General features: G+C 43.7%; 7 protein-coding genes across 10 annotated transcripts in view; 3 read left to right on the top strand and 4 right to left on the bottom strand.

Annotated features, from left to right (window-relative positions):
- LOC104298531 (uncharacterized) overlaps positions 1 to 4,630 on the bottom strand; it is a 10,904-nt gene extending 6,274 nt beyond the window's left edge. The window contains exons 1-5 of the mRNA XM_054171171.1: positions 4,621 to 4,630; positions 2,303 to 2,371; positions 1,731 to 1,884; positions 1,386 to 1,546; positions 1 to 51 (exon numbers count right to left, since the gene is read on the bottom strand). The exon at positions 1 to 51 is cut by the window's left edge and continues 153 nt beyond it. Of these exons, the coding sequence (XP_054027146.1) occupies positions 1 to 51; positions 1,386 to 1,546; positions 1,731 to 1,884; positions 2,303 to 2,371; positions 4,621 to 4,630 (445 nt within the window). The remainder of the gene's footprint in view (positions 52 to 1,385; positions 1,547 to 1,730; positions 1,885 to 2,302; positions 2,372 to 4,620) is intronic.
- Positions 4,631 to 17,438: 12,808 nt separating this feature from the next.
- LOC104298530 (patched domain-containing protein 3) lies at positions 17,439 to 22,912 on the top strand. The gene is made up of 4 exons (XM_009898614.2): positions 17,439 to 18,213; positions 18,442 to 18,563; positions 19,844 to 19,989; positions 20,983 to 22,912. Exons 1-4 carry the CDS (start codon positions 17,473 to 17,475, stop codon positions 22,644 to 22,646), a joined length of 2,673 nt encoding a protein of 890 aa, XP_009896916.2. The 5' UTR covers positions 17,439 to 17,472; the 3' UTR covers positions 22,647 to 22,912.
- A 12,106-nt stretch (positions 22,913 to 35,018) lies between these two features.
- Positions 35,019 to 44,234, bottom strand: LOC104298528 (mycocerosic acid synthase-like polyketide synthase). Its single transcript, XM_009898613.2, is given in 7 exon segments — positions 35,019 to 40,598; positions 40,881 to 41,062; positions 41,161 to 41,364; positions 41,704 to 41,864; positions 43,056 to 43,209; positions 44,119 to 44,200; positions 44,202 to 44,234. Coding segments are annotated over 7 exon segments (6,375 nt in total). The 3' UTR covers positions 35,019 to 35,039.
- Positions 44,235 to 58,987: 14,753 nt separating this feature from the next.
- On the top strand, positions 58,988 to 64,958 carry LOC104298527 (patched domain-containing protein 3). The gene is given in 4 exon segments (XM_054171170.1): positions 58,988 to 59,728; positions 59,952 to 60,073; positions 61,782 to 61,927; positions 63,355 to 64,958. Coding segments are annotated over 4 exon segments (2,613 nt in total).
- Positions 64,959 to 66,066: 1,108 nt separating this feature from the next.
- On the bottom strand, positions 66,067 to 85,656 carry YME1L1 (YME1 like 1 ATPase). The gene is made up of 19 exons (XM_054171225.1): positions 85,454 to 85,656; positions 82,961 to 83,092; positions 82,346 to 82,508; positions 80,373 to 80,471; positions 79,056 to 79,165; positions 78,535 to 78,685; positions 78,337 to 78,444; positions 77,394 to 77,476; positions 76,541 to 76,631; positions 74,674 to 74,826; positions 73,097 to 73,229; positions 72,540 to 72,602; positions 71,950 to 72,062; positions 71,450 to 71,605; positions 70,656 to 70,807; positions 69,563 to 69,689; positions 69,388 to 69,461; positions 68,754 to 68,840; positions 66,067 to 67,739 (listed from the first exon to the last, which is right to left on the bottom strand). The coding sequence occupies exons 1-19, from the start codon at positions 85,481 to 85,483 to the stop codon at positions 67,596 to 67,598; spliced, it is 2,169 nt and encodes a 722-aa protein (XP_054027200.1). The 5' UTR covers positions 85,484 to 85,656; the 3' UTR covers positions 66,067 to 67,595.
- A 3,413-nt stretch (positions 85,657 to 89,069) lies between these two features.
- MASTL (microtubule associated serine/threonine kinase like) lies at positions 89,070 to 102,245 on the top strand. Its single transcript, XM_009898611.2, has 12 exons — positions 89,070 to 89,198; positions 90,414 to 90,551; positions 91,780 to 91,919; positions 92,656 to 92,744; positions 93,997 to 94,103; positions 94,838 to 94,970; positions 95,361 to 95,533; positions 96,452 to 97,678; positions 98,185 to 98,317; positions 100,291 to 100,404; positions 100,494 to 100,595; positions 101,573 to 102,245. The coding sequence occupies exons 2-12, from the start codon at positions 90,417 to 90,419 to the stop codon at positions 101,728 to 101,730; spliced, it is 2,511 nt and encodes an 836-aa protein (XP_009896913.2). The 5' UTR covers positions 89,070 to 89,198; positions 90,414 to 90,416; the 3' UTR covers positions 101,731 to 102,245.
- A 1,237-nt stretch (positions 102,246 to 103,482) lies between these two features.
- On the bottom strand, positions 103,483 to 133,057 carry ACBD5 (acyl-CoA binding domain containing 5). Of its 4 annotated transcripts, XM_054171502.1 has the most exons (14): positions 133,001 to 133,057; positions 132,630 to 132,813; positions 131,238 to 131,358; positions 129,702 to 129,774; positions 125,881 to 125,992; positions 125,718 to 125,750; positions 115,137 to 115,274; positions 114,188 to 114,391; positions 112,690 to 112,796; positions 110,366 to 110,642; positions 109,071 to 109,270; positions 108,266 to 108,316; positions 107,876 to 107,985; positions 103,484 to 105,506 (listed from the first exon to the last, which is right to left on the bottom strand). In XM_054171502.1, exons 2-14 carry the CDS (start codon positions 132,703 to 132,705, stop codon positions 105,494 to 105,496), a joined length of 1,515 nt encoding a protein of 504 aa, XP_054027477.1. In that variant the 5' UTR covers positions 132,706 to 132,813; positions 133,001 to 133,057; the 3' UTR covers positions 103,484 to 105,493. The 4 variants fall into 4 exon arrangements, with proteins under 4 accessions (XP_054027478.1, XP_054027480.1, XP_054027477.1 ...); XM_054171503.1 differs by lacking the exon at positions 133,001 to 133,057 and having other exon boundaries at positions 103,483 to 105,506; positions 107,870 to 107,985; positions 132,630 to 132,892; XM_054171505.1 differs by lacking the exons at positions 125,718 to 125,750; positions 133,001 to 133,057 and having other exon boundaries at positions 103,483 to 105,506; positions 107,870 to 107,985; positions 132,630 to 132,741.
- Positions 133,058 to 142,037: the final 8,980 nt, after the last annotated feature.

Below are 142,037 nucleotides of genomic sequence, written 5' to 3'. Positions count from 1 at the left end.
TTTCACTCACTGCTCTGCTTGTTACAATTTCATAGTCTCGATTCATAAGACCTGCAAAAATAACCAACATGTGTCAGTTTAACCCCAGTGAACAAAAGGGGTGGAGAACAGTTGGAGCAGTTCAGCTGGAAGTGACCTTCAACAATCATTTAGTCCAACCACCAGACCAATTCAAGTCTGACCATCTAATTAAGGGCATTGCCCAAATGCCTCTTACATGTTGGCATGAATGGAGGATCAATCTCCTCTCTAGGGAGCCTCTTCCAGTGTTTTACCACACCCTCAGTAAATTAAATGCTTCCTGATGTCACGTCTGAAGCTCCCCTGATGCAGCTTTCATCAATTTCTACACCTCCAGTCACAGGACACCAGGGACAAGAGGTCAGCACCTCCCTCTCCGCTCCCTCTCTTCAGGAAGCTGCAGAGAGCAACAAGGTCACCCCTGGGCCTTAGGTTCTGGACAGACCTGGCTGTCCTTAGCTGTACTCAGCTACTCTTAGCAGTGCTTAGATGGTCCTCACAGGACATGCCTTGCAGACCTTCCACCAGCCTTATTGCTCTCCTCTGGACACCTCCTTTTTACACTTCAGGGCCCAGAACTGCACACAATACTCACTCAAGGTGAGGCTGTCCCAGTGCTAAGATAATCACTGACTATGATCTCTTCATGACCCAGCACTTAATGCACCAGAGCTCTTTCTGCAGGGCTGTTCTCCAGACACTCCTCTCCCAATTTATCCTTGTGGTCAGTGTCACTCTGTTCCAGGTGCAGAACCTGCCATTTGTTCTTGTTAAAATCTCTGCCACTGAGCTGTGCTCAATGCTCCAGTCTGTCTAGGCCTCTTGTCCCTTGAGAGAGCCAACAGCACCTCCCCATTTAGTATCATCAGCAAACATATTAATGGTGACTTCAGGAATCAACCAACTCTTGCATCCAGGTCATTGGTGAAAATATTTAGCACAACAGGGCCTAGAACTGAGCCCTGAGGAGCCACTGCTGGTGGCTGGGTACCAGCCACACGGAAGCCAATTTACTACCACCCTGCTGATTTAAAACTATCTTAACCCCCACAAGATCTTAACCAATATTATACTGGGGGAAAGAAAGTGTGGGCTTCACTTGGGTAGGCTGTTTGAATTGCTTCTTGCTTCGACTTCAGTGTCTGCAGACTCTAAGAAAAGCACCAAAAATATGTATGTGAATTGTATCATGAACTTCTAGAGCAGCTCTGTAATCCTTACTGAGACCCAAAAATTACAAGTAGTGGCACAGTACAGCAGCCCTACACCTCCAGTGCTAGTTAGGCAGGTGAAGTTTACACAGGAGTGCTCCAATCTTTAGAACATTCACACAGGCTTTCTTCACCATAACATTTTCATCTTACCCACAAAAACACCTGTTTTGGTGCCACTGACAGCTTCTACAGGGACTCCTGCATCCTCCAGCGCTTTGTACGTGCATTCTATCAGTAACTTCTGTTGCGGATCCATGCGTTCGGCTTCTGTGTTATTAATGCCAAACAGGTGGTTGTCAAATGTATTGAACCTAAAAGGCACAGACCAGAACATGCTACAATGTATGGACAATATGCATCCACTTCAGGACTCAAAGTGCACATATTCTGCAATATTATGAAAACCAGAGCAGCAACTGGCATTCAGGCCACAGCTGAACACATCAGACTAAGCACAAAACAAAACCCAGTGGCACAGCAGTGGAACAGACTCACTCATCCAGCAGAGCTGCTCGCGTTGTGCATATCTTCCCTGGCTTGTTTTCATCTGGATCATACCAGTCCTTGGTATCAAATCTCTCAGTGGGGATTTCAACTGTGCAGTTTCTGCCTTCCTCCAGGACTTTCCAGAAATTGTCAATGCCATCTCCTGTTGTGCAAAGGTTTAAAAGTAGATTAAATTATCTGCTCCTTCCCTGCACCAGGAAGACTCAGAAACTCATACACACTAATAAATCTATGTTGCTCAAGTAGAAGCACAAGATAAAAGGACATTCTTTGGTGAGAGGAAAATGAAAGTATATCCCCTCACTGCTTGTGTTAAATCACACAAAATCCATAAATCTCTGCTCTCACCATTTCCCTATCATCTCATTGCATCTACCACACACAGCCATCTTTGTCCTTTATGACCACATCGGTGTGATAAGGTCTTTCTGGATCTGTACAGCACCACTGCTCAGGGACAGCAAAAGGTCATCTCCAGATACTAGTTTTCAGACCATAATGAGTGGCTGTGATTTTCAGTGTTCACGCAGCAGCCTGCTTTGTTTTTACCCAATACTCACCTCCCGGAAAGTTGCATGCTATTCCAACAATAGCAATTTCATCTCCAGCCTCAATCTCCATCTTTTGAGCTACAAAACAGAGATACAAGTGTTAGCTAGGTCAAACAATTATGCATTTGTCATTAAATAAATATTAGTTTAAAACCTGACCTTCCCACAAACACAAAGCCTTGTTCCAAGCTTGATTAATCTTAATGATCAATTTTTGGCCATGATAAGCAAAGGCATTCCCCACAGGTGACCAGAGCTGTGCAGTATTTTTCTAGTTCCCCTACTTTTACAAGGAAATCCCCGGCTAACTCCCCAAACTCTTCATTCACAAATATTTCCTTTTTACTGCCACTCTGCCACTCCTGCCAGCAGCTCTTGAGCCTCTCCCTAGATCAGTCCTGCTTCACCTCTGCTGGCAGCAGTGACCTGTGCACTGACCAAGGCTCGTTTTCAACTCTACCATCTGTATCTGTTCACAAGGCAGATCTCCCAGACTCACTCTGCAAATTACCAGCTAAAATCAGACCACACAAACAGGCAACAGGCAATCAAGTAGCTGAAGGAACAAGAGGTGCTTCTTCCAGACCCTGGAAATGTGCCTGGAAAGGAAAACTGTATTCAGAGTTCAGCTTTGCTGGACTCCAAGGCTGCCTAGCTTTAGTCTAAATCAGCTTGCTCTGTCCTCCCAGATTAAGCCCCACCAGCCGTGCTCAAAGCCACCAAAAGCTACAAGACTTCTGTCCTCCTGACAATGCAGAGTCTGCATGGAGTGCCACTACAGCCATGCCAGTAACTGCCCTTTCTGCCCATTTGCAGTTTCACAGGGAGAGTAATTTGCTGTGAAGTGACTCCACAAACTTTTTCAATGAAACAGAAGAATTTAAAGCTGATTTTAGCTGATTTACCCCGCTTAATGCTGGGAAGGCAACTTGTGAGAGAAAAATCTGTTCAATTGGATTAATTGAAACTCATCAGGATGCCCATCTCAGCACCCTTCAGTCCTCCCAGACTTGATTCAACCCACAAAGAGGAAAAGATTCATGTGGAAAGGGATTGGGGGGGACTCTTGGCAGTGGTGACAGATTCTCCTCTCAGTGGTACCACAGTACCAAAAGGCCAAAGAGCCCTTATCAGTTGTTGACTGATGGCAGCAAAGCAGAGATGAGTCTGTTTCACAGCCCTACACATCATTCATAGCTACCATTACTGGGAGCTTTGCTTTGAAATGTGAAATTAAAAGCAACTGCTCACATTCACACGTTGAAAAACTGACTTCTCAGTTCCTTTAGCTAAGACAGAAAAAGCTAAAAGGCCACCTAGCAAAACCAAGGAGAACAGAAGCTTTCTAAGAGTAAATTCTATTTTACCAACAATTCAAACTCTAAAATGCTATTAAAATTGTTTTCTTTTAGTCCTTCAAAATGTCTAGTCTCTGTGTTTCATAGGTTAATATCATTGCAAACCTAAAGCTGCAATGCCCAACACAGATAGTCTTATTACAAAGGCACTTTAAAGCATTACTCCTATGCTAGCACTGTAACAGCATACCCTAGAAAAATAAGCACTTCCTGATTACAACATAAAATGTATCTTTGGCATCTCTAGAGTTATCCAGTGAGCTGTGTAAGTCTTACCTTATCCCGGTAGGGTGTACTGACAGGCTGGGTCTTTGGGAGTCACTTATATAGGATTCTGAGAGGTTTCATATTCGAATACGCACACTGCAGTGTGGTGAAGATGTTAACGCCTTCCATAGGAAAAGAGCCAGTGAGTCACAGTATTTGTGACCCTGGCTAAAGTTCAAAACTACTTCCCTGAAGCAGTAAATTCTTGATAAAATCAGTTTTTAAACCAGGACAAGAGTAAAAATCTCTGTCTTATCTAACTTTTTATGGTTATCAAAACAATAAATTGGATATATCGTCACCATGAAATAGAATTGTATAGTGGTTTGGCTTGGACGACACTAGTTCCAGCCCCACTGCCTTGGCATGACTACCTTCCACTAGACCAGGTTGCTCAAATCCCTGTTCCACCTGGCTTTGAACACTTCCAAGGAGGGGGCCATTGTTGCATGCTTATAGGTGCAGCAGGGGCTGTACTGAGGACAAGGACTCTCTCTGACGCATTCAAAAAGGTCTGAGAAATCACATTTGTACTGTCTGGATGCCCTGGGTCTGCCCCATGTTAAAAAGTTTCTCTTTGAAGTTAAAATAAAGTTATAACATATTTTGGTTTACATATTCTATGGGCATTCCCTTCTAAAATATTTGTTACAGTCAGTGTTGACACAGCTGGCTTTAAACTGCAAAACATCATAAACTTACCATCGCCCATGACCATAATTACAGGCTTTATGGTGCACTCAACATAAAATAAAACAGCTTCCTGAAAAGTTAGTTGATTATTTTCCCTTATTATAACAGAAATATAAACATTGTGCAAAGTTCAAACAATTCATGATATCTTTGTAAACTTGTATAAAAGTTTCAAAGTGTCAAGTGAAATGGCATTTCTAGACAACATACCTCATAGAAAAATAACCTAGTACAAGTCATAATTTATTGGTAGGTTTTAATGTTATACAGGACAATACAGAGGTGACAAAGATTAGATTAGATTAGATTAGAGAATCTGTGATTTGGTTCCATAATTTAATCTCTGTCACATGCATAATTTGCTGCATGACCTAAAGGAACATAAATTAAATACACTATAAGAGTCAAAGACACTGAGCCTTCAAAAGGCCTTTGAGCCTTCAAAATCACAAAGATCCCATTCACAGACAGTTATCATGTTGCTGAGGCTCTGTTCCACATCAATATTCAGTCCTCCTTATTAAGGAAGAGTGGGTTGGTTTATTGGTCTTCTGTTTATTGAATTTTTTTACCTCATCCTATTCATATTGACACATAAATTGTCAAAGGGATTTGAAACAGCTCCTGGCAGTTTGGCTCTTCCTAAAACCTTGGGTTTATGATCCTCTAATCTTAAAAGAAGCCAGAAGAATCTGGACAGTTTAACTTTTGCTTTACTCTCTGAACAGTCCTTTATAGACATTATTTTCCTAAGCAGACTTTATGGAAATGGCAGGCAAGCACATTGTAAGGGAGGAGTCTGCTGTAGATTTAAATACTAAATGTAGCACAGATAAATTGAGGCATTGCCCTAGAACTGCCCACGCAGTGATAGTAAAAACATCTACTTACACTGGAGGTGTCTAAACACCTTTCACAGTTTTGAAGGTCAACAAAAGCAGTGAAGAGTAGCAGAAGGTTGGTTACTTGACCAATTCAAGTGGTCACTGCACTCCCACTCCAGATGGAAGCAATTTATACTTGAGGAATGGCCTGGGAAGGAAAGAGGGCAATTCCTATCCAAGAATTGGAAAGAAGGAGATCAGGATTACATTTGTGGCTTACAATAAGTAGTCTGAGAAGATTACTAACTGGAGTGGTTTCCCTAAAAAACAGTCCAGTAGGTGACTAGTGAAGAAAAGTAAAGGGTGAAGAAAGATGAAGGTAGCAGGAGAAGACACAAGTGGTATCAGGATGAACTTGGTTTCATTCTTGGGAAGTGATATCTAATATGACTATCACTAGTTAGAAATCAAAGAGATCTCAAGGACATGCAGCCTCTGTGTGACATGTCAGGATTCTAGGGAATACACTCCCAAGATGACAGAAATTCTTTACAAGTTTCTGGTATATTGTATGTAAAGCAGGTTACCCAGGCACTGACATTTCTGCAAACATTTTGGCTTTTCAAAGAAGTTTATCTACACATAAACATATGCATGGATCCAAGCAACCAGACTTCAAGCATTCACACGTGACTCATCAGTAAAATACAACAGAAAGGGTCACCCACAATTAATAAAGACAAATGCCAGGAGAGCCTGGAGTGACATGAAAAGGTGCCTGCATCTCTTGATGCACTGTTAGCACAGGAATAAATGCTCAGAATGGCAAGAAACATGTTGCCTATATAGTTTGTAGAAATACTCCATCTCCATAAAGTATGAAATTCTGAGAACAGCAGACAATGTTCAGATAGTGAAAGGAGGAAGAAAAGAACAAGAAACCAACCAACAACCAAACAAGAGTCCCATTCAGGTGGGTGAGTTGCCTCCCTGTTCCACAGAACTCACGTCAGACCATTTCCTAGGAGGGCAGGAGACTGGAGTTCAACTCTGTAAATCAGTACTGAAAACAGCAGATAATTGTTCAGATAGTGAAAGGAGGAAGAAGTGCAACAAATTCAAAGATATGATTTCATTCTGAAAATAGTACTGACAGTAACTTTGTCCAGGGCCATTTCTGCATTCCAAAGTGAGGATCCACCCTCAAAACGTGGTACTTGGCAGACACTTGTTCCTTATAGCATCTCCTGAAAGAGCCATCACTGGCCTGGTTTCATCCACGGCACACTGCCCCTGAGCAGTAGAACTGCTCTGCTGTGGAACAGTACATGAACCTGTTTATGGTGAAGGCTGGATTTGATAGGACAATACTTAGAGAAACATAAAGTAACTCCTTACAGACATGATTAATAATTTCAGTGAAAAAAGGTATGGGGAAAACTTCTTGTTGCTTTTGTAAATCTAAAATGTCAAGTGAAATGGCATTTCACAGCATTTTATCTAGTGGAAGATTATTCCAAAAGGAACGGGATCTTACAGAAAGCCGTCAGAAAAGTCTCATGTCTCTGAGAAAAGAGAAAGCAGGACTGTCATCCATGTGTATTGTCAATCAATCCTTGCAAAGTTAGGATAATGAAGACAGGTAGTATCCTGTTTATGATCACATTATGCAAACACTAGACAGCAGCTGACTCCATAAAATGGTTAATGTCCTCTGATGCTCCCTAAGGGGAAAAAAAAAATAAAAATCAAACAAACCTAATGCTGATCTCAAACTCATTCTTAAAAGTAATCCAAACAAGTTTGTCTCACCTCTGCTTTCGCACTATTGAATGTTACCCATTCATCAAAAGAAAGCTTTCTCCTACCTTGGCCTGAAATACAGGAAGCCACAAATGTAAGGATGTAATCCTTCTCTCATCAAAGGCTATAGAGTGCAACCACCTGAAAGGTGGTTGTAGCCAGGAAGGGGTTGGTCTCTTCCCCCAGGCAACCAGCACCAGAACAAGGGAACACAGTCTCAAGCTGCGCCAGGGGAGGTTTAGACTCGAGGTGAGGAGAAAGTTCTTCACTGAGCAAGTCGTTCGTCGTTGGAATGTGCTGCCCAGGGAGGTGGTGGAGTCACCATCCCTGGAGGTGTTCAAGAGATTGGACGTGGCACTTGGTGCCATGGTCTAGTCATGAGGTCTCTGGTGACAGGTTGGACTTGATGATCCTCGAGGTCTCTTCCAACCTTGGTGATACTGTGATACTGTGAAGAAACTAGTCTGTTGTGGTGAATTGACCTTGGCTGGATGCCAGGTGCCCATCGAGCCACTGTATTATTCCCCTTCTACAAAGGACATGGGAGACAGAAAATAAGATGGAAAAAACTTTGTAAGGCAAGATAAAGGCAATTTAATGAAGCAAAGGCTGTGTGCAGAAATGAAGGAAAACTAAAGATTTAGTCTCTAATTCTTATCAGGAGGCAATGCCCAGCTACTTCCCAGGATGCAGAGCTTCAGTACACATAACAGTTGCTCCAGAAGACATGTAATAACTAACTACACACACACCATCACCTTTCTCTTAGCATTTAGTGCTAATCATGATGCCATATGGTATGGAACATGCCTTCAGTCATTTTGGGTCAGCCGTCCCACTTATGTCCCCTTTCAACCTCTTGCCTACTCCTATCCTACTGGCCTCTGGAGGAAGGGCTGAAGAGGCAGCTGTGTGAGCATTGCTCAGCAACAGCCAAAACATTGGTGAGTTATCAACACCATTCTAGCCACAAATGCAAAGCACAGCATGATGTGGGCTACTACAAGGAAAGTTACCTTCATCTCAGCCAGAGGCAGTGCAGCCAGCCACAGTACTGTGACCATATTATTAGCCTATGGCTTTTCATTTTCTTTCAGTCCTCAGTACATCACAAACTCTGCTAATGCTTCTCCAGAGGCAAGAGCTGCTTCTTTCTCACAGGAGGGGCAAACCACAGTGACATGGCCAAGTCCAGAAAACTTCAGTATGAGAACGAGAATAAATGTTCAAGAATTGAGCTGACAGGAAATGGAACTTCCTTTGCATGGGTGTTGAGTGTCGGCTGGCCACCACAGGAGGATTAAAGGCCTTTGTCAAGTTTATTCTCTCCAGCAAAGTGACAAGGCAACAGCCTTTCCTTCAGGCAGCTGGCACTGTCCCACTGCCCCAGCTAGGGAAGAGGGCAGCCCCAGCCCTGGACAGCAAGCATGGCCCTGAGGATGGGCCAAGATCAGGCCACAGGTGGGGTCTGGACCCAGATAAGGAGCCATGGCCAGGCACAAACTGTTTCCACAGTCTGGGGGAGTGCCTGCCCACAGCCATCATACAGCCCCTCTGAAGCCTCATCTAGAAGAATGGGGTTCCCCTCAGCTGTGCCATCACACTGTGTGCCTGAGGCCCTGGCAGCCAAACCACTAGCTGGGGAAGACTCTCAGGGTCCATAGATTCCTTCCTCATGGTTATCTGTTTCAGGCCAAATCTGCACAAGGGCTAAGGTTTTAAACTGGAGGGGCTCTGCTGAAGTTCCTGGCCTTGGTATCTCTGGGACTTATCCTTCAGACAGGTTATAAATCACCAGACACCTGGTATTTACTTGTCCACATAACTTTCTATAGTAGGTGATGACAGGAGATTTACAACTGCTTCTTAATGTTAGTTAGTTCTGTTTCTCACTATCACTGCATGTTAGGTAAAGAGTGGAACAGGAAGTTCACCTTACAAAATGAACATCAGCTTATTTTAAAATATTAACTGTTTTCATAGAATTATCAGAGTTGGAAGGGACCTCAAGGATCATCTAGTTCTAACCCTGCTGCCATGGGCAGAGCACCTCACAGCAGATCAGTTTGCTCAAAGCCCCATCCAGCCTGGCCTTAAAAAATTCCAGGGATGGGGCTTCTAACACCTCACTGCATGTTAGGTAAAGAGTGGAACAGGAACTTCACCTTACAAAAGGAACTTCAGCTTATTTTAAAACATTAACTGTTTTACATTTGAGTGCTCCTGTGAGACATCTACTTTACAAACACAAATGATACAAAACCTCTCCATTCTCAGTGTACCACAGAGCACCCACACATAAACCAAACTTGTTACTGAAGTATAGCTTAAAAATGTACTTCCTCTCTTTAAGAGAAAACACATAGAACATCATGTAGAAAGCCCTGGTTTGAAGCAGGTAAGTATCTGTTGCTGCTTAATTAGCAGAAGAATTTCAGGAGGTGGGAGGCAGAAAATACAGAAGGAAAGGCAGATAAAAAGATCAAACACATTTCTGAAGTGGCTTTGTACTTGTTGAGGACGTTCTATCTACTGACGTAGTAAGCCGAGCTGCAAACACTAAGCTTGTGCCAAACACATCAACTACAGTGTGTAGATACTGAAACATTGTAGCCATCAGCCAGTTGCTATAGGAAGTTGTGACAGGAGATAGAGATGTACCACAGTATTTCCAAGAGAAAACATATACATATTAATTGAGGCTAAAAAGGAGCAGTGGGCACAAAAGATGCAGGAAGACCTTGAGTTTGACATCAAATAGTGTCTAGGGATCTTCCTTAATCTAGGCAATGCTCCAGAGGTTAAGTGTGTCCTGGTTTCCCTGTGATTGAATCATAGGCCAGCCATGGTCTGTAGGCCATTAGCAGTTTTGAGTCAGCCAGAAGCTTCAGAGGGGTGAAAGCCAGGGCAGCTAATCTGAGGTACCAGGTGCATCCCATCCCATAAATATCATGCTTATTATAGAGGGGGAAGTTTGCTGGCTTCTGCTGCCTATTCCTTCTATTTCTGGAAGTGCTCACTCTTCATTCTGCTACCACAGGCTGCTTTCCTGTTTATTGTGGCTGTTGTACAGTCACTGGGCTGAGTATAACTTTGAATATCTTATATTTGCACTAGCAGAAATATTAGTTTTGTTCTTTTTTGAGTATCTTATATTTGCACTGGCAGAAATATTAGTTTTGTTCTTTCATTAAATCTGTTTTCATTTTGACCCATGGGTTTCCTCTCCTTTTCCTGATCCCCTTTCTAGGCTGAGGAGGGGTTGTTTGGTGACAGAAGAACTGCTACAGTCTAGCCCCAGATACAAGCTAAATGTATACACATTTCAAATGGAGCTTCCAGTCAGAAGGACTTTCAAGTCCAAGTTCCCGTGATTTGGAAATCACTTGAAGGTCTTTCTGAGCCGAAGCTCCATTTGAAATCTGTCCACATTTTTGGTACATTGTATGTAAAGAAAGTTTCTATGTTTCTGGTACCTTGTATGCAAAGAAAGTTACCCAGGTACTGACATTGCTCTAAATGTTCTGGCTCCTCAAAAAAAGTTTTCATCTACAAGCTGATAAAAATATATAGACATAGGCACAGAGAGAGACACACAAACTTCCATGTGTGCATCAGTAACAGAAAATAATAGTCTGATATGCACACCCATAATAAACAGAAAGAGAGCATAGATTGACCCGAGGAGGAGATAACTTCTCTAACATCCTGTTGGCACACAAACACTGGTGCAAAAGGCCAATGATTAACATCGGTTGTGTGGCTGTTAGAAACATTCCATCTAGAGATGTAAAATTACCTTCCTGTAAATGAAAGGGGGAGAGTTATAAAAGGCCATGCCTTACATGGATAACAAAATAAGCATTTTACATTCCCCCCCTGTGATATCATTGCTACGTATCTGAGCTCTGCTGAAGCAAAGTTTAGCTTGTGCTCAGATCAGCATACTGTGAAACACAAATATTCAAAATAATAAGCTAATGTTTAAAAGTGGGGTTTTTTTTAATACAAAGAAAGCCCAAACAGACATTGGCTGATCAAAGCAAGAGCAAGACAGGGACACTGTAGTTTTAGTCTGCAGCTGTTCTCCATAAATAACATGCACCTAGAGCTCATGAAGATCTTTGAGAGCTCACTGACCATTTTACAAGGAAGTTTAGCAACGTTTGTCTAATAAAAAGAAGGCCGTAAAGATAACATACTCTTTATTGATAAAACACAGATTAAAGGGTCAAACTTTTTATAGCTCACATGAAAAGAGAGCTGTGACATTATTTCTCTATATTAAGGAATGTGAAATTCTATGGATCTTTTAAAAGAAACTCCAAGTTCCGAAGTCAGTTAGGTTCTTCAGTAGCTTCACGTTACATTGTATTCATAGCACGCCAGGGGTTTAAAGGTGTAATGTAGAGTGGTCCTCATAGAAAATCTTGTGATTCTGAAATCAGAGTGGAAATAGGAATTTTTCTTTATGTCAGTTTGCAAAGAAGTATTCCCAGAGCTAAAGTATAAAATCTAGCAGCTCATCTTGCCTTTCAGGCATCCTATACAGGTAAGCTGAAATTCGGTTCATCACTGTAATGTACAGTAGAAACAGCTTATCAACCAGACAGGTAAAATACTTATGCAACTTCATTCTTCCTAAAAATAATAACAATTTTTAAAAACCCAAACCAACATAGAAATTCCTGAAAAGCCTCACACTGAAATGGGGTCAGATCATGCCTCACATGTATTGACATCTTGGAGACAACATCTAAGGCAGCAACAGCTTTTTGCACAACACAGCTGCCTCTGTCTTGTTGGTGTCACCTCCTACATAACATTTAAGGTTACCATATTCACAGCTAATACCAGTCTCGTTATCAAGCAGAGGAACAGCAGCCTCTCATTCTGCCAGTACTCAGTGGATGGCAATTTCACAGTCACTGTGTCCTCCCAAAGCAAGGACAAGCAGACTTTCAGCATGAATAAACATCTGTTAGTTCCGGGTCCTGGTGCCAGAACTCTGAACAATTACCTGGGATTCTTTGGAATCATATATTCTAAACAGACAAGCTGCCCTGGGTGAAACCAGGAACTTACCTCCCATCTGGCTGCCCTTATCACCAGACCACCTGCATTGCTCCTTTGCAGGTATTATGGTGAAAGGAATTGGATAAAAGCCTTCTTGGTGTCACTTTTTTAATTCCAGGGTCCAGTGCATCTAACACAACTGGCAAAGCACCTTCTGTGTGCAGCCTGAATACAACAATGCCCTTCTGTCCTGGGCTTCCAAAGAGAGGAGGAGAAATAAGACACCTCAGCTCTGACTGAGAAGAGAATTTCAGTAAAAATTCCAGTAAGATATGGACAGAAACTGCCGGTTCATTCAGATAATTTCCATGAATGTAATTGATTCAACAATTAATAAATTAATTACAGATTCTGGTATCAAAGAAGCCTGAAAACAACCAGCCAACCCTTAGGAAACACACACTTCCCTTCAGATGCCCCTTCCTCCCCTGCCCTGTTTGCTCTTCAGGCCCCTCACCATACGCTATGCTCAGCTCCTTTGGTGAGCTGCTGGGGGGCCCAGGAGATTGGGGCCAGCATATGCATGGTGGTTCCTTCACTGGCAGCAGCTCCTTTTGGGTTGCACCTCTTAGCTCCTGTTCAAGCAGCCCCTTGGCTCTGCCAAGGTGTGGTCTTCTCTCTTTCCTCCTTACCCCTCACTGTGGTCTTTTTTTCTACATTGCTCCTCCTGCTCTGGCCTTGCTTCTCCTTTTGCTTGGTGTTTACCACCCTCCACTTGAAGGCATTTTCACAGAGGTGCCACAGATTCCCTTGAGGATGAGCTCAGTCGTGCCCTGTGGTGGGCCCAGACAGCTGGAACTGGAGGTGAGCAGCTCAGGGCAGCTCTGGCACTCTCCTCACAGAGGCCATCCCTGCAGCCCCACTACCAAAATGTTGACATTGATGAAGGGGAAAAATCATGATGGAGGTAGTCAAACACCGAAAGAGGTTGCCCAGAGGCTCTGGAGTTCCCACCCCTGGACGTTCTCCAAACACAGCTGGACAAAGCCCTGAGCAACCTTGGCTAGCACCCATGCCAAGCCCTTCTCTGAGCAGGGGGTGGATGAGATGAGATCCAGAGGCCCTTTCCCGCCTAAATGACTCTCTGTTTCTACAGAACTGGTTGGATCACTTCCAACCTCAGTAAATGCTTGGAAGACACAGGAGTACAGATACAGACCAGCACATGGTTGTCTCTGCATTACTGAGGACAGCCTACCCTTCCAAATCATTATTCTCAGAGTTTGTGAACAAAGGCACAGATAGAGGAGGAGACAGGAAATGGAGTCTGAGGAGATTAACTGAAAATGAACTTTCAAACACAGAAGGCTGTGAAGCAGGGAGTCTCACCAGTGAGGCGTATGTTGTTTCTTCATTTCAAGTCCCATAGGCTGGAAACTGCATTTTCTCTCCCTACCCTGCTGCCTTTTCAGCTAGGAGCTGGTTCAGCCCTGGAACCGTTGTGACATTCAGGCCATGACCAAAGCCTTGTCTGCATCTGTGAGTCTTCCTGGGCTGTGCCTGAAGGAGATCTGGGCTGAATTCTCCTTCTTTCTCCTTGATTCTTGCAAGATACTAGTGTCTCAGTGCTGGTCAGTGGGCCCTGCTATGAAAGAGAGAAGTTCTGGTACTTCATTTTGAGGGTGGAACGTTGGAATGCAGAGAGGGACCTGGGCAATGACACTGTCAGTACATTCTATATAAAAAAAAGAAATCTCATCTTTTAATTTATTACACTTCTTCCTCCTTTCACTACCTAAAAAATTACCTGCTGTTTTCAGAATTGATTTGCAGGGTCAAACTCAGGTCTTCTGCCTTCTTTGGAAACAGTCTGAGTGCTGTGAAACAGGGAGGTAAGTCACCCACCTGTTTGGCTGCTTGTCAATTGGTTGCTTACAGCTATTCTTGACTGGTTGATGGGGGCTAAATAGATAATGCTAGGTAAAGGTTTGGACTCAATGATTGTCAAAGGTCTTTACCAACGTAAGCAACTCTGTGATTCTGATTCTGACACCATCTACAAATGAGTCCATCGGGGACATTAGAAATTACTTGATTGTATTTCTGGGTCCAGCTTGTTGACAGGCAGGAATGGCACTAGCTATTCTTCTTAGCTCTCTTCTTGACATTTTAAGTATGTATCTCTTTGCTTGCTATCAATTCAGTATCACTGAGAAACACACAGAAATGCAGCATTGGGAATATTTATGTATGTGGCAATGTATGTATGTGAAATGCCCCAGGGCATTTCACAGCAAAGCACTAGCAGCACCTTGCATATACATGATGAAATCATGTCTGTGTTTAGAAGCAGTCCATGTGAGGTGCTTTCAGCTTGTATTTGTCACACAGAAACCAATTTGATTGTGTTTTCCCTATTGAGACAAACATTACACCAAACATGCATCATAATTCAGTGTAAATATCAAAGTTCAAAGTCAGTGGTCTAACCAGGAAGTTTGATTTCTCTTACTTCCTAGCTTTTAATATATCTGGATTGAAGTCCCATGGTTCTCCACACATGCAAAGCCATCATAACTTAGCATCCAGCCTCCAAACCCCTTCTACGTCAGTGGGGAAAGCAAACTATGTGAAGTCTACTTGAATAAGCAGTGTTCCTATTAATCACAGCACACACCTAACAACCACCAACCATATTATAAATGGAAGAGAAAAACAATTGCTTTCTTTGCAAAGGCTGCCAGCAAAAGGTGGGAGTATCACCAGGTGTTTTATTTTCTACCCTAACACCTACCCACTGGAAGGGAGATGTGTGCTCAGATTCATCTTCATCTGAAGTAGTCTTAGATCCAGCAAACACTAAGGAGAGAGTTTGTGGCTTCATCCACAAAGACAGGAAGAGCATGACTTGGTGGAAATCCTCTAGTCTGGATCCTGGCCCTGACCCAAGGAGTATTTCAGATTTTATCCCATTAGAATTTACTATAAAATCCATTAATGAATAGGCCAGGGAATAAGGACAAGAATCCAGACTCTTGGAGAGAAGACTAACATGTACCTCCTGCTTGAAAACCACCTTGAATTTAGAGTCAGTAAAGCCACCTTCTCACACCGTAAGTCAGACTCCCAAGCCTCACAAAGACTTAACCTAAAGCTCTGACTCCATAACTTGATGTAAATTCATCCAAGGAAATTGAGAACATAACATGTGAGAAACTATCAGTTTTGAGCCAGCCTCATTAAAAAAAAAAAAAATAAAAATAAAGAAGTTAGGAGCTTCAAGGAAATAGCTTCTAAGTGCCCTGTAATTCAGAGCAATTCAGAACTTAGCTGTACTTGCCTCAGAACAACTGCATACCAGAAAGGGAATCACCAGAATCCAGCCTGTGGTAAAAGCTAGCCAAAGTGGGAGATCTGTAACACAGCTCAGAGCCTGACTGGCTGTTCTATTCCCACACCACAGAACAAGTGCAAGCCTGCATCCTTAGTTTGAGGGAGAAGAAATACCTACAACTTTTCTTTGAAAGTACTGGCAGAAGTAAAGAGAGTTGCTTGTTCCCAAGAACGGCAAGAAGTGAAGTTTCTGTCTGTGACTCTCTAGCTGCCTTTCCAGAAGTGTCACATCTAAGCATAGTGTTCTCCATAGCCAGAAGGCACTCAAATCTTGGTCACTTACCAGTGTCAGGCACACCAGGCTGCAGGGCATTTTTTGAACTTGGAAAGATGCTTTCTGTCATTGATACTGCACAATGCTCTGGCATACCACAGCACTGAGGCTTTTGTGGCTTGCCCATTGCAATCACTGAATCTGCCTTCAAAGTCTTTTATTTCTTCAGCTCTCACTCCCCTTCTTTTGTAAACCAGAAGGCAAACAACAGCAAGTTGTTCACAACCACTTCTCCTGGGGAGAAGAATAATCCTTACTGATTCTGTAATGACTGCAGCAGATTGGCAGAGAACAGTAAGTCTAGGTTACCTAATCGCTGGTCCCAACAGGGAGCTGCATGCTGGCTGAAGTTATACTGCGGGCATGAGGGTATGGTGCAGCTCATCACAGCCTGAGGGTCATGCTGGGCAGGCAGCACAGGCTCTTTGCTATGTGATCTAACTCCTCGATATGCAGTAGTGTTCTGATCACGATCACCTCATCTCTCACTTTTTAATTTTGCAGCCTCTTTCTTACAACATGGAAGTTAGGTTTAATATTGTACCACCAGTCTAACCAATTCCATTGTGCTGTGGGAAGTCTTTCCCTAGCTTTGCTCTCTGTTCACACACCCAAGAATCACATTAATCCTGTTTACCACAGGGAGCTCAAAACACAAGATCCTAAACGCAGATTCCAAAATTCTTTGTCGTCCAAGCTGTCCACTATGCCTGCGCTTTCATAAGACAACCGTGCATGACACAGTCTTAGAACCATCAGTGCTTTCCCCCTGACATATCCCACTCTTTACTTTGCAACCGGCCTGACACTACCTGACCCCCCAATGAGATTGTTCCTCTCATTACACACGCAGAAAGTCACTTCCTTTCTGCAGGATCAGTGTTATGGTAAACGAGGGGCCAGGCAAATGCCTGAGTAAGAGGAAAGGACACAATGAAGACACCTGGTTGGCAAGACTACCCATCAATGCAAGCAAGGGGATCAAACAGCCACCAGGCAAAGTGTCACCCAAAGCTGCAGAGCGAGGCGTAGCTTCAGACAGCCATGGCAGCTGACTGAGGCGGGACCCGCGGTGCACGGTACTGGATGGGACAGAGAGTGCTTCGGAACACCACCAGTTCCACAGTTAGGAAGGGGCACTGCCGACGAGACCTGCTGCCCCTCGACGAAACGGTGCAGGACTATGCCTGGCGGAGCGGGGTCTGCAGCTGTCCCCGCGGGAGCCGGGCTGCAGGGCCGCACAAAGGGGCTCCTGGTAGCACTGAGGTAACGGCACCACGACGGAACAAGACCCCACGGTGCCCAAACTAGCAAGAGAGGTCGGGGCGCGGCGGGGCGGTGGAAGCCGTGTCCCCGCCTGCCTGTCCCGGGAATGCGGCAGACGTCTCCGTGAATGACAGCGCGGAGGGCGCGCCCGCCGGCCCCGCCGGAATGGCCCTGGGCGCGCCGGTGGGGAGCTCTCATTTTGCTCGCAGCACCAGTAACAGAGAGCAGCTCTACTCCGGCGCAGCGGTGAAGCTGCCGTTGGCAATCCGTACCCCCGCCTCGCCGATGGCGGAGCCACAGAATCACAACGAGCGCTGCTCCTGCTGCAACACTAACTGTGTGGAACGACCGCTGAGGCGGCTCTTCGAAGGGCTGGGGAGCAGCGTGGCCGCCTGCCCCTGGCCCTTCGTACTGCTGCCGCTGCTGCTGTCGGGCGGGCTGGGCGCCGGCTTCATCTTCCTGCCGCAACGGCAAGCGAACGATATCGAGCAACAGTTCACACCGACGGACGGTCCCGCCAAGGCCGAACGCGACTTCGTGCAGCAGTACTTCCCCACCAACGACTCGCAGGGCTTCTCTGCCGCACGGCTGCCCACCGAGGGAGCCTACGCCGCCCTCATCGCCGTGGCGCTGGACGGGCACTCTGTCCTGGACCAGGAGGCCTGGGACGAGGTGCTGAAGCTGAACGCGGCGGTGACAGACAGCGACTACGAGCGCCTCTGCGCCCGCAATGCCACCGACGGCGACTGCAGCAGCCCCAACCCGCTGCTACCGCGCCCCGCCAACGCGACGGCGCCCGCCCCGCAGAACCTCCCCTACCCCGGCATCGGGGCCTCCTTCCTGGGCACCGCGCTGGGCGGTGTGAGCACGGACGCCGGCGGGCGGGTGGTGTCGGCGCGGGCCCTGAAGCTGATGTATTACCTGCAAGAGGACGGCCCCGAGGCGGCGGAGAGCCGGCGATGGCTGGAAAGGTTCCTGCAGGACTTCCCATCAAAGCTGGCGGGGATGAAGTTCACCGCCATTCAGGTAAGCAGCTGCGGGGACCGAGACCCGGGCTGCTCGGGCTGCCGCGTCGCCGGCCGGGAAAGGAGCTGGAGGAGAGACCAGGCTGGGGCGTTCTGCAGGGTGTGAGGGCCACGGGGATGTGCCAGTGCCGATGTGATGTGATGCTCAGCGTTGCCTCTGCATCTGGATAGAGACCAGGGAAAAGCTACAAGTGCTTCATCTTTTCTTTCCTTGCTGTTTTAACCACAGGTGACTTACTTTACCTCGCTGTCCAGGCAGCAGGAGTTTGAGGGAAATACCAAGAGCGTGATCCCACTCTTCTCCGTGACGTATTTCTTGACAATAACCTTTTCCATCGTCTCTTGCCTAAGGTAAAGTGCCTTCTTCTAAGGGATGGATCAAGGAGGAGTGACCTCCACCCTTCTTTACCTTGTCTGAACTGATTTCTGCTCTTGTCAAGTGAGGTCTTTCTTGAAGCTGCAGACTTCTCGTGACATTTGGCAGCAGGCACGGTCAATCCTTTGCCGCTTCTCTCCTGCTTGTGCCTGTTTCCCAGCGGCTTACATGGGGTTTGTGGTCCCTGCCCCACAAACACCTGAGTGAGTGCTCAGTTCAGACTGCACACTTGAAGGCCAGTATCCATTGTCTGTCCTCCAAAGCCATCAGCCATTTCTGTAGTCCCTGCTTCACTAAAATCCTGAACTATTTAAACCACTGAAACAACTCTCCACTTTATATCTTTTCAAGAGGCCCAGGGTGCTGTAACTTTGGCACCAACATACACTGTGCCAAAGGAAAGACCTGGAAGGTTGAAAGGGTTCTGTGTTCCCATATGCAGGAAGGGGCCAGCCTGGCAGCAGCAGAATCCTGCACAAGCACTTTCCTTGATTAAAACTTACAGCTCAGCTTGGCAGACCCAGTGGGGACATCACCAGAAAGATGCAACAAAATCAGAGAAGTCCTCATTTATGGGGGGGAGGGAAGGAATAAGTGATGCTGTTGCTTCTTTCATAGCTTCTGTCCTCATCCTGCCCACAACCTACTGATTAAAGACAAGTTACAAAGAGGAAGGAAGCAGGAAAGGAGGTGGAACAAGATGTTGAGCTCTGTTTGCACCTTTTTCTGCCACCTGCTCAGTTAAGGTACAGGTGAATGAGCTCTAGCTTCATAATTTACTGCAAATCCAGGTACAGCTTTAGGTATTCCGCTTGCTAGTAGAGTCTGAGCCTTCCCTGCTGTCTGCAGAGAACTTAACCTGTCCTTTCTCTCTGCTGGTGGAAGGTCACCATTGTACATTTGTCACCCTTATGGCTGTGTTTGTGGGCTTACTGGTTTAGTGCCTGCCTCAAGCACTGTATCCATTAAGGCTGTCCAATTTCTGGATACACCTGTTTGCCTTGGAGTTTAGAGGTTCTCCTAAAGTTCAGAAATGGGCTATAGCCAGGAAATTGTGACTAACTTGCAAGAGGTAACACTTTACCCTCTCAGTTTTGCCCAGTGCTGACACCTGGGAGCTGTCATACCAAACAGCAGCTTTCATCAAGAGTTCTCTTCCCAGACAGGTTGTGGTTAGTGCCTGTGGACTTCTTGTGCCAAACACCTTAGTGATGTTTTTGGCATGTGGCTAAAATCTTCCTTACAATGTTTTCAGGTTGAGCTGTGTAAGAAATAATGTCTGGCTTGCATGCTGTGGAGTGCTTTCTGCTGGTTTTGCTGTATTGAGCACCTTTGGATTGTTGCTCTTCTGTGGAGTGCCCTTTGTGATCACTGTAGCAAATGCACCGTTTCTCATTCTGGGTAAGTAGTGGAGTTGGAGTGTGAGCACCAGGTCAAGGGCAGGTCTGTCCTGCAGTGAGGGGAAGAGTCACTTGTGGTCCTTGTAGAATGTAGTGCTTTCTCCTTAGAGCACTCATCATTCTGTGCTTCCTGCATAATTCAAATGCATTTTCTGTTTGTTTTGTTTGCTCACCAATTGCAGAGTGTCTGCATTTCAGAAGGACCCTTTTGTATCCTCAGGAAAGGGCTCGAGCCAGTCTCTGCAGATACTTTGTAGAGAACATGCACACTTCACTCTTCCTTAGATTAGAACAACGCATTGAAGCCAATCATGATTAGATGGGATGAACTGCTGTGAATCCTGCCTGCTTTCCAGAAGCAGCTTGGCTTGCTGCTGTCCTGCAGCACCTTCTGACCTGCTGCTTAATTCATCTGTGCATGTCCCTCTGGGCAGTCAGTAGTGATTTCTGCTGTTCTTTTAGGCTCAGCTCTATCAGCCGTGCTTGCTCCTCTGTTCACACAGTCTTGCTTTCCCTTTTGATGCAACTTAACTTCCAGGGAATAGAAGAGCCCTTGAGAGAGTCACACTGGCCAAATACTGAAAGGTCTGTGGTTAAAATCCCTAGAGCAGGGCTGAGACAAGCACATTGGCTCTTCATTCACTCTTGAGCATCAGAGTAAGCAGTGTATTTCGATCTCTGTAACCTGCACCACTGGACACCTGGAGAGCAGCTACAGCACACTTGTCAGAGAGGGCTAGGTGTGCTCAGTCCTTCAGCAGAGGAAGGTGAGAGGTCAACAACCCATCAGGGCACCAGGGGTCTCTCAAGTGTAATAAATTCAGCCACATGCAAAGGATCTCTTTTCCTGTGCCTGCTTCCCTTGCATCAGCACTAGAGCAACGTTCCCAGACTCATTTTATTCAGAAATAAACATGATTGATTTTGTGCTTCTGTTGAGTGTTAGTGGAAGCTGGCAGTTGCAGTGCAGCCTTAACTTTGTCTCCTCTTGCAGGAGTTGGCGTTGATGACATGTTCATCATGATTGCTGCCTGGGAACAAAGCTCAAGGAGAAAAGAGAAATCCAACGTTAAGTCTCTGCTGGCTGAGACTTACTCAGAAGCAGCACTTTCTGTCACCATCACCACTCTCACTGATGTTTTGGCCTTCTTCATTGGCACCTGGACTGCTTTTCCCTCCGTGAGGTCATTTTGCCTTTACACAGGCACTGCTTTTGTCTTCTGCTATATCTATACCATGACCTTCTTTGGGGCAATCCTTGTGTTAAACCACAAAAGGGAGCAAGGAAACCGGCACTGGCTGACTTGCATGCCCGTGGGAGGAGGTGAAGGTCAGGCTGAGTCCTGCCTGTACAACGCTTGCTGCCTAGGCAACTGTTCTGGGCACTCATCTCAGCCAGAAAGCGAGCATCCAATGAGCATATTCTTTAAGAAGTACTATGGCCCTTTCTTCACCAACAAATGGATCAAGGCACTTGTGGTGCTGCTCTACGTAGCGTATCTGGCTGGCAGCATTTATGGGTGCACGCAGATCAGGGAAGGCATCGATCTTCGGAATCTGGCCAGCGACAACTCGTACGTTGGTCCATTCTATGATGACAATGAAGAATACTTCTCAGAATATGGCCCCAGGGTCATGGTTGTCATTACTCAAAGTGTAGATTACTGGAATGAGACCGTTCGCCTTGGCATTGAGAACTGCACCCAGGAATTAGAGGGCATTTCATATGTAGATAAGAACCTCTCAGAGTCATGGCTGAGAGTGTACACAGTCGTAGGAGGAGCTATTTTAGTAGATCTAAACAATAAGACTCTTTTCCTTGATAACTTAGATAAGCTGTTCCACGGCTTTCCCAGTTTTAAGTGGGACATTAACAGGACTCAGGATGAAATCAAAGCTTCTCGTTTCTTCATCCAGACAGTGAATGTGACCTCAGCTGTTGATGAGAAGAACCTTCTCCATGAGTTAAGAGAGACAGCCAGGCAGTGCAGTGTGCCATTACTGGTGTACCACCCAGCGTTCATCTACTACGATCAGTACCTGGTCATAGTGCAGAACACCATTCAGAACATCGTGGTTGCTGCTGGGGCAATGCTCCTTGTCTCCCTTTTGCTCATTCCCAGCCCCTTGTGTTGCCTGTGGGTGACTTTTGCTATAGCTTCTGTCATAGTCGGTGTGGCTGGCTTCATGACCTTTTGGAGTGTCAATCTAGACTCCATATCCATGATCAACCTGGTCATTTGTATTGGGTTTTCAGTAGATTTCTCTGCTCACATTTCCTATGCCTTTGTGAGCAGCGGAGAGTCCTCGGCCAACAGAAGGGCAATCGAAGCTCTGTCCCTGCTGGGTTACCCAGTATTACAAGGTGCAGTTTCTACGATCCTGGGAGTCGTTGTCCTGGCTGCAGCCAAAACCTACATCTTTAGGACATTTTTCAAGATCATGTTCCTTGTTATTTTGTTTGGGGCTCTTCATGGTCTTGTTTTTATTCCAGTGTTTTTAACCTTCTTTGGAAGCTTTGGCAGATCACCCTGCAGTATAGAACCCAGTGACAGTTCACTCCACAATAGCAAATTTGAAAACAAAGAACTGGATAAAGTTAATGCTGGGGGAACCTTCTACCCACCACATTACAGGAACAATAAAGACTGTCCATGAGTAAGTTAAATATTAGATATATTTTTTTTATATGTAGATTAAAAAGCAGTGGCTTTCAGGGATATAAAACATGGCAAAAAGGGAAGGACAGAAAAATAAATACAGCAGAGAAGAAAAGGCTTCAGGAATGCCAGGCAAGAAAATAACAGAAGAAAGGATAACACAGAAAATGGATTTGCATTTCTTACTTGTTTGTGTTTGACTCTGCTGCTGGTTAATCCTTTTTTTGTGACTTGTTTGCTGAATGCATTAAAGTTATTTTGAACACTGACATGGCATCAGCTTAATGGGCCACGTTACAGGTTTTCAGACAGTCTACACTGGAGGGAAGTATTCCTACAGGTTGGCATTTTCTGCCAGTTTACCTTGATGCCATAACTCAGCTCTGAGCCCAAAGACAATTTTCCCCCAGGAGGCTCAAACCTGTAGGTTTTACAGCAGCAGGCCATGGGCTGCAGTGACTCATAAGCCTTCAGGAGACAAAGTCTGTGTAGGCTATAGTGCAGCACAAAGAACCCTTAGGGAAGACAAACCAACTGACATTTTCTATTCACATTGTGTCCTTGGTGTCCTGTTTTCTTCCCGAGATTAAACATCATTTTGGTTTAACAAGGTTGTATGTAGCTTCTGTTGGCTCCAGTTTGCAAAGGCGTATGCCGTAGGTTATTACCTTTTGTGGACCTCCTGGGTCACCACCATGGAAGACACTGTGCCATGGTGTGACAGGGGAAGGATTCACTACAATCACACCCTGGTTGAGGACAAAGTGAAAAAGCAATTCAGCTTTAACCTGGTCCATCCTAAATGTGTAACCCCATATGGAATCAGAGTCCTGGAATATTAGGGGTTGGAAGAGAGCTCTAGAGATCATCTAGTCCAACGTCCCTGCGAGAGCAGGATCACCTAGGGCAGGCCACATAGGAACAGGTGGGATTTGAAAGTGTCCAGAGAAGGAGACACCACAACCTCTCTGAACAGCCTGTTCCAGTGCTCTGTCACTCTCACCATAAAGTGTCTCCTTGTGTTGAGGTGGAAGCTCCTGTGTTCTAGCTTGTACCTGTTGTTCCTTGTCCTGTTGCTGGGCGCCACCAAAGAGAGACCGTCACCTTCATCCTGACATCCACCCTTCAGACATTTAGACATTGACAAGATCCCCACTCAGCCTTCTCAAGTCTAAACAGCCCTGAGTCTCTCCATCAACATTCTGTTGTGTTCATACGTGGCAACCCATCCTGTGATGTGCTGATGGGACAGAGGAGCTTGTTTTGAATAAAAGCTAAGAATATATGAGGTATAGGGACAAGACACTGGGCAAAAGGCCAGTTTATAATTTGTAGTCAATTAAATGAATGATGGAAGCTGATATTTGTCATTCTGGGGGAGGAAAAAATATTTAGGAGTTATTAAAACATTTAGTCCAAATCTGCAGCTGTGAAGTGTCTTCTGAGAGATACAGCAAGGGTTTGCCTCTGCTCCATCCGCATTTCTGACCCAGCTGCATGAGACCCAGTAGACTGGGCAGAATCTTTCCATTTCCTTCATGTTCTCTCTGTTTAGGGGTACAATGGACTGGAAGTCAAGTCAAGGCCTCAGTGGCAAACAGCTGGGAGGTCGCAAGCCGGCGCTACTGCACGGCTCAGCTGCCAGAGGGCGCGGCACGGAGAGAGGCCAGAAGGGACTTGAGGCAGCCGCCCTCTGCTGGGCACACAGTGGAACTGTCATTGGCGGGGAAGGCGGTGGGGGGTGAGGGGAAGGGAAGGGAAGGGAAGGGAAGGGAAGGGAAGGGAAGGGAAGGGAAGGGAAGGGAAGGGAAGGGAAGGGAAGGGAAGGGAAGGGAAGGGAAGGGAAGGGAAGGGAAGGGAAGGGAAGGGAAGGGAAGGGAAGGGAAGGGAAGGGAAGGGAAGGGAAGGGAAGGGAAGGGAAGGGAAGGCTTGAAGAGAGCATGGCACTGCAAGTACTGCATGGACCTCATGAGGTCAGCAGAAACAAGATATTGCACTCAGTGGTGCAGTCAGAGCAGGGCAGGGCAAGGGGCTTCCTGCAGTGATCCACTCTGCACAGCAGGGGTTTATCAGCCTCCAGAAAGTGCTCGGTGTGGGGGGCACTGAGAAACGACTAGGGGCTGGGAGCTCCTCCCTAAAAGGAATGGGGAAGCTGGATGCCTTTCGAGTAGAAATAAAACCCACATACTTGTCCCACCCTTTCCACAGAATTGCCTCAAATACAAAGAAAGATACAGCCCAAACGTCATTGCACTGACTAGAAGAGAAGTGATACTTCAACTTCTGTGGCAGGCCAGAGCTGTGTCCCTGCAGTTTCACAGTGCAGACCAGCATACCAAGTTAACCCTTGGCCCAACACATCCTAGTTTGGTTCTTGTCAGCACTTGTTCAGATTGTCACACCCATCAAGGGTAGTTGCACTGTTTAGTGAACACTGCAAAATTTGCAGGAGGAAATAAAATTTTCAGGATACAGATGCAGGTGATGCTACACTTACTGGCAGTGGTCACTGTTCTCAGGCTCTATTCCATAATAGCAACCCTAACTTTTCAATACATTTTATGTTAATGCTTGGATGTCCTGCACCTGTTCTTTCTCTTTATTTGACAAATGGAATTGTCAAAGTGAATTTAAGTTGAGCAAAATGCCAGATTTTTGTTTAGCTTTTGCAGTTTTGCCACTGCAACCTCTGCCTTTGAAGTCCACAACTAGCAAGGAAAGAGCCTTTGAGGAAGCAAGACTTTGTGCTTCTCAGCAGCAGGCACGCAGGCAGACCATGAGGGTTTTTGTAATCAAATGGTACTGTGGCCATAGAAAACTCCCATGAACAATTCAGATAAAGAGCAAATGATGCACAGGAAGGTTTCCAGTCAGGATTACTTCCCAGGTCAAACAGACTTGTGATACTCAGTGAACAAGGAGGAGTACTCCTTTTTGGCCCAGTGTCAATTGCATATTGCTTAACCACTCTTTGAGGACATGTTTTTACAGAATCTTGGGGGTTTCTCCTATTTATCTGTTAATTGCTTGCCTATAAATATCACAGCCTCAAGTTCCTTGAGCATTGCTCTGTGACTTCCTCTGCTGAAGAAGCCATCCCGGGCAGTGTTGAATCCACTTCTGTTGGTTTAAATCCAGTACCTTCTTTTTATTTATTTTTTTCCTCATGGTTTCTAGTACTGGATTTAAGCTGTGGAACACAGCTGGGACATTTAAAAAAATGAAGACAGACATTTCTTCTGCTGAGTACTAAACCAAACTATCTCTGAAAAGCACAAGACACTTGGCATTTCTATGGGCAAGTAACTTAGCAAGTCCAGAGACAGCAGTTGACTTTTTGCATTCAGCTGCTCAGCTGTGTTTTCTGTTGCCAGTTTGAAGTATTAATTTCAAGTGTGGAAAGCAGAAGTAATTCCAGTGCTCCTCTACAGGGAGGAGCAGGCTGTATTTGCATGAGAGCCATTTGAGACTCTCTTTCTTGTGAACCTAGCCCAGCTCATCCTCATTCTGTCCCAAACTCACCAGCTGCTTCTTGTTTGCACAGAGATGCTGAAAACAGGAGGTTTCACTTTATAACTCTGCCATGCAGATATTTAAGGAGTGCAAATATTGAGCAGTCTCTTCCCTGATGTGATGTGCGCATCCTTAGAAACAAATTTAATTAACCCCAGTTGATTTTTAACCAAGTCAACCTTCACAGTAATCACTCATGAAGACTGCTCAACTGATAAATGGTCAACTTGATAAACAGAGCAGGAGGAGTTTGAAGCCATACTAGATTTGCAACCAGAGTAAGGACCATCTGTTCTGATTTGCTACACTAGTATTAATAGCATATAATCTATAAAATACAGCCATGATATTCATTCAGAAATGTCAACAGGAATTATCAAAGCTCTTCCTGCCATGGGGGCTGTAACTGCAGTGTTCAACAGCTCTGGAGTTTCCATAGGTTTTAATTACTTCTGTGTATCTGAGGAGATCATGTCTCAAACTGTACAAACCCTCTGTGTCTCACCCTGAAACTACTGACTTGATCAACCCCAAATCTTTGGATCTGTGTTCAGTGCCCATGTCACAAATTCCAAGTGTCTTGCTGTCCTCCATGTGAAAACTGCATGACTTCTGCAGTATCCTTTTCCCACCAGAGTGCCCAGGGAATAACTGCTGCATACTCATTTCTACTCTGAAGAGCAGCTAATGAGGAGCTTGCTTTATGCAGAAAGCCTTTCTGAAGACCATCACCTTCTGTTTGAAAACCTGGACTATTTTATTAACACTTCTGCTGACCAAAAAAAAAAAAAACCAACCACACCACACCACCTTGTTGCTAAACACAGGCCAGCTCTTGTGGTTTTAAACCCTAAGAGCCCTCCCTGTGAGTTTCTGTTCACAGTTAGCTATGAGTAAAATGTGTTAGCTTCAGCAGATCTGCTCAGTGGAGTAAGTTTTCCCCACAACAAACTGCTGGCTAAGCTGTCAGTTCGTGGCTTGGACCGCAACACTCTGTGCTGGGTTAGGAACTGGCTGGAGGGCTGAAGCCAGAGAGTGGTGGTGAATGGTGCCACATCCAGCTGGCAGCCAGTCACCAGTGGCATCCCCCAGGGATCAGTACTGGGCCCCATCCTCTTTAATATCTTCATTGATGATCTGGATGAGGGGATTGAGTCAGTCATCAGCAAATTTGCAGATGACACCAAGTTGGGAGCAGATGTTGGTCAGTTAGAGGGTTGAAAGGCTCTGCAGAGGGACCTCGACTGACTGGACAGATGGGTGGAGTCCAATGGGATGGCATTCAACAAATCCAAGTGCCAGGCGCTGCACTTTGGCCATGGCAACCCCATGCAGAGCTACAGGCTGGGGTCAGAGTGGCTGGAGAGCTGCCAAACAGAGAGGGACCTGGGGGTGCTGATTGACAGCCACCTAAATATGAGCCAGCAGTGTGCCCAGGTGGCCAAGGGCATCCTGGCCTGCATTAGGAATAGTGTGGCCAGCAGGAGCAGGGAAGTCATTGTGCCCCTGTACTCTGCATTGGTTAGGCCGCACCTTGAGTACTGTGTCCAGTTCTGGGCCCCTCAGTTTAAGAAGGACATCGAGACACTTGAATGTGTCCAGAGAAGGGCAACAAGGCTGGGGAGAGGCCTTGAGCACAAGCCCTATGAGGAGAGGCTGAGGGAGCTGGGATTGTTTAGCCTGGAGAAGAGGAGGCTCGGGGTGACCTCATTGCTCTCTACAACTACCTGAAGGGTGGTTGTAGCCAGGAAGGGATTGGTCTCTTCTCCCAGGCAACTAGCACCAGAACAAAGAGACACACTCTCAAGATGCACCAGGGGAAGTTTAGGCTCAAGGTGAGGAGAAAGTTCTTCACCAAGAGAGTCATTCGTCATTGGAATGTGCTGCCCAGGGAGGTGGTGGAGTCACCATCCCTGGAGGTGTTCAAAAGGGGATTGGACGTGGCACTTGGTGCCATGGTCTAGCCATGAGGTCTGTGGTGACAGATTGGACTCAATGATCTTTGAGGTCTCTTCCAAACTTTGTGATACTGTGAATTCTGTTTGTTGAAGTGCAGGCTCAGGCAGCAAACTGTCAACAGGTATTTTCTCTAAATGACATTTAAGGCAATTCAAATCCTTATTCACTGAAATTATTTGGAACAAGTTTTATCAGCAGAAATTATTTCAAACAGGTAGGGCATACAGCTCAATATGTGTGTATGTATAGGTGTGCACACAAACACCCACCTTTGATCTTTAAAGAACTGCTTCATTTTAAAGTCAGCTCACAGATTATCAGCCATATTTCTATCTTGCAAACTTCTCTTTTCACAAACAGGTTTTGCTGAAAGTGATGCTTACACAACCACAGCACTGCTTAGAGGGTGGGTTCTTGATTTGGAATAAGGGTTGCAGCATCAACAAGTTAAATGTGGATTTGAGCAGTTTCCAAAGAAGCTGTTTTGTGTAATACTGACCACAAAGGGAATTTGCATTGTCCTCCTAGTCATAGCTAGCCACTACAGCCACCACAGGAGGTGAGGGCACAGGTACATTTGTCCTGTGCCCATCTGCCCTTGTAACAGAGGCTTTTATCAAGTGACAGCTGAGTGGTGTGGAACTGTTAAGCCAGAAATGACAGTAAAAGAGATGAGGAAGATTTCTAAAATACAAACTGTCCAGGTAATTACACAAAAGACACAATCCTCTCATCACCATAGCTACCTGTGGTACTTCCAGGGTTTAAAGCCAGGGAGATTTACCAGACAAAGCATGAGTAAAGTTCCTGGAAATCTAAGGAACAGCCATCTACAGTGCTCACTGGGCAGGCTTCCACAGCTCATGAAAGCCAATATTATTGACTTCATGGAGAACAGGATTAGAGACTCCATGCTAAAGGCCTGATTTAATGTTTTAGATCACATTAACAGATTTACTCATCAGGAAGACACCTCTTGTGTACTTTTCCTCCCTTTGTGTTATCACCTGGACCAAAATATTTTGACATTTAATCCTTCCAACAATCCCTGCTTAAGCCACAACACCCAGAACCTGTTTCTCAGGACCACATCCAAAAGGCTTTTGAATACCTCTAACTCCATGACCTCCTGGGCAGCCTGCGCCAGTGCTTGGTCATCTTCACAATAGAAAAGTTGTTTTCCGATGTCCAGAAGGAGCCTCCCACGGTTCAGTCTGTTCAGGAAGGATGCTGACTTGCTGGAACGAGTCCAGAGAAGAGCAACAAAGTTGGTGAGGGGTTTGGAACACAAGCCCTAGGAGGAGAGGCTGAGGGAGCTGGGGTTGCTTAGCCTGGAGAAGAGGAGACTCAGGGGTGACCTTACTACTCTCTACAACTACCTGAAGGACGTTGGTCTCTTCTCCCAGGCAGCCAGTACCAGAACAAGAGGACACAGTCTCAGGCTACACCAGGGGAGGTTCAGGTTGGATGTTAGGAAAAAGTTCTATACAGAGAGAGTGATTGGCCATTGGAATGGGCTGCCTGGGGAGATGGTGGAGTCGCCATCATTGGAGGTTTTCAGGAGAAGACTTGATGGGGTGCTTGGTGCCATGGGTTAGTTGTTTAGGTGGTGTTGGATTGGTTGATGGGTTGGACGCGATGATCTTGAAGGTCTTTTCCAACCTGGTTTATTCTATGTATTCTATGTATTCTTCTGTTGTCACTGGGCACAACTGAAAAGAGTCTGGCTCCATCCTCTTTGCATTCTCCCTTTAGGGATCCTTCCCTTTCCTGGGTTGAACAATCCCAGCTGCCTCAGCCTTTCCTTATATGTGATGAGCTCCAGTCCCCTAATCATCCCAAGAGCCTCAGACGCCTGAAGAGCTTTGCTGCAGCTCTCCAAGGATCCTGCAATGTCTTGTTTTGTTATTAATGCCATTATTTCTCATCATTTTCACACGTGCAAACAGTCAGGCCAGCGTTCCACCAGCATCATAGGAGCAGCCTGTCAAGTAAGATTCATTTTGATCTGTTGACTAAATTAATTAAAAAGTTGGTATGGATCCATTTAGGATACAGCATTTTTATTTAACAGTGGTAATGCAGGTTTGTGCAGTACTAAGTTATGACTGAGGGCAACTACTGTTAGTAACATTGTCACTATCAACTGAATACCTGCTTCTCTGGGACATTACCTGAAGATGAACTTGCAAGTTGGCTTCATAAGATCCTGGGGTTTAGCTGCCTGGGTTCAGAGCCAAGGTAGCTCAGCTGGCACCATGGGTAAAGGTTCTCAGAGGCAGTGCAGGAAGGCCATGGTCACAGCCAGCCCTGGTCTTTGGGAAATGCTTGTAAGCTATGGCTCCATCACCCAGCCCCTGCCAGAGCTATGTCCACTGCTATGTCAGGGTCCTGCCACAGCCTGGCTGTTGCCTGTGATCCGGATGCAGATCACAGCTGCAGGCTGACATGCATGTTATCAGGCATTATTTGACCCAGAAAAAGCAAGAAACAGATATGGGTGTATTTGCAGCAACATGAAGTTCATAGTTCATCCTGCAAACTCCTTTTACGCAACAGGGGGCATGTTTTGATGAATTTCCTGGGGCAGAAAGTGCATCCATGAGCACATTTCCCAAAGGAACATTAGGGCTCTTTGCCATTATTTCTGTATTTATGTCGCTGCTGTTTAGAACATATCTGACTAATTGGATTTGTGGTTGTACCCGAGGAAGGGGAGACAATTGTTTTAGCAGTTTGGCTACATTTTATATCACTTCAGGCTCTGACTGAAAAATTAAGCTTTCCAAGTACTGTGCTGGAGTCGTAATTATCTTATTACTGAATATGGATCTTGCTAATGGGATCTTTCCTCTGATAACAGGACTGAGAGTTTGGAAACTGAGAGCACAGAATCTTTACAAATATACCCCATGCAGTAACTCTGTCTGAGATTAATTGCAAAGACCAAACAACATTGTCACTAAAAGCCTTCTGTTAAACAGAGATACAGGTTCTTTTTTTCCACAAGTGATTTGCCTAATTGCCATTCAGATTTTGATCAAAACATCATTTTTCAGGAGGCAATGACAGCTACAGTTTTCTTCCAACAATTATGTTTGATAGCAGCTAATGAATCAAAAACAGCCCTTTTAAACTAATCCAGAAGCATAAGCAAGAACTTCAAGGTCCTGTTTGTGTTCCAGTTATGATGTTTGGTAATAGAGAACAGCACTTAATCACTGCTCCCATGGCACTGTGGATTGCTTCTGTGTTTTTGCAGTCCATTCTGTTGCTTGTGGGTAACTTTTCCTTCTGCTCCAGCTCATTGCTACTTTCAGGATATCAAATATGTCATCTGTGTGGATTTTCTAGGCTATATTTCTGGTCACATATCCTATGTATTTGTCAGAGACAAATGGAAGATTAGTCAGGGCTCTGCCGTTGCTGTCTTACCCTGCATTACAAACTGCTGCTGTCAGAAAAAAATTCAAATTGCCCCGGCTGCAGCTGAAACTCACTCTGCCAGAGCATTTTTCAAGATCAGGTTTCTTACTATATGTTTGGGGGCTGGCAACTGTCTTGTTTTCATTCAAGTGTTCTAATCTCTGGGACATTCATGACAAATCCCCAGAAGAAGTCAAAACCAAAAGCCACAGAAGATATGAGCTCCTTCAGCAAACCCTCACAATACAAGCACCATCAGTAGATTATGAAAATCCAGCTTTCACAGTGCTGCTTTGAAGAAGAGTGATTGCTTTGGCCAAAGAGCAGCACTGGCTGCAGCCAGATGAAGTTGGTGTTTCAGTTTCAAAGAATCTTTATCAAGACTAAACTAAATAGGTTCAGTTACAACTGCACCATGCATGAGAGATTCTCGTATCTACTTAACATCAAAACTTGGCTGCCTACATTCATCCATGTATGCACTCGTCTCAGGAGCTGGGGATGCAAACGCTGGAGATGTCTTGCTTGACATGACCCTGTCAAGCTCTGTCTCCTTTTCTTCTCTCTTCCTCATTTCTTCTCTAGTTTCACAAAATCATCTCCACTTCTGCTTCTATCAACATAACGCAATAGTGACTTACAAAACACAGGGTGGATGACTTTGTTTTGAAGTGACAACAGATTGCTTTTTCAAATGTAGGGCATCACCAAACAACTGTCAACACCTTGAAGTAATAGTAATATGATCTATATAAAAATTATATGAAGGTTTTCAGTGTGCTTCACATGCTTATGGCTTAATTCTTAGATTACCAAAGAAAGTATCTGGGCAGAGCACAATAACCACAATACTAGAAGCCTACTGGGCAAATCAAAGCATGTCTAGAGAAAGACAACTAATGGCCTTCAAATCACTGAATCATTGGCAAATCATGCCTTATGAATTTGGTGGCCACATTGAAGGGGAGGGCTGCTCTTTGGAGGGACAAGTAGATTGAGAAAATGCCCATTAATTTCAACCATGCCAAATGCAAGGCCTTGCACTTGGGATGGAAAGCCCCCTGCACTACTCCTGCATGTGAGATAGTTAGGCTCCACAACACTATGGGCTGGGGACTTACTGGCTGGGAGCAGCTTGGATGACCAGAACTGGACGGTCCTGAAAAGCAGTGACCAAGCAGGAATTGGCTGCACACACTGGCAGCAGTGAAGGCTAACAACCAACAGGAGCACATTCTGTAGGTTGAGGAAAGTGATTCTTCACCTTTATTCACTGCACTATACTCATTACACCACAGCAGGAACCCTGGTCCAGGTATGGACCTGCCAGTATGAGAAAAATATAGATAAGCTTGAGTCAGTTCAGCAGAAGGCCATAACAATCACAGAATCACAGAATATTAGGGGTTGGAAGGGACCTCTAGGGACCATCTGGTCCAACACTCCTGACAGAGCAGGATCACCCAGGGCAGGCCGCACGGGAATAGGTGGGATTTGAAAGTCTCCAGGGGAGACTCCACAACCATTCTGGGCAGCCTGTTCCAGTGCTGCCACCCTCACTGTAAAGAAATTTCTCCTTGTGTTGAGGTGGAAGCTCCTGTGTTCCAGCTTGTACCTGTTGTTCCTTGTCCTACCACTGAGCACCGCTGAAAAGAGACCATCACCTTCATCCTGACACCCATCCCTCAGATATTTATAGACATTGATAAGGTACCCTCTCAGCCTTCTCTTCTCATGACTAAACAGCCCCTGGTCTCGCAGTCTTTTTTCAAGAATCACAGGATATTAGGGTTTAGAAGGGACCTCCAAAGATCAGAGTCCAACCCCCCTGCCAGAGCAGGACCATAGAGTCTAGCACAGGTCGCACAGGAGCACATCCAGATGGGTCTTGAAAGTCTCCAGAAGAGACTCCACAAGCTTTCTGGGCAGCCTGGTCCAGTGCTCTGTCACCCTCACAGCAAAGAAGGTCCTCCTCATGTTGAGGTGGAACCCCCTGTGCTGTAGTTTATATCCATTACGCCCTGTCCTGTCACAAGGTGCAACTGGGGGGGGAAAAAAGGCGGGAAGAGAAAAGCCGGCGCCGGCTGGTGACCGGCCGCACCCGGCGCCTCCCCTGCCCGTTTTGGCCGGTCATAGGCGCTTGAGGGGAACCTCGCAGCCGCCTGTACCTTGCATATCGGCAAAGGAAAGCATTCAACAGAGGGTGGGCGCCATAGCTTCTGGGCGTCCGCCTCCTCCCGAATACAAAGGGGTTTCGCCACCCCTGCGGCAGAGAGGCGGCAAGGGAGCGGGTCGCACCGCCACCGGAGAGCTCGGCTCCGCGGAACTGCCGCCTGAACCGGGCCCTCCGCACCCCCTGCGCTCACCCGCAGGAGAGATGGTCAGGTCCCCAGATCATCCTTACGGTGCCCCATTGGACACTCTCCAGTAGATCCCTGTCGCTCTTGAACGGGGGAGCCAATAACTGGGCACAGTATTGTAGATGACTAGGGGCTGGTGCCTCAGAGCTGTGAGAAGCTGAGGGAAGTGGGCTTAACTGGCCTGGCGAAGAGTTAGTTTCAGGGGTATCATAGTCCAGGGATGCTCTGTGCACTGGAGAAGAATATGAGAGCTACAAGGGACATCTCAGAGTCAATGATAATTAGATCTAAAAGGGAGAAACAATACAAGAACACCAGTCCCACATTAAGACACTACAAAGTTTCCTTCAGTGTCTTTGGGTAAGAGCTGTATTTGCTTGTTAAACAAGGGCAAGAGTTAGGATTTAAGAAAAGGAGAACTAGAAGAGCAGATGAGGGATGAAAAAAAATAACACAAACATGCACTTTAGGTTTTCCTTTTAAATGTAATTTATTATTCTTGGTTATTTGGATTTTCATAAAAAGTGGTTAATGAATAAACAAGAACAGTTGCTTTACTATATACTTTGCAACTGGAAAACTGTTAATATTTTTGCAGACATAAAGGGGGAAAAAAGAGAACAAACCTTTGAAATTCACATCATCTAGAAGTCTTTCAAAAAGAGACCCACATTTCTGGGCATTTGATAATACATAAAAAGTAAGAAAGCATTCAGGAGAAAATCATGACCAAAGCTGTGATAATTCTATGTTGCTTCACATGTAGATTCATCATTTATAGCTGCAAACAGAACACTCTAATTAAGATTTTTATGGTCTTTAAAATGCAATGTGTATTGAACAAAGTTGCCACATGGATATGTGTATGTGGGGATTAATTGAACTGCTTCAAGTTCAAAATATAGAAAAATGAAGGTACAAAATATTGAAAGTAACAAGACAAACAAATGACTGAAATGGATACATCTAGCACAATGGCAGAAGAACCTCAAGAGGGAGGTTTTCTCTGGGTCAGTGCAGGAAAGTACATTAAGCACTAGAGGATGTTCTACTGTCTGCAGTGGCAGGTTCTGAGATACCACAAAGGGTCCAGGTATCATCAGATTTACACAGGTCCTCTACGAAGAAGACTCCTACAGACGACTCTCATTTTCTGCACTTTCAACTGCATCGTTGTTTTCCTGAACTGCTTCGCTTTCGTTGCTTTTCTCTTCTAAAACTACTACTAAACTTGACAGAGTTGTGTGAGGATCCAGCAGTTTCAGAAGAGGTATGTCCACCTTCCTCTCCTGAAAGACACGGTTCTGAATTGTCATAGCTAACATGGAGTCAATGCCCAAAGACAAAAGTGTTGTGTTCATGGTTAGGTCATCTGCATTTGATCCTGTGATGTCACTCACCACTAAGGTGATGTAGTCTTCAGGTTTGATTAAGGCAGTATCCTGGGCTTGGGTTTCCTCACGTGTTTCAATCTTGTCACTGAATTCTTCTAACAGAATCGACATGAAGCGACTTTTGACTGAAGCAATCCGAGAGAAAACATGATGAAATAAAGCTTGGAAGTTTAATTTGACAACAGCTTGCTGAGGGTTATTCACAAGCAAGGTCTTCCTGAGATACTCGTGGATTTCATGCACTTGCAGAATGTCTATGCCCTTGGATTCCAGGATGTTCTGGATATGGCTTTGATTGAGTAGTATACCAAGGTTCAAAGCACCCCAGTTAATGGATTGGCCTGAAAGCCCACAGTTCCTCCTGTAGAGGCAGAAGACATCCAAGAAAGAGTTTGCAGCTGCATAGTTTGTCTGGGTGGAGTTGCCGAGAAAGGAAGTAACAGAGGAGTAGCACACAAAGTAGTCAAGCTGCTGGCCTCTCGTAGCCAAATGAAGATTTAGAGTCCCTGCTACTTTGGGGTTCAGCACTTCCTGAAAGTCAGCCAAGGTCAAAACCTCAAGATGGCCATCATGTAAAGCTACAGCACTTTGAAACACACCTTTAATTGGGCTCCCTGCAAAGATGTTCACAATGGACTGGAAAGCTTTCTCAACATCACTGGTTGAAGTAACATCACACTGCACAAATACCACTTTGCTCCCTTTATAGTGCTGTCTCAAAACATTCAGCTCTTCTTGCTTCTCATTGCTTGGCATTCTCCTGGAGAGTATTGCAATGCACCCTCCTCCATGCTCAGCTATGAATTTCACTGTCTCAAAGCCAAGCCCAGTAAGGCCTCCAACTACTACATAAATAGCACTCCGCTTGAACAGCTTCTTTGGGGGCTCATAGATTGGTATATCTGAAGACACAGTGATGTCCTTCTGCCTTCTCAGTACGGCAAGTGGGACAGATTTGCAGGTAAAATAGGACATCACAGAGTTCACCCTTTCAAAGCTCTTAGTCTGCTGAAAAACAGAACCTGATAGATGTCTAAACAATTTCATTTCCAGAGAACTGATCCATGCATGCACAGTCTTTTGCAGGTCCTTTAGAGATGCTTTCTGGAAAATGCTGCTAAGTGTAAGGATATGGAAGGTGACATTTTCATGATCAATTTCACTGACATTCTGAATACAATCAGACTGTGGATTCCCACACACTATCACCACATCCTTAAGCAAGTACATGCGAGACAGATCCTCCTGAGACAGCCTCTTTGCTGGTGGCAGAACAACAAGGGCATTGCATAAATTTATGTCATGGAACTTACCAGCAGTGGGCTCTGCAAGTACTGCTCTCCAACCCATCTCTTCTGCTGCCGCAGAAAGAACCTGGCACAAAACTGAGGATGTCTCTGTAGAAATAATACCCAGTGTTTTGCCATGTTTCCCCTTGGGTAACCTCTGATGGAAGATCTCCCATGCAATGATAAAGTATGACATACAAGGGACACTCTGAAAGCATGGGAATTTCTTTACATTGAAACAAACTGTCCCTGGAACCCGAACTCTGGATGAGGCAGCAGCAGGATAGCATAAAACCACTTGATCTCCAACTTTAACCTTCTTCACATCGCTGCCTGTTGCTGTTACTGTGCCACTGAAATCAAGCACTAGCAGCCCATGTTTGTCTACTGCTTGTGAATTCCAGTACAGTGTGTTGCCAAAGTTTCGACTAGAAACACTGATGGGAAAATAATCTTCTGAGTGGAGACATATTTTATCCACTTGGATTTCCACACTCTGTTTGTCAGGAGGAGTGGCAGAGCTGGGGTATAATTCAGCAGACAAGTCTTTGGCTGTGTAGGGATCAGAAGTGTACAAAGTGAACGTTTCTGACTTCTGGGGAGATTTGATGGGTTGGTTGCAGTCTGCATCGACAAAAGGTGTGCGTCTGATTTCTGCCACATAAATTCTTCCGTGGCTGATGCAAACTTCTGGGTAGTCTGCAACTTTGTATTTGACAAGAACGTCTGCTAGCACTGAGATGTCCAGGGAACTGGTAGAGCTGAGGTCAATCATCTGAAAGGCAATTTCTGGAACTTCAACAGCACAAGTTCTGGTCATGCCATACATGGCAAACCCACAGTTCAGGTGGTCTACATATCTTTCTGTTGTTCTGTAGGTGATCACTCGCACTGTACAGCGGGACACTTTCTCTCTTAGTGCCACAATGACCTGGCGATAGGCTTCACAACACTTTGCCATTTCAGCTACCACTTGGCTTGGGAAATTCTCATTTAACTTTTGAATTCCCCACAGGAACAGAATTTCTTCATAATCCTCAACCTCCGATCTCATTTTATTCTGTGCGTTGCCTTCCAGGTGGGCTTCCCAGTCTTCATACAGGACATACCTTGAATTGGGATGCAAGTACTTTTTCAACTGCTCAGCTATCCCAAACTTGTCAGCAAACACCAGCACTCTGGGCAAAGCCCCAAGATGTCCAACTGTCTGTGAAAGAGAGATTTCTTTCCACTTGTTTTCAAACATGAACTCATTGTCTCTGGAAGAGGTTTGCTTCATGAATGTGATGGCCACGCGCTTCAGTTCAGCCAAAATGGAGCCACGCTTGTCCATGAAGCATCCACAGACCTCTAGGCTGTTCCCAAAGGATTTGCTCGTTCTCATGTATATCATCATCTCTTCCTCCAGCGGTCGCAGCACCACCAGGCTGCCTATCCCTGAAGGAAAGCCTGCTTTGGACTGCAATGTCCTTGAGGTCAAGACAGCAGTCATCTGCAGAAAGCAGTCCAGCAGCACTGGATGGATGCAGTAGTTGTACATCTCCTTGAGGGTCTCCCTGTTCACCTTGATGCTCGTTATAGCTTCCTTCAGTTCCTGGCAATAATGCACATCACTCAGCTGCCTGAATATGGAGCCGTACTGAAAGCCAACCTGAGACAGCGATTCGTAAATCTCCTCTCCGCTAATCACTGACCTGCATCTTTGATAGACGTCTTGGAAGGAGATGGCGCTTTCTTCCACCGCAGCTTCAGGACCCTTGGCAACTTGGCCTGAAGCATAAACTGCATTGGAGGAAGAGAGGATCTCAAAGGCTGTCACTGCCTTTTGTGGATTCAGCTTGATAGTCAAGACTTGGGAACTCTGTGTCAGAACACACGGCGCAGAAAAACTGATGCTCATCTGGCAACTACTCAGAGGCACTCTGGGACTTGAGCTGCTCAACACAGAGGCTAGACCAAGCTCCACGTAAAAAGCACCAGGGACTAAAGCCACACCGTTGTTCTTGTGCTCATATAAGTATGACGTTGTGTCCTGGGACACCAGGCAGCCAAACTCCATCTTGTTACTGCCCATGCCATAAATCAAAGGGTGGCTGGAGCTGACACCTCTTTGGTTGGCTTGTAGGTGGATGTCCAGACAGGCCATGAGTTTTTTGCGGTCAAACTGATACCGTGGAATGGCCACAGGAACACTTTGATAGCCATCACAGAAGTGCTGCCAGTTGGGATTGTACCCCAGTTCAAAGAGGTTTCCTACCAGGGTGAAGAGTGTCTGATCCTCTGTACCAGACTGCAAGGATGAGAAAACCTTTGTGTCTTTCCCCAGAGTTTCCTTGATGCTTCGCTGCAGTACTCGGTGAGGACTTATTTCCACAAACACCACATTCTCCCTGTCTTTAGCTGCAGTTTTGATGGCCTGGGTGAAAGCAACAGGCTCACGAGTATGCTGGGCCCAGAACTTGCCTAGAGCAAAGTCAGTTTCAGAAGCAGCCAGCCCTGTCAGCGTTGAAATCACTTCAATCTCCCCCTTCTGTTTTTCTAAAGGCTGGAGGCTCGCTTCCAGCTCCTCTAGTATGGTGTCCATGCTGGGGCTGTGGTACGCAGCTGGGACATTTAAAACATGAAGAAAGATCTTTCTCTGGCTGAAAGCTTGAGCTAAATCTCTCTGGACAGCATCCATGGCGTCTGCATTCCCAGACAAGGTGCAGGAAAGGGGGCTGTTGAAAGCTGCAATGCAGACCTTTCCCGAGTAGCGATGCAGGCGTTCCGCGATCTCTTCGACAGGGATGTTGCCGACCACCAGCATTCTGCCCCCAATCGTCTTTGCCTGCAGCCGGCTCCGATGGTAAATCACTTTGACTGCATCTGCCAGGGAAAGGTACCCAGCAAAGTGTGCAGCAGCCACTTCCCCTACCGAGTGGCCGATGGCAGCCACTGGCTTAACGCCCCAGTACTTCAGAAGGGAAGCTAAGGCCACCTGCAGGGTGAAAAGCAGGGGCTGGGCAAGCGCTGGGTTCAGCAAATCCTGCGGACTGTGACCTCCTGCTGGCAGCAGGCTGATGGCAGCCTGTTTCTGGAAAAGAGCTTCTATTTCCTTGCACTTGTCTCTGAACAGAGGCTCTGAGCTCAGCAGGGTCTCGCTGAACTCTGGCAGCGTCACTCCGTTGCCGCAGAAGACAAACACCAGCTGTGGCTCCCCCTTCAACATGGGGAGCTCAGCGCTTGCTGCCGACACAACCTCTTGCTGCAAGTGCTGCAGAGAATTTGTGAGAAAAGCTCTTCGGTACCTGTGGCTGGCGTGGCTTCTTCTGCAGGCAGACGTATAGGCCAGGCTGGGGAGAGTGATGGAGTTTCTGGTGCTCAGCTGCTCAGCCATGTCGGCCATTGTCATCTGAAGGGACTTGCTTGATGCTGCTGACAGCAGAACTAATTCGAGGGGCCTCCTAAAGGCTGGCAGGGGCTCTAGCTGCTTGACCTGCCTCACCACTATGTGAGCGTTGGTTCCTCCAAATCCAAAGCAGTTGATGCCAGCTACTCTTCCATACTCGCTGGATTCTTCCCAGGGCTCTACAGCAGTGGGAATGGTAAGGTTTAACTTCTCTGTGTCGATGCTGCTCATCTCCTTTGAGTAATGCAAGGATGGAACGATCTTCTCGTGATGCATCATCAGGAGCACTTTGATTAACCCTGCTGCTCCAGCAGCTGATTCCGTGTGGCCAATATTGCCTTTCACAGAACCAATTCTCAGAAGGGAAACCTGTGAAGATCTCTTCTTACAGATGACATTGCCTAGGCTTTCAGCTTCAGTAGGATCTCCAGCAGCGGTTCCTGTACCGTGGGCTTCAATGTACTGCAGCACCGAGGGATCCACGCGGCTTTCGTAAATGCTGCGCAGCAGCTTCTCCTGCTCCACTTGAGAAGGTCTTGTGATTGGAGTCGTGGACCTGCCGTTCTGATTTACAGCACTGATGTTTATCACACCCCAGATTTTGCTGTAGTCTTCCTTTGCCTGTTTCATGAAAAGGTACAATTATCTTTACTCTTCACAGGCTTTCTCCAGATGCCAGAAAACAAAACAACAAACCCAAGAACAGACAGAAACTAATTGTAAATGTGTGATCCTTGCCCCATGGTAGGGGAAGTGCCTCAATGCTTCATGCTTAATATGTGCCTCATTCATCCTAAGCTTGATTTATAAAATCTCTTCTGGAAGAGCAACGTTTAGAGCTGAAGATACGAAACTCAGGTAAGCCATCGGGCTTATTTTAGACTGCTCCTCAAGCTCTCTTACCTTTTTCAGAGGTTTGAGGAAAACAACACCGCAGCCTTCTCCCCTTCCATACCCATCTGCCTTTTTGGAGAACGGTTTGCTTATGCCTTCTGGAGAGATCATTTTTGCTTTACTGAGAGATACAAAGGTGCGGGGATCTATTATGCAGTTCACTCCACCACAGATTGCGGCCTCACAGTCTCCTGGAGTGAAACAGAAGCGTGCTCAGGTTGAGAACTGCAGGGTGAGAGACACAAACAGTTGTCTTTCCCCTTGTCCAGCACCTCTTCGGCCCTATTACCTGACTTAATGGCTCGCAAGGCGTAGTGCAGAGCAAAAAGAAAAGATGAACATGCAGTGTCGATCACCAGCGATGGCCCAGTCAGGTTAAACGTGAAGGAGACTCTGTTAGCAGCAATGCTCATTGCTGTTCCGGTACCATCATAATGATTGATTTCACTCACTGCTCTGCTTGTTACAATTTCATAGTCTCGATTCATAAGACCTGCAAAAATATCCAATATGTGTCAGTTTAACCCCAGTGAACAAAAGGGGTGGAGAACAGTTGGAGCAGTTCAGCTGGAAGTGACCTTCAACAATCATCTAGTCCAACCACCAGACCAATTCAAGTCTAAGAAGAGCACCAAAAATATGTATGTGAATTGTATCTTGAACTTCTAGAGCAGCCCTGTAATCCTTACTGAGACCCAAAAATTACAAGTAGTGGCACAGTGCAGCAGCCCTACACCTCCAGTGCTAGTTAGGTAGGTGAAGTTTACACAGGAGTGCTCCAATCTTTAAAACATTCACCCAGGCTTTCTTCACCATAACATTTTCATCTTACCAATAAAAACACCTGTTTTGGTGCCACTGACAGCTTCTACAGGGACTCCTGCATCCTCCAGTGCTTTGTACGTGCATTCTATCAGTAACTTCTGTTGCGGATCCATGCGTTCGGCTTCTGTGTTATTAATGCCAAACAGGTGGTTGTCAAATGAATTGAACCTAAAAGACACAGACCAGAACATGCTACAATGTATGGACAATACGCATCCACTTCAGGACTCAAAGTGCACATATTCTGCAATATTATGAAAACCAGAGCAGAAGAAAATGTTGATAGGCCAAGGATGCTTCATGTCCCACCACAACATAAAAATTTTTATCAGTGGATCTTCATTTCAGAGTTATGGGCCTACTCCTAGACATCTTTAGTCATGTGCTTATCCCACCACTACCAAGAGGACTCCTCAGATTATGAAAATCTGCAGAAAATCTACAGTGACTGTGCTATAATGTGGCTTAAGCAACAAGTTCTAAATAATGTCTTCTAAGTTATTGCAAGATACTAAGCAGAGGACCAGCTCAGATATTTTCTAGAGATGCTCATACTTCTCTAACAATAAACTCCAAATATTTTATCTGTGTATGTGCAGTTTACTCCTCCAGATTTTCTCTTTCACTGCTCTCTTTATCTGATACTTACACATACATACTCTCTCAGTACTATGGAGGAGTGACTTAGAGTAAATAAGAACTATGAGGAGTTGAGATTTACGAGTAGGTACAACACTCACAATAAGTCTGTGATTCCCTGACTGTCTAGCAAAACCAGACTTCCTTACTTTGTTCCTAAGCTGTCACATTTGCCCCCCAATTACAGCTACTTGTCCCTACAAGCACAGGATAAGGTCTTGAGTTCCAGCAAAGCTCGTTAACCTTCAGGCTGAAACTGGAGAAGACTTGGCAGGCAATTCTTAAAGCTCAGAGTCCATACCCTGCCACTTTCCTCTGTGGTCCACAGTGCTATAAGCAGTAATAATTATGTGACAGGCTGGAGCCCATCTCAGATCCAAACTATACCACTTCATGCCCAATGGATGTGAATTTCTGTGCACTCAAAATTCAGACACTCCTACAAGTGACAGGAGACATGGTGAGTGTTTACATTCATGTTGGTTTATGGAATCATAGGCCCTATGTGTGCCCAGCCACAAATATCTGTGCTGAACATGGCCTGCAACTAAAGTTGCTCATCAGTGTCACAGACCAGGAAATCTCTTCATGGGAGAGAAAAGAAAGCCAGTTCTGGGGCCCACTGACAAGCTCTCTTGTGCCTTGCACCCTCTGCACAGCTGAACACATCAGACTAAGCACAAAACAAAACCCAGTGGCACAGCAGTGGAACAGACTCACTCATCCAGCAGAGCTGCTCGCGTTGTGCATATCTTCCCTGGCTTGTTTTCATCTGGATCATACCAGTCCTTGGTATCAAATCTCTCAGTGGGGATTTCAACTGTGCAGTTTTTGCCTTCCTCCAGGACTTTCCAGAAATTGTCAATGCCATCTCCTGTTGTGAAAAGGTTTAAAAGTAGATTAAATTATCTGCTCCCTCCTGCCCCCCTGGCAGACTCAGAAACTCATACACACCTACAGGGAACTCTCACCACTAGGTTGATCAAGCAGAATCACATGTCTACTTACTACACAGCAAAAGAACAACTTTCTGAAGAGAGTCCCTTTACTGGCTGTGTCTGAATCCACAAATGGCTTGCACCAAATCTGTATTTAATCCTTGGGTACCAGATTGCTGCTATGTATTTATTAGCACTTGACTAGACTCAGGCATGTTCACAGCAAGCTGTGGGCCACAAGAGTTATCACTGTACCACTAGGTTTCTACTGAATCCTGGACAGCGAGAAGCCAGGAACTGAAATGTCATGAGGGCAAGAAAGAAAAGAAGGAAAGGGAGAGACTAGCACCATTAGGGCTGAATGCTGCCTTGCAAGGACAAACTGCATTCCATTGTCTGTAATTTTTCTGGAGTTTTTAAACCTGTGTTGAACTAATGCAAAGAGTGTGGACAGTTTAACTGCAGCAGCCAGAACCCAGCAATCTCTCACAGCTGTATAAACATTTCCACTCATCTAATCTCAGTCACCCATCTACTCTCAGCCACCCATGCAATCTCAGCCAGCCATCTAATCTCAGAATATAAAGTCAACTAGCACTTTTATAGGGCCCAATTGTAAATAAAATTGTGTAAATAGGAGACAGCTCTACTGCAGGCTGCTTGCTGCTATTTCAGTAGGCACTAGCAGTTCTTTATTGAAGCCAGCTTTTTAGCTTGTACAAGAGGCAGAATTTAGGTGTATTTATAAGAGGTAGAATCTTCTTTTCCTCCACCTCAACATTAGTGAGTGGCTGTGATTTTCAGTGTTCACCCAGCAGCCTGCTTTGCTTTTACCCAAAACTCACCTCCCGGAAAGTTGCATGCTATTCCAACAATAGCAATTTCATCTCCAGCCTCAATCTCCATCTTTTGAGCTGCACAACAAAGGTATAAGTGTCAGTCAGGTTAAACAACTATGCATTTATCATTATATAAATCTTAGGTTGTCCTGGTTTCAGCTAGGACATAGTAATTTTCTTCCTAGTACCTGGCACAGTGCTGTATGAGAAAAATGCTGATAACATACTCAAGATTCAGGTGTTGCGAAGTAGTATTTATCCTAAATGAGGGATTTTTCAGTTTGCCACGCTCAGCCAGGAAGCAGGTGCACAAGAAGTTTGAGCCATCCATAGCAGAACATATGAACCAAAATTCGGTAATCCACACCAAAGAGGTGTTGGGTGGGAAGCACAGCTCACTCTCAGGAACTGAGTGGGTATTGGTCGGTGTGTGGGTTAAATCCCCAAATAAGTTAAAAGTTGACCTTCCCACAAACACAAAGACTTGTTCCAAGCTTGATTAATCTTAATGATCAATTTTTGGCCATAATAAGCAAAGGCATTCCCCACAGGTGACCAGAGCTGTGCAGTATTTTTCTAGTTCCCCTACTTTTACAAGGAAATCCCTGGCTAACTCCCCAAACTCTTCATTCATAAACCTCTGTATCTGTTCACAAGGCAGATCTCCCAGACTCACTCTGCAAATTACCAGCTAAAATCAGACCACACAAACCGGCAACAGGCAATCAAGTAGCTGAAGGAACAAGAGGTGCTTCTTCCAGACCCTGGAAATGTGCCTGGAAAGGAAAACTGTATTCGGAGTTCAGCTTTGCTGGACTCCAAGGCTGCCTAGCTTTAGTCTAAATCAGCTTGCTCTGTCCTCCCAGATTAAGCCCCACCAGCCGTGCTCAAAGCCACCAAAAGCTACAAGACTTCTGTCCTCCTGACAATGCAGAGTCTGCATGGAGTGCCACTACAGCCATGCCAGTAACTGCCCTTTCTGCCCATTTGCAGTTTCACAGGGAGAGTAATTTGCTGTGAAGTGACTCCACAAACTTTTTCAATGAAACAGAAGAATTTAAAGCTGATTTTAGCTGATTTACCCCGCTTAATGCTGGGAAGGCAACTTGTGAGAGAAAAATCTGTTCAATTGGATTAATTGAAACTCATCAGGATGCCCATCTCAGCACCCTTCAGTCCTCCTAGACTTGATTCAACCCACAAAGAGGAAAAGATTCATGTGGAAAGGGATTGGGGGGGACTCTTGGCAGTGGTGACAGATTCTCCTCTCGGTGGTACCACAGTAGGTGCCAAAGAGCCCTTATCAGTTGTTGACTGATGGCAGCAAAGCAGAGATGAGTCTGTTTCACAGCCCTACACATCATTCATAGCTACCATTACTGGGAGCTTTGCTTTGAAATGTGAAATTAAAAGCAACTGCTCACATTCACACGTTGAAAAACTGACTTCTCAGTTCCTTTAGCTAAGACAGAAAAAGCTAAAAGGCCACCTAGCAAAACCAAGGAGAACAGAAGCTTTCTAAGAGTAAATTCTATTTTACCAACAATTCAAACTCTAAAATGCTATTAAAATTGTTTTCTTTTAGTCCTTCAAAATGTCTAGTCTCTGTGTTTCATAGGTTAATATCATTGCAAACCCAAAGCTGCAATGCCTAACACACACTCTTATTACAAAGGCACTTTTAAGCATTACTCCTATGCTAGCACTTTAACAGCATACCCTAGAAAAATAAGCACTTCCTGATTACAACATAAAATGTATCTTTGGCATCTCTAGAGTTATCCAGTGAGCTGTGTAAGTCTTACCTTATCCCGGTAGGGTGTACTGACAGGCTGGGTCTTTGGGAGTCACTTATATAGGATTCTGAGAGGTTTCATATTCGAATACGCACACTGCAGTGTGGTGAAGATGTTAACGCCTTCCATAGGAAAAGAGCCAGTGAGTCACAGTATTTGTGACCCTGGCTAAAGTTCAAAACTACTTCCCTGAAGCAGTAAATTCTTGATAAAATCAGGTTTTAAACCAGGACAAGAGTAAAAATCTCTGTCTTATCTGATTACAGTTAGTAAAACAATAAATTGGAGATATCCTTGCTGTGAAATAGCCCGTAAACATTTTTATGCTCTTAAGAATATGATTTAAAAGACCATCTTTAAAATAGCAGCTTCATTTGGTTTGCTCTTAATATCAGCAAATCTGGACTAGTGTTTAAAGCCCAATCTACTTGTTGAAGGCACTACTTGTGAAAACTTAGCACAAACACTCCATACTCTTAAAAACTGAGCTTCATGTTTGATTCCACAGCTGCACTGTTTTTATCAAGCAAGAATGTTTAAACACACAAGCACAAAAAGCCTTGTCAAAAGACAGTCACAAAATATTCCTGAGTCCACCAGGACATGAAAAGCATTACTGAGCTTTCCTTCTGAAAACTTCTACCCTCTTGAAAGCAAAACAAACAGTAGAACCTCTGGAAGGGATCAAGTTCAGAAGCCTCTGCTAGATGCCTTTTTATTTCTCCCTCATCTGTTTTCATCCCAACTATTCAAACTCATCTTTCTCCTTATTTGACTTGGTAATGGAAAGACAGTTTTGGATGGGCCGGGGAATACATACAGGGTTACGTTTTCCATGGTCATAGGATCCAACAAAGACAGCAACAAAGCACTGTGCTGAGCACAAATGCTTTATTCTGCAACTGAAGAGCTTTGTAACCTACTCTGAAAAGCTCAGATTCTGCTCTACATTTCCTACCTGCAAATCTCAGTCACTCACTTTTAGGACTGCTGAGGTTACTGAAAGTTACTTAGTGATTTCTTTAACTAAGGTAACCCATTTATGTCATTACCAGACTGATGCACAAGTTGGTTAGTCTGAAGCTGACTCAAAAATCCCAATATTTTACCCATCTAAAGAGCATTCCTGTCTGTACTGGTACCATTAACATTCCCCAGCAGAGCAGAATGTGTGTTCATCACGTGAGTGAGGAACTCACTATGTGACCTCCATTATATTTTCACAATTACCCTCTGAAACCAATAAATGCTAAGCCATATTTTGAGGTATTGGTTAGGTATTGGGAAGAATATTCAAATGAATCCTGCACAACTGTGGCCATTATTTTCAACTTGAGTTAGACCAATCTGACCACCTCATCATGAAGAGGAGGCTCAGAGGAGATCTCATTGCTGTCCACAACTACCTGAAAGGAGGTTGTAGCCAGGTGGGGGTTGGTCTCTTCTCCCAGGCAACCACCAACAGAAAAAGAGGACACAGTCTCAAGCTGCACCAGGGGAGTGATTGGCCATTGGAATGGGCTGCCCAGGGAGGTGGTGGAATCACCATAACTGGAGGTGTTTAGTAAGAGGCTGGATCGGGCACTTGGTGCTATGGTTTAGTTAATTACATGGTGTTGGATGATAGGTTGGACTCGATGATCTCAAAGGTCTTTTCCAACCTGGTTAATTCTAGTCTAGTCTAGTCTAGTCTATTTAACCTGAGCAACCTAAATATTAGGCATGTAGTCTATACTAGCCAGCCAGCTTTGTTCTTCAGGGATAACAGACTAAAGGCCTGTATTGGGGAAGTCAGATCAATTCCAGTAGTCAAAGTTAGGCAAATCCAGATGAAGGCAGTAGAATTATCCCCCCTATATACTCAATATTCTTTTTGGTATAGCCAGGATGTCATTAACACTTTTTCCCACACATTTGAGATCTGAAATAAACTGCTATCTACCAGTTTCCTCTTCAGAATCACAGCTTCTCGGAAAGTAATACCACACCCTGTCAAAATCCCCAGCTTTCTCTGTTCCCAATTCATGGTATTGCATTTAGCTATTTCAAAATGTTTCCCTGGCAATTCTACTATTGAGTAATAGCATCTAATTTTATGCCTTAAAGTGGGGTGTCTGGACTACGCATCTTTAGAAAAAACAAACCACAATTGTGCATAGCTACACTTAAAAAATAAATACAGAGATGAAATAGTGGAATTAGCCTTGATCCACTGAGCAAAGCCATGTGTAGCCTTTACAGTAAACACCAACAAGCATTTTCCAAAAACATCATAGAATATGAGAGTGCCAGAGCACCAGAATGCCACAGTGCCAGAATACCTGAACACCAGAAGGTCAGAATGCCAGAACACTAGAGTGATAGAATGCCAGCATTCGGGAATTGCAGAATTTCAAAATGCCAGGGTTCCAGAATGCCAGGTTGGAAGGGATCTCCAGGATCATCTGCTCCAATGTATTTTGGGTAAAAGCACAGTCTAGACAAGATGGCCCAGCACACTCTCCAGCTGAATGTTAAACATGTCCAGTGTTGGGGAATCCACCACATCCCTGAGGTGATTATTTCTGATTCTTCTCATTCGCTGCCTTTCAGCCTTCTGGGATGTCCCCCAGTCTCCCCAGCTTCTCAAAGATTATGGAGAGTGGCCTCACAATGACATCAGCCTCAGATTAAGACCTTCAGGTAGATAATGTGAGGGGAAATTGATTTGTAGGGGTCAAACTCTTGTACAAGTTTATATATCAACTCTTCCTTCATTGATGGTGGATCTGTGCTTATATCAACCTCAACTTTTGTTCTCAAAGTCTGAGGCCCCACAGTGCTGGTAAAGACAAAGTATGGAGAACCTCTGTCTTTCCAGCACTGCTGGTGACTAATTCATGTCTCCCATTCAACAGTGGCCCAGTATTTTCCTTCTGTTTCTGCTTGTTCTGTAGTACTTGTGGAATCCTTTCCTCTATCTGGCCAATTTCAATTCAAGCCAAGCTTTTGCTCTTCTAACTGCATATCTGCATGCTCTAGCAATGACCTTGTATTTCTCAATGCATATTTGTCTGGTTTTGCCTCTCTGGTACACTTCTCTTTTGGCTTTGAGCAGACTCAGAAGTTAAGCCTACTCTTGGTCTGCCTGCTTCCCTTACCTTAAAAGGAGATGAACTGGCTTTGTGCTTCCAGGAGAGTGTTGAAATCAACTCCCAGCACATGTTAGGTCCTTTATTCTCCATGGAAGCTTCTCATAGAATCTCTCCCATCTGAACTCTCAGTGAGCTGAAGTTTGTTCTTCTAAAATCTAGAAGAATTCTAGATTCTAAATTCTTAGTACTGACCTCTGGTATGCTCAGTAAGGTCCCAAACTCCACAATATTGTGATCCCTGCAGCCAAGGCTATCTCCAAAAAAAGGTATTACAAAGCAGGTTTTCTTGGCTTGTGAGTAGCAAGTCCAGCAGTCCCTTATTCCTGGTTGGCACATCTAACACATGCACGTGCAAGTAGTCCTCTATATGTTCCAGGAACTTGATGGAGCTTGATGTGAGCTGTTGTACTGTTCTTCCAACAATATCTAAGTAGATAAAGTCAACCATGAGAACCAGGTTCTGTTGACCTGAAGCTTGTTTAAGAGATCCAAACAGTACTTCATTAATCTCATTGTCTTGGTTTGGAGATCAGCAGCAGATGTCTAATGTAAAATCCCTCTTAGAGACAACCCCTCTGGTCTTGGCCTAGAGGCATTTGATATGGCTTCTACAACCTCCCCCCACAGCAGACTTTAAGAATTCAAAGTTCTCCTTAACACAGAGCATGACTCCCCCTATTCTTCCATGCTTGTCATTATGGCCTATAGCCATCCATCATGGCCCTCCAGTTATGTGAGTTGTCACACCAGGTTTCAGTTATTCCTCTGAACTTTCTGACTGGGCACAGAGCTCCAGTTCTTTCCCGCTTGTTCCCCAGGCTGCATGCACTGGTATACATACACTCAAGGTGGCTGGTCTTTGGGTTCTCATCTTGGGAAGCACCTAAGGAACATTTGTTGCTGTTCTGATTGGCCTGGCTTACTTCCCCAGTTAGTGACTGCTGCTATTTTGGACTCTGCCAAGTTGACCAGCTTGCTGCCAGAGATTCCCTTGCCTCTACTAGACAGGTGGATTCCTTCCCTATCTAGTAGGCTATGAATGTCACGCTGTCATAAAAGCCAAAGCACTCACAAAGGCACCAGCCACAAATTGAGTTGCATTATACAACTATTTCTGGTTGCACTCTGCTGTGATTGGCAACATGGAGTAACAGATAACTTGGACACTCTCAGATTCTGGCACCCTCAGGCTTTGAATTCTTGATTTGGCCCACAGTCTGGCTCACAGTGTCATTTGTGCCCACATAAAAGCGTAGCAATGGATAAAAGGTTGTGCTCTTGACAAGCTGGGACACCCACTCAGCAGTGTCCTGGATCTTAGCTCCCAGAAGGCAGTATACTTCTCATGACTCCTATCAGACCAGCAGATGAGCACATGTGGTTTCTTCTTGTGGTGTCCACTGTGTGCTGTTGGTGCAGCTTCTCCATACAGACCTTGCTTGTGGAAGCTGTTAAAGCTTCCTATCTGGTTTTGGTTGTAATGCTTGAGGTTGGGAACTGAAGTAGAGTCCTGGGTTTGTGGGTCACCAGGGTTCAAGGTGCCTCATTCTCTGTGGGGTCTGCCACAGGAGCACTTACCTATCTCCATCTTGGCCCTTCTAATATTTTGCAGCCTTTTAACTTTTTCCTGCAACTCAGCTACCTGACACAACAGATCAATTTGTGCACACCTTTTGTAGATAATTACCTTTTCCCCAGGAGAAGAGTCTGGGCACTCACTGCAACCTACCATCTGTACTGAAGTCTCCTTTCTTACCAATTCTACCTGTGTGAAAGCATCAGGGCTTTGTCTGCAGAAACACTGGTTTTAAGTCTGAGGCAAGTGTCCACCATTATGGCAGAGATGTAGAGTATTTCCTTAGGCTGTGGGCTATAAGCAGGGTACACAGCCCCTCTCATGTGCCCTCCTGTGCAAACTGCTCTACGAAGTGCTGTGCCCTCTCCATCCCTGTTTGCAGTGCTCCTGCTCACAGAGCTCCCTAGGGCCATTTAAATCTCCCACAGTTGCTGGTACAGGGGCTTCTTGCTTTTTTTCAGTTGTTCCTGGCTCCAGGAACCCCCTTGCACCCTTGATCCAGCCCTCATCCACAGAATTGAGCATTGCTACAGCTGCCTGCCTCACTGACTTTCCTTGAATTCAAAAGCAGACAATTAACACTTTTCCCTAGCATTAAATTATTGAACAATTAAGAGTTTTGATGCAGAAATAACTTGTTTAAATTGAAATCTAGCCTGTAACCAAAACAGTAATAACATTAAGTACAACAGAAGCTCTCTACCTGACAGTTAACAAATTATAGCTTGAGGCCTCAGCTAACAGCTGAAGCAACTCCAAACTGTGTCTTTAAGAAAAGCTGATTTTCTTCCTAGACAGGCTAACAGCCCTCAGCTAAAGAGCAGAGCTGTGCAGGTTGGCAGGCTGTTACAGGATTACAGACTGCAAACAAGCTGTCACAGTAACTGCATCTTCTGGCAGCTCATAAGGGTCTTATGCAAGTGGTAAGGCAACCATATAACTCTGTTTAAATACACATATGTATTACGAAAGGGAGCTTCTAACTGGTCAAAAGTACAGAGTGCTGTGCCAGTCTTGCAGGCAACTATATTTCACTCTTTTAAGAAACTCCACATACATTCACACACAAGACATGCACCTCCATCCCAAACACACACCATCATGAAGTGCAAATGGCCAACATCAGCCAACAGATAACTAAAGTCAAAGGAATTAAAGGATCCACTTGCAAGATCTCAGACACACCAAGTACACACATTCATGTTTACAGATAAAAATGCAGGCAGTGGACACATAACTAGGATGTCATGGGTTGAGTTGAATCTGCTGATGATATTCCATACCAGCTTCAAAGTGAAAGTGCTGGCTGGAGCACAGCACCATGGGGCTTGAAGTTCAGACTGTACCATGGGGGGCTTCCAGTTCCAGTTGCTGCTTCCAGTTCCCAGGTTTGGGGCATGTGGCTTTTCTGCTGGGCTGGCTGCAGGCCAGGCCTGGATGGAGGGAACCATTTTTATCGCTGGCTTCTTCTACTGCTTCTGCATTTTGCTGCACTTGTCTGCAAACAGGATGAGATAATTGTGTGTTAGATCATTTCCAGTAAAACTCTATCTCAGCTTTTTAGCTCAGCCATACTCAGGGGTTTGTGTTACTTTCCCTCCTGGGTCTGTGGGGAGAAGGGGGCTTCTGAAAGCAGGCTGTGTTAACCCAGGACATGGGCACAGATAAACACTCCACTGTAGGGATACCTCTGCATCTAAGAAGCAGGCAGGCAAAGGGGCAGAGCTGCTCATTAATTAAAGGACCCCTAAGATATATTATGTGTTATAGGCTCCTAGCAAAATGAACTAAATCCATCTCAGACTTCTGCAGTTCAGGCTATGCTTCCAGCCTTTATTTATAATTCTTAACAGCAGTATCTCCAAGACAAGGAACAAACAGATGAACAATTGCCCAGGGGAAAAACTGTTGATAACTTCTGCTCACCTGTGGGCTTGTGTCCCCAATTTCTTCCTTCCTTGCAAGCACGGCTAAAGTGGCATTTCAACAAAAGGTGTGGGAAATAAAAGATTTCATAGATTCACAGAACAGTTCTGGAGATTGTCTGGTCCAATGCCTCTGCTCAAGCAGAGGAACACCTAAAGTTAAAGCTTTCCTGTGAAAAAAAGAAAGCTAAAGTGAGGCCCCAGAACACATTAGTAACAGGTGTAGGACATACTTGACTGACTTAGGAAAGTCATTCCATGATGTAGATACTTGAAGTCACCTAATATGGAAGGTGGACTGAAAAGATTCCTCTACCTTCATCTTAAAAGACCCCTGAGCTCATGTTGTTGCCATCCTGTTCACATCCAAAAGTGCTGTGGGCTCAAAAATTAAGTAACACATTCTGGACAAGCCTATGAGGTTCTAGACAGACACACTCCCATGAATTCAATGTGCTTTAGCAGGCCCAGAGCACACTTATCTCAACCAGCATGAGTGGGCTGTTTCAAAACAAAGCACCAATGATATTCACTTAGCTTTGTTCTGGTTGGCACTGGAGATGGTGACACATACTGTTAGCTGTGGCTAACTGTCCACTGCACAGTTCACCGCCATCTAACTTATCTGTCCAACAATGCTCCTCTAAGCACCAGGGAATCACTAGGAAGGTTTTGTACCTTCTACCCTGAATTATTTTGCTACTTGAGTGACTGTTTCAGATAAAATTCTTAATCTTGTTTGGGAACCATTCCCACCTCCCAAATGAACACTCTAGCCTCTAGTCTGCAAAGCCAAGCTCCTTTGTGCATGCCCTCTTAATTTTCCTTATACAGCCACCCAGCTAAAAGGACTCACAATCATGCTCAACCCCACACAGAGTTATCATTTCCTCTTGCTAAGTGGTATGTAGGACTTCTTCCCACTCCATAGCCTCTACTTTTGTTGCTGTTCATCCTTCTGAGGCTTTTGTCTCCTCTTCCCACTAGGGGACTGTAGCCACCTAGATCTAGCTTCAGCTTCTGGATTCACTACTAAAGGCTCTATGCCTTTAGCTACATGAGTGTCTATCACTCAAGTCTTGAAGCTTATCCCTCTTTCTGATTATTGTCTTCCTTATAAATCCACAGTTCTCTTCAGGAGGCAAGATCAAAATGTTTGTATGCTTAATATTTCAAACAATGGAATAAATGAGCTAGAATTCCTGACATTTTCAAGAAAGAAGGAAAATTCACAGGAAATGATATCTCAGCACATTCCATTTCAAATAACAGGATTCTACAATATCTCTGCAGTTGTAAATTGAAATTATTTTAGGCTGCAGGGATTTCTTGAAAGGACAGAAATCCCAGAGCAATTTTCTGCCTACAAAATACACAGCAACTAGGGGTTATCACTAATGCACACTTGGAAACAAGTACTCATGCAGCTCAGAAATTTAAAAAGTGGTGAGTTCCTCCACTCTATTCATAAGAATTTACACATAAATTTCATTTTAAGTCTATAAGCACCACCCAGCTAAGCACGAATCACCAGCATATGAACATGCGGCAACAACACAACCTTGTGGTGACTATGGCCAACCACAGAGCGAGCTGAATTACAAAGAACTTCAACAGAAGTGATTATCTTTCCCCATTCAGCACATGAGACCTCATCTGCAGTACTGTGCACAAGGCTGAGCTCCCCAGCACAAGAGAGATACCAGCTTACTGGAGTGAGACCACTGAAGGACCTTGAAAGGTTGGGTCCTGGAGCACACAGTGAATCAGGTAAGAGAGCTAGATTCAGCCTGGAGAAGACCAAGAGTGGGGAGGAATTTCTTGCTGTATTCAGCTGTGTTACAGGAAGGTGCAGAGAAGACAGACTGTTCTTAGTTATATGGTTGAGGACCCTTCCCTAAAGATACCTAAGGCAAAGCTCAACGAGGCCCTGCGCAACCTGATCTAGTTGGGGACATCCCTGCTAACTACGGGGAGGTTGGACTGGATGACCTTTGGAGGTCCCTTCCAGCCTGGACTGTTCTATGATCCTATAATTCTATGTGCTAGCAAAGGACAAAGACCGATTGTCACAAGCTGTATGAAGAGAAATTCCAGTAAGATATGGACAGAAACTGCCGGTTCATTCAGAGAATTTCCATGAATGTAATTGATTCAACAATTAATGAACAATTAATTACAGATTCTGGTATCAAAGAAGCCTGAAAACAACCAGCCAACCCTTAGGAAACACACACTTCCCTTCAGATGCCCCTTCCTCCCCTGCCCTGTTTGCTCTTCAGGCCCCTCACCATACGCTATGCTCAGCTCCTTTGGTGAGCTGCTGGGGGGCCCAGGAGATTGGGGCCAGCATATGCATGGTGGTTCCTTCACTGGCAGCAGCTCCTTTTGGGTTGCACCTCTTAGCTCCTGTTCAAGCAGCCCCTTGGCTCTGCCCAGGTGTGGTCTTCTCTCTTTCCTCCTTACCCCTCACTGTGGTCTTTTTTTCTACATTGCTCCTCCTGCTCTGGCCTTACTTCTCCTTTTGCTTGGTGTTTACCACCCTCCACTTGAAGGCATTTTCACAGAGGTGCCACAGATTCCCTTGAGGATGAGCTCAGTCGTGCCCTGTGGTGGGCCCAGACAGCTGGAACTGGAGGTGAGCAGCTCAGGGCAGCTCTGGCACTCTCCTCACTGCCATCCCTGCAGCCCCACTACCAAAATGTTGACATTGATGAAGGGGAAAAATCATGATGGAGGTAGTCAAACACTGAAAGAGGTTGCCCAGAGGCTCTGGAATTCCCACCCCTGGACGTTCTCCAAACACAGCTGGACAAAGCCCTGAGCAACCTTGGCTAGCACCCATGCCAAGCCCTTCTCTGAGCAGGGGGTGGATGAGATGAGATCCAGAGGCCCTTTCCCGCCTAAATGACTCTCTGTTTCTACAGAACTGGTTGGATCACTTCCAACCTCAGTAAATGCTTGGAAGACACAGGAGTACAGATACAGACCAGCACATGGTTGTCTCTGCATTACTGAGGACAGCCTACCCTTCCAAATCATTATTCTCAGAGTTTGTGAACAAAGGCACAGATAGAGGAGAAGACAGGAAATGGAGTCTGAGGAGATTAACTGAAAATGAACTTTCAAACACAGAAGGCTGTGAAGCAGGGAGTCTCACCAGTGAGGCGTATGTTGTTTCTTCATTTCAAGTCCCACAGGCTGGAAACTGCATTTTCTCTCCCTACCCTGCTGCCTTTTCAGCTAGGAGCTGGTTCAGCCCTGGAACCATTGTGACATTCAAGCCATGACCAAAGTGAGCCTTCCTGGGCTGTGCCTGAAGGAGATCTGGACTAAATTCTCTTTCTTCAGTCTCCTTGCTTCTTCCAAGATACAAACATCCCACTGCTGCTCAGCTGCCCCTGCTGTGGAAGAAAGGTGATTGTGCCACCTTGTTTTGAGGGTGGAGTTGAACCCAGGTCTCCTGCCCTCCTAGGAAATGGTCTGACTGTGAATGCTGTGCAGCCAGGAGATAAATCAGCCACCTGAACAGGACCTGCTTGTTTGGTTGTTGGTTTGTCTTTTACAGTTGTTCTTGACTGGTTTATGCAGGCCTGAAGTGGCCAGTGTTAGGCATACTCTAACACCACCTAGAGAGGAGGCCATTGGGGATATCAGAAATTAATTGATTGTATTTCTAGGTCCCCACAGACACGAAAAGAGGGGACTTTAACATGGGACACCAGCTATCCTCAATTCTCTTCTAGGCATGTCAGGTATGTACCTGTTTTGCTTGTCTCCTTTTTTGTTAGCATTGGGAATCAGAAAGAATTGTGCTACTGTGGGTATTTATGTATATGGCAGTATTTCCAAACACTCATTCCCTGGAATCTCACCTTCAAAATTCCAGCAAATGCAAACATCAGGAGAGAATCTGGACTTTCATCCACAAAGACAGGAAGAGCATGACTTGCTGGAAGTCCTCTAGTCTGGATCCTGGCCCTGACCCAAGGAGTATTTCAGATTTTATCCCATTAGAATTTACTATAAAATGCATTAATGAATAGGCCAGGGAATAAGGACAAGAATCCAGACTCTTGGAGAGAAGACTAACATGTACCTCCTGCTTGAAAACCACCTTGAATTTAGAGTCAGTAAAGCCACCTTCTCACACCGTAAGTCAGACTCCCAAGCCTCACAAAGACTTAACTTAACTGTGCCCTATGTACTGGGGACCCTGCCTGGGTAGCCTCTGCTGCCAGACCATTTCCTCGGTCCTGCTCATTACCAGAGCTTGTCTCCAGCTCCTGAGGAGCCAGAAAAGAACTGGCAATGACAAGCAGCCAGTTTTTATTTTCTGCTTTGTTGAGTTTAAAAAAGTCATGAACCTTTCTGGCCATTTTTTACAGGGAAAGCATTTAGCTGGACATTGTCTTTTCACATTTGCTGCAATGACAGCAGATCATCCATGATCTAGTCCACTGTCAAGAACACAGCATGTGAAGATACCAGTTGAGTCAGATTTGTAAAAAAACTTAATTAGGAGCTATAGGAAACAGCTTCTAAGGGCCTTCTAAATCCCACAGAGGAATTCAGAGCCTGGCTGGCTTCTTTACACACAGAACCATAAAACAAGTGGCAAGCCTATCTCCTTATGTCGAGAGAGAAGAAATACAGTATCACTAAGGTTGGAAGAGACCTTAAAGACCATCGAGTGCAACAACTCTTCTTTGCAAGTACTGGCGGGAGTGGACAGAGCTGCTTCTTTTAAAGGTGTGGAAGTTTGCTCCCTCCACCCCCCACCCCCCCCCAGCCTGACCTTCACTTTCCATAACTCTGTTCAAGTGACAGTCACCAGTGGTTATAGACAGTAATGGCTGCAGCTGGTCATGCAGATTTGAGGGAGAAAAATAACACTGTAATAGCCATGGCCCAATTTGAGCTGTGTACTCACCTAACCACAGTGCAGGTCAATGTCTGACTCAAGCCAAATTCAGAGGAAACTAACATTTGTAGAGGGTATGTAAGTATGACTAGAAGGCAGTTACCTTAGTCCATAAACAGCGGATAGCCCAGGGCCTGCTGAGCTCTCCTGCACACCAGCAGGCTGCATGTCAGGATCTATCCCTTTGTGCAGGGACACCTCTCAAGGTTACTGCTTGAGGTTGAACAGAATCTTTGTGCAGGTTCTCAGTAAGTAATTCAAAGCATGCCGAATTCTGAAATGCTAAGCGATACAAATTATTGATTGTGCACATGTAGTCCTTTCAACGCAAACCAAGTCTGCTAAGTCTGGATCCAGCTGCACCTAAACTCCCCTTTGAGAAGGAGTTCAGAACACGTGGGAAGTCCTTTCTGAACCTCATGACTCAATGGGAGTATCTGTCCAACAGTTTTGTTGGACCCTGTCCTCTACACAGTGAAGTGTACCTTGGCATTGAATCTTGTTAAACAACTGTCACATCTGCAATCAAACTTTGTTAAATCTCTGGTTTACATCAATAACCATATTTCTACTTCTCTGTTAAGAGTGAAGTGCACCACTGTTCACAACAGAAGGGCACCAAGTGCCTGTCTCACTCTAGCCATTTGGCTGCACATCTCTGGTGTTTCAGCTGAGTTTAATGTTCTCAGCCAGAGGGCACTCAAATCACTTCACCAGTGTCAGGCACACCAGACTGCAGGGCATTTTTTGGACTTGGAAAGATGCTTTCTGTCATTGACACTGCACAATGCTCTGACATACCACAGCACTGAGGCTTTTGTGGCTTGCCCATTGCAATCACTAAACCTGGCTTCAAAGTCTTTTACTTCTTCAGCTCTTACTCCCCTTCTTTTGTAAACCTGTTTAGCCGGAGGGCAAACACCGCAAGCCGTACACCACCAGTTTCCATGTTTGGCTCCCGGAGAGAAGAATAATCCTTAGTGATGAAGTCATGACAGCAGCGGATTCCCGGAAAGCACGAGAGACGATAAGGTCAGAAGGAGGATGTGTAGGAGCAGGGCCATTCCCGGCAGAGGGGACCAGCCAACACAGCAGCACAACCGGGCTCCAGGCAGCGCTCAACAGGCAGGGAACTGTAGCGGCACCGCGGCGGGACAAGACACCCCCGGGGCCAAAGCGGGCGCGGGGGGAGCCGAGCGCGGGGTGGGGGGGCCGGGCGCGGCGGGCAGCTGCCTGTCGGGGGCCCGAGCCCGGGGCGGGGGATGAGGGCCAGTGGCGACGGGAACTGCCTCCCCGCCTGCCTGCCGGGCGAGGCGGCGGAAGCCCCAGTGAGTCAGCGCGGGGGAGGGCACAACCGCCTGCACCACGGGGCGGCTCCGGCCCCACAACTTTTAAAGCGCTAGTTCTGGGCGCACAACGGTAAAACGCTGGTTCTGGCCTAAGGGCGGCTCTCCTTCGGCGCAGCAAGAGCTGTGCATTGTGCGGCTGGCAGCAGCAGTCCGTGCCCGCCCCCCTCGCCCATGGAGGAGTCGTACAGCCAGACGGAGCGCTGCTCCGGCCGCAACACCAACTGTGTGGAGCGGCCGCTGAGGCGGCTCTTCGAAGGGCTGGGGAGCAGCGTGGCCGCCTGCCCCTGGCCCTTCGTACTGCTGCCGCTGCTGCTGTCGGGCGGGCTGGGCGCCGGCTTCATCTTCCTGCCGCAACGGCAAGCGAACGATATCGAGCAACAGTTCACACCGACGGAGGGTCCCGCCAAGGCCGACCGCGACTTCGTGCAGCAATACTTCCCCACCAACGACTCGCAGGGCTTCTCTGCCGCACGGCTACCCACCGAGGGAGCCTACGCCGCCCTCATCGCCGTGGCGCTGGACGGGCACTCTGTCCTGGACCAGGAGGCCTGGGACGAGGTGCTGAAGCTGAACGCGGCGGTGACAGACAGCGACTACGAGCGCCTCTGCGCCCGCAATGCCACCGACGGCGACTGCAGCAGCCCCAACCCGCTGCTACCGCGCCCCGCCAACGCGACGGCGCCCGCCCCGCAGAACCTCCCCTACCCCGGCATCGGGGCCTCCTTCCTGGGCACCGCGCTGGGCGGTGTGAGCACGGACGCCGGCGGGCGGGTGGTGTCGGCGCGGGCCCTGAAGCTGATGTATTACCTGCAAGAGGACGGCCCCGAGGCGGCGGAGAGCCGGCGGTGGCTGGAAAGGTTCCTGCAGGACTTCCCATCAAAGCTGGCGGGGATGAAGTTCACCGCCATTCAGGTAAGCAGCTGCGGGGACCGAGACCCGGGCTGCTCGGGCTGCCGCGTCGCCGGCCGGGAAAGGAGCTGGAGGAGAGACCAGGCTGGGGCGTTCTGCAGGGTGTGAGGGCCACGGGGATGTGCCAGTGCCGATGTGATGCTCAGCGTTGCCTCTGCATCTGGATAGAGACCAGGGAAAAGCTACAAGTGCTTCATCTTTTCTTTCCTTGCTGTTTTAATCACAGGTGACTTACTTTACCTCGCTGTCCAGGCAGCAGGAGTTTGAGGGAAATACCAAGAGCGTGATCCCACTCTTCTCCGTGACGTATTTCTTGACAATAACCTTTTCCATCGTCTCTTGCCTAAGGTAAAGTGCCTTCTTCTAAGGGATGGATCAAGGAGGAGTGACCTCCACCCTTCTTTACCTTGTCTGAACTGATTTCTGCTCTTGTCAAGTGAGGTCTTTCTTGAAGCTGCAGACTTCTCGTGACATTTGGCAGCAGGCACGGTCAATCCTTTGCCGCTTCTCTCCTGCTTGTGCCTGTTTCCCAGCGGCTTACATGGGGTTCGTGGTCCCTGCCCCACAAACACCTGAGTGAGTGCTCAGTTCAGACTGCACACTTGAAGGCCAGTATCCATTGTCTGTCCTCCAAAGCCATCAGCCATTTCTGTAGTCCCTGCTTCACTAAAATCCTGAACTATTTAAACCACTGAAACAACTCTCCACTTTATGTCTTTTCAAGAGGCCCAGGGTGCTGTAACTTTGGCACCAACATACACTGTGCCAAAGGAAAGACCTGGAAGGTTGAAAGGGTTCTGTGTTCCCATATGCAGGAAGGGGCCAGCCTGGCAGCAGCAGAATCCTGCACAAGCACTTTCCTTGATTAAAACTTACAGCTCATCTTGGCAGACCCAGTGGGGACATCACCAGAAAGATGCAACAAAATCAGAGAAGTCCTCATTTATGGGGGGGAGGGAAGGAATAAGTGATGCTGTTGCTTCTTTCATAGCTTCTGTCCTCATCCTGCCCACAACCTACTGATTAAAGATAAGTTACAAAGAGGAAGGAAGCAGAGGAGGGAGGAGGAGGTGGAACAAGATGTTGAGCTCTGTTTGCACCTTTTTTCTGCTACCTGCTCAGTTAAGGTACAGGTGAATGAGCTCTAGCTTCATAATTTACTGCAAATCCAGGTACAGCTTTAGGTATTCCGCTTGCTAGTAGAGTCTGAGCCTTCCCTGCTGTCTGCAGAGAACTTAACCTGTCCTTTCTCTCTGCTGGTGGAAGGTCACCATTGTACATTTGTCACCCTTATAGCTGTATTTGGGCTTGTGAAAGAAAGTTCTACTTGAGGGATGGGCTTACTGGTTTAGTGCCTGCCTCAAGCACTGTATCCATTAAGGCTGTCCAATTTCTGGATACAGCTGTTTGGCATACAGTCAAAGGGCAGCTCCACCAACACATGCTTCTTGCCTTGGGGGTTAGAGGTTCTCCTAAAGTTCAGAAATGGGCTACAGCCTGGAAAATGTGGAAAACTGGGGAAGAGGCAACTTTTTACCTTTTCAGTGTGGTTTGAAATCTCCCACTGGGAATATTTCATAGAAAATACTTGAGCCAGATCTTGAGGGCACCTTGGCAAGTGGCTAGTACCCAATCTGCTGAGAAAGCTGCTCTGCATGCTGCTCACTGCCTGAGAGATGCTTCCACACTGATAAGCTCCACCAAGAACCTGTGTGAAAGGAAAGAGCTTCTAAACATTTATCATTTTGGGGGTCACCCTAAATCTAGCCCCTCACTGACAGAGCTCATGCATCTTAATTTCCCCAGCTCTTGTCACTGATTTGAGGGTCAGCACTTATCTTTATGTATAGAAATGGCCTGCAGGAAGATTGTCTTTGGCACCTCCTATAGAGAGGAGCCTTGCCCAGTGCTGACACCTGGGAGCTGTCCTAACAGAAGCCTTCATCAAGAGTTCTCTTCCCAGACAGGCTGTGGTTAGTGCCTGTGGATTTCTTGTGACAAATACCTTAGTGACATATTTGACATGTGGCTAAAATCTTCCTTACAATGTTTTCAGGTCGAGCTGTATAAGAAATAATGTCTGGCTTGCATGCTGTGGAGTGCTTTCTGCTGGTTTTGCTGTATTGAGCAGCTTTGGATTGTTGCTCTTCTGTGGAGTACCCTTTGTGGTCACTGTAGCAACTGCACCGTTTCTCATTCTGGGTAAGTAGAGGACTTGGAGTCTGATACAAAACCAAAGTGGAGTTACAAGCTGATGGTGTTGATCTTATGTTATGTGAGCGTAAGTTTATGGGCAGGTCCATCCTGCAGTGAGGGGAAGTCACCTGTAGTCCTTGTAGAATGTAGTGCTTGCTCTGATAACATTGGGCCTGAATACTTAGGTAATGTGCAGGACTGTCTGTAACTGCAAGTAAGAAATGCACCTCATTTGCAAAGGGGTGAACTTGCCTCTGCACTACAATGACTATGTACTGTGCACCTGAAGTGATGGACCAGATGTGCACACAGCTCGCCCAAACCTCAGAGAAGTTGATGTCATTGCATCACATTTGCACAGGCTGCTGACAGCCAGTGCTAGACTTTCAGATCCCATTAGATGATGTTGCTGCAAGTAAATTGCTGCTTTTAAAGTCCTTCTCTCATCTCATATGGGATAAATTCATGTGATGTTTTCTTAGTCTCATGCCAAGGAAGCATGTGGAACTTGCAGGTGGGTAGAGGCTCTGTGTCATACTAGATGCCTAATGCAAATGCTCCTTAGGGCACACATAATTCAAATGCATTTTCTGTTTGTTTTGTTTGCTCATCAATTGCAGAGTGTCTGCATTTCAGAAGGACCCTTTTGTATCCTCAGGAAAGGGCTCGAGCCAGTCTCTGCAGATACTTGGTAGAGAACATGCACACTTCACTCTTCCTTAGATTAGAGCAATGCATTGAAGCCAATCATCATTAGATGGGATGAACTGCTGTGAATCCTGCCTGCTTTCCAGAAGCAGCTTGGCTTGCTGCTGTCCTGCAGCACCTTCTGACCTGCTGCTTAATTCATCTGTGCATGTCCCTCTGGGCAGTCAGTAGTGATTTCTGCTGTTCTTTTAGGCTCAGCTCTATCAGCCGTGCTTGCTCCTCTGTTCACACAGTCTTGCTTTCCCTTTTGATGCAACTTAACTTCCAGGGAATAGAAGAGCCCTTGAGAGAGTCACACTGGCCAAATACTGAAAGGTCTGTGGTTAAAATCCCTAGAGCAGGGCTGAGACAAGCACATTGGCTCTTCATTCACTCTTGAGCATCAGAGTAAGCAGTGTATTTCGATCTCTGTAACCTGCACCACTGGACACCTGGAGAGCAGCTACAGCACACTTGTCAGAGATGGGCTAGGTGTGCTCAGTCCTTCAGCAGAGGAAGGTGAGGGGTCAACAACCCATCAGGGCACCAGGGGTCTCTCAAGTGTAATAAATTCAGCCACATGCAAAGGATCTCTTTTTCTGTGCCTGCTTCCCTTGCATCAGCACTAGAGCAATGTTCCCAGACTCATTTTATTCAGAAATAAACATGATTGATTTTGTGCTTCTGTTGAGTGTTAGTGGAAGCTGGCAGTTGCAGTGCAGCCTTAACTTTGTCTCCTCTTGCAGGAGTTGGCGTTGATGACATGTTCATCATGATTGCTGCCTGGGAACAAAGCTCAAGGAGAAAAGAGAAATCCAACGTTAAGTCTCTGCTGGCTGAGACTTACTCAGAAGCAGCACTTTCTGTCACCATCACCACTCTCACTGATGTTTTGGCCTTCTTCATTGGCACCTGGACTGCTTTTCCCTCCGTGAGGTCATTTTGCCTTTACACAGGCACTGCTTTTGTCTTCTGCTATATCTATACCATGACCTTCTTTGGGGCAATCCTTGTGTTAAACCACAAAAGGGAGCAAGGAAACCGGCACTGGCTGACTTGCATGCCCGTGGGAGGAGGTGAAGGTCAGGCTGAGTCCTGCCTGTACAACGCTTGCTGCCTAGGCAACTGTTCTGGGCACTCATCTCAGCCAGAAAGCGAGCATCCAATGAGCATATTCTTTAAGAAGTACTATGGCCCTTTCTTCACCAACAAATGGATCAAGGCACTTGTGGTGCTGCTCTACGTAGCGTATCTGGCTGGCAGCATTTATGGGTGCACGCAGATCAGGGAAGGCATCGATCTTCGGAATCTGGCCAGTGACAACTCGTACGTTGGTCCATTCTATGATGACAATGAAGAATACTTCTCAGAATATGGCCCCAGGGTCATGGTTGTCATTACTCAAAGTGTAGATTACTGGAATGAGACCGTTCGCCTTGGCATTGAGAACTGCACCCAGGAATTAGAGGGCATTTCATATGTAGATAAGAACCTCTCAGAGTCATGGCTGAGAGTGTACACAGTCATAGGAGGAGCTATTTCAGTAGATCTAAACAATAAGACTCTTTTCCTTGATAACTTAGATAAGCTGTTCCACTACTTTCCCAGTTTTAAGTGGGACATTAACAGGACTCAGGATGAAATCAAAGCTTCTCGTTTCTTCATCCAGACAGTGAATGTGACCTCAGCTGTTGATGAGAAGAACCTTCTCCATGAGTTAAGAGAGACAGCCAGGCAGTGCAGTGTGCCATTACTGGTGTACCACCCAGCGTTCATCTACTACGATCAGTACCTGGTCATAGTGCAGAACACCATTCAGAACATCGTGGTTGCTGCTGGGGCAATGCTCCTTGTCTCCCTTTTGCTCATTCCCAGCCCCTTGTGTTGCCTGTGGGTGACTTTTGCTATAGCTTCTGTCATAGTCGGTGTGGCTGGCTTCATGACCTTTTGGAGTGTCAATCTAGACTCCATATCCATGATCAACTTGGTCATTTGTATTGGGTTTTCAGTAGATTTCTCTGCTCACATTTCCTATGCCTTTGTGAGCAGCGGAGAGTCCTCGGCCAACAGAAGGGCAATCGAAGCTCTGTCCCTGCTGGGTTACCCAGTATTACAAGGTGCAGTTTCTACGATCCTGGGAGTCGTTGTCCTGGCTGCAGCCAAAACCTACATCTTTAGGACATTTTTCAAGATCATGTTCCTTGTTATTTTGTTTGGGGCTCTTCATGGTCTTGTTTTTATTCCAGTGTTTTTAACCTTCTTTGGAAGCTTTGGCAGATCACCCCTTATAACCCACTCTAAAAAGTTTGAGCTTAGTTAAAGAAATGATAAAGAGTGTCTCTGTGCCTAAGTTATATGTAATATATGTATTTATTGTATGTAGATTAAAAAGCAGCGGCTTCCAGGGAATGTAAAACAAAGAAAGTGAGGGACAAAAAATTATAAAGGCAACAGAGAAGAAAGGCTTCAGAAAATCCAGGTAAGAAAAATAACAGGAGGAATGAGAACACACAGGAATGGATTTGTATTTCTTATGCCTATGTGCTTGACTCTGCTGCTGGTTAATCCTTTTTTTGTGACTTGTTTGCTGAATGCATTAAAGTTGTTTTGAACACTGACCATGGCATCAGCTTAATGGACCACATTACAGGTTTGTTAGGCAATCTACACTGGAGGGAAGAACTCCCACAAGTTGGCATTTCCTGCCCATTTACCTTAATGCAGTAACTCAGCTCTAAGCCCAAAGACAATTTTCCCACAGTAGGCTCAAACCTAGAGGTTTTACAGCACGATTAGAAGAAATGAGAACTGCCTCAGACTGAAGTGAATTGTAAACCTTCAGGAGACAAACTCTTTGTAGGCTTCTAATGTAGCACAAGGTACCCTTCTTCCTAGGCTTAACTTTACTCCCACTTTTCTCTACCTCCTCCCTGCCAGTGGCAGAGTGAGGGCAGAGAGTGGGGGCTGTGGTCAGTTCCTCACACCTCTCTCTGACATTCCTTTCTCCTCCAGAGGACTTCACAAACTGCTCCAGCATAGGTCCCTCTATAAGGTGTATCTTTCAGGAATGAACTACCCCAGCAGGGTCTCAAGTCCTGCTAGCAAGCCTGCTCCAGTGTGAGCTCCATGGGTCCTACAAGGAGCCTGCTCCAGGACAGGCTACTGCAGCAGCAATTGACAAAAGGTCTGTATTCTAAGGAGAACATTCCCTAGCACTTTAATTACAGAAAGTGCCACTTTGCCATCATTCTTAAATTTATTTACAAGTCTGTTTGTACACCTCAATTTACACTGTAGGGAACATGGTATTACAGTGTGTAGCAATTAACAGTGAAGGAAAAAAAAAGAAACCCCAATATGCATAATTAAAATGAACCTTTATTACTCCAAGACCAGATGCCAAACATGCAGCATATTTCTGCTTCTGCTGGCATATTCCTAAAATACATGGGACTAGTCAGCCTAGGCATTTGGTATACTGGTTTAGAACATTTGTAAGTGCTCCCACGATGCACTGGGATGGCACTCTAGGAAGCTGACAAAAACAGGCAAAGAGAAAGTTTATCTTGGATTTGAAAGGAAAAAAAAATAATTCATGTGCTCTTCCTTAAAAAGGAGGTTATAATCAAGCATTACACTCAGAAAGCTCTAAACCACTATGCTACTCTAGCTGTAACTGTTGCTACCAACTGCCAATCACACTGACTGGCACCAGCCCAACTGTTTGAACCCCAAGGGTGATCACCTTCAACAGCAGCACACTAGTAAAGGCCCTTTCTGCAACACAAGTTCATAGCCCCAGGAATTTACATTTAATTATGCAGAAAGTTTATGATCAAGCTGTGATATTCTAACAGGCCAGCTCCATGAGATCAGAAGAACACTGGCTAGCAGTAACTTCCATTTGCTTTGAAACTGCTTTAGTTTTCAAAACCCTTTCCTTAGCTTAGAATTTTCAGAGTTTTCTGTAAGGGCTGAAAGAAAAGGTTTTATTTCCCCTACTTCTACACAGAACAGAACTGGGAATGTTATTTGAAACAACACATGCTTCAACCATTTTCTGAGCTCCTCTTTAGTGAGCAGTATTGCCTTTTGGGGAGAAATTACCTGTTGGATTATGAAAAACTCATACGCAGTAGTAACTAGGGCTGTAGAATCTCCAGCAGTGTAAAAGCACTGCCATCAAAGCACTGTCTGCCATCTACTGCAGTCAGAAAACAAACATCTAAGAATCCTGGCAGCAGCAATTAGAGGTCACAAATATTTCTCAAGATCTCTGCCACAGTTCGACCCAAAACATGGTCCAAAGAGGCTTAGGCATGTTTAGCCTGTTGCTTTTGCATGAAGATTTATCTCCTAGCGATACATGTGTGTATTTTAACCCCAAGAGCACTGAGAACACAGTCACTAATGGTTTTGTCTAGCATGGAGCTCCCACAACTCCCCTTTAGTGGAGAAGTGCTGTGTGGCCACCCAGTTCTTGGAGCTGTTCTGTTACATGTCTAAAGAAGAAGTCTTTTAAAAGTTATCCCTAGCTTCAGAGTCTGAGCATTAGTTAGACTACACACAAGTGCTTCACAAATCACTCTGTCACTCTCCACAGCACATATGCTGGGGTACCACTTCAAGCACACAGCAGCATGACCCAGGAAGCAATGCCAGAACACACCAGCCATCTTTTTTTTCTCAGCTTCAAAATATGTGACTGAACCAAAATGCTGAATTCAACCCTGAGATTTTTCCTTCTGAGTAACTTCTTGTGGGAAAAGTATAGGGAGCAGAGGATGAGGAACTTGCTTTATTTCATGTGTCTGATGAGACACAACAAAGAGATAAATAACAGAAGCTCACAGGAGACAGAATCATATTGAAGTGTCACTAATGCCATACTCACATTAGGAAGGGGAAAAAAAGGCTATGCTGCGTAAGACTACTGCATTGCTAGATGTACATTCTTTCCATTATCAGTTACTGCACCCAGAAATTATCATCTTACTTCTAGTTTTTTTCCCTCCAGAACAATTTGGATTTCTTTGGCATCCAAAGTCTCGTATTTCAATAAAGCTTCTGCTAAATTCTTGTGTTCTTTTGCATGAGTCTTCAGGATGTTCTTTGCTCGCTCATAAGAGTCCTAATTTGAAAAAAAAAAAAAAGGTGGAAGGAAATTTTAAGACTTCAGAACATGAACAACATCAAGATTCCCCTTTAAAATTTGTTGTGAGGTAAATACAGCTTGAAACAAACAGACAACCCTTAGTCTTTTCACATATGACTTGGAAAAGGCTCACTAGATTTGAAATGCTGCTGATTCAATGAGCTGTATTTGATTCTCCCTTTGCAGTGCTGCAGCACTGAAGGAATGTTCTTTAAAGAGTGGAGTTTGCAAAAGCTTCCAGAACTGTTGAATTATTATGTGCTTTTAGAAAGCTACTCAGCAAGTTACCAGTTGGTGTGGCCAGATGCAGGTTGCCGGTGTGACAAGCTTCAATTTAACTTTCAGTTCTACACAGGTGGTTCTTACATGGACCAAGTCAGTTCCAAAACAGCTACAAAGTGTTCCTCATTCGAGTGTTACAACATAAATAATTCTTCTGCCTGTGCTGCACTATTTCAGATTGCCACAACAGGGATGTGGAAATTCTGTGAATATCAAATGTTACAAATCCCCCTAAGCCCGGGATGCTGATCCCAGCCAGGAACAGGATACTGGACAAGGCGGCTCTGAAGAGATATGGCCCCTCCTGTCATTCTGTACAAAATGATTTAGCTGCAAGTTAAGAAATGGGGGAGTAACACAAAACATTCAGGCCTGCTCTAAAACAATTTACAGCCATACTTTTTTTTTTGGTCCCCTATGAATTGAGTAGGCAAAACACAAATCCTGACCAACTGTCAGAAGAAGCGTTGAAGTGTTACTCAAGACCCCAACACCGCTGCCTTGTTTCTTACTAGTTAAGCATAACAATCACAAATACAGTTTGGATATGCAGAGATTCAAAGTTGCAGGTACATTAAATGCTTGGGGATACTTTTATCCCCTGTGCATTCTCACCAGTGTGCATTACCAAACTGAATAATCAAGTAAGCTGATGGCCAAAGTCATCCCAAAATAAAGGAAGCAGAGTAGAGGGGGAGAGAATCTTACCCGCAGAAGTGATCGTACTTCCTGCTCAATTGCAGATTGAGTTTCAGGGCTAACTTTCCCCGTATCAGTATAGGTCATAACACCAAGCTAAACAACAACAACAAAACAACAGCTTTATCTTGCCACTGCTCCATTAATACACACAAAACACTGTAAGAGTTCATCACCTATTGCTCCTAGGTACAAACAAGTGAAATCATTAATCAAACATTTGCTGAAGTGCTTGCAAAGGAAGCAAAACAAGAAGTCTGCTCATCAGCTTTGTAGTCACTGCAGGCTTCTTTTGCAACAGGTCACAGAACAGAGTCTCAGGTGGTTTTCTAATTTCAAAAAAATAAAATCCCTAGAACACCAACACTTACTGAGTAATAAAGATAACTAATAAATTTCTCAGAAGTCTAGAAAAGGCAATGCTGTCACCCCCCAAACTCCAAATTATCCTCAATTCCAAAATTAAGTTGTCAAATATACAGGTTTCCCAGCTGAGTCCTCCATAGCAGGGACAGTCAAAAGGCTTATTCTTCCTGTGCCAGAACTACTTAGCCTCCTGTGCTCAGCCAGCCAGACAGGCACTTGGTTACAGCACAGAACATTGCTTTGCACCACATCAGTATTTAAGGACTGAGGACTCTACCTTCTCGCTCATTCCAAATCTAGTCACCATCAGTTTTGCAATTTTAGTGGCATTGTCAAAATCACTGGAAGCACCTACACAGCAAAGAGATTTAAATTAGGTTATTGAAAGCAAGTTAAACATGCCAGTCCACAAACTTAGATCAAAAGTTGGTCTAACTACCCCATCAGCTGACCTGTTGTGATGTGATCACTCCCAAATATGAGCTCTTCTGCTACTCTTCCTCCCATACAGACATCCATCTGGGCAAGCAATTGGGACCTAGTTTCACTCCATCGGTCATTTTCTGGGAGCAAAGATACCTGTAAGATACAGCCTATGGTCAGGTAAATGAACCCAGAACACTGAAATAACCTGAAAAGTATTCTTATTTATATCCAAAGCAGATATGAAGGTTTTTATGCAACAGTTTGAATGCTCTGGGCCTCTTCTACGCATTCATCAAGTGTGCCTGGAGACACTTAGTCTACCAGCTGAAATGGACCCCTACAGGCCATGCAGACAACATTACAATTCATATTCATAGAATGGTTTAAGCTGGAAGGGACCATAAAAGATCATCTAGTTCCAACTCTCCTGCCATGGGCAAGGGCACCTTCCACTAGACTAGGTCACTCAAGGCATCATCCAATCTGACAACTTAAACCTACCACCAGAAGAAAGAACAACCTATTCTATCCATTTCTTGTACTGGACACAGACCAACTTGCCTAGAGGATTCAGGCTAATGGTTTTATTTAACTGAACATCTTAACTTGGATACAGTTCAGCAAAACCAGACCTAATAGAAATTATTTTTCTGTTCAATTGCTTGGCAGTAAAAGGCAGAGCAGAAAAGTTTAGGTGCATCTATACTAGAAACAAAGTAGGTAAGCAATTAGGTTTAGATAAAGTCACACTGGACAAAGAACAACTTGATAAAGGCTGGCTGTGTTAAAAGCACAGTAGAGCAATGCTTCTGCTTTCCAGTCCTCAGACAGTCTTCAAAGTTTTGCTGCTGGCTGCTATTTTAACTGCAGGAGAACCACACATATTTACATGTCTTTCCTTGTGCCTTGTGTATGTGAACTATTACTCCAGCATCTGCTGTTTTATTTCCCAGTGAAGGCAAAAAGCTTTCTGTCACACAGAGAAGACAGCAGAGTTTTCAAAGAGACTGCTCACAACCATGTCAACATACAACATGCATTAACAGAACTGCCACAAATAGCACTGTTGGCTAACTCCCCAACAATGCCAAACCAACACAAAATTCTAGGAATACTCACGTGTCCCAGTGTTGTTCCTCGTGTCATGATAGTGGCCTTGTTGATTGGCATTGCATCCTTAGTGTAATAGGCAATGATAGCGTGGCCAGATTCATGGTAGGCAGTGATGGTTTTGTTTTTCTCATCAATTTCTACACTTCTACGTTCAGGTCCTTAAACAGAGGAACATCAAAGTTTTTGTGCAGCTGACCACCACAATCCACACACTACATCACTCAAACAGAGCACAAAGTAGCTGAGGAGCAACATGCAAGCAGAATTAAGTGACACTGATTAAATGCAAAATGTTTACGAGTAGTGTTTTAATGTCTAAAATGCGCCTCCAAATAATCTACCCACGCACTGCCTAGAAAGGAACAGATTTAAAATGCAGCCTGAGTATCAGAAAATTCCATTTTTGTCCTCCCATTTTTAGTGTGTATGTCTCAGCTGGTTGCATCACATGTGACAAGTTAGTTAAACAGAAGCTTCAGGTGTCTGGTTATTCTCTGCTTTCCTACGGGAATGGTGAGAAATTAAGTCTGTGTGGGTTTGCTTTGGAAAAGTACCAAGTTTCACAGAATGTATTCCACACTAGATGTACATACTACTCTCTGGTCTCAAAAGGTTCTCTTCAGAATTAACTAACAAGAGACTTACTGATTTTAGAAACAACAACAAAAAAAACAAAGAAAAAAAAAAAGCGCAAACCAGAACATCAGTGCAGAAACCTTTTCTTCCTGTAGAGTTCTAATCACACAAGAAAAGCCCTTTGTACTGTACCACATCTGTATGTCTTTATTATAAAATCCTACCCATTAGAATTTTGTCCTTGGAGAACTCCAGCTCTTTCATGGTTACCATATCTTTTCCATCCACAGCTGCCTTTAAGGCAGCTTGATTTACAAGATTCTCAAGCTCTGCTCCAGAAAATCCTACTGTGCCTCGGGCAATTATTTCTGGATCAACAGCTGTGGGGAAACACAAGCAAGCTTGTCAGTAGTGCCCATAACGCTCCTGAAAAGGCTTGTATCAGGAGGAAATACCAATAAACAAATGAATACTAAGCAAGAATCAGATTCTACTAAAAAGAGCACATTAAATAAATTGCAGCTTTAGAAGAAACGAAGCCTAATTCTTAAAGCACTATGAGCTGTGGGGACTAGACACAAACGTTGCTTCGGAACACTGTCAGAACACTGCATTCTAGACAATTTCTGTGTTCTTTACTGAGGAACACAGTAAACCACAACTGCTGATGGAAGAAAGGACTGATCCATGAGCAGGCTGATCCAGCAGTGAAGTATTTACTCACATGGATCATACTTTATTTTATTAAGGTACCACTTCAGGATTTCTGTACGACCTCTTACATCAGGCTTGGGAACAGTAACTTGCATATCGAAGCGACCAGGACGTATCAAAGCACTAAGGAAAACAAACAAAAAAAAAAGAGTTTAAGACATTGACTTAAAAATGCTGCAGTAAACTGCTACCAACATACATGAGGAACAAAAGCCTATCTGAGATTTCTGAGGACATCTAGGTCTGTTGCACAGATGCAAAGAATGCATTTTGCTGCTTGTAAAAAGACAGGTGAAATATGTTTATCACTAACCCATCTGAAAGGGTTTAAAGTTGTGCATTGTGAACAAGGCATGCAACTGGTCAATTTAAGTACAAAAACTTCCAAAACTTTTTGATTCATAGAGCAGCATGGAATTTATTTCTCCGTATTTTACTCAACAACCTTTTAAATGCTAAAAACTGGTCAATAAACATCTCTTTAAAGAGGTCCAGCACTGTAATACCTGAAGATTATTACAAGCAATGTTGTTGATCTTCTGGGATTTGGGCTTTTTTTTAATACATGCTCTATAAAAATAATCAATACATGATACTCACTTATCTAATGCCTCAGGGAAGTTTGTTGCACCAATAATAACAACTCCTTCATTAGGCTTAAAGCTGTAATGAAGAAAAGGCGAGAAACAGAATTTTTGAGACAGAATTTACACCACCGTCTGTCAATAACTACTTATTTTGGAAGACCTCAACTAGCCAGTTAAAAACATGTTATCAAACCCCAACATGTGATCCAAGAATGACTACATTTAACTCAGTAAGTGGTTAAAGATATGCCCTGATTTCAGAGTCAAGCTTCTTCCTGTAGATATAGAGTCAGCCTAAAAAACAAACCCTGAGAAATGCAAAAAATTCTGCAGCTATTGTGCTGCTACAACTTAAAAGCTTCTCTGTTATTTACAGTAAGGTCATTAATTCCACTGCTGGCAGCACCAGAAAGTCATAAAAGCATTTTAAATTTATATCCTTAAAAGTATTATGTAAAACTAAAATAAAATAAAAGCTGTCAAAGAAAAGGGAAAAAAAACCCAACACCCAAGTATTCAAAATACCAGTCAGTCAAGCCCCTTTTGTGCCCTCAAGATCCACGTATTTACCCATCCATTTCAGCAAGAAGTTGATTAATGGTCTGTCTTGAATAGGGATGCATTGGAGATTCAATTCTCTTCCCACCGACAGAGTCCAACTCATCAATAAATATAACACAGGGAGCATTTGCTTTGGCTTCCCCTGTCAGAAGAAAAGCAGCAAAAGGACACTTCAGTCACACCCAGCAACAGTGTCTGTCATTTAGGATTCTATAATCCAAAAGTAATAGAAATACTGAAGTGTACTATTAGACACCAGAACTGTCCTGATCAGTCACCTAAACTTCAGCAGTCCTCAGGAAAAAATACATGTTTTAAGGTATAATGCATTATAGTTTGCATCCCTTCCAGGTGAAGCCAGTCACATTTCTTCTACAAACATGAACTCCTTTATTCACTGTATATGCCTGACACTAGTGATCTTCCATTTAAGAGAGAAGTTGGTCTCCTCTCTCCCCTGATAATATTCATTTGCATACTGAAAACAGAAAGCCTCTTCAGAGAATCTTAGAACGTCTTAGGTTGAAAGGGACCTTAGAGATCATCTACTCCAACCTCCCTGCCATGGACAGGGACAACTCATCCAACCCAGCCTTGAGCACCTCCTGGGAGGGGACATCTACAGGTTGTCAAAGGAGGCTGTTTCAGAGTCTCATCACTCTCACACTGAGGAACTTCCTAAGATCCAGTCTAACTCTACTCTTCCTCAGGTTAAAACCATTCCCCCTTGTCACTAGAACCCTTATGAAAAACCCCTCTCCAGCCTTCATGTAAATCCTTTCAGGTACTGGAAGGCAGTCCTAAGATCCCCCTGGAGCCTTCTCCAGGCTGAACAACCCCAGCTCCCTCAGCCTAAGCTCATAACAGAAGTGTTCCAGCCCTTGGATCATCTTTGTGGCATTCATCTGGACTAGCTCTAACAGCTCTGCATTGTTCTTATGATGGGGACACCAGAACTGGATGCAGTACTCAAGGTGGGGATCTCACAAGAGCAGAGCAAAGGGGAAGAATCACCTCTCTTGACCCGCTGGCCACACTCCTGTCAAAGTTAACAACCTAAACATTGATGCTATGAACTTCATTACAATGCCTTTTATTCGGGGCCTGTTGATGGGTGTGAGTAAGGAAATCCCAGCTTAGTGCTGCACTGTGCTGCCATAAACCTCTACTTCAGAGCATTTAAAAAATATATAAAAAATGAGGGACATAATTGAGCAGGTTAACACTATTTTTCATCTTAAATTTACAATTTCATTCAAACTTACATACAGCAGTAAGCAAATTATCATTTAGAATGTTCCATTTAGTTTACAGAGCATGACATTTCTAATCAAATTACTTCTATTCTCTCTGGGAGTGCTGTAACATCAGTGGCAATTTGTTGTAATTGTGCCTGACAACTCACAAGATTCTGCAGCTAACTGATGGTCACAGAGTTCTGCCTACACAATTAAAGATGTATTTACTAGCCTCATACACTACTGCTTTCCAGTAACCAGAACAGTACCTCATCAAAACTTGCAGACAACACTCAACACTTCATCTGGCATGTGAGAAGACTTCAAAAGCACAGATCTTTCACTTACTGAACAGGCTTCGGATGCGGCTCGCTCCTACACCAACAAACATCTCATCAAACTCTGATCCAGAGGCGTAATAAAATGGAACATCAGCTTCACCGGCTACAGCCCGTGCAAGAAGAGTTTTACCAGTACCAGGTGGCCCAACTAACAGAATACCTAAAAAGACAAACAAAAGAAGCCCAAATGATAATCCCCCCCAGTCGTCTTACATAGGTACTGCTGCTTTTGAGCACCATGTTTCAAAATGCTGTTAACAACCCACTTGCTACTTGCTGTCTGAAGAAGCTTCCTGTAACAGATGTAGGTACACTATGATCTCTATTTAAGCAACAAGATCTGTGAGACTACCAAAGCAACAGAAGACTTCTCAGACTAAGGTGGTTTACTTGGGACTTCAAAGAAGTATCAGTTCTTAGCTCTGTAAGTGTTTGTGCTAACACAAACACAGTTTTGATTTCTGAAAGGCTTTTTATAGGAGTATTCTACAAAAACACTGCTGGGTTTAGCAGTGAACTCAACCCCTAACAGTACCTTCCACAAACTGACAGTTTCCTTGCTGTTTTTGAAAGTGGAACTTGGAGTGAATCATTTCAAGTAATGAAACTCTGTAAAGCACTAACAGGAAACAGACTTGTTCAGTTTATGTACTACAGATTCACCTGGCCTGCTCTAATCAAGCTTAATCATCCCTTTAAAGGAAAACATTTGTTTCTGAACTAAGGCAGCTAGCAAGGACTACAAGGTGCTGGAGAAGTCACAGCAAAGAAAAAAAGGCCTTTTAAGAGTTCAGTCACATAAATATCTCTGTCTTATGAGATAAGAAGTTGCTGTATATTAAACTAAAAGCTAAGGAAGGCACAGCAAGTTTTGTCTAACACCAGCATATTCATGTGCTTCTTTTTTAGACATTTTTGCATTACCTTGGGTAAGTGTTCAAGACCCAAAAATCTCTGGGCTACATAAAGTTCTACTCAAAAAAAGCATTAACATCAATTATACAGAACTTTATCAGTATATGTTTTAATACTATGATACATGGCAGTGACAAAGCAGAGTTTTTATAGTTCAGTACCTCATTTCTGAAAGGTTGCCTTGGGACTTTAAAAAATACCAATTCTTAACCCCATAAATGAGGCTGTTAACATTTACAAGCACAGGTTTGATTTCTGGAAGGCTTTTTGCCTGCAATATATAGCCCTCTGCACTGTCACAGCTCATTACCTCTGATATTATTGTTGACCTAACATAATTACTTCAATTCAAATTGTTGATTTTCTACCAAATCTAAGATACACCCAGGTGTCTTTGCTTCATAGAGCAGCTTAGGTTGGAAGAGACCTTAGATACAATCTACTCCAACCTCCTGTCATGGGCAGGGACACCTCTCAATTAGACTTGGCTGCTCAAGGCCTCATCCAGCCTGACTTTGAACACCCCCAAGGAGGTGGCTTCTTCTCTCGTGGGCCAGGCAGTAATGACTACTCATTACATATGGAGAACTGAAAGACAGACAGGAAGCATGCAACATAACCACGTTAACCTCTGCTCCTCCACACCCAAGGACCTCATTAAAGCGTGTCCTTTATGAAAGAAGCTTTTGCAATTCTTGAAGGTTCCTTTGTTCCTCAGATATTTTAAATAAGGAAATCCACCACCTCCATCTAACATTATCTCACTATTTTTGCAAGATACAAACTAAATACAGCAGCAGTATTTAAGCCCAATTTGGTCATACACTTTTTGATTCCCTAAAGGCAAAGAAATACCCAAAAGCGGGGCCTGTAAATCAGTCATTCAGTATAAACTGAAGCTGACAAAGACAGCCACAGCCATGCACAATTTTCACTTCTGCTAAAACAATGATTCTTACCTTTTGGAAGTTTGCCTCCCAGTACAGTAAATTTATGTGGGTTTTTCAGAAATTCCACAACTTCCTGCAATTCTTGTTTAGCTTCTTCAACCTACACATTAAAAACATGTCACAAAATACATTAAGCATTTATAAAACACGACATTTTTTTGGTAGGTGTTTTCTATTAGAGACTAAGTCTCTAACTGACTATTGATTAAACACACACAACAGAAAGGAGATAACAGCATACTACAGGATGTGTGGATACCAAGTGTCCATGAGTTTCAAGCTACATGCTGGAACTGTTCATATAAATCAGTAAATAGTGAAGCAAACAATGCTGAAGGAATAAGTGAACAGTTCAAGACCAGACCTGACTAACAAGATAAATACAGAATCAAAAAACCTACATCAAGATATTAGTCTAATTAGTTAAAAAGTGATTAATTTTATTTGTCCAAGGGGAAGGAGAAGGACAAAGTCCTCATTTGCCCATTGACAGACAAAGAGCAGATGAATGGAATAAAATAGAGCTATCCCATCAGAGTGACATGCCCACTTCTTTCTGAGAATCTCTCTCAGGTCCCAGTATCAGATAACCAAAAGAGATGGCACTAAGAGAGAAACAATCAAATGGCATTACCATTTTCTTGTACTGGCCAATGTCTGCAATAAACAGAGTAACACTCATGGCCTGCCCTTTGCTATTCTAGACTTTAAAAGTGAGAGTCAAGAAGAAGACACAGAACAGAAGAGCGGTTAAAACCCTCCTTGATTTTTGGGTAGCTTTGTTTCATACAAAGAACTTTCGTGAAGAGAGATGACATTCTTCAGGCTCACAGTGACCAGCTAAGCAAGGACTCAGACTTACCCCTTTTACATGTTCAAAGGTGACATTTTTCAGCTGGATGGGGTCAACTGCTGCATCAAAGATACTCGATGTTCGAAAGCGTACTAATAGCAAACAGCAGATGATGAACAACAAATTTACACAAGTTCACACATGCAGTCACTGCATTCCAAGAGTAAACTCTGCACTTGAAGGCATACCATTAAGCTACTAACTTTACCCCTGCCCTTTTAAAAGGGCATGTTTCCATTTGCAAGTGTCCAGCAAGAACAACAGTTACTTTTAAAAAAACCCCAACCTTTAAAATATCTGCAATTAATTCCGTGAAGTAAGCACTTTTTACTCATTGGAGCAGAGAAAGCCCTGCATCCAAATCAGGTACAAAAATCCAGAAGCTCTCTCTCAGGTCATAACTTAGTATGACACTGAAATTCTCCATTTGTTTCAGCTCAGCTTTTGATCATTTTCACATTCTCCAATAGATTTCTCAAGACGACAATTTAGCCACTCAAACACTTAGTCACCATAAACTAGTCTGTCACTACAATAAAGAATACAGTATTATGTGATACTATATTTATATTTACTTATAATGTAATACATGAAACTAATACTATAGTAATGGAACTGTACTACTATATATCATATGTAATTTTTATACTGAGGATATTTATATAGACAGAGATACATAGATAACTATAAATTAAACCATTTTGCCTACTGCTGATCTAAATAACACATCTGCTAAATTCAATGACAAATAATAGGTAAACAGTTTGAGTTTTAATCTGCTTGGCTCCATAGCCAGCTTTGGTTAACCAGAGGCTCCATAACAGCCTCTTTCATTAGTAGATTGGAATGCTATCCTAAAACAATCATGTGAAAACACACACAGTTTGTGCTAACTATGCTGGATGGAACAACACAAGTGAAACAGCACGAGGGAAAAGAAAAGTTAACTTACCAGCATCAGAAAAGGAACCTTTCCCAGGTAAAAATGATGAATATATAGCAAGATAAAAGCAGAGAACAAAGAGAAAAAAAGAAAGCAAACGTGATCTTCTTAAGGAATCTGTAAAAGAAAACAACAAAGTTCTAATATGGGCTTAAATAAACAACTTTTGGAATGCAAAGACAAGGCACAGGACCTAAAACAACTTACCAAGTGTTTTTTGCAGGAATACTTGTGCTTTCAAAAAGCCTTCTGCAAAACCAGTTTTAAAAGCATCCTGGTGTGCCTCTGGGATGTTTTTAGTTTTCATTAATGTATCCAAGTTTTCAACATCAAATCTCCGCTTCCTGAGGATAAAGCCCTAAAATATGTTCCACAGCAGTGTTAGTATACACTAAGTTTTGATACACGACTACCTTACCTACTTTTGACTCCAAGCTACTTTTAACAAAGCCACAAAACCAGAATATGATTTCTAGAGTTTAAAACCATTTTTATACTCTCAAACTACTCTCCCAAAACTTTCAAGTAATTTTTATGTTGGTGACATATGAAATAAATCTGTGTGTTAGTAAGAAAACTGAGACGATGTTATGAGCTCAAGTTCTAGAATTAAGACATTTTTCAAGCTAGTGAAACAAAACACCCTTGGTAAACTCTGAAGTTTTATTCAAGATAAAGATATGGCCTGAATAAGCCCAAAACAGCTTCACAGTATTACGTATATTTACCTTCAAAAGCGATGAAAGTGAACTTCTTGTTTCTGTAAATTGTTCAGATGATGACTGCAGACGTCTTGCTCTTGATCTCAAAGTCTTAAAGTTCCGTGATTGAATGTAAACTGAAAGTAGAAATGATAAATAAGTGAAAAATATCCATTACTATTGCTTAAAAAGAGAGGCCCAAGAAATTTCAGAAGCTGCTACATGAAGAAAGACTATGGTGATTAAACTGAGTATGATCTGCCCAACATAACCCCAGTAAAAAGTGAATTGCAAACCTTGCAATGGAGGTTTGATCACAGATGAGAGAAGCCAGGAACACTCACCTTCTTTCATTGCTATGTTTCAAAATAATCTCCAATACCAGACAATCAGTTTTAACGAAGCTTTCTGTTATCATGGAACAGCACCAAATAGAAAGAACTTCTAGAGGTGATCCAGTCAAACCTCTGCTCTAAACAGGTTTAAACTTCGATATCTGATCAGCAGATTCAACTTAACATGACAGTTAATCTGAACCTCTTTCAGCTCAGTGTTGAAAACACAGCACAACATCTTCAGACACTGTTCCAGACTTTGCTATTCTCGTTGTGAATATTTTACAGCTAGAATTTCCTTTGCTTTTCCTTGTTACCTCTTCTCCAAGACATGCAAGAGGAGGGTAACTAATATGGCTCCAGTAGGAATTAGATCATTTCCTGCCTTCCCTTCTGATCACTTTAAAACCTCAGATCCTTCAGCTTCCTCTGTACATTAAAAGCTTGCAGGTCTGAACCCTTCCTTGTGGTGCATCACTGGGCTATCTTCATTTTGTCAGCATCTCTCTGTCAACCATGAGACACAAAACCAGACACAGTATTCAGATGTAGCGTCAGAAGAACTGAATAAAGGACAAAGCCTGAACTCCTTGAGCTCCTAATTATGATCTTGCTAATGCAGGCCTGTTGTTACCCAGTATACATCCAGAAGTAGTTTAAATCAGTTACCAAACACCTTAGAAAGTTCATCTGGCTGAATACTTGATCCAACATATTTTTTGATTCAGAAGTAGTCAGCTAGCTATCATCTTTTCAGAATACGATCCACAAATAACAGCATCTTTGAACAATATTCCATAGCCACACCATGTTGACTACCTTAATTCTGGCAACATACTGGTGAAATGCAAAAATAACAATTTAGAAGTGTTAATATCAATGTAAAATTCCTCCTGGAAGTTTGCCATCATTTCCTGAATGACACCTCCAAGACAAAAGTAAAAATACTTTCCCAGGGTAAAGAAAGATACTAGAGAGGTTAAAACCAGCGTGGTTTACTGGTTTATACCTGGCCAACACCGAACATCTGCACAGAAATTGTGGAGGGGATTAGGATGCTGCCTGTACAAACAAGATGAGCGTAAAGTGCTGAAAACATCCACGAATCCTGTAAAAAGAAATAGCAAAGTGTAAACACATCATATATTAAAAGGCAACTAAACATTACTTCTTATTGCATAGGTTCTTTCCTCATTGTTAAATATCAATTCTGTTTTACTGTGGTCTTTTAAGCATCCGTAACTAACCAAATTAACCAGTACAAAGACATTTAACTATTTGCTATGTCAGGAACTTTGCAATATAGCAGAGTTTTTTCTGCTAAGAGCTTTCAAAAAACGCTGGTAGCCAGAAGCTCAAATTTGAAGCTGTATCTAGGAAGGGAACTCTGCACATCTGTACAGAGCTGAATGAAATTATCTAGACTGGACAGGACTTGAAATTATCTAGAAATTATCTAGACTGGACACAAAGTTGGAAGAGCCATCATTAAAGAACAGATTGCTCACCAGACTATGTATAATGTATGCAAACACTTCAAACTGCACAGTCCCCATGCAATACAGAAACAAGAATAAACAAATTCGCATCACAGTGAAAATGTGCTTAGCAGATGCTATTTCTAGCATGCTATAGACTGCGAGACAAGAGGACCAGCATTTGTCTGTTGTTTAGTACCCAAAGGCTCAAAGAACTTCTCCTCCTTTAGCAGGTAAGAATTGTTTAAGAAACATCTGAGATGTGGGAAGGAGATGAAAAAACCTGAGGCTCTCTTCCACAGTAACTCAGAAGCTAATGTCATCACAAAAATGTGGGGATGTTTTGTTTATTTTACATATTCTGAGAAAGTTATCACTAAGATACATCTATGACAGCAAAAAAGAATCCTGAAAGTTCCTACTATTTTTTTCATGCCATGTGATTGTAAAACCAGCTTACAAGCTAGCAACAGAAGTACTGAGGAACTACGGGAAGGAGGGAAACAAATTAACTCTTCATTCTGCAATGCTACTAGCTAGCCTAATACAACATAACTGTGAACACATTGGTTTAAAAATCACAAATCTCTCCTCACTTCATGCACAAGTATATGCACAGCAGACACATATCAATAGTAACACCATCACCAACACTAGAAGTGCTTGAAGATTTAGCATCTCCCTTGCCTGTGGCAGTTTTACACCTATAACTTTGCCCTCTCAGCTGTGAATGCAACCAGTCTGGTGAACTTCCATATTCACCTCTCAAAGCCTTGAAGGACTTGCAGCTTTCTTTGCATTCAGGAAGCTGCCTCTGGGCTAATATTTTTCTCTCACCTCAAAATGCAATTTAATACTTCTTCTCTAACAGTAGCCCAAAGCTATTATTCTTAACACTCTTTCTCCGAGCTGCAATACTCTAAGGCCAGCACCTCAGAAGTCAGATACATGCTTCTTTTTCTAACACATTCTAGAGCATCTACAATGGCCTTGCTTTCTGGATTTTAGACCAATCCCCACAGAACACCTTTAACTGTAAGGAACCACTCTTGGTTTATGTCAGCAGTTCTTAGGTAATGTTGCTTCGAGCAAAAAAGGAATGTAAATGAGAGATGTTCATGACACTGATACACTGGATTAGCAAAATCTTGTTTCTTCTATTTGGTGAAACAAATTGGTGAAGAAATTCCTCGCGGAGGTTCATCATTAAGAGACAGTGCACTTGCACTACAGCTGAGCTCAGACAAGTTTAACAGCAGTCAACTTCAAATACAAATTTGAATAACCTGGGTTGGATTTTCTAAAATTCCCAAGAGTTGACAGCACAACTCTAGAGAGAGCCTGTATGCAACAAGGAACATTAAAACTCTTTTCACTGAAGGGTGTTTTTTAAACCATGTGTTCTCTATGACACAAGAGATTAGTTTTGAAGTAAAGAAAACCACATTCACCTCTATAATCTAACTCTTACCAATACTCATAAGCACTTTACTCTGAAACATACCATGCTTATTTTCAAAGAAGGACTCAGCAGAGATGTAGGATGTGTGCCACTGAGAAGAGACTTTGTTTTCTGCACAGTAGCCAGGAAGCAACCTGTTCACCAGTTCTTTGAACTGATTAGCTTTCAAGTCAGACAATCCCAGATCTCTTAAACTAAATACAGACTGAGAAATAGAAATAAAAGTTCAAAAAGTTACTTAAGATTACCTTAGGGGGGGGGAAACTATTAAGAATAACTGAATTAACTTTCTGGCTTGGTACAGTATCTGCATTTCAGAGTTTGGACTGAAAATTTTCTAAATTAAGATAAATGAACAAAAGGGCACAAGTAAAGAAGTTCAAACTGAAAACAAATTCCCTCATTTGCAAATTAGTACTGAGACAAGTACCAGCTTTTTTTCTTTTTAATAAAATAATGTATTTTTGTGGAATCCTCACTGCCAAATCACTGGCTGACTGATATTCTGTCTTAAAAGTTGCATTTTGCGTGTTAACATTCTGTTTAGTCACGTTATTTTATTAAACAGGTCAATTATTAAATTCAATTAAAATGACATTATTTAGATTTAATTCATTTAAAAGCAAAGCACCACTTTTTCCAAAGAGTTTGTAGTACCTCGCTCTTCTGAGGCTCATGTTCTGGTGATGTGTCCCTCTGGACAGGTGGTACAGATGCTGTGCTGGCAGTAGTAGTGGAGCTTTTTGGTGAATGAAAGGCATTGATAAGGTGACTCAGAGGAACGGTAGCCTGGGGAGGGGAAAAACAAAACCATTAAAATTTCTTCTAGCTATTTAAACAGATCTCCATTCCAAGTCCTGACTTATGATTGCATATCTTGTACGCTGCCTTTTAACGGAGGACTTCGAACTAGAAAGCACAAACTTAGTTTCAACATCAGTGTTAGCTGGTGCCTCTACTTAAAGAAAAAAGAAAGTTTAAGTATGAATGACAGACTGGAAGCCCACAGAGCTTGGAAGGAAAAAAAAATTAGAAAGAGGCTTCTTTTCCTGATTTTCAAGAAAATAATCACTAGAACTTCAAACAGAAGTAGGTACAGATCATCAGCACTCAGGAGACTTCAAGATTGCCCTCAAACTGTGCTTAAGGAAAGATTTATTTACAAAAATAATAATAAGCAAATCCTTACACTGTTCTTTGGTGAAACAGCAGGGAACCAAAATGCTACTACACTTCACACATCCCCAAACCCAACAAAAAATTCTGGAGGAATTTTTTCATCAGTTGTTTGCAGTGTTAGCTCTGTGCTGTTGCACCCAGACAACTGAATAGTAAAGAGTCTCTTCTGACAAGTTTTACAAACCTAACAATCATTTCATACAAATAAAATACAAAACTTCAGGGAAAAAAGTAAAGTTTTCCCTTGTAATCACCCATCACAGTCTGTTAACTTACATTCCAAATAGGTGGGTTTTTTCCCCCCCAAAAGCAATAAAATGCCCCAAACCCAGAAACACAAGCAATATGGGGAGAGACAGAGAAAAACCAATAGTAAATGACTTCTGCACTGAAAGGTCTGCAAGTTGATACCATCTCTCAAAATATTTAAAACCTGTTTACAGTTATTCTCATTCATAGACATTCTCTTCCTTGTAAGAAGTATTTACTTAAAATAACTCAGCCTGTCTTGGTGTGCATCAAGACAAACCAAGGATCACTGTTCTGATAAGACTTCACAACACAGCCACAGAAGAGAATATTCTCTAAACAATATAAACAGGTAAAAGAATGGTAACTGAGGTACTGTATGTAGTGGTAGACTTCTAGATTATCCCTGGACAGATATCCAAGCAACAAATCTCACCGTGCTGCTTTCCCTTGAACCAACTTGAACAGAAAGCTCAGTGCCTGCCTCTTAATAGCTTTAAATCATGACAATTTACTGCCATCTCAGTGACACCACCTCATCAGAGTACAGAAGCCCAGGTGCACCACATCAGGACTCCTCACCTGGCACATGACTATGTCTATTGTGAACATAGGGAACAAATAATTCCAGCATTCCCAAAACACCTTGGTCTCATTACACATCTCTAGGAGAGTTAGGATGCAGCTGGCTGCTGGAACAGTATCTGATTGCACCTGATTAAGTCTCTGTCGAAATTCTTCCACAAGAACTTCCATCTCTGTCTTGCCTAGACAGAAGACCAAGAGACAATGCTGGGATACATGAAAACTACCTCAAATTAATTGTTCAAAGTTGTAATTAAACTCTGGGAATTTGTGGTAAAACTGTAAAGCCTCCACAGGTCAAAGTCAGCATCTTGCCCACTAAGCTTTCCTCCTTGAGGAAAACCCACCATGAAAAGGTGGAGTGACACATTCCTAAAAATACCATCAGTAATGCCCCTGTCACTAATGAAAGGAATTAACACATCCTGGACATCTGGAAAGGACCATCAAATCTCACTGCGTAACACCAATATCACATACTAATGCCCACTGATTTGGATCCAAGTCCATAAACCCCACAAGTCCCATCAGCCTCATTATCTAATGCAAGATGCCTTCCTGATTGCGGTCAGCCTGTTCTACGTAAGAAATAACTGCGGGTGTTTCCCTCACCAACTCTTCTAATTACTTCTCTTTGGTTTACACAAGAACCCTAACAATGAACAGCACAATTTAGTTTCAGCCGTAATAAACCATCACCACCCCGGCTTCTGATATAAAAAGATACTAAAAAGTACTATCTCTAGGTTACTTTGTTCGGGATTTTACAAGTTTTTTCTGAACCTTCCTCTCCCCGCTCCCTTTATACTTTTTTCCTTAGATGAGAGTCCCAGGGCGCTGTAGCCCCGACGGGTGGCTCGCCCCGCTGCCACGCTCGGTGCCGCCGCGACTCGTCTCGGCGTTCGCTCACACCCGAGCGACGCTTCCAAAGCCCAAAAACGTGGCAGCCAGGATCTCGGCTCCTCCAGTCGAGGCCCGCAACTCCCCTAACCGCCCAAGTGCCTCCGCCCAGACTCACTACCTCTACTCGGACACGAAACGAGCCCCAGACCGCTGCCCGGTGGAGACGGGGTCTCACGCAAGGCGAACTGCGCACTGCACCGGGCCCGCGCCGGTGCGCTCCGCCGGTCCCCTCACCTGAGGCTGCACGGTTGAGAAGGAAAACATCCTCCCGGCGGGGACGGCGGCGGCGGCAGCCACAGGCGCCTCTCCCGCTCCTCAGCCCAGACGCAGAAGCCGTGCTCGCCTGTCAGCCGCCGCCGCCGCCAGCAAGAGGGCCCCGCAGCTCCACTTCTCGGGAAAATGGCCGCCCCCTACCGCCGGTAGTGACCGGGCCCGGACCTGGCCCGGAAGCGGCTGGCGGCGGTAGGGCTTCCGGGTTGCCTCTCCCTTCCACCCCCGCGCAGCCGCCGCCTCGTAACCGGGTTTCCTAGCACCCGTTTCCCGATTATGCGGCGTGCGGGATCAAACCACTAGCTGGAGGAGGAGGTGGGGGACGAGGAGCAAAGCATCCTCCCGGGCAGGCCTGTCTGCAGGCAGGGTTGGGCGGCGGGGCTACCGGCATGGAAAGCAGCTATGCTGACGGCGGCGGAGGAGAGGGGTGCGGGCGAAGCCAAGCCTCGGAGATGCCCTGGGCGAGCAAGCGAGGACGGAAGGCCCCTCCGGGTGCCCGCTGTGACCTGTGGGCCAGATCTGCTCCTGACTGGGGATCACCGCCTCCAGGGGGCGGCCAAAGTTGGGCTCCTCTCGCAGGTGCCAGGGAGGGGCGATTCGTGACGGGTGAGGAAGGCTGGCGGCGGAGCCCGCCGCGGAGCACCCGCGGGGCTTGCCACAGGGCGTGCCGGGCCCGTGCCTTTGATGTCACACCGCTGCAGAACTAGAGGGTGCTTGGAGCCCAAGGGCTTCCTCCAGAGTCCGAAATACTAGGACACAGCTCAGACGAGGACTTCCAGTTAGAGGCTGTACGTGGGCTGGAAAGAGGGCAGTCACGCCAAGCCGTGCCTGGCGAGATGCCACTTGCAAGTGCATGCGGTGTAGCTGCCAGCTGTGCAGGGCATCAGCAGCCGGCTCACGGCCAGCGTAGCCACTGCAGATGTAATAAAGTTGCAAGAATATATGTCATTTAGGTTAAAGCTTTGCAATTGTTACTCAAGATGCCTTCCTGGAGTACTGAAAATTTGCAGGGAGGTAGAGTAGAAAAAAATTCCTACAAACTAAATTATGCATCAGTAACTTAAATACTATTATTTACATTCAGTAAAAATGTAATTAAATGAAGACATGGGCATATTTATCTATATATGGCAGAGTTTGATATCATTCTGTGAATTTGATATTCATTCTGTGCCTTGTGCTGTTTTCCCCATGTGCTTACTTTGGGGTTTTATTAGCATTTTTCTTCTTTCACCTCACCACTGTTCTTCCTTTCCTTGCTGAAAGTGCCACCACACACCAGCTTTCACTGATTTGCATCAGTGCATCCATGGTGCTGCCTCTCCCTGCCTTCATGCACATCTCTGCTGTTTTCCACTAGCACTCTCCTGATTGCAAACATGTTGCTCAGCAAACTGATAGGGCACAAGCCTCACCCAACTGCAAAAAAAACCCCAACCCCCCACCCCGAAAAACCCCAAACAAACCCACCCACACCACCAAAAACCACCCCAAAGCCCCAACAACAACATAAAACCACACCCAAAAACCACCTTAAAAGGTGATTAACATTTACTTCGACCCACCCCATAAAGTAGTTCCCCATGAAGCTTGTGCTGCCTGGAGGGGAGGGAACACAGGTCTTCTCTCAGGTGAGCTTGGGCTGTGGCAGAGTTTCACACCTGACATAACCTGATTGCACCAAAAGGAGCAATCTCTGCTGGGCTTCTCTGCTGAAATAGCTGCTTGACAAGGCACAGCTAAACTAATGCTACAGAGTTAAATGACACAGCCAATAATCAGTTGTATTTAATACCATTACAGAAAGCTAATTTGAAACATGTTTCCTTATTAAATTGTATCTGTGGGATGGCAGTACCCCTTCACAAGTACAAGCAGGGCCTCCCTATACATTATCAGTTTATAAGGATGTATCTTAAGGCCAAAGAAAGGCCTAATGAGTCTAATCTACAGGAAAAGCCTATCTTATATTGACCTCTCTCTAGCTAGCACTTTGCTGATGTACAAACTGCAACAGATCAAAGTAAAATCAGTGTGACTAAATTATGAACAGCAATGGCTATGTGAAAGCAACATAGAAACAGTAATAAAAGGGTTAAAGAATGACCAAGAGCATAACAGAGCAGTAAACACTCTGCTGTGTAAACTGAGAGCAGAAGGGCCTGTGTTCTGATAAGGAGCTATCATAGATGATTTGTCAGGTGGCCTGTGCCCTGGAGAAGGAGGGTGGCAACAAGGTCAGAGCACATTGTACAGCAATCCCTATACCTGCTGTCACAACAAGGCAGATTGTAGCCATGGAGATAGCTTAAGTAAGGAAACAAAGAAAATGGGCAGCAACCCTGCCTATGATTAATGGGGCTGAAGTAATCAAGAACTGGAGGGCAATAACTGATCACATTATTCTATCTCCTGATCATTAAAAAGCCATCCAGAAAGCAGTTTGTCATCACTAATCCAGAGCATGCCAAGAGACAGTAAGGCCTCAAGAGTGATAGCAAGGAGTGGATAGGTAGCGTACACTTGTACACAAGCCATCCTGGCTACACACAACTCTTGGAGCTTGCAAGTCCCCAAGTGTGAGAAGACGTGAGGGAAGGAAGCATATAGGAAAATGAGTATGTGAGACAAAAATCCGTTTCCTTGCAAATAAATGTTGCCTTCCAGATCCTTAATGTCTCAAAGTTCTGCTGAACTCCTACACCTTCAAGTATCCCATGGAATTGAGAGAACAATATTTCCTTACAGCAAGGGACAATGTATGACCAAATTAGAAAGCTAGGTGATAAAGTGAGTTATTATTAGTCAGATCAAACCTTTGACAGCTTGTCACAACGTTCCAATAGCAAAATAAAATAATTTTTTTTAAAAAAAGCGCTCAAATAATGCTATGGGGTTTTTAATTGCTGTATACAATGAATAGGGACATTTTCAATGAGTCCTGATGAGGCTGGTTAGATTATAATGAGGCAACATGGTCTGCCAGAGATAGTGCTGACACTTGCACTAGAGCAGAACTTGCAGATCTCGAAGGCAACACTGCAGCCAAGGTTATTCAGCTTATCTCTGTCCATAATGAACACGCTACTCCTCCCGGTTGTGCTCAAACAAGAGCCCACTGCTCACCAGACAGCAACTGGCTCTGACCGCACCGGCGGGCACCAACGCCAGCCGCCACCACGCAAAGGCCTGCGCCAAAGACAGCAACGGCGACTCGACGTGCGACGGGCGCGCCTGGGAGCAGGTACAAGAAGGTCCCCGCCGTGGCTCGGGGGTGTGAGAGAGGGAGCTGCCCCGAGCAGGACTCTGGCCTCACTGCCGCAGGGCAAGGCGGCGGCTGGCGCCGCCCCCGCAGCCATCACAGGCTCCCCCGCGAGGCAGTAACGGCCGCAGCGCCAGGGCTCTCGCGAGAGCAGCGCCCTCCCCCGCGCGCCTGCCCGTTGGCCGGTGCCGCGCAGGGCGGGGCGGGCGCGGTTTGAAACGGCGCGGGGAGCCAGGGCCCGGCTGAGACATGGGGACGGGAGGGCCGGCGGCAGAGGAAGAGGGGGGAGCCGCCGCTACTGCTTCTCCTGCTGCTGCCGGCCCGAGGCGCATCGAGGTTCCCCGGCCCCCCTCCATCGAGGAGTTCACCATCGTGAAGCCCATTAGCCGTGGCGCTTTCGGGAAGGTGTACCTGGGCCGCAAGGCGGGGAGGCTTTATGCCGTGAAGGTGAGGGACCGTCTGTAGACAGGGCCGCTTCCGAGCCGTCTCTCAGCTCTCTCGCTGCCTGGAATCCTGGTTCCGCCGCTCTCCGCTTTTGTTTACCCCTGTGTGGGAAAGGGACACCTCGCAGGTAGGGGGCAGGCGCCCCGCGGAGGCCCGCCCTGTCAGGCCCGGGGGGTGCTTGGACATGATCTCCATCGCCACCTTCCCTTCTCAGAAGCTAAGGACCTGTAAGACGCGTTGTCGGCATGTCCGTGTTTACTTCTTTTCAAGTTCTTGTCCCCCTGGAAGCTTTGGTTCGGAGGCTTCCGATAGCAGCTGCTTTTGGAAGTACCTTAAGAGTGGAGGAAACGACTCCCAAAGCCTCCAAAGCGTCAGCGTGCGATGTGCTGCTTGCTTGTAAATACTTGTAGCTGCCTACAGTCAGCTGTACCGCTGGGAAGGCGTTCCCACGTTTGTTCAGGAATTAAGAATCTGCCTCTGAGATACACAAAAAGAGCAAATTATAACAAGAATTTTTGCTGACTATAAATTTTTTAAAACACATTGCATTTTCTATGTTGCTACACAAAGGAACAAACTAGGCTTGGCAGTAGTAAAAAACTTGCTGATGGCTTGTCAGCTTGACTTTGCAATTAAAAGGGGTTATAACGAGCCACAGAGTACACAAAGAAAATGTGAAAATAGTGCTGTGTAGAAATTGGCTTTCAGAGCAATGTATGTCTATTTGCATGAGTTTGTTAAAAGCCTTCTGAGGTGAAAACCTTTGTGTAAATCATTGAGCGTTATTGTTTACAGCTGCAACACTTAAAAAGGGCTAAATATTTATACAGTTAAGGTCAACACTTGTTACAAATACAGTTGTAGATATCAAAATGGGATGGTTTGCTGCTGTGCTGTATTTTCAATCCTTAGCCTCTGAGGAGATGGCAAGACTTGTTCAGTGCTTGGGTATATACTTGCTGATCCCACTCATCTTCTGATGTGTGCAATTGCTGTAAATATTAGTAATGTGACTTCTATTCAGGACTGATTTAGGAGGGCAATGAAAAAGGTTCTTGAATAACCTAGGGTTTAAAATTGTCTGTATATGAAGTTACAGTTCTGTTTTATAGGTATACACACAAGCAAATTTGAAGTGCAGCGATAAATGGTTTGGCTATGGAACTGTGGGTTGAGCAAAGACAAGAGTATTTACTTGATTTTTATTTTGTTTTTCAGGTGATGAAAAAAGCAGACATGATCAACAAAAACATGGTTCACCAGGTCCAGGCAGAGCGGGATGCACTGGCTCTCAGTAAAAGTCCTTTCATTGTGCACTTATACTACTCACTGCAGTCAGCTAATAACGTCTATTTAGTGAGTAAATAAATTACTATGGTGTTTTATGATAGTGTTGAAAATGTAGTGCATAACTACAGCTGTGTCTGAATACATAGTTATATGGTAGGGATGGGTATTGCTGCATCACTTCTACTTTCTCTGAATGGTTAGGCAAGTGAAATATTTTTCTTCCCCTGGTACCTTTGAGATCTTTCCACTTGTGTTCCCTTTATTGGGGAGTCTTTTCTAATAGCTAACCTGTTTTAGGAATATGTAGAAATCTTAAGGAAAGCAGAATAAATCATTCTCTTCAAGCAGAATCTGAGTGACTGGAAGATATCCTGTGGCTTACTTAAAGGAATCTTTTATTTGTTGCCTGTGCTTCAAATTCATTATGGTAGTTGGCCTATATGACAGGAGGATAACTGTGGCAAAATTAAGTGTTAGTCCACATGGAGCAGGAATTCAATGTGATTTTATATGCTACCTGCACACAAAGGTATGGGTTAAGACTGTCTACCAAAGCTCTGGTTTGCTGTAAGCAGACTCTGATCAGCTGAGACAAAGTTGCTGTGCACTCCTACACAGTGCATTTTGAGTGTAAGTGAAGACTGCTTTTCCTGCTGTTAAAGTGAGTTTCTGGAATCCCAGTAACTTTTTATATCCTGAATATAACATGGGGCCATAATAGTGTGGGGGTTTCCTTCTCTTTTTTTATATCCTTTTTTTTTAAGATGCTTTATGTCTTAAATGCACAGTAGCTCTCACTGCATACATGTCTAGACATTTGTACTTCACAAGGCTCAGGTCTGAATTCAGTATTGTATATTAACACTTGGAAACTAAAATCATTGAGAAACCTCCTCTCAATACAAATCAATATCAATGGCATTTTTGTTTTAGGCCTTGAAGTGCTTTGCAGTTTATTTTCTGTAATAGAGAAATCTTTTAGAAGCTAATTAAAAAGCTGAATACAGTGGTTATTTGAGAGCTGACTACAGAACATAGGCTGGGCAAGTAATGTAAGAATAGGTAAATGGTCTATTAAAATGAAAAGGTCCTTGCTCTCTGAGGTTTTACTTATTTTAACCAAATGAAAAGTATTTTCTGGGAAATTATGTCCACATAAGGAAGCTTCTCTCAGCTTCTGCTCTGTGAAATTGTTTTCTTAGTAATGAAAGCTGTCTTGTGTGAGTTGTTTTTTTATTACTTGCAAATTTGAAATGTGTCTTAAAATATTAAATTTAAACCGCTTGAATGGCAGGTGATGGAGTACCTTATTGGTGGAGATGTCAAGTCTCTTCTCCATATTTATGGGTATTTTGATGAGGAAATGGCAATCAAGTATATTTCTGAAGCAGCACTGGCTCTAGACTATCTTCACAGGCATGGGATAATCCACAGGTAACACTTTTAACATTTTTCTTACAAATAAGCCTTTGTTATTTTTGAGTTTTATTTTTTTTCACTCAAATACAAAGCCTGTCACCATGCCATAGTAACATTTGCTGGAGTTTCTGGAAGTTCCTTTAGCCTCTGTACTGGAGCAATGCTGTGAAACAACACCTGAAATGAAATCTGTCTGTATGTTAAGCAGACAGATGCACACAACCTTCTCTGCCTGTGTGCTCTTCCCCCAGTAAAGCAGTGTGTCAGATATGCTGCCTTTGAGGTTGTCTCTCCTTGTAGCCCTTAAATGCCTGTTATTTCAGGAACCCTCTGGATGCTTCAAGCCTCTAACTGTAGGACAAAGGGATAATGACTACTCTAATGCTGCCCCTGTAGTGAGTTCTTTGCTGTGTTCAGTGGTGCCTACAGAGCACATATGAGAACTCTTGCTGGAAGTTTTCTTGTCGTCTGTGCTTGTCATGTGAAGGAGCTACACAAGTAGTAAATGTTGTGATGGTAGTACTTGTGAGGAACACTTAAACCTGCTGAAACAGAATATGCACCTCTTGGGACATTCACAGTGGATTTACAAGGCCTGAGGTGTTTGTGCAGTATTTAGGTAGATATGCTTCTGGTGTACTTCTCCAATTAGAGGCTTCTGGCTGAAAAATGTTGCTGAGAAACAGCTATAACCAATGTTCTGTATTGAATGTTGTCCTCTTGCTGACTTCAACCACATTTCTGTCTTCAGGGACCTGAAGCCAGACAATATGCTCATTTCTAATCAGGGCCATATAAAGTTGACAGACTTTGGACTTTCCAGAGTTACTCTGAACAGAGGTAAGAGATGTCAGTGTCCTTTTGTTTGCATGGGAATGTATTTCTGTCAGGTTCCATGTTCTTGAATGCTTTACATTCCCAGAGAAGGCAGCTTTCAGTTAACTAAGCCCAAATGCTACACTAACATCTAGTTTTCAGTAGATAAGTACTGATAAGGTGAGGGTCTGCTCCAGGCATTATACTTCAGAGGCTAAAATTTCTTTGGGACAGTGGTGTATGAAATCTGATCTAGAGGTGTTTCTCTTCAGGTGTATGGATTTCAAAGTTTTCTATGAAGCCCACTAAGGGAATTCAAATAGTGAATAAATAATTCTGCCTTTTTCTTGTACCTCTATTTCTGTCCTTCAGTGCATGTTTCTCTGTCTTTGCATATAATTTTCCATCCTGAACTGCACTATTCCAGACATTAACGTGAGGGACAGGAGGAAGTTGAGTGCTAACAGAAGATGGTAAATCAGTACTTTAGCCTATGAACATATCCTATTGAAGTAGCAGAAAACAGAACTAAACAGTCAATAGGCTGTGCAGCTCTTGAGGTGAACAGCCAGTTCCTGAGCTAGCTGGCACTTCTGATGCCTTAGCCACATCAGCCACACTAATGCTGCACAGCACCAGCTCAGTTTTTGAGACATCTGCTGGTGGGCACATTCTTTTATGTAGTTAAAACAATGGAGAAATTCACTCATTTGTGGAGTTTCATATGAAGGGCTTTAATTAAGTATAACAGAAAATCCAAAGTAGACTATTTTCTATACTGCTTTAATTTAGAAATTCTAATGGGATTACTGTGTCTTGTGGAACATATGTTACCTGTAAGTCTACTTACCTTTAATGAGCAAAAGTTGCCAGCTAAGGTTGAATTTTCATGTATGAAAACTTGTAGCTTTTTTGAGGTGCCTTCAAGAGCGAATGCAATGTTTGGCCTGGAGTTACAATCTTAGCCTATAGGCTGGAACTGCTGCCTAAAGCTCATGGCTGACTATCAAGTTAGAAAATTTAACACAACAGTATATTGGAGAAGAAATGGGACTTCCAGTTTCCATATTTATAAACTAATTTTATGGTGACTGTGTAGGTGGGGACAGCTGGTTATGTCTTCACTTTTGGTTTTGGTGGCTTCTATTGTGTATTTGTTCAGTGACTAATTTTTTTCTCCCTCTTGATAAAACTGAAGTGAATGCCTGTAAAGTTTGCTTATTTAACATCAAAAGGAAAACCTGACCTGCTTTATTTTGTTGGGGTCTGTTTTCAGAGATAAATATGGTAGATATCCTCACGACACCATCAATGGCAAAGCCAAAACAAGACTACTCGCGTACTCCAGGGCAATTGTTATCTCTCATCAGTTCTCTGGGGTTTGTAAGTAATTTTCATTCTTGGAAGTACTTGATTCTTTTAGTTTGTTTTAATACCTTAAATTCTGCTGGCTGATAGAATGACTTTCATTTCCAGCAGCTTGAAGGTCTGCAGTGAATTCTTTGAACTATATATCCTAGAATCATTAAGGTTGGAAAAGGCCTCTGAGACAGAGTCCATTACCTGATGATGCCAAGTCCACCATTAAACTGTGTCTCTAAGCACCACATCTACATTTTTTTGAACACTTGCGAGGGTGGTGATCCCCCCACTTCCCTGGGCAGCATGTTCTAATGCTTAACTGTCCTTCAGTGAAGTAATTTCCAAATGTCCAATCTGAAAACTCCTCTGGTGCAGCTGAAGGCCTTTTCTTCTCATTCTGTTGCTTCTTACCTGGGAGAAAGATTGACCCCCACCTGGCTCCAGCCTCATTTCAGGTAGCTGTGAAGAGTGAGAAGGTCTCCCCTCAGCCTCTTGTCCAGGCTGAACAATCCTAGTTCCCTCAGCTGCTTCTCAGAAGACTTGTGCTCTAGACCTTTCACCAACTTCATTGCCCTTCTTTGGACATGCTCCAGAAACTCTGTCTTTCAAACTGCTGACTATCAGTTGTGATTCAAAAAAATGTGGTGAATGAGCATGGCTAAACTGCAATGCAAACATAAAGAACATGTGAAGTTACACTCTCAATCCTGGATGTTTTGTTCATGCTCCATTAACTGTTTCTTCCTGCTTGATAGTATACTCCTGTTGGAATGAAAATGCCAGAGCACAATTCAAGTCAATCATCTGACAGTCTGCATGGAATGCTTTCTCCCTTACCTACCATCCCAAAGGAAGCTACCCCTCTTTCCAGTAAATTATTCAAAACATGTGAGTATACCAAGCCTTGTAGTGGGTAATGCACTGGCTGGAAGGTTGTGATCTCGTGATTTTATGTGAGTAGCTTGGACCCATTTCATAAAAGGTGTGCTTCCATCAGTGTCTTGCTCTCTACTGTTCCTCCAGTCCTCAAGGTCTGACACTTTTTCAACTGCATGTCATCTTCTAATATCTGTTGTTCAACTGCAAAATGAGCCTTCAGGATTTTACAGAAAGTGGCAGTTCTTGACACCCTTTCATTGAAAATCATTTTCCACAGCAATGATGTCATGCTTTGCTTTCTGTAACTTCCTCTGTGAAACTTGATGTAGTGTGAAGTTGGTTAATATGTTGCTTATTTGTATCAACATTTGTTTGACTTATTTTTATTTTCCTCTCAAGGTCTTGATACTTCTCAATTAACTCCTGTGATGCCAGTGAGAAGTTTAACTGCCTCTCTACTGCAGTCAAGAAACAGGTTTGGTACCTCCAGTGCCAGCAGTCAGTCAGTCACCTGCCTGTCTGGTATGGAATCAGAGAGCTGCAGCAGCCCCAGGTGGGAGAGAGATGTAGAGGTCAGGACTGTTCCATCTTCCCTCTCTACATTTAAATTGGCTTGTGTGTGCATGTGCACTGTTGCAGATTTCCTCTACTGACTTTCTCCAGTGACTTCAAGCATACAGAAGCCTTCCTACAGGAGCAGGGGTTGTAAACTTTGAGTAGGAGTTTTGGATCAATCTAGTATTTTTTTCTTCAAATAATCTTGTGCAGCATAACAGGCAGAGTGAGTGCCATTTAGCCTGCAGCAAATGAGAGAAGGAGAAGGCTTCTGCTGGCACTGGTTTAGTCCTGTTCTTCACACAGGTGGGCAAGGCTGGGAGCACTGGCTTTCTGGAAGCTGACCTTTTCCCTACAGCTTCATTAGCTCAATTTGCAGACAAAATTTCTTTAAAGGCAGAAGTTGGGAAAAATAACGTACTTCAAACTTCTGGCCACTAAAAATGTTTAAGGTTTGTAGTACTGAAGGGTTTTGTGTCAATTAACCCAACACCAGTAATTACAGCTGATAGGAAATACCTCCTGTCTTAAACTGTTAATGAAATCCTGTACTAATACAGACCTGCACAAAAATGCTGCTGTGGTCTTTAGTCCCTTAGCACAATTACTGTTTAGATCACACAGAAACTTACGGTTAAAACAGTTTATAATTGTTTTATCTGTCCATTTCCCATAATATCAGATTTCTTTTTTCCCATCTGTGAAGTGTATACCACAGGGTTTATGGTGGGGTTCTTTGGTTTGGGGTTTCTTAGAAACTAAGAACTTCTTAACAAAAATCACAAAACCAACTAGTGGCTACAAAGAACAAGTAATGCTTCCCATTTTGTAGTTCTGTGTGGAAGTGGAAATAAGGTAGTTTAAAGAATACACCTCCATACAGATGTAGCCCTGTTTTTTTTTCAATACTCAAAACTTCATGTGCTTACTTGCAGCAAAGTGAAGATGAAGTGTTTTCTGCAACAGGCAAAACAGCTCTCCCTTCCAGTGCAGAATTCCTGAACAGCAAAGGTGTTAAAAACATCAGGAAAGAAGAGCTGGAGTCTGCCATTTCTCCCTTCAGCAGCAATGATTCTGGCAGCAGGCAGCAGCTGGGAAGTGAATATTCTCATATAATAGATACTCCTGTGACCACACTGGATGTGAAAGGCATAGTCAGAAAATGTCTTTCTGAAGATGAGATTTGGGAAGAAAAGCACTTTGTAAATAAAAGAGAGATGGCTAATGAAACAGCAGAAACTTCCAATCAACAGCAGTCCTCTTCAAGGGAGAATGAGCCTGTCAAGCCCTTCAAAGAGGAAGACACTCTTGAAAAGCCAGGTGTGAAAAGAAGCTTTGCACTAGTGGACACCAGTCCTTGTCAGGAGCTTAACTACGTCAAAAAAAGCAATGCAGAATATAAGCGCGGCTGTCAGATCTTGGAGTTTGGGGCAAGCAAAAGGACAGGTCTGACAGCAGACATTCAGTCCTTGATGCTCTCTGAGGATGGACACCTACTTAACCCCTGTGAAAGCAAGGAGGAAATGAAGAGCTCTCTTGGTAACCCGCAAATAGTTAAAAACCAACTTACTCCATCTATTGCCAAAAATCTCATGTGTGATCTGGATGCAGACTGTGAAAAGCAGGATACAAAAGAGTACATGAACTCGAGTTTCTTGGGCACTGATGATGAAAAACCTTTAGGAATCCTCAGTGCAGATTCTGAGTTAACAGAAATGTCTGTTACTGAAAGCCATTTAGAAAAGCAGCTTTCAGATTTGGACAGAAGTGTGAAAGACCTTTCCTTTGAGGAACCAAAGGCAGAAGGTGTGCTGGTGACATCTCCAGAGTCCCGAGATGCCTTGCAAAATGGAGAGGAAGCACATACTGTCCAGGACAGCAAGCTCTTGCATCACAACAAGCATAATGATCAAAAACATGTGGAAGAAACTTCCCTTGATGCAGTATTTTCTCCTCCAGAAAAGGTCATGGAAGCACTGAGTGCCCTCAAAAAAAATGCTGTTGTTTTTCGAAGCTATAATAGTCCAATTAATCTATCCAATGTATCTGAGCCATGCAGCATGACTTCCTTAGATATAATGGATCTTTCACCTGCTTGCAGTGGCTCTTACCCAACAGCTATTACTCCATTACAGAAAGGAAGACCATACAGGGTCTATCAGGTATGTCAGGAGACACGTAGAAACTTTGTGCGTGTGTTAGACATTAGTGCTCTAAAATTATTTCAGCTGTTAACTTAGGCAAAACAAGTAGTTTGGGGTAGTCTGTCAAATTTCTGTAAAAGCTTAGCAGTAAGTATTGTAGTATCAGTCAGGGTTGGAAGGGACCACAAGGATCATCTAGTTCCAACCCCCCTGCCATGGGCAGGGACACCTCACACTGGTGTCCCCTGGTTTACCTCTAGCTCAACATGCGTTGTCTGTCCACTTCCCTGAGCAATCCTTCACACTTGCAGAGGACTTTTGTCTCATCCAGCTTGTAGTGCAGAGTGGTGCTCCCTGTGAGTAGTTGAAGGTTTCCTGATGTAATGAGGAGTCTTTGATTTGGTTAGTTGGCATCACCTGTTGTACTCATTACTAAACACCTGTTATATCTCTTACTAAACCTGGAGATGGCAGTTTCTCAGCTGGTTTTGTTTAACATCTGAAATCTTTGTTGCATCTTTGAGACACCTGGAGATGCTGGTGCACCACACAGGACTCCAAAGAGTGTAAGAAGAGGAGCTGCCCCAGTGGACGGTGAACGCATCCTAGGGACCCCGGACTACCTGGCACCTGAGCTGCTCTTGACAAAATCCCATGGTAAGGCAGACAAACGTGGAGGCTGTAAATACTTGAAAGGTGACATAGTTACATTTCCATATGTCTTTAGAATTCTAAACCCTTCAAGTAACATAATGGGTACCTTCAGTAAAGCCAGAGTGTTCTGGCTTTGAAACTCAAGTTTTCCCTCGCTGTTTCTGCTTCTAAGTGCAGCTGTGATCCCAAACTAGAATCACATTATAAAACTATTTTATTTCTAACTCAGATTTAACATTGTCATCTTCCTTTTATGGTTGAGCTACTACCTCAAGAGGGGGGGTAAAAAATATAATCTGCATTCCTATGCCTTCAGAAAATCCTACCTGTTGTTTGATGTTTGTGTTTGGTAGGGTTTTTTGCAATAATTGTAATGTTCTTCATTGTCTTTTCATACGCAGGGACTCTGATCTCTGGTGAGTTCGATACATGCTGTGCAGAAATGGAGCGCTCAGCATAACTGGATAGTCAAAGTATAACTAGATCACACTTTCCAAGAAAACACTCTGGGTGAACAATGTTTCAGATATGCCCAGTGTGCACTCCACTTATGGACACATGATGCTTCCTCAAAAGATTCAGGAACCATCAGCATCACTGTGACTGGGCTATCAGAAATCACACCTAAGCCTGCACTTCAGGAGTGAAGTTGCCATTGGCATTGTGTAACAGAACATAAACCAGAGACGCTTTGTCATTGCCTCCTTTCACTTCATGCACTGACTTACTGTGTTTGGGTGAAGAGGGTTCAAGACCTGGTACTTCTGGTTTTTGCTTGCAGGCATGTGGTAGGAGTTAATCTCATCTTTGGTTAAACTCCCACAGATTGATAGAATGGTTTGGATCATCTAGTTGCAACCCCCTTCTATGAGCAGGGGCACCCTCCACTAGACCAGGTGAAACCTGTGTTACTTCATGGTTCAGAGCTGTGATCTTGTTAGACTTTGACTGAAGCAGGGAATATTTTATCTGAACACTCAAGTACTTCTAACAGTGGATGTGATCTCTCACTGCTCTGATGCTTAGCTTGGTGGGGCACTTACGCTGCTATTCAAAGCTGCTAGAAGTGCACTAGATTACTAGGTACACACTTCAGTTTTCAGCTGTTCTAAATTTAGTCAATAGTCCTTTTGAAATTACTTAAGACATTTGGGTTTTTAACTTGGAAGTTGGTTATCTGTTTTCTGTATGCCAAAAAACTACACTTCCTCTGTTTCAGAGATTCTTTTTGCAGCAAGTGTGGCATCTATTTTTTTATACAGTTGAGTGGGCATGGCTTAAAGGTGTAGAAAGCTCAGAATGCATGCAGTGGTGTCTGGGGTTGCTTTGCCTGCTTGTTTTTGAGTAGGTTAATAAAATGAGTTTGGGGGGGAAATAGAAGGTAGAAAACCAAAATTAATAAAGGAGAGATGGCTACTAACACACACATTGCCCTAATCAGCTGTGGTGCAGTGGAAAGTGACTCCAGCTGCTTGTGTGCTGACTTGTCCCTGCAGCCTGTTGCCAGTGTTTTGATGTAAGTTTAGACAAATGAAAATGAAGTTCAGTAGTTTGGGTTCTTGGAGTTTTCTCAAAGAACCAAGACAAAGATGTAGGTCACAACACAGAGCATTCATCCAGGCTGTGGAGCAGGTGTTAAGCCAGCTGTTTCTTCTCACAACACACTTTCTTGGACACATCAGCTCCTGGATTCTCTGTGATGGGAGTGGGTAATTAGCTTGTTCCTAAAAGCCTCCTTGCTTTTACCAGTAAAAGCAGCTATTACCTGTAATCAATTAAGGACAAGACTGGCTTTAAGAAGCACTTTAATCATGCAGAAGATTAAAATATATTAAGTACAACTTATTTTCTCTTTATTTTAAAGAATTTTTTCAGGATTTAAACACTCTTCAATTTTTGCCATGGCTAACCTTCCAGTCTCTGCAAATATGATTAAACTTTTGTGTCAGTGTAATGACCTGGGTTTCTCTTACCAGATTCTGCTGTAGACTGGTGGGCCCTTGGAGTGTGTCTGTTTGAGTTTCTAACTGGAGTTCCACCTTTTAATGATGAAACCCCCACCCAAGTCTTCCAAAACATTTTGAGAAGAGGTAATCAGTTTTCATTAACTAGGGGAAGTATGCAATGCCAACATTTGGTTTATGGTTTGAGTTACTGACTTGTTTGCATCTCTCTGTAGATATTCCCTGGCCTGAGGGTGAGGAGAAGCTGTCTGATAATGCTCAAAATGCAATAGACATTCTTCTAACCATTGACAGCACCAAGAGAGCTGGTCTGAAGGGTTGGTATTAAAACTCCTTTATTTGGTTTGGAGCACAAGCCCTGTGAGGAGAGGCTGAGGGAGCTGGGGTTGCTTAGCCTGGAGAAGAGGAGGCTCAGAGGAGACCTTATTGCTCTCTACAACTACCTGAAGGGAGGTTGTAGCCAGGTGGGGGTTGGTCTCTTCTCCCAGGCAACCAGCACTAGAACGAGAGGACACAGTCTCAAGCTGTACCAGGGGAGGTTTAGGCTGGATGTTCTTCATAGTGATTGGCCATTGGAATGGGCTTCCCAGGGCGGTGGTGGAGTCACCATCACTGGAGGTGTTAGGAAGAGACTGGATGGGGTGCTTGGTGCCATGGTTTAGTTGATTAGATAGTGTTGGATGATAGGTTGGACTTGATCTTAAAGGTCTCTTCCAACCTGTTCTGTTCTCAGTCTCAGTGGTGATGTCTTCCTTGTGAAACTTGGACTTTTCAGGTTCCATGAATAGTACCAGAACAAGCTGTGGTCTTTCCTGTATTTCTTGTGCCCTTTGGAATAAGGAATTCATTTTTTGTGGCATGGAGAGTGCAATTTTTTTAATTGAACTTCTGGTTTACTGCAGTTTTGCTGTGGATGTTTAGTGTTTTGACACCTGATGCTCCAAAGGTTATTCTTACATAACTAACAGCTATTTGCTGGGTTTAACCTAACCGATTTTAGGAACCTTGATTAAAAGCATCCTCCAGAAGTTAATGCAAAGGAGCTTTTCCTTTGGAGTCAGCCTGCTTTTACTGAGTGTATAAAGGAACACAGTATGTGCTATACCAATGCCCTGTAGAAGGACTTTAAGTACTTGAGGTTTGTGGTAATTGAAGCCCAGCTGCAATTTGCATGTGTTTGAGTTTCCAAAAGGGGGGAAGTAGAGCAAATTTGAGTTACCCACTGAGGGGACGAGGTGACTATGAGGCTTGAACCAAAGGAGGCTCACAATGCTTTTATCAACTTCTGTTGCAGAGCTGAAGCAGCATCCCCTCTTCCATGGTGTGGACTGGGATAATCTACCGAATCAAGCGATGCCCTTCATACCTCAGCCGGATGATGAAACTGACACCTCCTACTTTGATGCCAGGAACAATGCTCAGCACCTGACTGTGTCTGGATTTAGTTTATAGCATCATGATAAGCAAACTGCCCTGGTTTTGCACACTTGCAGGTTGTCCTGTACCACTAGTTTGTCTGAACTATGTTTCCTTGCCAGGTGTAGGGTGTTTTATCAGTCTGTCTTTATTGTTGTGCCCTTTATTCTCAAGGGAAGCTACTCTACAGAACTTGGCTGGTATCAAGTGCTTTCATGCTACTCCCTTACTGCACCTTGCTAAGAAGCCCGAGGGTTGTATTCCTTGGAGCAATGGTGGGGCTTCTGAACTCTGGTTAGGAAGTGTGAAGTTATGTCCCAGTTAAACCTAACAGGGAAAGGATGTAAGTGCATACTAATTACTTAATTATAAGTCAGGTATTGGTGGCTCAGGTGCTGGCAGCTTGGTTTGGGAGCAGCCCTTTCTGTGCAGTGTAAATAGATGTCCACTGAGCAGAGCTGATGTTCCTGTTGGAGATGGAAAATTGGAATTTTAAGTAAGAAGTTTCCATGCCATGTTCTGTGTTTTAACCCTTGCTGGGTAAGAGAGACAGACAGTGTTGTTCTAGGTTAGCTGGGCTAGCTGTGGCAGATAAGTGGTAGTCCCACTGGTGGTTACCCTTTCCTAGACAAAGGAGCAAGGAGAGGATGTGTGGAACAAGTCTACTAAACACAGGCTGTGTTTCTGTTCCTGCACTGTAACCACCTGTGCTGTACTAAGAGGGGCTGAATGTTTTAGCAACTGCTTGTTTTAAGTAGGAGATGCTGTCTGTGCTCACTCCTGTCAGATAACAGAAAACAAAATCACCCAGGTGTTAGCTAACAAGTGAAGTATTAGTCTTACTGAAGCTGCTATGAAGACTGTAATGCATTGCATGTTCAGGGTGCTTTGTAAACTCCTGCCCAGCTCTGGGGTTTTTACCTGAACTCAAGCCACACGGGTAGGTTCAGTATTAGAAATCCTAAGAAGTGGGGCGAGTATTTAAACTGACTTGTAAATGCCACACAGCCTTACATCTGCCAGGATTTAGACATACCTACAAATAAATACATTTCTACCTTCAGTATTTTTCTTGCATAGGTATCTTTCTCAGCTGACTTACTGAAGGTTTGTGCTTGTCAGCTGAAGAGCACTTGGCTAGATGGCGGTGCCAGTGGCCCAGTGCCAAGCACTTTGCTAGTGGTTTTGGCTAAGTGGCTCTCATGTCTCATGAACTGATCTCTCTTGCAGGGAAAGGGAGCTGCCCCTTCATTGCCATGCTTCCTGAAAGACAGGATTTATTGATGGAATTCTGAGGAAACAGTGGCTGCTAAGCTTTCTCCTGTCTCCTCAGGTAGCTGGGAAAGGAATGGGAAGAGGGAAAGAAAAAGGAAGCTTATAAGAACCAAAAGTGCTAATTCTTAGGATCTGAGAACAGCAAATCCCAGTGCTAGGTGTGATAGTCTCACACTTACACAGAAATAGAAGTCTTGGACAACTCTTACTGCCACTAACTTGCTGTTAGGCTCACCTAGCATGTGCAGTGTTTGGAGGCTAAGATACTGAAATGCTGCCACGCCTCTTGAGCTAGCAGCACAAGCTGGTCTATATGTGGTTACCTGGTATAAAATCCATTCTTTCCCCCTCTGCTGTAGTATCAAAAAGTTGACCTTGAATACTTAATATAAACCTAAAATAAAATATTGCAGTCCTGCTGTGCCTTGTTTCTGGACTTTGGTCATGCTTTTGACCCTGCTTTGAGGGGGTGGGAGGTGGAATGGCTGTTTCCCCCTAGTCCAGCAAAGACTGATCAAAGGTAAGTGTAGGAAGCACAAATGTTGGAAATGGGAAAGCATAACTTGCTGCTAGGCTGTTGCTTCACACTGTAGCCAGCAGGCTCTTCTCTACAGCCCAACCAGCTAGGATACAGCACTTATTACCGAGTAAGAAAATGCAGGATAAAATAGCAAATATTAAGGGATTGGTTTATTGAACATGAATAAATAACAAGGATGGCACACACCTACATTTCTTTCAGGGGAAGGTAACAGTTCAGTATCTTGGAGGATGTCTGTACCACCTCTAAAAGCTAGACACCAATATGTCATGGGTAGAAACTAGGGGAGGAGGCACTCCTGGGTGCTTCATCCTGTTGTGAGCTACACTGCTTCAAGAGGTGGCTTTTAAAGTGACCTTCAAGCTTCAGTATCCTTCCTGTATAGTCATTTCTATCATTTTATGGTAAGAAGTCAAACACTTAAGGAACTTCAAGCTACAGGCACAATGGCTTCAGGTCACAGCAGAAGCTTTGTTCAAACCTGAGTTTTTGGTACATTTCATGCCAAAACTCGTCTCTGGCACCTGGAACCACCTGAGTGTTACAGCAGTCTTCAAAGAGGTTCTTTACATTTTATTTTTCAATTCAGCTTTACAATAAGAAAAAAATGGAAGAAGGGGAAAGGAACTCTTTAAAAACACCCCATACTTAACTAAAAACAGGATTAAAATTGCTCTGGTAAAACAAAGATTCTGTTCTGGGGCTACATTTTTATACAGTAGAGCTGTATAAAATGTCTACAGTGCATGAAAAATGTTTTCCAAACTATAAAAGGTTTTCAGGAAGGACAAAAAGATAAACTTCCCTCAACAGTTCCATTTGTACAAGGTGCATGTTGTGAACAGTGTGGCATTCCTGAAGGTTCAGATCCTAAGCACAGGTTATGGTATGATGTAATTCTTTAGAGCAAATGAATGTCTTAATCTTCTGTCAAATCTATTTTGAGCACATTTCCCTTTGCTAGAGATTCAGACAATATATTAACTTTTAAAATTAGTGTAAAGCATGCTTTAGTCGAGCAGACCTCACTGCCTGCTGGTTAATAAATACTCGGGGGGGGAAGAAGGAAAGTGGCACCAAAATTAGCTGAGAAGTTTTGTTCTGAAAGGAAAGAGAAGAAAACCAGAACTGGTAACTTTCCTAATGTGACTTGGGACAAGTCCACAAAAGTTTAGGGCAAGATTAAATCTTGACAAACTGACAGAACTGAGCTCAGAGAGATGCTTACCAGGCTGGCTACTCTCATCTGAAAGCAGCTTGTGCTTAAACTCTGCTCCAACCAGCTGCTGCCAGCAAGGACAAGTTCTCAGAGATAAAAGTGTCAGGGGCAGCTGCTTTAGCTGGCTCCCTTGTACCAGGCACTGCTCCACCCTTCCATTCTAGTCCCTCTGCTCTGAGTGTCTCTAACTTTTGATATTGACTGAGATCCATTCCCAAATCTCCTTCACGATGCTAAAGGATTCAGTGCACATGGGAATTTGCCCACACTCTTTTAGCAGCAAAAAGAACCAGTTACATTCCTCAGAGCTAGACTGTATTTTTCCAACAGCTTACAGAGTCTTGAATTTGTACTTTATTAGTGCTTTCTTCTGCTAATGTCTAACCCTGTGGAGAGAGAGGCAGGGATGTAAAATAATTTCTAGATTAAAGTGAGAGTTTTGTACATTTTCACTTCCTCTTTTACAAAGACGATATTCTCTTCACCCTCTGACATCAGTAATTACTGCAGGCCCATCCACAAGCACCTTCCACAATTAATGTTCCTATGATTTTTTGAGGATGGAATTATTATTTGTAGCCTAGGAGCTGTGAATCATTCAAGTTTCAATAATGTTAGTCCTTCAATGTTTAGCTCAAAGGTAGTACAAAATATTACTACAGCAGAAGGAATCATCCCAGATTCTGCAGTTCCATGAGATTTCAGAATTCCTTCACCTTCCAGGGCCATCTTCTCCAGCAGTCTTTAAGCAAAGTCATGAATTCTCAGTTCAGTTTTCTAAAAGAAGAACCAAATAAGTTAATGTTCTTTTTCACAAGCTATGCAAATGGCTTCAAATCCATTCAAATACAACACTGCTTCAGGAAATGTCAAAATGTGCCCTCTGAAGTTACAAAACAACCTTCAAGTCTAGAGTACAGGCACAACTTGCACCCAGGAGCACAAAATGCCACTGGGCATTCTCAAGTGCAGATGAAATTCCTCAGAACAGTCCTGGACCACAGCAGTCAGTGGTTTGCTGGCTCACAGCAGAGCAACACTTCCAGCTGTTTTTTCAGTGACTCAAAACATACAATCAGATAAAATCCTGAGTTGAATCTGAAGAGCTCTCAACAATCATGATCATTTAAGATACATTTCTGCCTGTCATCTGATTTTAGAGCCCTCAGGGTTCAGATTTTCAAGCTGTCTTCAGTGAGGGCTCCAATAGGACTACTCAGATTTTCAGCACTAGCATAAGTATCCTATAAAGGAATGAGGCAGATTCAGAGCTCAAGAGCCTCAATCAGCCAGAATCACCACACTGCAAAGGAGCTGAGAGTGAGCAGGGCTGCCCCTTCTCAGGGACACAGGCGACACACAAAGCTGTTGGCTACAGAAGACCTTCTCCCCACCAGTGTTTGCTCTGCCCTGTGAAAGTTCAGAAGCTCCACCAGGCAGCACAGGCTCTTGGGTTCAATGCCAGAAGTACACAGACATGGCCAATAAACACACATGCACAGCTGTGCCCTAGGCCTCCACACTGTGCAGAGTGCAAGCTGAAAGTGCCAATGGCACAACAGAGAAGGACTCTGGTTTTGCAATTCCCTTTTCTCTGAGTGCATTTGATCAGCTTCCTACTCATTGCTAAAGGAGATGAAACTCAATGGTAAGGAGACACAGGAGGAGATGATCTTTACATTCTGGCCCCAGGCTGATTTCTTCAGAAACAAAGGAGGTGTCTGAAGAAGACAGAAATTTGAGTTGTTCTGTTCTTGAAGTTCATCTCATCTTAATACAGTCCATGAATGAGCAAACAAAACAAGGACTATCTGGGACTGTGCTGTCTCCATGTCTCACAGAGATGCTGGTATCACCATCAGTAGAACAGGGTACAAATCTTGGTGTCCTGGACTCAAAAAGAATGTTGCTAAACTGAATCATTCAGGAAAGAGCCACCAGAATCGGCCCAAGGCTGGAAAACAGCTCTAAAGTAAGATTCCAGTTGCTCCATATGTTTTGTTTAAGCAAGAGATTAAGAGATGACCTGGTGATAAGCAACACAGTACCCATGGAAAGCACATCAGAAGCTCTCTGTCAAGTAGATAAAGATCTAGGAAAATCCAGTGGGTGAAAGCTGAAGCTGGACAAATCCAAACTACAAATAATGTACCATTTGCTTCCTCATCTCAGTTCTCAATCATTAGCACAACCCACCAGAGACAGTGCTGGAAAGGACACTTTTCTACACACTGATTTCTGACTGAACCTGGGCATTCACAGGGGCTGCTACAGAGGTCAGCAGAGATGATCAGCAAGGTTTACAAGAACAGCACACTGCTCAGAGAGACAACGTGGCCATTTCAGAGCTACAAGCACTGAAGTTCAGAGGAGCTTCTGATACTAATATTCCATTGATTTCCAAAAGCCATTGTCCTTGCTGCTGCAATGGGAATCTTCTCATACCGGTGCAGGAAACAGGGATTGTGTGTGACTGCCAACAGCCTGAGTGGTGACATCTGGTTCCATCACCATGCAGGTGCCACCACTGCTGCTAATGACAGCTCTGGGTCAGGACAACTCCCTGGCAGACTTTGTGGCCATTGTCTGGTTAACAACACCAAGGGCTGGGCCCACAGGGCAGTGCTCAGTGACAGAAGTCTAGCTGGAGGTCAGTAATTAGTGGCATATGCAAGACTTGGCTCTGTGTCCACTCTTGTTTAGCATCTTCATTAATGATCTGGATGAAAGGGCAGAGTGCACCCTCAGCAAGTTTCACATCACACAAATCTGAGAGGAGTGGCTGACATGCCAGAGGGTGGTGCTGCCGTCCAGAGGGACCTCAACAGGACAGAGAAATAGGCTGACAGGAACCTCCTGGAGGACAACAGTGGCAAGTGCCAAGTCACTGCTGCACACAGCAGAGAGCAAAGCAGGACAGGTCCTGAGACAAAGAACTCAGAAATAGGATTTATCACAGCAATTCTTATCAAGCTGCCCATGTGGATCCTGACCTGAAGTTTCAGCTACACTGCCAAAGCCTTACTGAGAGCACGCCCTTGTGTTCTTCTGACGCATGGAGGCAATGTTTTGTGTCCTATCTAAGGTGAGACACCAGGCACTGGTCTGAAGAGAAGAAACAGGAAACAAGGAATGCACACCTTTACCTTCGCTTCCTTTGGAGATACACATGCACCAGCCACTGGGCAATAAATGGCCATACAACAGCAAAGGCTAAAATTCCAGGAGAAATTTCAAAGGGCCACCATGATGATTTCTAAGGAAAAGAAACAAACTCTAGTCAGCAACCTGTGTACACATCCAATAATCCAGGTATGCTCTTCAGGCACTTGAAATGCTACAGTATCAAAGTAGAAAATGCTAGTAAGGCAAAAAAAAAAGAAAAGAAAACTGAATCCAATAACTTCAAGGGAGACACTTGCACACACTAAGAGCTGGATAAAAGTACACAGTAAGAGCCAGATATGAAATATTAATCTCCTCTCCCTTCACCATTCACACTGCATTACACAAATAAAAAACCCCCAGTATTTTACCTTGGCAGAAGAGGCAGGCTCAGAATTTGACTGTTCTGCTGCAGATTTTGCCTTTAAACACAAACAAAGACTGCTGTGAGAGAGCAGCATCATGGTCTATAATAAATCCTTTTCCCTGGCTGCCTTAGAGGATGTGCATCCCAGAGGATACTGCTTGTACAGCTCTCTCCTTCTTAGGTAGATCAAAATATATCAGCGAGTGAAACAAAACCAAAGGATTTTAGGTTGCTGGTTCAGCTGTATTCAAGGCATATTCTATTCCCCTGAACAGACAGAAAGGAATAAGTAGCTACACTTGCTCAAGATTTTTTGCCTGTCTTGTGCATGTGATGTGAAATCCTAAGATTACTCTGTAGGGAAAAGAATCAGTCTTCTGCTAACTGAAACATGGAATCACAAGCTCTGCCTGCAAACATTCACCAGTCTGGAAGACTAAGATCAGATTAATTTCTGACTTTCTTTGCAAATACTTTGAGATCTGCTGATGGAAGAAACCATCTGGGATCACAAATTACTAACATTAACTATGGCTGAGGCTAGTCTGATCAAAATTAGATGGTTAATTTCTGGGTTGAAACGCATCATTTTGAATTTCCAGGGCATGGTTTGCTGATGTGCAGGAGTCCTCAACTGTGCTCCTGAGAGTAGGTACCACTAAGACCTTTTAAGCTGAAATAAACTCCAGAAGATAACTGCAATGTCTTTAGTGTCAGAAATTGTTGTCTGAAATTTTCATCTCAAAAAAAAGCATAAAATCTCCAAGGAAACCTAATAAAAACAATCACATCACTTCACTTAACAATACCTGTGATGCTGTAGCCACCTCCAGCATGTGCAGCCTCTGCATGACATTCTGCATGTCTTCTTGCAACCGCATCAGCACGACTGCAATCTGTTCATTGAGGCTACCCCTGGGTATTCTGTCTGCTCCCCAGCGCTCTCCGTCCCCTCCACTACCCATCTGGCCACCCTGGGAACCATCTCCTAGAGGCTGAAGTCTGTGCCCTGTTTTGAGGGAGAAAAATAAAACCAATAGAGCCATACACCACAGAATGGGCCACCAGCTCCAGTGAAAATGCTTGATTTTAACAGCTCAGTTTCACCCCTCCCAAACTGAGAGTGATGCTCCTAATCTTAGGCTGTGTTCAGACAGTTCAAACCACTGGGAGGTTGCTGCAGCTCATCTGAGATGTTTCCTGCAGCCTGTGCAGTATCATTCAAGCTCCTAGGACTGCATGAACATTTAGCAAAAATTAATTCACATTCAATCAAGTTCAGCAGCAGAGCCTACCCTAGCAAAATGGAAGTCAGATCTGTCTTATTATGGGGGGAATTAAGAAGAGTGCATCCAGCAGATCAAGGGAGGTTCTCCCCTTCTATTCCACCCTGATGAGACCACATATGGAGTATCCTGTCCAGTTCTGGGCTCTCCAGTCCAAGACAGACAGGGAACTACTGGAGATAGTCCATCAGAAGCTACAAGGATGTTTAAAGCACTGGAGACACTTGTCTGATGAGGAAAGGCCGAGACAGCTGGGGCTGGTTAGCCTGAAGAAGCAAAAGCTGACAGTGGATCTTATCAATGTTTATAAATATCTGAAGGGTGGCTTGTCAAGAAGATGGGGACAGTCAGAATCACTCAGACCTCAGCGTGGCAAACACTCCCAGCTGTATAGAAAACGATATGCCACCTCTCCAAGGTGTTCCATGATTTCAATTAAGACACCATAGAGGTATAAATGCACATGCATTTAAAAGTAAGTATGTGACTTGTGCAGAAACCTCTCATGCACAGACAGGTCCCAGGAGAGCACCTGGAGTTTGAGATAAACCAAACCAGAAGAAGCCAATGTGCTTAGTATGGGACACCCAAAACACAAGAAAATCCTTTTGTAATATTTACCATGAATGAAATAAATACTCTGAAGATAAAGCTGATTGCCACCCACTGTCATTAGATCTTGTTACCAGTTTCTATTGTGAAGGACAGAAGCAATACACAGCATCACTATCTCACTGGACAACACAGGCAAGTGCTTCTCAGGCACCCATGACTTATGGCAGTCAGAGTGAGGAACACAAAAGCAGTGTGCACAGTACCTCTCCCTCTTCTGACACTGTAGAAATCTGCTTTTTCTCCACCTTTCTTCTCTTTGTGAGGGCCTCCATTGCTGGCTTTGCCATCTTCTCCTCCACACTTGACTTCACCTTCTTCTTGAGCTGCTCCCTCTACAGCATTTCCAGGTTGGAGATTCCCATAAGTCAGGCAAGCAGGCCTTGGTAAATCTGTATTTTCTAATGGAGGACTGTGCTCGACGTCCAAGAAACGGGATGAATGCTTTAGAGGTCCTTTAGCTGACGTGATGACCTCCAAGGGCTACAAATTAACATTAGCAAGCAGTTAAATTCTGTAAAATGTGACAAGTTGATCAATAAAAAGGAAACAACATCATCTCTACTTCCACTTTAAGACAATGGCTTGCCCAGAATTAAGACTTTTAAGAGGAACAGTTGCTTCCCTGTCCAATGTGCTTACTCTTGTCTAGATGTCCTTTTCAGAATCAGAAGGCATTTGAGGCAAATATTCTCCAAACAGTGATAACACTTGGAGTTACTCCAGACAATTCCAAGATACAGTAACACCCAGTAATCACTAAAATAGAAAATTAAGATCTGAAAATTCATTTTTCCTCTGCATCATTGTCTTTGCTTCTTAGAGAATGAAGTGGGATCCTAACTTGGATGTGAGCCACCCTGCCACGTGCCCTCAGCACTTGCTCACAACAGAGATCAAGTTGCTTATCATCAGTCTGTTCAAAATAGCTTGGCTGCACCTTGAATCCCACACCAAAGAGAGGAAAGGCAGAGTGTTGGCAGAGTGTTCCACCAACTTCTCACTCCAAATCTGCAGTAGTTTAGGAAGAAACTGAAAACTAATAACATTATGTTGGTCAGGTCACAATCACATTTTCTGCATCCTTTGTTCAGTGCCAAGGCCAAGCACTCACCCAAGCATATGCTGAGGCAGACTGGGGACCTCAGCTACCTGAAAAATAACTCCATCAAAGAGCCAACAAAAGAAAAAGCAAAACAAAAGGGGCAAAGAAATGGCAACAGTTGCCAAAATCCCATTTCTCAAGTAGCTCATAAACCTGTCTCATCAGAACTGAAGGACAGGGTGTTTGCTACCTCTTTACCAATGAAAAGCTGAATTTAAGTCTTCAAATTTAATCATCAGCTATTTTGAATTGATTCATCTGTAGTTCTACTTGTGTATTTATTCACATATATCTGATCTTCTGTTATTTTGCTCAAAACCTAGAACTTTCCTCATGCAGGTTGGGAAACTCTAACAAATTATCCACCCACTTCAATTATAGAATCCCAAACAAGCTGGAAGGATACACAAGATGATTGGGAAATCACCTGGCAGCACTTCTACCAAATCACCTTTCCCAACATGCTTCACTACTGGGTAAAATTTTCACTTGCTAAAAGGAATTCTCTAGATGCTCAGGAAACAGTCAGGTAAGAGAAAGATGCAGAATAGAATAGAATAGAATAGAATAGAACAGAACAGAACAGGTTGGAAGAGACCTTCAAGATCATCATGTCCAACCTACCAGTGTACTTCCTGATGCCATGCATCATTCATACATGTTCTTCCCCAGAAAAAGGACACTAGGAGTTTTGAGTATAAGCCACAAAATTCACACCAAAACCAGACCTCTGAAATTAGTCAACTACGTCTACAGTTAGTTAAAGTCAACAAGTTAGTCAACCAGTAAGTCAACAGTTAATATGATGAGGGGCACTAACCCAGTCAAAACTAAGCCAGCACAGCTGGTGCCCACCTTTTATATGAAAGTCAGAGATGTACACTACAGCTGAAAAGAGTACAAAAGAACCCAGAAATCACTGTCATCTCCCATGTCCTTAAACCCAGGCCACTTCCAGGCTCTGGCCTACAGGCCACCTGATAAGGCTCACTCTCTCTTTATTCTAACAAACAGATGGAGGCCAGAAAGAACATGCAAACAGCCCATTGTTACAAAGACAATCCCTGCTTCTTAGGACAGCTGGATTCTGGTCCCTATGTACATTATGAGACTAAATTCATTTGTGGACACAGCCCTCAGCTTCTTTTTACTGTTGGCTTTGACAGCTGTTTCTTTGTATTGTAGTTTTGATACTTTCCCCTCACAAATTCCAAGGGCAAAAATTTCAAGGCTTTTAGATCAGTAGTAACCAAGTTTTTAACACACTGACAATAAAAAGAACAAAACTTGATAGTCCAGACAGGATAAGTGTATGCATGAGCTACTTCATTCCCCTTGGCGCCTCCAGGTTCACCTGATAGAAAGGAACCTATTTAAAAAAGAAGCATAGCAGTTTCAAAATACACCTAGGAATACTAACACTACCTCTTCTAGTCCAAGTTGCTCCATGGAGTCACAATAAACTTCACTGTCAGAATCACTGGTTAAGTGCTGAGTTGCTGAGACCTCTTCAGTGTTCTCATCGTTTGCAGCTGTATGCAAAGGAGATACACACAGGCTTTGTAAGTCTGAGCCAGTCTTGGTGAAAGCAATGAGTTAAATGCCTAGCTGAGCTTCACCTCATGCCCCTTTCACCTATGTGGTGGTTTTAGGCTATGCCTTTGAAAATTTAGCTGCAGATTTCAAGCAGAAAAGTACAAAAGTATCAATAAATCATTACTGGGTGTAGAAAGGAAAGCAAAAGATGATTCTAAACAAATTCGCTGGGTAACTATCTGGGATAAGGGGAGCTGTACCATAACAATTTTCCCCATTCCTTAGAATAGAACAGAATTAACCAGGTTGGAAAAGACCTTCAAGATCATCAAGTCCAACCTATCACCCAACACTATCTAATCAACTAAACCATGGCACTAAGTTCCCCATCCAGTCTCTTCCTAAACACCTCCAGTTCCTTTTCTCTTCTCTTCTGATCTCAGCTGTCTCTGCTTTGCTCAGGAGAGACAACGTGCTCCTGGCTGGCCTTGGCTGAGTTTAACCCACTGCTTTTCTCTCTCGGCTCCTCTCTCTCTTGGGACAGGAGGGGCTTGGGGTGGGGGTGGGTGGGGAGGAGGAAGTGGAATGGCTTCCCTGGTCTTTTTGACCAGGGAGAGTATCATATTGTTTGCTAATTGTAAGTATCTGTATAACACTGTAAATCCTGTGTATTTTGTACATATTCATTGCATTCCATTGTAGAGTGTAGTTTTTGCTTGTAAATACAGCTTCATTTGCTTCTAAGTGAGTTGGTCTGGCAAAAAGTTAATGCTGGGGGGAAACTTCAACCCACCACAACCTAACTGCCATCCTGAAAGTAGCCTTTCAATAAAGAGGATTAATTAATAAAGGAATTATATAAAAAACCTTTAACTAATGGTAAAACTACACCTCCTATTGGCACTTCTGCATCTTGAGTTGATCATTTTCATTTCAGCTTCTCCATTCTGCTCTCCTTCCTAAGCTCAGTACAGAGTTTTGCCTAAAATTGTTAGTTTTAAAATGATGTATTTAGCCATCAGTTCCAGCAGTGGCATTTATATGTTCAGCCTTTGAGAAAGACAAGTAAGGTATTAGTGCTTGTCATTTTACTACAAATGAGCTTTGAAAGGCAAATAGTATTTGCATAGGTACTATCATGATTTTAAAAGAAAACAATTGTGTTTCTGTAGGTTTGGGGCTGCTCTGTCTCTGAACTAATCTCTCTTTCTGTGGAAGATCCTAGAAGAAAGCCTTATTTAAACCAGTATGAAATTTGGTTAGTTTTGGAGTACTTTCTTCAGGTTTCCACAATTGAAAGGCATCGCTGCTAGTCTCTGAATCCCAGGGTTTAAGCTTTCCATGACAAACATGTGCAAATGAAAACATGGTCTTGCAAGGACAATACCTTGGTGAGCACTGTTATTAACTGTTCCTAGGCTTTGCTCCATTTTCTTTAGTTCTTCTTCCTTCAGGTTCAAGCCATTCAGGGCAGATTTGGTCTGGATGCCATTCTGCATCTCTGGGATAAAGCTGTCCTTGCAGCAGCCATTGGTAACAATGCTTTCCAAATCCTTAGCAGCTGCTGAGTCTGGTTTCACATTCTTGTAGTCTGTAAAAGAACAGGAAAACTCTGCAAACAGAAAGCTAGGCACCTAATAGATCAAAAGGCATTTCCTCAAGTACCTCACTTGCTAATGAATTGCATATACAATGTATCTCCAGAAGAAAATCTATATGTGCTCCTGGATTCACATCCCCAGGGATTGCACTGTTCTAGTAAGAAGTATGAACAAACTACTTCATTTGCATAAAGAGCAAATGGTACTTAAAACCTAAGTAAGCAAATCCAAAGTAGGTTTCTCTGATAAATTAAATAAACCCCCTAATGTCCTCAAAGGAAAATAATCGGTAGAGAATTCTAAATAAGGAATTGGATTTGACTTTCAGTTAATGCTGATATTTCTCAAAGCTCTTCATGGGCCCCCTAATGAAATCTCACTGAAAGTTCTGCTTTATTTTCTCTGAAGTAAAAAAAATATGATTTTAAATTCTGTTACTACCCACACAGCCATTCACAGCTCTTACAAACAGCACTGGCAACAAAACCCAAACCAATACAGGGTATAGACTTTTAGCTAACCTACTGACAGAACTTTCCAACCGAGTCAAAAATTGCATGGCACAGCTCACCAGTTTGAACTAGTTCTGAATCCTGTAACCCAGGCTGAGGCACTGCTATTTTTCACACATGCATCCACGTGGATTTGCATCCAATTCTCCTGAAGAAGCTCAGCATTCATAATGCTTTGGGATTTTCTGCCAAAGAGTTACTTTGGCAAGGACAGAAAACATACCCTTGTCATTTAGCTGCAGTTCTTTTTCCTCCTCTTCACGAAGCCCTTCTTCTTCTGACTCTGCTCCACTGTCACTACTTTCAGCTTTTCCATTCACAGCCTTTATATTTGGAGTGGAATTCATGACATTGCTAAGGCCTGAGAAAAAATTCAAAGAGGAAAATGAAAGTGTGTTGAAAGAAACAAAACCCCACACCCTCCCCCTTTAAACTACTACTCAAAGTTCTTCAAAAGTATTTCCACATTAGAGGACATACCAAATAATTCTTCATTGCTATGAGCTTTTCCTTAATTGGTTTAATGTTTCTCTTTTGTGGTTCACCTGACTAATGACAAAGAGATCCTTAATGACTCTGAGGAAACCTACTGGAAAGGGACAGCAGGCCACTTTCACTGCCAAGTTTCAGATCAGGACTCTATTACTGCTACTTAGGGTAGAGCTGCACTAAGTTTTTATCTAGGAGCAACATGGCACATTCTTATAAATTCAGAAGTCAGCATTGGCTAGAAGTTCCCTTTAGGGCTAAAAATACTTCCAAATTGCACTCAAATCAAAAGGCAAACGTTCAAATATTCTATTCAATTATGTGAGCAACAAGGCTCTCACATAAAAAGGTGAATCAGAATCACAATAGCCCATGCATATTCTCCTGCAGCTATGTAAGCAGGTGCAAGACACGGTAAGAAGACTCAAGGTTACACAGATCTTTATCTGGCAAAGGGCATACAGAAATTAATTCTGATTTCAGTGAAAAACAGGCTGAAGTAAATACCCTCTGCATCTGCTTGCAAGCCCAATTACACAAATAGGGTCAGAATAATAACATTGAAACAAAGTAACTGCTCAGTTCTTGTCATCCACATCTTTGCTCACTCTAAGAACCACAAATAATTGACTGCATGGAAAATTGCAAGGTCAAGATTTAAGTCAAAAGATATGGAGAATTTAAGGGACAATTCTACCACATCCAGTTAAAAAACAAACAACTACACCCTGATGATCATTTCAGCTCCCTGTATTTGAACAGATTAAGGTACAAAAGAGGGGACAGTTCCTGTGAGACATTTGAACATTTTACATGTAGACTCCAAGGGCCTAATTTCTACATTCCCTTGTCAGGATCATGTAAGATTAATTCTTACAGTGAGGCTTAACATAAATAGCAAAATAACATCCAGTTATACCGGAGCTGCCAAACCAGCTCCTCTACTTTTCCTTGCTGAGTGGCAATCTAGAGCTAAGAGGTTTCTGCTTTTAATCTTGCAAGGAAGAGCCTTCCCACATTCCTCTACTTTCAAAGTTCACCCACAGTGCTTTAAAAAAAGAAAGAAAGAAAGAAAAGAGGCAAAATAACTTGACTTTCTACACAGACATAACAGATGTGTTGAACATCCTGTCCATAGAATCACAGAATCATAGAATCAATCAGGTTGGAAAAGACCTCAAAGATCATCAAGTCTTAGGCTTACTGCAAGGTGAAAGTGTGAGCACCCTGCATCACAGTTTGGGATTGATTTAATACAACTTTCATCTGAAGACTTAAACAAACCCTGCTTCTTTCAAGGAGAACTTGAAAAGCTATAGTCTCCCTGGTAGACTACAAGAGTAAAATGCAATCAGGTGCTCATTGTCTTCTCACTTCTTTCCAAGGAAATAAGAAAAATCCCAACACATTTCCAGCTTATTTCTCATAAGCATGTTTCATTTATTGGGAAATCCAGTTCTTGAGGTGTTTTTCTGAGAACCAGTGCGAGGAGATAAGGTAGCAGTTACGTTCCCACAACACGATCACTAAGCACAGACACGGCTTCCCTGGCACGGCAAGGCAGGCATCACCCCTCCCTTATAAACAAAAAAAAGGGAACAGGGGCACAATCATCCATGTGTCCTACCCAGCTGTGGGAGTAAACAGGAAAGACAAGTTTAGGAGGAACATTTAGCAGTGAAGGAAGGCATATTAAAAGTGTAAAGCTCCTCACCCTGCTAAAGGCATTTACAGAGACCTCCAGCTATTCCATAAGCTTTTTTCTTAAGATTTACCTTTTAGAAGGGGAAGTCTCTGAAGATTCAAGCATGCTGGCTCTTCACTTTATTTCCATAAGATTATTCATTTGGGGAAACTAAGTGATACACTGCATGTATTTAAATGAAATTATGGAACTCAGAAAAAGTGTAAGGAGTAGCAGATTAACAGTGTCATGACATGGGGACACGCAAGTAACTGATGTCCATCAGGATCATGTTTCTTCCAGAGTCATTCTAAGCATCAGTGCTCCTGTAGACTAAAAAGAGGCATTGCTTTGATGCCAAGTCTGAAGAATGTTGCATCAAAAAGCTTTGGCCACCTGAAATAGCACACTAATGGTGTGCTTCTCTTCAGAACCCTCACACTGTTTCCCTCACCAGGTCCATCCACAATTGCTTTCTCCACATGGTAAAACTATGACTTCCTGCCACCCTCCTTGTTGCTCTAAGTATCTGCTAAGAAACTAGCAATGATGCCTAATATTGGGGGTGATAGCACTAAAGACTAAACAGAGTCAACCAGTAGTGACTTCTACAGTCCTTGCTAGTAGGTCAGTGGCTACTCCCTGAGGAACATCACTTTTAATACAAAATATAAGAGCCAAGCAAGCTTTTAAAACCTTATTTGCTTTGTGCTAATCCAAACCATCCCTCACTCCCTTATTCTGTTCACCCACAACTGCAAGCAAAATGTTAGTAGCTTTCTCTGTTGCCCTCACTTAGGTATTGTAGAATCTCTCTTGATTTATTACTTTCATCTCGCCACCTACCAACAACTGTGAGATTTGTGACAGCTTTCTAAATCAAAGCTGCTCTGCTCTGCAGCTGTAAAGGGAGTTAGGTTCTACTGAAAAAGTCTGGATTGGGGTTTTTTGTGTGTGTGTTTTGGTTTTGTTTTCTGTTGCTGCTTTGGTCTTCTTTTTGTTTTAAAGCTATGCAGTAAGAGCTGTTAACAGTAACAACAGGCAAACAGAAGGAAGAGGATTTAACAAAAACAGTGAGATGGAAAGGATGCAAAGAACAGACATAACCTCTCCATAAGCTTCCAGTAGCTGTTTATCTTCTTGTGTCAGCTCTATTAAGAGACTTCATAAGAGCAATTCTCAATGTATTTAAGAGGCAACACTACAACTCTTCTCAATGACCTGTGTGACAGGGCCACGTTTCTCAAAAATACCTATTTGATTTCTAACTGCCTGCATATTTCAAGGCAATTTGTTACCCAAATGGGAGTTAGGAGCTCAAACCCTCTGTGGATCTGCCCCAGCTCAAGGGTCACTTTACAGAGCAAGCCCAGCCTAGCAGGCTGTTCTCAAATGCTTTCTATTTTGGGTTCTCTGAGCAGGCACATCTTTCTTATACAAAGCCAGCATGCACTGCTGGAGCCGTACCTATGGCTGGCTCAGCACAACACAGTATCCTCACACAAATCCAATAGCCTCTTATTCTCTGTAGATACCAGGAACTAGTCTACAACAGCAGGTGAATCACATCAAACATCAGCTGTGCACACCACCATGTAATAACAATTCTGAGCTTTTGCAAAATACCATCACTTTATTCAATAGCAGCAAAAATCTCACCCACTAAAAGATTCTTTCCCTGACCTACCTCATACAGGGATCTCTCCATACACCTACGTTTAACTAGGCTCAAACTCTGTCAAAATTCAGCCTTAGAAGCCCATAGGCTGTGTAAAATTGTTTTGAAATCCAGGTAACCAGATTTGTTTTCTTGCATCACAGCCTGTTTCATACTTGTTACTGATCCAAGCAGGCTCCCTGCCTCAATCACAAGTTTATGCAAGCACATTCTGCCATTTCCAACACACTCAGTTGCACAAATCTCCACCTCCTTTTTGAAACTCACATATCCCAAGACTGCAAGGAGTGATTGCAGTGAGAAAAGGCCATGTAAGCATCTGGAAGCAATAATCTCTCCAGCTAGAAGAACCTTCATTTCCTTCAATTTTTTTAATACAGCCCACTACAAAGCAAATTTCAGGGGGCCCAGTCTGCCCTGTAACATCTGTTCTGCAATACTCAAACCAGCTGCCACCACAAATAGAGATTTCAGAAAGGTCTGTCAAAAATAAAGTAAGAAACTGTGTATTTTTCTGTCTGTAACTACCTCTGGTTTATCAATTTTATGTGCATTAAATGCACATCCTCTGAAAAATGCATTACCTAACCACACAGATTGTGGAAACCACATCTCCCCCTAGACAGTTTTCCTTCCTGTGTGGTTTAGTCTTCCTAGAGTTTGCTATCATGCAGAAAAAGAAGCCTCTCCTCCATTTTGCCTTTAATATATTCAAAAAGACTACAACCTTGCTTTCTCAGCATTCCTCTCTCTACTCATGAGCTCTTCAAGCTGTTACACTCAAAAGAGATGCTGCTGTATTTCAAAAACCAATTTAATCAACAATATCCATGTCTTTCTCTACCATTTATAAAGATCCAAACAATAGTTTTTGGATAAGAACAGAGGCAGTAGCAGCTTCTTAGACATCTACAGTAAATGGCAAGTATGGTACTAGGGTTAGTGACTGGTCACCCTGGACCTTTTTTCTTTTCAGTATCCATACAGTTTCTCATCTCCATCCAGCTCATCAGTACCTGCTCCCTTGAATTTTCAGAATACTTTCCACATAAATAAGGTTATCAAGTCCTGGGGTTGACCTGGGCACATTTCCCTCCTCCCTGTCACCCCTGGCCTTCCACCAGTAGAGACAACCTGCCCACACCGGCAGACTATTTTACGAAGGCTACCAGACATCCATAGTACAGAGCCACCAAGCACATAGCAAGGCCAACTTACTGTCAGCACCTTAGCCAACAATCACTTATGAGAATGAACACAGCACAGGTGCTCCACAGGTATTTATAGTAACCTGCAAGAACACTAAGATCATTTCAGAATCCAGATGTCCCCATGCCTGGCTGGGTGTTGTACTAGCTAATCTCCAGAGGTCCCTTCCAACCCCTATCATCCTGTGCATGTGAGCTACTATTTCCCTCTGGAAGAACAAGCAGGTCATGTTAAGCCCTCTTCTGCATGGCAAAGGTACAGCCAACATTTGGAACTTTAATTTCACATAGCAAGCAGAAAGGATCATGACACTCTGTACTTTTGTCCCAGAAAATGCAAAACATGAACACGGTGAACTCCAAACTCCACAGGGAAAATGGAATTAAGCTTGAAAGCCATGTGGCTGAGCCACCTACAGCCCAGAAACTCCAATCTAGCATTGAATCCTGAATCAAGTATTGTTTTGCCCACCACCCCATGAAACAATAAATGGGAAGCAGCATTAAGCTTATATTCTCTTGCCACTTCCTCCAAGCTGACCAGCCATCTACAATGTCCATATCAAACACAGCCTCACAGATGGCTTTTCCATAGATCTTAAAGGCTATAACTGAACTAATTTTTTTAATGACAACAAAGTGATGCATTAAACACCAGCCCATGCCCACCAGGCACTTTTCTGAGAGCAATCAAGATATGACTACCTACATCTGTTCTTCCCCAGCTTCCCATACCTCTGTTTACTACTACTTCTTTGTAGCTTGTCTTTGTAGAACAGAGCTGTGAGAAATTTGGATTGCAGTTGTCTCATCACAAGATCTTAACTACAAGTGAGACCTCTAAAATGTAAACCACCAACATTTTATAGCAAGTGTGTACATCTGCTGAATTCTCAAAACCTGAAGAGCTTTTGACAACTTATTTTCCTTCTGCAGTCAACTGTTGCCTGCCTGGAGGAAAAAATCCAGGTCCAACAAGCAATTATGCACAAAACCTGTTACTGCTGACTCAATCCAGCATGAGAGAATCCAGACAGGCTTTTCTTTTCATGGAAGAAAGCTTCTCCTAGCTCACTCCGATTCTTAGATTTTCACACTAGGATACCCTGCTGCTTATACCCCGTGGTGATACATTCTGTACACTCTGTATGGGAGAGGAGCTGTTGCTATCTTCAGGCTTGAGGTTATCTGATGTTCTGCCCCAATTTCCAACATTGTTAGATGGCAGTGGCATAAAACCATCAGCTTGAAGTCAAATCACAATGTAGGCTCAGATTTAACTGGAAAGCACGAAGCAGGCACATACTGCAACAGGACAAGCCACAACTTGCTGAGACACTGATCCACAGCTCATTGAGACTCCCTGCTGACTTTGGCACCTGCTGACCCAGTCCTTAATCCTACCACAATCCCATCCTGCAGCAAATGCTGCAGAGAAAGTTCTAGATGCTTCTGAAGGTAAGCTATTACACTACTGAGATATTAACAAAAGTATTTGTATGGTAAATTTCACAACAGCCTCCCTGAATGTAATCTGTAACTTTAACTGTAGCTGTTAATTTACCATTGGAAACTAGGGAGGAAGTTCAAAGGACAGAAATGTAGAAGTCTCTCTCACCCTCTCCTGCCCCATGTTTCCCCTGCCTTAACACACCTCTTAGCTGTAGTGCTGCCACCCATCCAACATGCCCTACTAAAGCACAGCTACTTCAGAGTAACAGAGCACTAAGAAGATTCACAGCCATTGAGTCCCTTAAAAATCCTAGTGAGGAAAAAAAGGAAAGAGAAGACAGGAAATCAGTGTAGCAAGTACATCTCAAGTCAAATGAAAAAGTGAGCTCATGGATCAAAGAGAAGGGGTTTCACCAAAAAGGCCACATACAAGCAGAAAGAGTGAGCCACCAAATGCTCCACTAAGAAGTCAAGATGTTGACAATAAGAACATGAGATGTTCTTTGACAAAACTAACATTTTATCATATGCAATCTACCAAAGCACTGTTAAAATGCAGTATCAGCTGTGTTTCTATCTGAAAATCCTAATTAAGAACAGACTCAACTTCTTCAAACGCAATCTTCCCCTCCAAGCTTACCTGCACTACTACCAAGCTTACTCTGCACTACCTTTGCCTTTGAAACAGAAGTGTTTACACATATTTGTTTGTTCTAAAGGCACACTGGCCTCAGTAGATGTCCTCTTTTAACCCTAGCTCCCACATGCACTGCAGAAAGACACTAAGCAAATTGTTGACTATCTGAACCTGCTTGTGAGCCAGGTCAGCTTCTGCCATTCACACCAGCTGCTCCCAAAGCAGTGCCCTGGGTGGGCTGCCAGTGCAAACATGGTTCAGTGCAATCAGCATTGCACAGAGCCAACAAATGCACCAACAGGAGTCACCTTGCTTCAACAGGGCTTCACATGGCATAGATGCAATACAGCTGGGAGCAGAGTTTTCAGGAAAGGAATTCTCATGAGGATGACAAAGTTGTGGGATGCTATGAATGCTGCAACTTTCCACAGCCTCTGTAGTGTGTAACTTGTCAGTACTGGGGGCAGGACTTAAGTCTTCACAAAGTGTACTACTACTCAGCACGAAGTTGAAGGGTCGTCTTTATTTAGTAGGATTTTAAAATGTTCTGTTACAAAGCAGAAAGAATACACAGGAATATTCTGCTGAAGAACTTGTAAACAATTCCCACATACTGTGTTTACTTGTTGAGATAACTTAGTGCAGAGCTGTCAGGTAGGGATTTTCTTGTGTCCCCTATCCCCCACCTTGGATTTACTCACATTCAGAAAAAAAAAGAAAACAACCACAAACACACAGAGAAAGATGAGCTGGCTCTGAAACCTTTGGTGTTTTCACCCAGTATGACATCAGTAGGGTGCCAATTCGAGCCCACCTTTGGCTTCTTCGGGTATAACATAACAATAAGGTTTCAGTGCTCATTTGGAAAGTTTCCAGTCCACTGAGCGGTGGTCTTTTGAAGCTTGTCTTAGCACTGGCTTGGACATCAATTTTCTTATACATTTACAGCAAGTGTGATAAATTGAAAGGCTGGTCTTCTAAACCACCTCTCCCACTTCCCCTGACAGTTTTCCCTCTACTCTTCCAGCAGCTGTAAGCAAGAGTCCTTCTGTAATACAGCAACAGTTCCCCATTCTCTGCTGCAGCACTATGACAGCTAAGAGCCCACTCCTTGCTTTGACAGATAGTATCTTATGTACCTGAAAATCATTTGTCAGTAACTTCCTCAGTATAAAAGTACTCCATACCTGTCAGAAAAGACTAGTGCCTGAACTTTCCAGAGAACCTAAGCTTCTCACACCACTGCAAGATAAGCTTTCAAAACACTACCCAAGCTACACATTTTTTTAAATACCCCTCAGATTTGCTCAGCCTGTTAAAGGGAATTCTTGATTTTGCTTTCTTTACCAACACATCCAAGTCTGGGCATTCATAACCCATGGACCCAGCTAGGTTGTCCTCGTCTAGTAGATGGTAAGTCATTTTAATGCTGGCATGTCAGGCTTCAGTGTTCTTTATTAAGGACAGCAACAAGCTCTCTTGATTCAGGAAGACAGTATTTCAATGGTTTGTATTTAACTTTTCCAAAGAAACCACAAGGAGTAGGATTTAACTCTAAAAGGCTCCACATCTCTGTTGAGCACAGTCTGCTGGAGATGATATATGCCAGCCACAACCAATGTGCACTAAACTTCCAGATAACCTTTTACTAATTCAAGGGTACCTTTGATTCTGAGTAAGTGGCACACAATTTTTGAACAATTAGGTAGTAATCTTCATGCAGTTAAAATCTGATGGAAGAAAACTGGAGGACAAACTCAAAACAGAACGAGACAGAAAGTGGAGGCATACAGTACAAAGTCAAAGACCCAAGAGAAGGGCCCCAGTTTCCAGAACATACCAATTGTGTGCCCATGAAAAAACAATCTCCTGCAACAGCACCTAAAGAGAATAGAGGCTTAGGGGCTGGAGAAGAAAGAAAACTGGAAGAACTTGCATGACCAAAACATAAGTATGTGTCAACTTCTGACAGTATTGTCACCAATATCTGCACCATCTTAGACATGGGCAGATTAGTCCTATCTTCAGTGTGTATCTGGGAGACTGTATTTGTGCTTCCATGCTTCTGGGAAATACTGAGACCTGTACTGCAAACAATAATCATTATTATTTCCAGCTTCACTTTTAATGGGGGAAAGTGATAAGAGCGCTGAAGAAAGGGTTTCAAAGAACTTTACCACTGCGTTTAAGACTAACATAAAACAGACTTAGTGAAAATTCTCTTTCCATTCATTTGTGGCAGAATTAGATGCTGCACCTCTAACCCATATGAGTGATGACATCAGATTTATTGCACCACCAACAGCACAAGATGAAGCTGAAATTTGCTGTGCTGCTTTACTTACACCGCCTTGTGCTCAAGCTGCCTGTTAAAAAAACCAGTAGGCTGAATTTGTTATTGATATAGGTGTGGTTTAAGTGCAGTCATTCTCTCTTTGCCTAGGTAAGTCACTTTAAGAAATAGCTTTTGGCACTGTGCCATACACACCAAGACCAAGTAAATCCTTATTACACAGATCACTGACCTGAATCTACTGATACTCCTCTAATCTTGCCTGTCAATCCAGCTGTCAGGCAAGCCCATTAAATCCCAGCCAGGGAGCATACTCAATTTTAGTTGAGAAAAATGCCACACAGATTTCAAACATGATCACTTAAACTTCTACCTTTCCTCAAAAAACTCTGAAAAATGACTTCTGCTTCTCTGAGACTTGACACCAAAACCAAAAATCAAAACTATGGCCCTTTAAGGTGTGTGAAGGAAAAAAGCCACACGCAAAAGGCAACTTAACCAGCTGACTCTTACTTCTTAAAACACATTAAACCAATTAATTTTGTGAGATAGTTTGTTTCCAAACGGTCTCAGAAATTGAAATGCAACAGAGCAAGAGTTCACTGCAACTCCAAGATGTATTTAAACAACTGTTAGCCTTCTATTACAACCTGTGGAACACATTACCTGTAGCACAACTGTTATTTTCAAAACACTGTCACAATGGCACTGCCAAATTAAAAAAACAATAAAAATCACCACACTGATTTTTATGCAGCTATGACACCTCTAGGTTTGCCACTTGTCAGGGACTTAAAATGTTTAAACAGATATTCACTTCATGAACTTCAGCCTCAGAAAACCTAACTTGGAAATTTCACAAGCCCATCTTAGAAGTAATTTCACAGCCCATCTGTGTATAGTAGATGATTTTAAAAAGCACAGATCTTGAGTATGGGGTGGGTTTTTTTCCTTCTTCCCCCTCCCCCCCCCCCAAAATTTTAGATCAGAGCTGACAGAGCTGGATTACCAGCTGTGTATGCAGTTTGCTAATCCACAGCCACAGCAGGACATGGCAGTACACATTTCAAATAGCTCCTTTTCTTTTTCCAAGTTGTTCTTTTTATCAATAAAAAGGCAGAAACGATTTGGGTGGGGGAGTTGCTTTATATACTTTCCATTTTTCAGCAGGTCAAAAAGCCTGTAGGCAAGGACTAAATATGCAGCTTCCCAGTCTAACTTTGTACTGTACCTCAAATGTGAAGGAAACCAAAAGCCAGCCTTAATGAAGTGGCAAGCCCAGCAGTCACAAGCGCCAGCAGGAAGTTACTACAGCACCAAAACAATGGAAAAGATGGACTTACACATAATTTATTATTCCTACCTTCCAAATACTTAGAGACTTTCTCCATTTGAACTGCCATAGGGTAAAGAGAATGAACAGAAGAAAGATGCAACATTTAGCTTTAAAAATCACTTTGATACAAGCCCCCCCAAAAGGCAGTGTTGTAATGATTAGTAGTACAAAGGAAGTTATGTGTCCGAACCTGAGGTTAGGTCAGATCCTCTGTTCTTTTTATCTTCTACTATTTCATAGAAAGGGCCTATCACTTGCAGTAACTCTTCCACTTTGTCCGTCATTGGCATGCTCTCAAGAATCTGCACAAAGCCAAAACATGAAGCATCTTATGAAACAGCATTTCCATGAGTCACTCATTTCAACTGATGTCAGAAAGTGCTTCTCATTGTAAAGCTCAGTAGCACTTCACTAAGTCACTTGATGAGTTATTGGGACTTTTTTCTTTTTTTTCTTCATTAAAGAAAACAACATAAACCCAACTAACCAAACAAGAACCTTAAATGGCTGTACTGACATTTTCTAGGTAACAAGAAGATGGGAGAGCTAATGTATTTGCCACCACTAAAGGGCTGCTTCGGCACAGTATTACAAGACTTTGGAATCTGTTACTTCAGCAACTTCCAACTAAGCCAGCTCAAAGGTCCAGAGATTGATGTTATCTGATGCAAATTAGTTTACAATGTCTTCCCATAGAGAATATGAAACTGAAAGACTTTTTTCCTTAGCAGATTCCTTCTATCTGTCAGATCTGCCATCTTCAATGGACTGTTGAGCAGATGAGAAGCAGCCACACCGGGTCCCATCTGAACCCAAATTAAATGGACAGAATATAGCAAAACCAGGACAGTGCAAAGACTTGCTAAGAAGAGCAAACTAGAACAAAATCTTGCCCTGGAAGTAATCAGGAGCTCATCTTTGGAGAAAAAAAAGTCTTCACTTGAAATTACAAAACCAATACCTTTGACCATCTGATAAAAAAGCAAAAGCTTAAAACTAAAATCAAGAGATTCAATAACTATCATTTAAAAGCATACCATAGCATTGTCCCATTGTCCCAGTCTAAGTCCTTTCAACTAAACTTTTTGCTGACAGCTTTGTTCCTCCTTCATCCCTTTTTTTTTTGGTAATTTTTTTTTTTTTTGAGAAGCAACAGCTATAGGAAAAGACTCAGGAAAAAAGCAAACTAACAGCTACACAGACATCCTTCTCCAGAACAACACTAAGAAAGCAACAGATGATGGTTCAAGTTGCCACAAAGCACAATGCTCTAAAGCAGCAAGCACATCACACAGCAGCAGAAGCAAAAGCTACAGTATGACTTCATAAAGCAGCAGCTGCAAGTGGGCTAGCAGGTAGCAAGGCAATCAAGGATACCAAGAGACAACAACCCAAGTGCAATTTCATTGCCACTTTTCTGATCTATTTAGTGCATGTAATTCATTCCATATTTGTAAGAGGGAAGTGCTCCATGCTCAGATACAGAGCTGGATGTGAACCAGAGACAGGACACCTTTGTGATTTGTTGGGGTTTGTTTGTTTGTTTTTAATTTAACTATTTTTTAACTTCAATTGCATTGATTGAGGCAAGAAACCTATGCTAGAATAACACCTGTGTTTGCTATGGATTTACCTCTGCACTGTAAACTTCCATACATGCATTTCTATGATGGCTGCACATAACTGCTCTAAATAGACCTCAATGTACTCTGCAACTAGGAGCAACTCTTAGAAACTTATTCCTGTTAGAATTTTGCAAACTGCTAGCTTTAAGATGAGCAAGAAAAGGGCAATTACTTCCACAAGCAAAATCAATTGCTTTCTTTTATTAGCCACCAGGCATAACATGCAATCTTAAAATTGGGAAGTGCAAAGTAAGTTGTTGTGTACCCTGAATTACTGCTTTGTTTGGATATTGGAAAATTCACATGGAAAGACTCTTGTTTTAAATAGAAACATCACACTGTTAACACTTATGTATCCTAAGGTATCACTCATTTCTGATATTAAACAAAACAAGGTATCTGAAGTATAAATAAACCACTTCAAATAGTATTACAATATAAAATTTCAGAAATGCTGCTTGGAAGATAAATTAACCTTATACAAAATGCTCCTGAGTTCAGATTCATCTTATGTAAGACTAAAGACATCTTTGGTTATCTCCCACCACCAGCAACTCAAGACCTGACATAGATACACTCCTCTACAGATGTGATTTTCAAGGCTATCACATGAAGGGGAAAAAGTTCACCACCTAGTAAGTTTACTATAAAAGTATCTTGTGACAGGTTTTTCTGATGCACACATAGCCCAAAATCGTTGTGTCAATGCTAGGGACATGCCCCAGGGGATGGGAGACAGGGCAATCTTACACAATCCAGCAGACAAGTGGTTTTTTTGCCCTCTTAGACATGGATACCTATGCAGCAATAGCAGAATGCCCAGAGCAACACCATGAGGATTAGTGCTGTATGTGCTGATAGTACAACCCAGCAGACCCAGCTGAAATGCACTTCCATTGATATTTCAAGTAGAATCAATTGGGCTAGAAAAGCTGAAGCTAGTATTTCAAATGTGAGATCTGAAACAGCAGCAAAGCAGGATAAATAGGTTCCTCAGACTCAAAGCTGAGCTAGGCAAGAAGTCATTTGCTTTCCAGTCCCCACATGTAAACTGTACAGAGGCAGAATATTTGAGCCTCATTAGGGTCAAGTAAGTAGCCTCACAAGAGGCTTACCAGGGTTGTTTTTGGGGGTTTTTAGGACAAAAACTGCAGTTTCCCTTAGTTTTAGTGTCTTGACCAAACCAGCCAGCATACTGAAAATGAAAAGATGCTCTACTGCAGCACTAACACCTTTGGAATCCAAGATCTGAAATGAAGCACTAAATCTTGTGGAACTCATTCAAAAGGAATTAACATTTTGTGAGACTTTTTTTGACCAAATTAATAATACTTGGCCTTCTGCATTTTCTGGAGTTGTTTATTTTCCATTTTAAATCAGTTACAGTAGTACCAGCAGGAACTAAATTACCAAAATTACAGGCAGGAAAAAGAACAGTATTCAGATTCCAGCTCTGTGCCTAGTAAAAGTTTTTGTTAGATCAATCATTAAACTTGTTAAGTATTCAGTATGAAGATAGTGGCCTATGAGAAAGAGAAGTATTCAAAGTAGAACCCCTTGAAACAGAGATTTTTATGCTATCTTTTATAATAATAGATTACAATTGTACTTTTATCCAGGCTGACAGTAAATAATCTTTCATCTGGAAAGGTTACCTAGAACAACTTCAGTGGAAAGACTGCAGTGAAAAGAGTTAGTTAATAAAAGATAAGAAATTGTAAGTGTTTACTTTAGCTGATGCTGCAATTCCTGTTTAATACAGCAACTATGAGTGTTCACAAGTTGTACATGTACTCCAAAAAAGCCCAAATGACTCAAATCTTTTTGACTGCAACTATAACACGAGGAATATTTTCATGACAATGACTGAAAATTCGGATTGCTGAGGGTTTTTTGAAAAACTAAAGATGATTAAGTTTACAGACTTCATTATCTTCATGTCTCCAGTCATGAGAATCAGACCCTTGCTTCTGAAGTCCCTCTGGAGGGTTGTTTTTTTCCTTGCCAAGATAAAGATCACTTACCTCTCATCTCTACAGAGCCGAGGCTGTTTGCAGTAAATCAGCTTTTCTTTTGTATTTCAAGTTTCAGTGTTTTCACCACTGCCCTCCTTACGATGATTTCAGTGCTTCAGTTTCTTTAGCTCTGTCATTTAAGCTTCCCACCAGCTCTGAAAGCAACCCCAATTCTACAGCTTTGGAAAGAACTACATGATTTTCCTCTCCTCATGGACTGAACAGCAGAATGGTGAAATTAACAGTTCACATAGGCAGTAATTCATTTGAGGCTTTTGATAGCATTAGTCAGCAAGAACCTTCTCATATGCCCTAATTTATTTCTGACACATTTGTTCTAGAAGATCTCTTTCAACCATTAGTGAAGTTACCTTTTTCATTTCTTCAACATAGGCTATCATGGCTTCTTCTTTGGACATGTCTCCCAAGGCACTCCAAGCATCCCTAGGAAAGAAAGCCGTATACACGTTCAGTATCTTCAGGGCCTACTGGGTTTTTTCATCCTGGTCTTAAGTAGGTCAGTTGCATAAGGCCCAAAGTTTCTCTGATGCAAATAAAAGGCAACAGCAATTCACAATTTTGTTTTTGTGGGGTTTTTTTTAAGGTCCAAATGCCTATTTTACTAGGATAATCACACAGTGGCACAAACTGAACAGCCTGGGAACTGAAGAGTCCCCCCGCTGACCAGCTGTGATCTTGTACCCGGTAAGCTGTTAACAAGCCCAGATAAGAGAGACACATTTCCCTTTTGATTAAGTGAATTTTCTAAGACCCTCTAGTGCAGAAAAAGACCAGGCACAGACACTTCAGCCAGCACTTAGGAACAGTTGTCAGCAAGTTAGAACACGCTACAAGAAAAATATATTCAAGTTTAGCAACTAGACACATCGGTCTAGTACGCAAATAGTTTAACCACAGCAGCTACTTATCACCTAAAAAAAAATTTCCTCTTCTCCAGCTCTGCAAAACAGAAAAATCCAATTATATTTATCCATACTGCACAAGGAATCTGTCAGTACACAGAATGGAAAAAGTATTTCCATACTCAGTCTTGCACTTTGACCCCGTCCCATCCTTCTGCCAGAGCATTTGTCCCGCTTACAGCAAAACCCCAAAGGTTGGTGGCTCACATTTCAGCCACAACCAACCAGATCCATGGGAGCTCACTGCCCCAGTCCTCTGCAAAAATACCCCCTTCACCCTAGCTTGGAGAGACTGAGGAGGAAGGAGGGGGGGGGAAAAATAATATACAGTCAAAGGAATAATTTTACAGATCCCAAGAAGATCATGATCAGGCAGCAGTCAATAGTTGTTTCTCAGGACAAAGAATTATCAAAATGTAATCAGCAAAGCATTCACATGGCTTTTCAAACAGATCTCAGCAACTGGTCAATAGGAAGTCTTGCCAGCACAAGGAAAACATAGACAGTAGGAAGCCCTGCCACTGAGCAGATAAACCAGAAAGACAAATCAGATCTCTCCCCATGAGCTTGAAGTTGTCTCAGTGGCTGTCAGTGAGCGCTTAATTAATTCAGGCTCACATCAGACAAGAAAAGTTGAGAAGGAAGAATTCCAGACACTTGTCTACATCACTCATTCTGCAGAGCACCTACAATTTTGTTCTACAACACAGGGTAAACATTGCAGAAGTACCATGATAGTGTTTGCCCAAGAAAAACCTGCCCGCCTGCAGAAGTTGAGGGAATGTTTTCACCTGCAACTCTGAGAAGTTATAAATTATCTGAGCTAAAAAGCTGGACCACAAAACAGAAAATGAATTCAAGCAAAGGTTGTGAATGTTCTTAGCAGAGAAATAATCTCACTTAATTCTTTCTCCAAGTGCTACTCTGCTAGATTTTGCTACTCCCAAGAATAAAACAAAAACAAAACAACTCACGAAAAGTTACCATTTATATCTACCAATTGGATCCCAAAATCCAGGTCGTGGAATGTTACAGGGTCCTTGGGTTGCTTGCTTATAAAAGCTATAGAACTTGAGCATCATTTCATTCGTTGGCTGGAATGAACCTAGTGAAAGCATTTTAAAATACAATTAAATTGTAATCAAGAATATTAAAGTGTATTTTACAAGCCTAATATTTCTGTGAGAATATAGCCTGCAGTTTGTTACACCCTGAGTCACAAGAGTACAGTTGCAGTCAATGGAGCACTTCACTTCATCTACCATGAAGCAGCACCTCTGACAATATTTACTTCACTAAAAGCAAGTTCCAGATTCAACTTAAGAGACTATAACCTTTACTACTCCTAAAACCATGTTCCACAATTACAATTTACCAAAAAAGAAGTAATCCACAACAAAGCCAAAGTCCTTTGACTCGGTTTAAAGGTAAACAAAAGTATGTCGCAAGTCCTGAAAGACTCCAGAAATTAAAAACCCCCAAAAAAACCCCAAAAACCAAACAACACACCAAAACCCTCCAAACACAACAACCCCCAAACTCAGCCTTCCACAGTGTTTTTTGTTTACTTCGGGTATTTGACAGCACTTTCAATAACAGCTTCACTGCACTTCCCAGTTTTCTCTTCTTCTTTTGTGGCACACACTTTTGTAGAGGTAGAAAACACCAATAAAAAGCTGTAATGACTGGTGGGGAAGATCCATAACTAATCCCTTCAATCAAATACTTTGAGGTTTACAGCAACCTTTATTTTAGTACTTCAACAAATCTAATTTTATTTACACCCGATTCAACGATGCATATAATAACCAGTCATGTTCATTACTCCAGCCAAAAAAAAAAAAGGAGACATTCGGATTTTTTTCACTTTCCCATCCTGTTAACACTTTCAGCAGAGGAAACTCAACGTAACAGCTCTGAAGCTGTCAAATCAACTTCAGGTTTTCAGGGAGGCAGAGGCCCTTCCCCTGCATTCCGGCACCGAGAGGCGCTGACAGGTCCCCTACGCCCCCTCCGCCGGGCACCTCTCTGGGGAACTTCTGTCCTGGGCTCGGAAGCCTCAGAACAAGGCATTTCTTCAGCACGGGCAGAAGGTAGGACTAAGATCGAGGCCTCCAAGCGCATCTGCAGGCGCTGTCTGCTGACAGGCGGCAGGCCCGGGGCGGCCGAGGGCGGCCGGCTCTGCTGCCCTGGTCTGACCTACTCTGCGGGCCGCACCACCGCGGCCCGGGGACCGCTTGCCCGGAGAGAGCGGCCGCCGGCAGAGGGGCATCTCCGTCCCCGGGCCCTGCCCACCTCGCAAGTGCCAGCCGGGCGGCCGGGCCCTGCGCCGATGCCACCGGCATTCCCCCAGGCCGCCCCCCAGGGAGCACTTACCATTTTTGGGCAGGCTCTGGATCACCTTCACGGCCGCCTCGAACCTGGTGGCGTGCACGGAGCCGGTCTCCGCCATGTCCCTTTCCCGTCCCCTCTCCGCCCGCCGCCTCTTGCTCAGCTACCGGGGCCACGTCCGGCGGGGCGGGCTTAGCTCAGCCTCCCTCGTCGCGGCGGCTGCAGCTGACTGCACGGGAGAGGAGCTGAGAGGCGCCGGGCCACGGGCAGCCAGCCCCGGCGGCAGCGGGGCGGGGTGCCCGGCCTCCGCCCCGATCCCGCAGCCCTCCATTGCCGGCAGGACTGGGCACAACCCACCCAGCACTTTGGACCAACCTCGCCCCGCAAACCGAACACAACCCACAACTCATCCCTACCTTCACCCCGGCTTCAGACGCCCATGTTATGTCTCCCACAGCGGCGCCCTACTCCACCCTCGCACCGCCCCGAGGCCCCTAGGGGCACGCCGGGAAAGGTAGTCCGCCCGCCGCCGCTCGGCCGGGCCTCACGCAGGTACGCCCGGCACGGCACGGCACAGCCCGGCATGGCACGGAACAGCACGACCGGGCCTCATGCGGGTACCCCTGACGCGCCTTTTGTCCCTCCCGCCGCCATTGCAGGCTGCTGCCTCTCCGGCAGCCGCTCGCAGGGAAACGTGAGTGCTGCGCGAGGTGGCGGGCTGGCCTGGGCGACTAAGCTGAGGCCAGGAAGAAGCCCCTGGGCCAGCCTGTCCCAGCGGCTTCCCAGATCTGCTCTGAGTGATGGTAGGGTCCATTCTGAGGCCCGAGAAACCCTTTAAGTGCCCACCCTGAGGAGTGTCTCCCTCGTGGACTGAGGAAGCAGTTCACAGAATCATGGAATCAGAGAATCATAGCAGCATTACAGTTGGAATAGACCTTTAAGACCAGCTTCTTGAACACCTGCATGGATGACGATTCTTACCATCTCCCTGGGCAGCCTGTTCCAGCACCTCACCACTCTCTCAGTAAAGTTTTTTCCTACTGCCTAATCTAAACCGTCCCTGGCACAACCTTAATCTATTTCCTCTCATCACGTTGCTAGTTACCTGGGAGAAGAGACCAACGCCAGCCTCACTACACCTTCCTCTCAGGTAGTTGTACAGAGGTGTATCTCCCCTTAGCCTTCTGTTCTCCAGACTAGACAATTCCATCTCTCTCAGCTGCTCTTATGACATGTCATCCAAACCCCTCACCATCCTCCTTGCTATTCTCTGGACACACTCAAGGACCTCAGTATCTTTTCAATACTGTGGTGCCCAGAACTGAACACAGGACTCAAGCTATGGCTTCACCAGGCTGAGTACAGGGGCACAGTCACTTCCTTACTCCTGCTGGACACACAGTTTTTGATACAGGCCATGATGCTGCTGACCTAGGACACCTGAGCACACTGCTGGCTCACATTCAGACTGCTGTCCACCACACCACCATATCCTTTTCCACTGGGCTGCTTTCCAGCCACTCTGCCCCAAGCCTGTAGCTTGGGGTTGTGACCAAAGTGCAGGACCCTGTACTTGGTGTTGTTAAATCTCATTCCACTGACCTCAGCCCATCAATTTATCCTATCCAGATCTCTCTACAGTGCCTTCCTGTAGATCAACAGGAAGATCAACACTCCTGCTCAATTTAGTGTAGTTGGCAAACTTGCTGATGGTGCACTAAATCCCCTTTATTTTTACCTTTTTTTTCCCATTGTCTCGTTGTCTGCTTCCTTCCTCACCTACCTGTCCCTTTGGTGCTTGTATAGCTACCATTCCAACATAATGACCAGTTCAAAACATGCCATGTGCCACCCATTTTCTGGACCTCGGTTATCCTCAGGAGATGCCCTGGCAGTCTGCTTAGCTGCTGCCTCCCCTCCTCACAGCCATCCTCCTGCCCACACTTATTCCACAGAATTCACCTAAATTACTGCTGCAACGACATATTTTTGTAACAGCTTTAATGACTTCTATTTACATTCACATTTGAAGCATGAGATTTTAAAAGCCTAGAACCCAGGGAGTGACTATTTCCATGGTACTGGGAGATGAGGGTGAATGCCAGTACAGTACAACCAGCTAGCTCAGTAGCTAAATAAATGAATGGCCTTATTCAAAGGCACTGCGCATCCAGCGCTCTCCGAAGTCAAACAAAAGTATGCTAAACCAACTGCTTTTGTAGCAAGTGGAATAATTTGCCCAGTGAGCAACAGAATGAATTAATAGCCCCTTTGAATAGAATCAAGTACAAAATGTTGGCATTGGAGTCGGCTCATTTATCTGGTGCACAATATATATATTTTAAATTCCTCTGAAGGTGGTTGTGTGCTCTCTGTGTATGCCCTCTGGTGGGAAAGAAAAGCTCCAGAGAGAGGGAATTAGAGCAGATCAGCCCCTGCGCTGCTGAGCTGGTACATTCCACAAGGTCAGCAGCCAGCTGGCTAGGGGAGAGCTTTGCTGGAGAGAAGCTGACACTTCCAGAGGTGTTCAAATAGGATTCCCCACACAGGGCAAATGAGGAACCTGTGCTGCAAACACCACTGCTCCCCTCATGGGAACATTACAGATCAATTTCTCTGAATTTTTCGGTTTGAGTGCCAGGTTTTTAAAGCTCTTGCAAGCTTCGTGCTAAGATCTACCATCTTTTTTCTTATCCATGAAGGTAGGAATGACAGAAGTTTAGATCAAAGGGAAGTGTTTGTTTGAAGATAAGCGAGTCTCTGTATAAATAGGGTTTCTTTGAGCATTCAAGGAGTTACTTGCAAAAAAGTAATAAAAAAAATTAAGGTGCTCTTATGATGCCACCTGATGTGTAAATTCTATTAACCTGAGAAAATCTATAATGATGTTTGTCATTTTAATTGGTTTAGGAGAAATGCAGTCTGCATTTTTATAATGAATGTTCCCAGACTTTCACTGGAAGTAGGCTTTAAAAGAGATGCAAATGACAACCTATTTAATGGCTGTGCACAGAAGCAGCAGCAGCCCTCTTTGCACTGAAGAGGTGTGAGAGTGTGAGATCACCAGATCCAGAATGAAACACTTGAAGTAATCCAAAATAATCGGTACCATCATGCCCTGACAGCAGGATGAAATAGTAAATGAGAGGCAAATTTTTAGCACTGGTGAGCCTGTGAGAACAGATCACAAATGATTAGGTAATTTAAATGCTCATGTATAATATTAATTAGCATTTCTATTAGCTGTCCCTTTGTATACATTTCGCATTCCCATTGCAGTGATGTCTGTGTAGCATTAGCAGTAATCAAATGTGGAGTACAGGTAATAAGAGGAGACCCTCTCATCTGTTGCAGACTTTCAGGAATGGCTCTGCAGCTTTATCTCAAGCTGAGGACCTAGACTCCATTCTTTAGGGAACCAGCATTATATGATGTCTCTCTGCTGTCTGCTGAACACCTACTGGGAATGACCACAAAACCTCTGTAATCTGTGCATTGAACTGGGCTGTGTTCCTATTGCTCTGCAGGAGCGGTCCCCAAAGCAGTCATAAGTATGACCACCTCTTACTCTTTTTTTGATCCAGTGGATAAAAAACTAAGCGTTGGGAACTGTGATAGAAAGACTGATCAGTTGAGATGTAAGAGGAGGGAGACCAGGATACTACCAGTGTGCCTTGGCAGTGAGTGCACTGTGTGCACTTTGCTGTCCTCACACTTCACTTGTGTTTCACAATCTGCTTATGGAGAGCCTGTGAATTGCTAGTATGAGGCATTCCTGGCAATGCTGAGATGCACAAAACCTTGTATGGAATCATGCCATTGTAGTTACAGAAGTAACTTAGGGGATGTCTGGAGAAAAGGCAGACAAGTGTGATCCTGAGTGATCCTGTGAACCTTCGACCTATCCTTCACAGGTGGATCAGGGATAGTTGTTGAGTCCAGTGGTGCTGCAGCACAGGAGTCTGTCAAAGTCTGATGTATTGAACTACCTTACAATCCTCATTTTGTGCCATGTATAAGCTGCCACTGTCCCTTCATGTTGTTCTCCTTTGCATCCCAGGTTTGCCTTAGTTTTCTGGTAGTTGCTTCCAGTGCCAAGCTACATCCTACCCAGCGTGAAAAGCACCTTCATTTTACTTGAGGGACAAAGGAATTGGTTGAATTATGCAAGTGAAAAGCAGAAACTGGAACAATTATGCCTATTGCTCCCTCAAGGGTCTGAATCATAGCATTTTATTTGACAGAAGTATTTTCAATGGTTCTTAAGAACGTAGACCACAGTCTCATATGCATTATGAGCAAGTTCTGTAAGCTACCAGATCCAGGAGCATGTAATTTTAGCAAAGCTTACTTTTTGAAGTATGTAATCAAGCAGAGAAGGAGAATGAATTACTTCAAACGTAATCGTCATAATTAGGAAGAACTAAATTAGCATTACAATTTCTAAGTCAAATCTGCATGCCCATGAAGAATGGAAAGATGTTGTCTAAGAAGGGAAGAGCTACTCATAAGGAGTAGGTTTCTACATTGTTTACAGTAGAAAGGCTAATGCATCAAATTGCCTTTACTTACAGGATTTTTTAATGAAATCATGAAAGAAATTTTTGTCAACAGCTCTGGAGAAACAGAATTATTTGCCTACTGTGAACATGGCAAAACTAGCAGCTGAAGTTTGTCCATCTATGTAGGCCAATCACTGTTCTTCAGGAAAAGCCCTTTGGGCAAAGGACTGGTTTGCCACAAAGAAGGCTTTGGGGAATGGAAGCTTCCTTATGAGGTTTAGATACACCCCTTAGTGACTCCAACAGAAATTTCACAGTGAGGATTGAGTAGTGGAATTATTTTTAACCATTACTAATGGCAGCTGCTTTGCCTAGGGATTAGGCTCCATGTTGTCTTAAAGGTAATATATCCCACTGCAAATCTTTTTTGAGCTATTCAGTTTGGGTATCTCAGGTCAATATATTGAGCCACTTTTTTGTTTCCCCCCCCCCCCAAGCCTCCTCACTTGTCACATACTGCTAAAAAGAAGATGCAGTAACAAAAGTGTAAGATCAGCTCTGTTTCATAAAGTGCTCTTCGGAGAACAAAATTTGTTCATACTTCCAAGCACATTTAGCATCATTTGACTTTGCATTGAACTACACAGTACTTAGGAAATCAAAACCTTTTACAGGTTTCTATCTTTGCAGGTCTAAAGTATAATGCAGTGCCGGTAGCTTAAGCCCCCTCTTTTTTCTCTCTCTCCAAGCTTGCTATTCATTTCTTTAATGAAATTTTTAATAAAGTTCATGTTTCCTTACTGCCTCAAGGTATTATTCTTGTGGAGCCAGCAGACAGTTACAAAAGAATTGTTGGGATTTCACATATTGTAGAAAGAACATTTAAAATACCCTGCTCCCTTACACAGCCACGAAGTCAGCTTTGAAAAGTAGGCAGTTTTATCTTGCAGCAATGACAATTTGTGTCTGGTTATAAACAGCAGCAGCAGCCAGCTCAGAACGCTTACTCTTCTCAGTAAAAAATACAGTACCTGGGGGTTAAGTTGTGCTGCCATTTACAGTGACACAGATTTGGAATTAGTTGGTTGATTTAAGGATATTTATGGTGTTACACATTTCTGTAATGCAGATCAGTAGAATTTGACTCAGAAATCTAACATGCTTGCTATATTATTTCTGGTTTGACATTTGTGCTCCTTATCTTCACAACTACTGCTGCTAAAGTTTTAGAAACCTATCCTTGTGTAATTTGCCTCTTGGGAATAGCAAACAAAACACTGTGACTGTATCATATTAATGTGCTTATGCAAGGGCATATTTATAGCCAGACAGCTCTTTTTGATTTATTTTTCTTCTTTTTTTTTTTTCCCTCTCCTTAATATCTGGAAGGGAAGAAAATAAACCACGCTGAGTTTAAGCCTGTTCTTTTAAAATTCCAGCAGAGGAAAGTTATTATTCTTTCTAGCAAATCTGAAGTGTGCCTTTGTGGAAATGTTTTCATGACCCACATTTAACAGTGCACAAAACCTGGGATATAACTGGCAAAGATAACTGAATTGAAGCATCTTCTGGCTATCATTGTGGATACTTCCTCAGGTAGAAAATATACTACTGTAGCTTTGGTCAATAGGGTTCAGCAACCTAATCTAACAGATAAGAGGAGATTTACTGGAGTGAGTCCTCCAACAAACAAGCTCTCAGAAGGATTTAAAACTGAGTTTAATTGGGTGTCTCAGCAGAGGACCACCACTCCATTACAATCCCCATAAGCACCCAGGTCTGCTGCTGTGCAAGCCCTAGTGAAAAAAATCTTACTTCCTTTGAAGTCAGTCCCAGCTAGACATTTTTTCCAGCTATAAGACACAGCTTATTCACTCTCATACGCAGGTCAGGTCTGGTACTGGGCATTATCCAAGGAAATTTATCTGGGAAGCTTTAGAGAGAAAGAAATTTGACTTTCAGGAACTGTTTCAGTTGATACTGTTAAACCATTTCTGCTCAAATGAAATAAAGGAGTCACCTCTGATTCAGAATATTGAGGTGACAAAGTCTATCCATTTCACTGTGGTGAATTACATCACCACACAGCATCTCGAGATCAGAGCCTCTTGGGTTTTGCCATTTAAAACAGAGAACTAATTTTTAGGCTGAGAATTCTTAAGCAGAAAATTATTGGAATGAGTAAAAGGAATGGGTGAAAACTTAGGAAATTAAGTGTCTTAAGTGTTGTGGGGGTTTTTTGTTTGTTTGTTTTTTCACTTTGCACTAAAATGTTCTGGTTACTATAACATATGTTCAGCATGAGAAGCTTAGTATCAAAGCTTCTGTAAATGCTGGAAAGGTTAATAAGGAAAGACAGCTGTCAGTTCTTGTTCCCCAAAAAGGAGGAAAAAAATAAAGAACCTGCTAAACAGTTTACTCTTGGGTTCTAAAAAAACCCAGGAAACACAGCCAATTGAGCTGTGTGAAATAAAAATTAACCACTGAATCCAGAGAAGTCTTTGAATGCACCTAAACAGAGGTGTTCAAAGGTCAAGTCACTCTGCTGCAGATAAAGACAGAAATGCAGCCCTAAACTAAGCAGAGAGCTAGGCAGCCACGTCACTGTGACAACAGTGACATTGGAGTCTGTCACACTGAGTAATCTATCAGAGGGCAGAGGGCACTTTCAGGAGGCATTCTAAATCTTCAGCCAAAGATGTACCCAGTAAAGAGCCCAAGTCTTCAATGTCACATAAATCACTTCAAAAGCATCCTGAAATCAAATGTTAGTGCCACAAAATTGCCACACAAAAGAACCAGAGCAATTAAATATGCCACATTTCTTCTATTTGTTTGCCTGGCTTTTATTAACAGATTTTAATCTTCCTGTAGCTCTGTTTGCTGGAGCACAGAGTTCACTATTACCCTTGTGCAGAGTTCTCCAACAATGCCAAGAATCCCTAGAAATCAAGCAACTCCTTGAATTCCTTTATTTAGAACTGAATGCACTGATGCTTTCACCCCAGTGAATTCATTCTTTCATTCTTATGTCTTTCCAATATTTTAACATCTTTCTTGAATCACAGATACCACTGCTATGTACAGCACTTGCACTCATGTCACAAGCAATAGACAGCAGAGGTGTTGCCTTCTCCAAACTCAGTATTCTCATTTGCATGGTCAGAATTCCTTGACCATTTTGGATGTAGAGGTTGTATTAAAAGTAAATGAAGGCTCATGCCCACCCTAGAAAGCAGCTCTGTGGTGCCCCCTCAGTCATTCCAAGTGGACCACCTTGCTTGGGTCTGCATCTCCTTCTCGAGTGCCTCAAGTTATGTGCTTCCCAGTGGGGCTCATCATTTGCAGAGCAGTTTGTTAACACTGTGGAGCTCTTTAAAATGCATGCCATTTGTGCACAAAATGTCTTCATTTATCAGATCAGCTCACAGATCAGGCACTATTCAAAACAGCAGAATGGTGCTAGAATAAATGTGTCAGCTCACTCTGTAGTGAAACTGAGTCTCCCTTCAGTCAAAGGCTGGGAATTAAAACCAAAGTAGACACAAATGACTAATTTCCAAGGTTTACCTTCTTTTAACCAACAAAGTTAAACTACATTTTAATAAAGAACATTTTTTTAAAATTTCTTTCCATAAACACAGTTTGTGTTCACACACTCCCTGCCAGCTACTTCTGAGATGGCTGAAGAGGTAACCATCCACAGCTGCTGGTTGCTACCCTTCTGACCTGCCTCGGGAACTGCTCCTCATTTCAGCCAGTAAATCAAGTTCAGTTAGTTTACAGGTGCTGACCACATCCTTGCCACAGATTTGTCTTGGTGGGGGCTGTGTGAGGATGGCCAAGCCTTAGCTATCAAACCACTCCAGCACAAGCCTCTTGCATGGATCCAGATGTTTTGGCAAACCTCCATGGTCATGGCATAGTTGGCATCATCACTGGGGTTAGTTACACCACCCTGGAGTGAAGAAACAGGCTCCCACAGCTGAGCTGAAACACCTTGGCAATGCAGTAACAGGTATTTCTGTCCTGTTGGAGCACACTTGTTGTTTTATTTGTGCTTTTGTATTTATGAGGTACACATGCTCATCCATTCACACCCATGGAGCAGTCAGGTGTGTCCTAAGTATCTGGCTTAGGTAGGTAGATAGGATCAACTCTTTCATCCTGCTGTGACATAATTTCATCCATGTAATGTGGCCCTCCCTGAATAACAGACATGTAGGTATGGTTTATAGTAAACAAATTTCTCCTTTTTGCAAGTATGATATTGAGAAATGGTTGAGCAAAACCAAATAACTTTAATTGGTGGGAGATGTCCTAAGTTATCCTGGATTAATTATTGAGTAATATAATCAAGTATCAAAACAGATTTCTAAATGTCAGGAATAGTGAGGAGGAAGAAATGAGATTCATACCAACCCTCCAGCTAGAATCAGACACTTACATATTGCCTTTGTGTCCTGAATTTAGCTTTCAGATTACTGATTTATATGAAGACAAACCCTCTTGTGACAAAATCTCTTGGTACTAACCTACTAACTGAGAAAGCTGAGAAATATGAGTTATATCAAATACAATTTGTAGTTTTAGCTGCTATCATGTAAACCAACTGGTGTATCCCCTTCATAAATAAATACATGCCAGCTGAGAGCAAAACATGGTCCTTCATTATTTTGATGTTTTCCCAGGCAAATTCAGAAGACAAATGATATGAGAGATCTGCTTAGGGGAAGGGGGGGGGAGGACAAAGACACAAAACCAGCCTGCCATTGTGAAATTTCTAACATACCTGAAGGTTTGAATTTGAAATGGATGCAATTGTTTTGATAGTAATCTGCACAGGAGACCCCTTATTTCACGATGAATAAGCCTTTTTGCTTCTTTTATCTTTTGTAGCTTGTGAGCCTCTTCGAGACAAAATACTTCCTTTTATTTGACTAAAAACACT

This window comes from Dryobates pubescens, chromosome 21 (genome assembly GCF_014839835.1).
Source record: "Dryobates pubescens isolate bDryPub1 chromosome 21, bDryPub1.pri, whole genome shotgun sequence".
In the NCBI taxonomy this organism is placed as follows: Eukaryota; Metazoa; Chordata; class Aves; order Piciformes; family Picidae; genus Dryobates; species Dryobates pubescens.
This window is presented reverse-complemented; position numbering and strand designations above follow the sequence as displayed.

What these genes read in the sequence shown, in the direction of transcription:
- MASTL (XM_009898611.2), top strand. Translation starts at nt 90,417, where the DNA reads ATGAAAAAAGCAGACATGATCAACAAAAACATGGTTCACCAGGTCCAG. An exon ending in GCTCTTGACAAAATCCCATG is followed by an intron (nt 98,318 to 100,290) that starts GTAAGGCAGACA and finishes TTCTCTTACCAG; the next exon opens with ATTCTGCTGTAGACTGGTGG. An exon ending in CAAGAGAGCTGGTCTGAAGG is followed by an intron (nt 100,596 to 101,572) that starts GTTGGTATTAAA and finishes CTTCTGTTGCAG; the next exon opens with AGCTGAAGCAGCATCCCCTC.
- LOC104298530 (XM_009898614.2), top strand. Translation starts at nt 17,473, where the DNA reads ATGGCGGAGCCACAGAATCACAACGAGCGCTGCTCCTGCTGCAACACT. An exon ending in TGAAGTTCACCGCCATTCAG is followed by an intron (nt 18,214 to 18,441) that starts GTAAGCAGCTGC and finishes TTTTAACCACAG; the next exon opens with GTGACTTACTTTACCTCGCT. An exon ending in TCCATCGTCTCTTGCCTAAG is followed by an intron (nt 18,564 to 19,843) that starts GTAAAGTGCCTT and finishes CAATGTTTTCAG; the next exon opens with GTTGAGCTGTGTAAGAAATA.
- YME1L1 (XM_054171225.1), bottom strand. Translation starts at nt 85,483, where the DNA reads ATGTTTTCCTTCTCAACCGTGCAGCCTCAG. An exon ending in TTCCCTGAGGCATTAGATAA is followed by an intron (nt 72,063 to 72,539) that starts GTGAGTATCATG and finishes TGTTTTCCTTAG; the next exon opens with TGCTTTGATACGTCCTGGTC. An exon ending in GAGTGATCACATCACAACAG is followed by an intron (nt 69,462 to 69,562) that starts GTCAGCTGATGG and finishes TTTGCTGTGTAG; the next exon opens with GTGCTTCCAGTGATTTTGAC.
- ACBD5 (XM_054171502.1), bottom strand. Translation starts at nt 132,705, where the DNA reads ATGGCGGAGACCGGCTCCGTGCACGCCACCAGGTTCGAGGCGGCCGTG. An exon ending in ATGTTGAAGAAATGAAAAAG is followed by an intron (nt 125,993 to 129,701) that starts GTAACTTCACTA and finishes GGCTTTGTGCAG; the next exon opens with ATTCTTGAGAGCATGCCAAT. An exon ending in AGCAACTTGGACTAGAAGAG is followed by an intron (nt 110,643 to 112,689) that starts GTAGTGTTAGTA and finishes GTTAATTTGTAG; the next exon opens with CCCTTGGAGGTCATCACGTC.